At 38.5% G+C, this 144,179-nt stretch overlaps 2 protein-coding genes across 5 annotated transcripts; both read left to right on the top strand.

Annotated features, from left to right (window-relative positions):
* Nucleotides 1-46,941: 46,941 nt before the first annotated feature.
* On the top strand, nt 46,942-121,058 carry RPS6KA3 (ribosomal protein S6 kinase A3). 4 transcript variants are annotated; one of them, XM_059839877.1, is made up of 22 exons: nt 46,942-47,159; nt 60,004-60,060; nt 80,388-80,504; nt 82,582-82,663; nt 86,350-86,430; nt 87,445-87,524; nt 90,016-90,122; nt 93,048-93,085; nt 93,457-93,599; nt 96,702-96,772; nt 101,105-101,193; nt 101,469-101,533; nt 101,631-101,733; nt 101,919-102,043; nt 103,821-103,943; nt 105,389-105,478; nt 109,775-109,933; nt 113,388-113,549; nt 113,748-113,824; nt 114,889-115,006; nt 115,689-115,829; nt 116,954-121,058. In XM_059839877.1, the coding sequence occupies exons 1-22, from the start codon at nt 47,088-47,090 to the stop codon at nt 117,074-117,076; spliced, it is 2,223 nt and encodes a 740-aa protein (XP_059695860.1). In that variant the 5' UTR covers nt 46,942-47,087; the 3' UTR covers nt 117,077-121,058. The 4 variants fall into 4 exon arrangements, with proteins under 4 accessions (XP_059695860.1, XP_059695859.1, XP_059695858.1 ...); XM_059839876.1 differs by having other exon boundaries at nt 46,943-47,159; nt 103,818-103,943; XM_059839875.1 differs by lacking the exon at nt 46,942-47,159 and adding an exon at nt 53,095-53,116 and having other exon boundaries at nt 103,818-103,943.
* Nucleotides 121,059-122,516: 1,458 nt separating this feature from the next.
* Nucleotides 122,517-131,235, top strand: EIF1AX (eukaryotic translation initiation factor 1A X-linked). Its single transcript, XM_059839872.1, has 7 exons — nt 122,517-122,672; nt 123,557-123,640; nt 125,242-125,345; nt 126,695-126,745; nt 128,158-128,239; nt 128,347-128,438; nt 130,065-131,235. Exons 1-7 carry the CDS (start codon nt 122,657-122,659, stop codon nt 130,068-130,070), a joined length of 435 nt encoding a protein of 144 aa, XP_059695855.1. The 5' UTR covers nt 122,517-122,656; the 3' UTR covers nt 130,071-131,235.
* Nucleotides 131,236-144,179: the final 12,944 nt, after the last annotated feature.

Raw genomic sequence — 144,179 nt, 5'->3', positions numbered from 1 at the left:
CTAAAAAAGTTTGAGGTACTTTAAAAATAAGCAAATAGAAAAATGATCATATTTAGGGCTCTTGTGACAATCTGCACTGCTCAAAAAAATCCATGTCTGCAGTCCCTATAGTTGTACTGGCCAGTAAACTCCATTTAAAGCCAAAACTCTGTTTTGTCCATGAAGACCTTGACAGATGTCCTTTCTCCTCCACCTTCAATGTTAGTTCTTAGGGGGGCCACTAGCACAAACCTGAAAATAGGGACTAAGGGAACTGGCTTTTCCATAAAAACATGAACATCTCAGGCAACACAGGAGGAGGGGTGGGGGGTTCATTTGAGTGATAACTTTGCAGCCCTCCTTGGTAACAAAGCAGCCTGGCCAGGGTCCCCATCCCTTGGCAGGGCTGAGCAGGATGTCACGTGTGAGTCACACTGTGCTGAGTTCTGCTGGAAATGCTTGGGAGTGAAAGAAGAGTTTCACAGAGAAGACAGTTGAAATGAAGATGCTTTATATAAGGGAAAATACAAGAGGTGGGAACATGTGGATGAGCTAAGGGAGAGAAATTAAAAGGTAACGTGCTTGACATGCTTGTGCACATTTTTTAATACAATTTTTATAACATTTTTGTGAAAGCCATAATTTTTCACTGTACTCCATAAATTGTCCTTGGAAAGAGATTTGCCCTTTCTGGCTCTTTCTCCACTTAGATGCTGCCTCAGTTATCTTCCTCCTGAGAGCCTGATTTGAGCTAACAAGGAAAAATACTGTTTTCTATAATCTCACCTGTCTCTATTATGCTTCCACTTGCCTCAGCCCCACACAGTGAAGTCCCAACATACCCTGGTTAGAGGCTGGAGAAGAAGCAAAGACCATATTACAGCTCAGGGCTGATTCTCCCAATGAGACCAACATATTTCCCCACCTTCTGTCCCAAAGGTCTTCTGAAATTTACCATGCAAATGCAGAAAACTTCACCAACAACCTCCCTGTGCAATACCTCCTTGTCCCAGGCATAACCAGAGGCAAATAGCTAACATCTACCCACAAAGTTTTGCTAGCCTCCAACTTCAAGATATTTGGAAAAGGGAGAAAAGCAATTTAGAATTTTTTATTTTTGCTTATTTCCTGCAATGAAGAAAAAAAATAATTTAACTAGAAATACAGTACTTACCTTCTTTACTCTGACTGAAGCCATCGTTCACTGTCTCCAAAGCATTAGCTTATATTACCTTTTGGAAGTGCTGTAGTAATGCTGCTCAAACACATCTTCAGCATATTCCTTTTCCTACAGTTAACCTCATTTATAACTGGAAAAATGCCTCTTTGGAGATGGCAGCTAATGTAACTGTTGGGAAAAAAAAAAAAACAACAACACTGGAAAGAATGGAAATAAGTCCCAAAACCACTGAAAGTCACAGACAGAACAAAAAGAAAGGCAGGTCATGTTTTAGAAGTAGAGTAAAAAAAAAAAAAAAGATGGGTTTTCATTAATTTTAGAAAACAGATACATACATACCACATGAGGACAGCATATGATATGTATCAATCACTATCCTCCAACTCTTATTTCCTTTTGTGAACTTTCCTTCTGTTTGTAGCAGTGTGCAGGCTTTACAGACTACTTGAACATTTTCTTCCTGCATCTTCCTATTTCCATGAGATCATTTCAGCAGAGGCATTTCCACTTCAGCAAAAGCAGACTGTTCCTGTTTGTATCAGGCAAAGCAGATGGAGAAAACAAATCATTAATTTATGACTTAGAAGATACGTTTGTATGACAGGACTCTGTAACACCCTACACTTCTTTTTTATTTTTCATGACATTTATGAACAGATAGGAAAATAAAATTAGAAACAGGAGATTCCTCACAGTGGCAGTATTCTGTCCTCAATCCTCATGCTGCAATTACAGATCCTCTTCTGCCAGGAGCAGTTCCAGGTGAGGCTGTTCCTGCTTCCTGCTATTCCCAGAACCCCAACATTGGTGTGTAAGGAATCAGGGATGTCCTGGGGGGAAGGTGTATCCTCTCTGCGGCCGCGGGAGCTGGATGGGTGCCCGGCTGGGTGCTCCCGGATCCAGCTGAAGATGGCCACACGATGTGCCAGTCCCAGATCCCCTCCGGAAGCCTGGGTAGTGGTTACCGTCTGTGGCGTGGGTGGCGCAGGTGGGATCGTGGCTACGAAGTCCCGAGATAAAGGAAGGAGAAGTGGACACCTGTATAGGTACCAAGAAGCTTTAATTTTCCCAGCGGGGCTAGGGATGGGTGTCCCCTTCTCCTTCCTTGTCCTGCACAAGAGTGTTTCACTCTCTTGCTGGCTGAGGCCTGCGAATAAGCATTTGGAAAGAGTGCCAAGTTCCCTGGGCTATTGGAGAGATCCAGTTGCTTGTGACAGCTCCACAAGAGTGGGGCTGTTCGCTTGCAAACAGCCTGGGATCTCCCTGTCTTACACTTGCAAGGTTTTCCAGTGGCCAAGGGAAGAGAGGAGTGGTCAGAAATATTGCTCATCATGCTTAAACAAGAGACTCAGTTCTCCATGTCCACAGCTGAATTATTCCCAGAGCAAAAGAAAGCGTGTGCTTTCTCACTGTTCCCCTAAGTCCTCTAACAGCTTCACGGAGCAAATGATTTGTGTGCCTCTGGGTGCTGTGGATAGCCTTCTGGGCTTTTTTATGGACCTCTGTGCATCACAGCTATCAGTCAACGCTGACAGAGAGACAAGGTTATGAAAGTATGTATTCTTTGGAAGCTGGATCTGATTATTGGTTTTGCTTGTAAAACTGCTCCAATTGTGTAAGCTGTGACAGGCTCTAAGAGAGCAATTTAATTTTTTTAAGTTGGATGAAGAGACTGCTGTTTTTACTTAATTGCCAGCTCTATTTTTCAGTACCAAGCAGAAAACAAACTCTATTCTATTTCCCATAATAAGCCAATTCAAATTAGGGTAATTACCACAGGATAATTGTAGACTACCTATGGTTAATTAGGGCACTGTGTGTTTACAACACTCCAGAAGCATAAATACTTAATGATAACCACAGCTTCACAGACTGTTACCACTTAATTTAATATATTACATCATTATTATTGGGAGGGTTGGAGAGAAAAGAGGCAAAACCTTGAAACATGATCAGAAAAGCTGCAATTGCCTCTTTCCCCAGTAGTAAATCAGCTTGCCTGATAATGTCATTATGCTGAAAGATTCCCCTTTTTTAGGACATCTTGTGTTCACTCAGCAGGAGAAACAAGTGCACAATCACCTGCCCTGCCAGAGCTTGAACTCTGAGCTTAATGGCAAGCAGAAAAACAAAGTGAGATGAAAGATGGTGGTGGACTCAGTCCCCCTCACACAGCCCTGTTTTTCTGGGGCACCATGCTGGTGGGACAGTGGGAACTCTGCATTTTTACCCTGCTGAAAAACACCTCATGAAGCACAAGTATTCTCATTAGACAGAGAAACAAATACTTGGTGTGAAATGCTGTCTAGTCTCCTTGGAAATCTGGGTGTCCTTCATTTAGTCATTATTTCGTTGAAAATGTGACATCATGAGCAATAAGAGAAAGTGAAAGTAAGCATTTGACTTCAGGATATGGAGAAATGCAAAGGAAATTCCATCTGCAATTAGAACTAGGATCAGGAATATAAAACTCACAGAAACCCCTCAGTTTGCTCACTGGCCCCTTAAATTTGTCATGCATGCAGAAATTAGCATTTAATAGAGCAAAGGAAGTTCCCCAAATCATGTCTACAGGTGGAGTATGACCATGTGCAGTTTGCCAGTTGTGTAGAATAATTCTTAGTCTGTTAAAGTCTTTCTTTAAACCTACAGAAGTTCAGAATCCCCATCCCAGACAACCGGGAAAAAATTAAAAATCAGTTCCTTCCTCTTCCTTACGGAAGAAAACACTAATGCCTAAAGTGGTTTTGATATAAGCATCCATTGTAGTTTCCAGCCTTATCCGCACTTCATGATAAAATAGTCTCATTCATCTATAAAGAAAAAGTTTAGTCAAATTTTTTGTTTATAAGCTTTCTCAAAAACAGCCCTAACAGAGAAGCTGAGTTAATAACATATGTTGCCAGTCTCCTTTGGGATAACCTCCCATTCAAGTGACAAACGTGACAACTGGTGATTCTTTTTCTCCCTTTGAATTCTATTTTCTGAATAATGCTACAACTTTCTCAAGCATCTTTCTCAAACACCTGTCATTCTTCAAAATGGAAAACTAGATTTGCAGCACAAGAAGCTTCCATGTATGAATGCCATGCCAATAGTAATGGATATTTCTGCTGCCAATCTCCTTCCATTGATTTCCAGCCATGACCATAAATCAGACATATTTTTATTAAATCCCTGATTACAACTCAGCAGTTATATGAAACTACAGGAGTTAGAGACATCCATGGGAATGCAACTGTTTTGTTCACACTCTGCATCTAACCACTGGGCCGTACAAACTGTGCTTCATCTGCCCCATTTTCTGCAGAAGCAGGAAAAGGGTGGCAGTGCTGCCAGCAATTTGTATCTCCTCTGGAGCCGGCTGCAGTACTTTGTTGACCCATAAATATGTCAATGGTTCCTGGTCTCTGGTTTAGACATAGCTTCTGGGTCTATCCCAAACATGAATCACTGTTGGTGAAAAAAGTCCATTTGCATTCCCTGGCTTGTTACCACCCTCTTATCCCTCATGAAGAATTATTTCACATTTATTTCATAATACCTAAATATAGTATAATCATGTTTACAGTTTTGGTGGTTATGAAAAAATCTTGAAACCCACAGAATATTTTTAAGTCATACTGCAAGAAGCCTGAAGCAGCCTTATTGCCACCTTTGGAGCATCCAACTCATCTTTGAAATACCAAATTATGACAATGCATATGGAAACTTTTTGTTATTTTCTGGTTACTGATGCTAATGAAGTTGCAAGTGATTTGAAGTTTTGGTCATTTTCAAAAACCCTCCCATATAAAATATTATAGATGCTCTCTAGCCAGCTGCCAAAAGCTATTATCCACTTTTTGCAACTTTATCAACTGAGTTAGGACTGTCTTTGAGGGAGTGTAAGAGACACTAAAGATTCAGATTGTGGGGCAGCATTAGAAACCCTTATATTACAGACTGTCCTGTATTCTTAAACAACTGTATGTATTCAGTATTAACAGAATCCCAGAATTCCAGAACATGCTGAGTTGCAAGGGCCCCACAAGAATCATCAACTCCATCATTTAGCCCTTCACAGGACCATCCCCAAGAGTCACACCATGTTCTTGAAAGCACTCTCCAAATACTTCTTGAACTCTTCAACACGACAGAATTATTCACCACAACAGAGTATTCACTGTGCAAGTAGCAGTATTCTTCTGCTTTAAGTTTAAGAAAAAAAATGCAGTTAATGTTGCCAGATTTCTGTAGCTCTTGCTCCACAGATCATGCAGGTAATTACAATCTCATTTGCTTCCAGGACCTGACAGAAGTCCAGCTGAGACACTGGCATTCTTGGGTACTTGGGAAGAGGCAAGGGCAAAGAAATAGCAGTTTTTTAAGAAGCTTTGCCAAAGGTGGACAGAAAAGGAGTTTAATAGCACATCCTCTGTGGAAAAAACACACTGCAGTAAAAGTGTGTATAGGGAGGCAGAGGTTGGGCAGAGGGGAGCATGGCTGAGGCACCTCACAAACAGACTGGCAAGGGAGACAGAGCCCTGGAGAGCACAACCCTGCAATGCCTCCTCTTGTCCCCTCAACATCACCAAAGCCTGATGCATTACCAGGAATATGCTGGTCTTCAGTGAAGTCCAGCAGCTCAGGAGGAACCCTGCCCACTTCTTTTTGTTTCTTTGTGGGTTCATGCCATGCACAAAATATGGAACTAAACCTCACACTCTAAAGGCATTTTATTAGGTCATGCAGACTGAGTGAATTCTGTTTTATTTTCAGAGCCAAAGACAATGAACAATTAAACATTAAGCATTAAATACAGCTCCATCTTGAATAAAATTCAGCAGTCACCTGACAATCACGTTTTTCATTTCCACTCCTTCACATTAAAACTTCAATATTAACTGTTTGCCAAAAATAAAGTCGTACTTCAGTATGCAAATGATAAGTGATTAATTTCAAAGCTAAAACCAACAATTCTTACAAGAAAGCCGGAAGCTGATAAAGATATAATGCACCTGGTCTAATCACATTTCCCTTTCTTGACTCATCCTACATTTTAATAGATTGAATCACCTCTAAGGGAGAAAAATAATCAATCCATACATATGTCTGGAGCAGAGTAGAATTATTTTTAGATTGCACTTTGTGGCTAAAGCTATAATGCATTGTTCTGCTCCAAGAAGGCATTCCATTAATGTGGCACCACACAGGTCTGCTTCAGCAAATTTACCAGCTGTTCATTTCTGAAAGAGCTGGCATAATCAGAAGGAATGAAACTCTTGAAGAATATATATTTCCTTTAAAAATTATGTCTATATCAAAGGTAAAGGTCAGTAAGCAATTGAGAAGTTAGTTGAAATCTCAGGAGGATAATTATTGTACACAGCCAGTCCTCTTAAAAAATCAAGAGGCAAATAATGGAGTAACTGCCATATGGATACACTTTTAAAGGACTTTAAGAATACAGGAAAATAACTTCATTTAGGGAATCCTTATACATAGTAAATAAATGCTACATAAGAGGTTTGTCAAACAGTCAGCTGACTAAAAAGTTAGTTTGTAAGCCTTGGGAAATTACTCTGTAAAAGGGATTCACAGATGAACACTTATTTGGGAAATATAAAAAGTAAGGGAGATAAGGGAGAAAATATGAACCTGATCCTATTTTATTTCATCTCTGTGCTCAGAGCAATACTAAAGTATAAATGCAGGGGGCAATATGGCTTTAAGGTAGCTTCTACTTCTATTTAAATTTGACTTTGAAAAGAACAGAAAATTACTTATCCTGAGAAAATAGAAACACAGCAAAATGCCAGCCCCATAATCTGTGCTCTCCTGGCCCATGAAAGCCAAGCAGGCAGTTGTTCCAACCCATGAGCACTCCCCAGCAAACACTAATGATTCACTCATTCCCAAAAACCAATCTGCTCAGCCTGCAGCTCCTTTGGATGTGTCCAGGAGCAGCTGGGTCTCCACGAGATGTTTCTGTTTCTTATCTGACTCTCTTTAGCACTATTTTCAGCCACCCTGACAGCCATTAAACCTCTTCCAATCTTTTTCTTAAGGGAAGACAAGTCTATAAAAAACAGTGGGAGCACAGTAACAAGCATAGCAGGGCAAGGCAATTACAGATAAATTGAAACTACGGCCTGTAGAAGAATCTATGTATAAGCTGTGCTGACCCATTTTAATGAAAATGGGAGATAGTTGAAGAATTACATAATCTCTGTACCTCCTACTACCTACATGGCTTAACTTGCCAAGCACTTGTAGCTGTTGAGCTATTGTTTTCAGAAGAAAGGGTGTGGGTGAGTTTTATATTCCTTCATGCCCAGTGAAACATTGTCTTTACTCTCTCCTTCAAGTCATAATGCACTTTGGTTAAATCATCAGATGGACTTAATAATTTTTGTCTTTCAAGGATCCTCTATTTCTGTGTCTTTCTAAGCTTTGCAAATGCTCTATTGCTCTTCAGAGCAAATGCCAGCATGGACCTCCACAAGTATCACTTCATTATTTCTCAATTACATAAACCATACTTCTGAAATGGCTTGGTTAGCTTTATTATATCCATGAATTTTTTAAAGGGTTTTTAATTACATCCCCTGCTGTCTTAAGTACCCAGCCTTTGAACAGGAAACAAATTTCTAGAATTAATTTCACAACAGGCTACAGCAGCAGTTGTATTTCTCAAAAGCCCAAGAACAATGGGATGTTTTTGTATATACAGTAGGAGCTTCAAAAGAGAATTGCTAGACATCAACATTTTAATCTGTGACCATGCTAGGCATTGCAATAATTTTTTTTATTTTAAGAGGATAAACACTTAAAATAGCTTTTTTAAAAAAATTTTGTTTCTTGATATTTTGATGACTGTTCTATAGAGTCCAAATACAGAAGAAAAATGCAGCATGTGAACACTACTGTAACTCAAATCAAGAAGTATACTCATAGTCTGAGGAGTTAGTGGAGAAAAAAAGGTTTTCTAAGGCAAAGACTCAGAAGATGCAATTTTCAGGAAAAGTAATGATCACAGTAATGAGTGCGGCAGAGCTACAGTAAACTTTAGAATGAACAAACTCACTTAGACCTTATAAAAAGTGAAAAAAAATATGCTAAATACCTCTTCTATTAGCGAGATATTTGTCAGTGCAGCAGTAAATAATACACCTTAAAAGTAGAGGTGAAATTACTTCAAATCTATTTTGCATATATGAGTTTTGTTAATTATTTGCCACTGATGTACTTTTCTGGGGTGAAAGATCCTCTTTTGCTGGTCATGGTGGAACTGGTAACTAAAACTACAGAGAAAAGATCTGAATAACCACAAGCCAGGTAACACAAAGGGTGCATAATCCATTTGCATAGAGGAGAGTAGCCAGAGGAGCAGTGTCTGTACTCGGGCCATGAAGGTACAGGCTACGAAAAAGAATTGCATTAGTTTATTATAACTATAGGTCATATGGATTTGTTTATGGAGCCACTAAACTCTAAGAACAAAAGTGGGGAATGTTATGCAGCTACAGATGCTGGACTGCGTCATGACAAATGTGTGAACTATTTTCACCCAATTATGCAGCATGACGCAGTCAGGAACCAAAGCATCACACCCAGAGCTCTGCTCCGAGATGATGGAATCATGCAAACCCATCTGAAAAAAATACGGCACTTGGCAATGAGCTGGAAAAATTGCCTCTTCAGAGGACAATCCTCCCAGAATCCTTCAAGAATCATGGGCCTAGAATATGACAATTAAATCTCTTTACCACATATATCACATGGATTTCATTTGCATATCTTGTCAGGCTAATAGTCTTGTGTCATTTTCCTTTATTTAAGAGATTTTGTCTTTATGTTTCTTTCATCACAATCAGCTTTCCATTACAAAACTTATATCTCAAATATTTTCATTACTTGCTATGAGTAATGCATACATGCATAGTGATTCAGGAAATCTACTTCTGTTCAGGTGAAATTATATTATTGTTAACTTTAAAATTGAAACATCATGGAAAATTGCTGAGTGAATATATTTTTGTGGTCTGTAAGTGGTAGTGCTTTTTTTTAGGAGGGGAAATATCCAATGACAAGGGTTTAAGTGAAGTCAGCAAAACTAATTTTCTTCTTCCAGAAGAAAAAAAAATGTATTCTAGAGCACAGGAACTAAATCAGTACCCAAAGAAAAGAAGCCAAGCATTGCATAGGGAGACCTGCAAAGCTACACTAAAATCTTGTAGACTGCATTTGTATTTTTGCTACAACACTGGGGACTGTCTATTCTAAAGAATTTATTTGTGCATTAAGAGCCCTCTTATTGAATCCCCAACTTCTAACGTAATGCAACAATATTTTCTTTGTGACAGTGATTACTTTTACTCTATGTGCACAGGTATATATCTGTCTATTTTTATAGACCATTCAGTAGTATATATGACCAACTCAATTCATATCATTTCAATAGATTGTCCATAAAAAAACCAAAACCAAATAAAAATATAAGAGGGAACTCCTGTTTCCATTAAAGTTAATGAATACTTTCCTATTGTTTCCAGCATGGGTGAGCTTCTCACATAAAAGAGAGCACTTACATAAACTCAGTTTGATTACTTTGCAGAGTCACACAATAGGATCAGCATAGCTTTAAGGAGAAGAGAGATCTTATTGCAATAAATGTTTAAATTTGAACTCTATGTGATACTATTAAGAAAGTTGAAAGTTTTATGTACTTTCCTAGTAGCTGGGACATTTTAAAAATAAATCAGTGAAGAAGCCAACTAAGATGTATTAGACACTCTTGTTCTATTGCATTTCATCTTTGATAATCCAGTGATGAATAGAACTATAGATATACAATCATAAAAATATTTCAATGCTAGCATTTTGCTACAAATCCCCTCTTGGAGTGATTCTGTTGCCAATACACCCAGGTGATTGATCAGCTGACAGCTAACAGCTGACAAATTTGGGTTTCATCCAAGGGGGGCACAGAAGGCAAATCATAGGATTAGATTTAAACTGGTTTTCTGGTGTTCCTATATATCTCAGTATTTGCCAGGTGTATATTTGTGCTGCTGAGGACAGTCACTTAAATTCATCTTCCACAGGTTTTTTTCTGTTTTCCTGCAATGACAAGTACAGCCAGCCCTCTGCTCTGATTTGAGATGTGTCAGTGTCTGTAGTGGGGGTCTGAGATTGGCAGAAAGCACCAGCTCAGCTCCCTGAGGCAGGGGGAGCAGGCAGAATGTGTGTCAGTAATGAGCTGGGCAAGCTAGCTGAAGGGAATCAGGTGTGGACTTCAATTATGCTGCTTCACCTTTTCTGTAGCTCCCTCTGCAAAGCAGCAAGCTAAACTAGAAGGCACAACTAAATTAGATGCATCTTAATCCTATTTATAGCTGTACAGAGAAATTGCTGTAGCAACTGTGCAGCTTAGAGTGCCCCACTGAGCTCTGCCCTCAAAACCTAAAGTAACATCTGAAACTAAATCCCAGCACTAGAATGCAACTGTAATAGAAGTGCCTGGTGTGTGTTAGCAGAAGGGATAAAATGTCTGAGAGTGCAAAACCAGGAAATAGTAAAACAGACAAATATTCTCTGCATGTTGCTCTCCAGGTTGGCAAGAGCAACTCTACATGTCTCATCAAGTTTTCATAAAAAAATGGAACTAAATTTTAGGTACCTTGTTGCTCAGGTTAACACCACTAATATGATGAAAAACAGACATATTGAAAAACAGGCTGGCAGTCAAACAGAGGAAAAATAAGCACCAGAAATAAACTTGTGGAGACCATGGAGAGGAACACTCCAGACAGAGAAAATAGATATGCTAAATGTACATAGAAATATGCTTAACATGCTAATATGACACGGAAAATATATTTATATTTAATGTAAGTAGTTTCTAACAGTCAGTTCTGTCATTTTTAGAAATCATTGTCCAAAAAACATACTAAAGGAATTTTTACAAACTTCTTACATCAGATATCTTTTGGTAATTCTGAAAAAAGGTTTGGATCAGAGTTTCATTAACATGCAGGTAAAAGTGATGACCCAACAGGATCAGTAATTTCTAATTCATCCAGCTGAACTGTATATCACTGAGGTAGTATAAAACATCTCACATTTTCTGGAAGTCTGACATCATGTGGTAAATACTACTGGGGAAATAATGTCAGATCAATTAGCCATCCATAGCTCCTTATTATCTGTCTGCTTTTTCAGCTTTTTATAACATGAAAGCCATAAAAATTACAAGAGCCATTTTACAGATATTTATGGGTAGATGGTCTCTCAAGAGAAGAAACTGCTCCCTGCCATTGGGATAATATGTCTTACATTTAGCAAAATCTACAGCTTACACATTAAATATTCATACAAACACTATGCACATAGATTGCATCATTAACAGTAGGGATTTTTTTATTACTGTAGTAAAGAAAGTGAATATATTTATATATCTTATATACAAAAGAGTGTGGTTGTATAATGTGGACACCTGTACACATTTTATTTAAGTTCTTCCCATGAAAGGAACCATTTACAGTGTCTGAGACAGAATTCAGCCATCAGACTATTTCTGTGCTTTCTGTAAAATTTATTTCTCAATGTTTATATATATAAAGTATCTGTAATCTGGCTGAGTCATTATTTAAACAATACTTCACTTTGGACAGTTGATTTGTTCTCTTTGCTGTTGTGAATTTGATTTATCAGCGATTGGTGGGCAGGGGAAGAGTCAGAGAATAGTAACCGTGTGTTTTTCCCAATGAAGCTTCGCTAATTTTGGATTCCTCAAACACACTACATTGTTTCATGTGTATTCTGCAATTTGGGTAACTTTCATAAAAATTAATAAAAGATACAACCAAGGAAAATTAGCTGTTAAAATACAGGGTGAAGGGGCTGAGTAGACAAGTCTGCTTCTGACAGATCTCAGTGCAATCCTCAGTGGTTACTGACTCAATCTTCAGCAAGAAAATCACAGTAGGTTTTGGACAGGAAGAACAATCCTTTTTCCATTTTTCTGCATTTACAGAATAAAAACACAACCCAAGCATTCAGCCAAGCAGCTTTAGTTTGGTCCACCATGTCTCCTAATTCAATCAAGAATCTATTTATGATTAATAGAACTTTTCAGTTAGACTCTCCTGTATACATTCTTACTGTACACAAGGCACTGGGGAAAACAGCTGAAGAGCCAGGAGAAAAACTGACTGAAGAAATATCCAAATTAATATTAATAAAATGTAAAACTACAGCAATATCTGCCTCCTTGAACTGTCTCTCATTTTCTCTTGGAGGTGTACCTGAGCAGTCCCAAGGGTTTAAATTGGTGGAATTGTCTCCTCTGCCTTCCCTCATAGCTGATTAATTTGCAGTCATTGCAACCATTCATGTTTTTTTAAACTGGCAGGTTGTTGTGTAAAAAACCAGATGGGTATTTTGTGCATTCAGTTTTGCTTTCACTACAGTGCAATTCACCATATTATTTTCCAGACTGGAAATGATAATTGATTACAGCCAGGGAAAATGAGGAATTGGGAGGAAAGACAACTGAGAGGGGACTTCATCAAGGTCTGTAAGTATCTGAAGGGCAGGTGTCAAGAGGATGGATCCAAGCTCTTCTCAGTAGTGCTGAGCAATAGGACAAGAGGCAGAAACTGATGCCCAGAAAGTTCCATCTGACCATGGGGAAGAACTTTCCTGTGCAATGACTGAGCACTGGAACAGATTGCCCAGAGAGGGTGCGGAATCTCCCTCACTGGAGATATTCCAGAGCTGTTTAGACACAATCCTGTGCCATGTGCTCTGGGATGACCCTGTTTGAGCTGGAAGGTTGGACCAGATGACTCCACTGTGGTCCCTTCCAACCTGATCCATTCTGGGATTCTGTGGGAGGGTTTCAGAATTCTGAGGATTTCAGGTTTCTGTGGGTTCAGCAACAAAAAGCAACAAGCAGTTTAAAAAGATAATAGACAGAAATGACCATGAAATATGAGTTGCATGTTTGTCATTTCTCAGAGGAACCTTGATAAGGAAAATTGCTTAGGAAGCACTTTGAAACCCTCCAGTGGCAACAAAAACTGTTATTACTATTATAATTCCCTTCCCTCCCGCAGGTTGGATGGGTTAGTCACTGGAGGTTAAAATGACTCATCAAATGGGCATGCACTTGTGCCTGATTGCAGGCACAGAGAAACCTCCTCTGAAGAGCCCTGAAGATCCCTGGCTTTAGCAAGGAAACTGAGGAAGTAACTGGTGAGTTAGTGCTGCTGTGCCTGCAGCAGGAATCACAGAGCACAGGGGTTCAAAAACTGCTTTACCATGTCTTTGTTTCAATAATTGCATGTCCCCAAGAGTTGAACAAATGGACCCAGAAAAGAAGAAACCCAGAGAAGGGTCTCTCCAACTACAGGTCCTCAGGCACTTGGGCTGTGCCCAGCCACTCAGACACAGTCTCATTTTGGGTGCAGCCATTGGACTCAGCCTAGAGAACCCTCAGAGGATGGCTCAGCCAGACAGTGACAAATGAACATTAGAAATAGGCTCAAATAGTCCTTCCTGTGGTTCTCCCAACCCTCACATTGTATTTTTTCCTGTTTACAGGCACCCTGCACTTGTGTGCATGCATTGCCTTCCCTCTGCTAGCTTGGACACAGTCCTTGTTTCCCACTAGGAAAAGCAGCTTGGGATGTTCTAGCTAAAGGTCAAGTACAGTGACCTGAGGGAATTAAGTGACTTGGAGATATTTTGGGAGACAATGAGGGACCTCATGCTGAGAGGTAATTCAGGTCTAACATCTGTACCCAGGCAGAAAAATAAAAGAAACTTTCTTTGGCATTCACAAGTGCAACCCTTGGCAGCTGTTAGAGCTGGCCAATGCCCTGTGCGGATGCACTAATGAATTATGTCCTGTAATTGCTCGTAACCCTGTCAGCAAGTGATTGTTCCTTAAATGCTGCAATAACATTCACGCATGAGGAGCACAGCACTGAGCAGAGGTTTCACTCCTGGCCAAATTTATCTTTGCTCTGTCTTTCATGATAAAAGAGGAGATAGAGCAAGCATTAATTGTGCCTGGTATGTCCAAGTGCTTTGGACATTAATGCAATTGCTGCCTTTGGCAGGAGGAGGAATGTGACTTACGTAAGAACTAGAGAATGTATACCCTCTTGCAAACTAATAAGTACATTTTGTCCCAAGACAGGAAGTGGAGGTGGCAGCCATAGCTGGGACCTTCAGTGTCCTTGGCCATGTTTCTAACATGTCCTTGACCAGTTATTTATGTGCCTGTGTAAGCTAAGCACATCCCAAGAAATCTGTAGCTGTGAGGATGAGTGGAGCACAACATCGCCAAAGGAGCAGAGCACAGCCCTGACAGAGGTGTTCTGTGGGCACTTGCAGGAGCAGCCTGGGCTGCATCCTGGCTCACTTTCTGCACCATCTGGGTGTGTGGACCACTCAGGAGTTTGAACTCACCTTCAGCAGAGCATGGGGTGCACCACAGGCAAGCTCTTCTTCCATCTCCATAAACAGAGACAGATTGGAAGGGAAAGGAAACATTGAAACTCCTCTGCAGGGTAGGAAGGGAGGATGCATAGCTCCATGAGTACAAGCGGGCTTTTCTGCAGGATCCCCATATTTTCTGATAAACTCGTAAAAGTGACCACCTTTAGCACTTCTTCATATGGAGAGCATTGATCCCAACAATGGAATAAGCAGAGGATATCTTACTTTGCATTTTCCAAACTAAGAGTGACATGCCAGGAATATTCTCATGAATAATTATTCAAGGAAAAAAACCCAGGAAGCTTTGCCAAATGCTAAACATCAGGAAGCACTTTAATCCACATGACCATAAAACCTTGCAATCATCTCTGCTTTCTTGATAACAGGCTTTCCTATGCTTTAACAGCTAAAATACACTGTTACATCTACAAAAGGATTGGTGACAGTTGTTTCACATGCATTTCCTACACTTTGTCTGACAGATCATTTCTCAAAAAGGTGCTTGATCCAGGCATTTACACAGATAGGAGATAATAGCAATTCAATATTGCAAAGAGAAAATTGCTTCCCATGATTACCTCTATCATCTCAAAATTAAATGGGTTTGAGGATGAGGATTGTAACTCCCACTGTGTTATGGTTCCTCAAACAAAAAGCTGATGTAAATCTTCATCTGCTTTCCTTTTAGCAACAAAAGAACATAAAACTGCCACCCAGAAACATTGTTCTTTTCCTCACTTGACCAGCTAGCTGTTGAATGGAATTTGCCATGTAATTCACTTCTGGGTCACATTCGTACCAACCAAAAGGGTCTATATGCCACAGTGGCATTTCTGGCAAATGCCATCACCGCTATTGCCAATGTGGCAACACCTGCAGAAGAGGCCTATGTGACCTTCCCTAGTGAAGGGGAGCCTTGAAAGGGACCTGAGAGAAGCAGCTGTCCCGTTGTAACTCATCTGAAATTTCCTTGCCATGGAATTAAGGTAAGACAGCTTTGAAATTTCCACCCTGGGACATCAGAAGGTTGCACAAGTATACATACAATGTTACAGGAAGCATAGATATAAGCAAAAGTGATTTTGTTCCTTTTGCAGCCTTTACCATTATAATGAACCTACAAAAAAATACCTGTCCTACTTAACAGTTCTTAGGGTGATTTAATGTCATTGCATAAGGCACTGGAGAAGTAATTAGAGACCAAATGCTGGCATACAACTTATATGCCCTCTTCAAGGCCATAATTTACCAAATTAAGAAAATCCTGATGTGGGGGGAGGCTTTCCATGACACTGCTGTGACTTTGCAGTGAGTGTGATGGTCCCTAGCTGCAGTTTATTGGCTTTACTGTAGGACGTGATGGGGACAAGGAAGGACTGCCAGCAGTGAATGATGGGAAACTCTATTCCTGTCACTTGCCAATTTTTCCAAGACTAAATGCAGGCCTGCCCACAAAGAGCACTGTAACTTGGCTAGCAAGAGAAGAGGGAGCACAGGAGGGCAGCAGGAATTAGTACAATAAGAAGTGAAGTGCCCCGTCCCCTCAGGGTGCAAGCAGGGAGGCAGGCACAGAGTGGGGTGCATTTTACCAAGACTCAGGGAGGAGTCATGCCGGCCCTGGGCTGGCAGCTTGGTGGGCTGCCCCTGCTCTCCCTGCACCTGGGAGGCTTCAGTGGGCATGAGCAAAAAGGGCACTTTTCTGCTGGTTTAGTTCTGCTGAGCAGGAAGAGTGCGTGTGTGGTCTCCTGGCTTATGAAACGCTTGGCATTTTATTGCTCCTCAGCTTTAGTGTAACTGATTTGCAGCAGTTTTTCTGCCGTCCGGGCCAAGCGTGTCTCAACTTGCATAAAAGGAAATTAACACTGAGGTTTTGAGCTAAAACCATTTCTATACTAAAGCAGAACTAAAGCAGTTTGATACATTTGGCTAATTTGTGCTGTAATCTCAACAGTGGGAAAGAACTTCCTCATGTTAACCTGTGAGCAGCTAATATTCACTACAGCTCCAGTTCCTTCCTCCATATTGGGACTGAGTCCTCTCTCATTAAAATTTTGCCACTGGCACCAAGATGTGAGGAATCCCTGAGGATTTCAGCACACATTCATTCATACTCATGAAATGCCTGTGAAGCAGGGACAGGTCCTCAGCTAGGCTGAAACATTAATGAACGAGAGCCTGGAGGGAACAGGAAGAGCTTCACTTTGTTAAACCACTGCAGTTGGGCTGTCTGAGCTGTGCTGAGCATTAATCAGCTTTATTTAATTTATTTCTTTATTTTAGGATGGGCTAATGAATCTCACCTACGGTAAGAACAATAGCAGTGAGCTACGTCCACTAAGCATATCTATCAAGTATTCAGAGGGGTTTACAGGTATGAAACTGTAACATCACTGACAGAACATAACCCAAAGGGCAGGCCCCGTTCTCATCTTTAAGTATTGATTGTGGCTGTTACCATTCTTAGAAAAGCAGTGAGATGCCAGTAACAAGCCAAACTGTGTTACAGTTTTGCTACTAAATTATCAACATGATTCTAAAAAAAATTTCATTATTTACAAATAAACCACCAAAAGTTAAAAAGCAATGAGCTATTTATTTTGCAACACCACCACATACAAATTTACATCTACCCATTTCTGGGAACCACATTTGTATAGCAAGGGAAAGATCATGCAATTATACACAATCTGTTCCTGTGGAAATTTATACTAGCTGGAAAAGAAGTTGCAATCATACCTCACTATGTGGGATGGGGAAAGACACTCTCTTCAGCTGCCCCATGATGGGAGAATAAGCCTGTGCTTTCTGTAAGCCTTCAAGTTTCATCTTAGGTCCAGTACTAGCAGGAGTTTAAGTTTTCTGCAAAGCATGTCTGCATCTTGTTTTGTGGCTTCTGAGGGTTTCAGCTACATGCCAGAAGCTCACGTTGCCATTGCTCTTCTGGGAAAGGAAATGAATAAACTACAGAGAAAGAGTCAAGAGTTAGAGCCCAGATCCTGTGGCCAACCCCTTGAGACAATGAGCTCCTGTACACATAGGAGCTTGTCTCTGCTACAGCTACAGAGCTGGAGTCTCCTGAGGGATCCAGCAGCTTTGTCCGATGATTATAATCTGCTAACAGATCAATGAGGTCTTTCAGTTAGGCAAGTGTCACATAAACTGTTAGCAGAAGAGTTTGTAGTAAGATCCCCACAGCATTCAGGCTGTGATTGAAAACCAGAAATATTGAATGCTTAGAGAAAAGTAATTATTCCTACTATCCAATAGAGATGTCATGGTGGTGAGTTAGGGCCTGCCTGAAGCTGAAAAGTGTCTTTCAAATACCCACTCTTCACTGCGTTGAAATTTCTTCCCAGCCCAGACCCGTGCTACTGTTTCAACAGGTCTCCACTAAACATATCTCTGGGTAGAAGTGTGTGATAGCTAATTTGGCTTTACTGCCTCCAGAAAAAGAGGACAAACCAAACCCACTGGTTTTACTCTGGACTTTGCGTCTTTCCAAGTGGTAATAGAAAGGGCTATTCTAGAAGAGCCAAAGGTTGATGTCTTTGTTGCAAAACTGGAAATGAAGTTCCTGGAGGCAGAGAACAGCAATTAAGAAGATTCTAGCCTGGCTTAGGCTGCTCACCAACAGATTGCTTGAAGACCATTTTCATGTCCCTCAATTATGATTCCTAAGTCAGGACTTGGTCAGTCGAAGTGCAGCATTCAACTACTCCAGCAGCACCCAAGAGCTAAATGCCAACTTCTCCTACACTCTTTCAAAACTCCTTCCTCAGCCCAAATGAGGCACTTAGGCTTTACCTGGAAATTGTTGTTTTTAATACTTCAAGGTTTCTTTTGATGTTGATTTTCTTTGAGCTACAGGCTCCTTCTATTAGTTCCCTAATTGAGATGAAAAATTACTTGTGTGTATCATGATCAGCTCCTAGAGACCTGTTCATGTACAGGTGAAGAATTCATGGCTTATCTTGGGTTGAGTGCTATCTCAAGCCTTCAAAGCACTTCTTTGTAATTACGACATTCCTCAGTCTGATCCTGTGGGCTACTAATTATATTTTAGTTGTACATACTCTTGCTAACTATGTGTCATCAAAAAATCTTTACCATTAATTTGGCTTTTCATAGAGATTGCACATAACACACAAATATTATATGTCACAGGCTTTGTTAAAAGGCTTTTAGTCCAAGTAACTTCCACTCCACCCCACCAAGGCACAGAACACTACAGTACCAATCTGAATGCTCCAGATAGGAGGAGATGGTACCCATGAAAGCCACAAGTCTGACATCTACCAACACTGATCTTCTGTTTTGATAACTGCTCTGCAGTTGCTGAGACTGGTGCTGCCTGGATGAATTAAAACCAGAAAGGAATTACTCCTTCTCCCATATTTAAAAGTTAGAAGAAAACTCAGCTCATAATGGATTTTCAGCAGAAACTAATTATAGTCATAGACAGAGACCTGAGTACATGAGCCTAATTACTGTGCAGGGCTGTTTCTTCAAGATTATCAAGTGCAAAAAGGAGTCACTCTGCTTGACTCTGATTCTAAGCTAAACAAAACTGGCAAATACTGTTTCATGATCCTGAATCTGCAGACATATTTATTAAAGTGATTTCCTATGCACTTTTTAAGCAAATTGAGAAAATGGGCACACACACACAGACCTAGAACTAAAAAGACTTTTAAATTCTTCATTTAAAATATAAGGATACCAAGAGAAAAAGAGTTTAAGTCTGTAAGATATTTTGTTGTTGGGTTACTTTCAAAAGTTGATCTGCGCAACCTTGGCTTCCTGAAGTGAAACTGTTTAGGGATACTGGAACAACATGAGGGGAAGACGTCCTGGAGTCAGAGCTACAAAAGGGAGTGTGCTGCTTGACTGTGCCAGTGCATCCCGAGAGCAGCAAACACTCTGCACCCCATACTAACCCCAGTGCAAACATTGGTCCTGCTTGACCTAAAGGCGTAGCTTGTGTCAGGTCACTTCCTTTAGCATTTTAGGCCATCTCCATGATGGCTGGAGTCCAAGACTGGCTTCAGGGCAGGTACAGGCAGCAGATATATACCCGGGCACCAAAACCACCAGCAGCCAGCCACCATCTCCATTCTAGGCTCTGCCCCTCACCAGACTGTGGGTAGAAGTTATGCTGAGTTATAACCATTATGCCTTTAACATTAACAGCAGTGGCAATATGAGTTATCTTTGGGCTGCAACAGGTGCAAGGACCATCAGTCTTGGTAGGCCATAAGTTGCCTCTTAAGATGCCATTTTTTCACTTGTCCTCTAATCTCTATTAGTGTTAACTGTCTTTAACCTCTGCAGCTGTGTATGGGTGGTTCCTAAATTCTACTGGTGACCATATATTTTGTGAACTCATTCTGAAATGGAACTCTTGCTTTCCTTGGCATTTATTTTTATCATTCTCATTTCCTTTTTCTGGGTATGTGACTATATGCATCCCTGGGTGTTAAAACTTTCCAAAAGCTGTGGTAGATTCCTAGGGAACTCTGACAAGGGGAGCTGCACATATCTGGTGTGTATTCAAGAGGTGAACACAGAAGAAGTATTTGACTGCTGAAGACCCCAGATTTTAGGCATTGCAAGATGTGGTTTTCTCACCCACCAAGCTGGCTGGCAGACAGAGTGGTTAGGGCACTTCCGGGACAGAAGCCGGAGCTGTTAGACAGAACTTCAGTACTTTCAGCAACATATCCACAAAAAAAGATAATTCCCTCAAGAAAAAGGAAAAAAAAACCCCACAGGGTTGGGGATTTATTGTCAGCAACTTCATCTACTAGTAACTCTGCAGTGCTATCACATACCTGTTTCCAGTTTTAAAATTTACTAAATAACTTTCGCAGTCTGCAAAATTGCCAGATCTTGGGTTGTGCCATCCTCTTTTTAAACATCTTAAGATGCTTGCTGAGTCATTGAGATGGCAATCGGAAGGGAAGCTGTCATTTCTCTGAGCAGTGTGTCCAATATGAGTGTGTGAATGTGACTCTTTGAGGGCTCTCAGAATGAAAAAGGACAAGGATAATGTTCCAGATATTTTGAAAAAAAAAAATCAGGGAACCTCTCTAAAGTACTTCAAGTACATGCTAAGTAGGAATGGACTGTTGAAACCTGGATCAAGAATATCATGGCATTATGATATAAAAGCAAAATAAACAGAAATAAAATCCAAAAGCCAGAACAAGGAAGATGAAAAAACTGCCTGCTTGCATGCAATAAAAAAGAAAAAGCCCTTTCATGAATCATCAGTTGGAACAATTGGGAATTATTCTATTTTTTTAAAAAACTGCATACTTTTTTTTTTCCTTTTACTTTTTCTCTCTACCTTCCCTTTTGGGACACTTGCTTTTTTTTCAACAATGGTGAAACTGGTAAAACCTCCCATACACAGTGACTGGTTTTGATATTATTTATTATTTATTATAATATTTGATATTATTTATTATTTACTCTAAAACTATTTTCCTGTCAGCTAAAGAACTGTGTGTGCAGGTTGCAAGATTAAATTCATTCATGAAATGTCTGTAACACTCACTGATCTGAAATTTCTCAAAGAGGTCACTGCCAAGTTACTGTTTATTTCCATAGCAACTATGTGCCAAAGCAAAGGTATGTATTGTCAATGTATAACACTTGTTAAAAGTTAGAGTCATCATAAATGACTGCTGGGAGAGGCATTGCCAAAGTCTGCTAATGAGACATCTCTTACTTTACTTCAGCATTAAATAGAACTTTGTGTTTTACTTCAGTTTGGTTTTTTTTTTTTATTTTTATGAATTTGTTTAATCACATTTTGATTGAAACTTAACTTTTAGTACTTCATATATCCCCATGTCTGGTTCCTACAGCTGAGATGCTGCCTGGTGATTTCCTTGGATGCTCCCTCTTATTTTAGAAGAGCAAAATTATCCTTCCTTATTGATCTTCATTCCATACATGATTTTACAGCTCTCTTTCATATTTCCTCTGAGTCAACATTTTTCATAGCTAGAGTCCTTCCATGTTTGATTTTTTTTGTATTGAGCCTTTTTACCCACAGTTTTCCTTGTCATTCAACTGTACTTTTATAAATACATATATATATGTGTGTGTCTGTGTGTGTGTGTGTGTGTGTGTGTGTGTGTGTGTGTATATATATATATATATATATATATATATATATATATATATATATACACACATACACACTGATATGAAGGCTGAAAAATGTCCACAGCCTTCAAGATATCATAGCTTAATATTGTTTTATGCATCGTTCTCCCTCCCTTCCCTAGTAATTTGCTTCATACTGGCTGCCATTCAGGACTATGCTGATGTTCCTGCATCATTTGCTATTATAGTTTCAGAATCTCTGTACTAGCTGATAATAGCTTTTTCAGAGTCTGCAATCAAATATATTAAATTAGAATTCCTCTTGTGAACTCTTCTTACATTTTCTCACATTCCCTTTCCCCATATTACTCACATTCCCTGCCATATTACTCAGTATCACAAGATATTACAGCAGCTCTTCAAACTTTGCTATCTTTTGGTTTTAATACAAATAAGAGTTCAGAACAGTCACTGAACTTTGTCACTTCATATTCCACTCATTTGTGAATGTAATGAAGAGCAGGTCCCTATGGGACCACAATGTTAAGTTGCCTCTGGTGAGAAAAGTAACTTCTTTTAATTTTTTGCCTATCCACATCAGCACAGTCCATCTCATCCCAGTCTTAACTTCTGTAAGACCCTTTGGTGAAGGATCTTGTCCAGTGACTTTCAGGAATCTAAGGAGACCGTATCAGCTGTATCTCCCATACCAGCATGGCTCTTCACTCCTTCAGAGAACTCAGATAGATGTATGAGAAATTCATTACCCTTACAGAATCATCAAAAATTGTTCTGAATGTAGCATCTTTACCTACATGCCCAGTAATTCTGCTCTTTTATTAATGTATAAAACCAGTCTGTAATCTTCTAAAATCTCTGAAACTCCATTCAACATCAGGCAGCATCATTTGTTACTTTTCCTTTCCTCTGTTATCCAGGTTACTGGTTGTAGGTGAGAAACAAGTGGCTGTACACTAAATTAGTAGTTCATTTGCGTCCACTTAGAGCTCTCAGGTGAAAAATATGGTCCTGCTGGTAGCTCTCTGCTAACTCTCCATGCAGTGGCCATTAAGGGCAATTTGAGTTTTCATGGGTTTGCCATCGCTAAGGCTCAGTTCTCCAAAACTCCTTCAGGTCGGGACATTTTGAAGTCATTCTTTTATTCCTATAAAATTAACTGAAATGAGAGTTGTGAAAAGGAGAGGAGAAAAAAGTCATAACAACCTGTCAGTTAAAGACCATATCAGAATGCTCATTTAAAGGCTGAATGTTTAAAACCTCCTGATTTAATTTCCCATGGCACTTCTTGAAAAGCTCTGAGAATCAGCAGGAGAGAAAAACAAGAGCCTGCGTTCACAACTGCCTCTTTTCCTTTGCAGTTGCGTTTGTTTTCCTGTCTGGATTCAGTCCTGTCCAGATTCAAAAGGAATGAACAAAAAGATAGATCATGGCGCTTAGGCATGCTTTTCTCAATTAGGATGAGCCTTCACAAAATGAAAGTTTCTGTAACAAAGGCTTTTAGACACTGGGGCTTTTTATACGTTGCTCACATATAATTTAGCAATGAGTAGTTACTAATGTAGTTAGGCAGTTGTGGACCCAATTATCCAATTACTGTAACTGGCAGACACACAGGGTAATTGTACAATGAATGCACTCACATACTTGGCACCGGTGCTTTTGTGAGCCTGGTGTCACCCTTTCAGTGCTGTGCCAGAGTAGGGATGTTTCATCTTGCTTATTAACACCTCTGTCCTTGGGGAAGTTTTAGCACGTGGTTTGGGGAGAAAACATTCTGCGTTTTCGCAGAAGGCAGCTAACAGTGGAACTACCACAAGATAGTTGGCAACCAGGAGCCTTAATTCTTTCAAACTTAGATGACATTGAAGTTAAATTTGCTAGCTTCTCTGAGTTCCCCTTTTAAAAGTTGTTTCTTGTGATAATTCACAAGAATTACAGATGTCAAAAAGTCATAGCAGCCTCATCAGCCAGAAATTTGCATGTGACTGAAACAAATCTACAGTGAAAACTGATTTTTTTGCTTTGCCTTAACAGAATATTAGTTTAGTGTATGCCACAAAATACAAACCCAGATGTAGCTCAAAATGAATTTCAGCATTCTTCATGTTATTCCTCTTGACACTTGGGTTTGGCATGAGAAGGGAGAGGTGCATCCATCAAGTCTGTGCCTGTGCAACAGCAGTATAAACAATTAGCAATTTTTTCTTCAAGACACAAGTTCATGTGGAAAGCTAAGTAATAAAAATAGGTTGTTTGGGCTGTTGCAAATAAATCAGATCAGAATTTCCTTCCAAGTGGAAGTGGGGTACATGTTCTTCCACAAACTGAAGGAATGCGTTTCCCTTCACACTTACTTTTCTGACTGTGAATTGTTGTGTGGGAAGTCTAATGACTTGGGACAATTACTGAATAAAATGGCACTGCAAGAAAGGAGATACTCTTCGTGGGATGCAACAAAGGTAAAATCACAGATTGTTCTAAATTGCTTGTAGAGAATGTACCTTTATAAGCATAAAATATACTGTATTTTTGCCTTGAAACAATATCCTTACAGTGTTCATCTTTTCCCCACTAGTCTCCTGGATTCCCACAGCACACAGCTCCCTTCCATTCGTCCCTTATCCTAAAAAGTAGTTGATCAAAATCCAGACCATGTTTATCTTGCTGGAGGCAATTAGTTGGGACCAGCTGTCAAAGCCACAGCCGGTTCCTAGCACATGTGTGCAGCCTGTCAGCAGGCACAGTAACAGCATATGCCTTCCAGAAGATAATGACACTGATCTTAAAGTGAAATCACGTTTTGTTGGGTAGAATAACACATGGAGAACCAGATTACACCATAACCAAATACTATGATATTTCAATAAATGATTCAACTTCGGGCCTATTTTCTGTTTTGTAGACGATTAGCACAGCAGCTGCTTGTAATATAAGCTCAGTTTATCTACGCCCTCCCAGTACTTGAAGGTTTGAAACTCCTTTTGAATTTACTGCCATCTCTATTTTTAAAAGCTCATTTATCAGATAAGTACAGCTGAAAGACCAAGAAACCTCTAGGCTTTGAATGGAGGGATTAAAGTGTTGGGCACAAGAAGTGAAGATTTTTTTCAATTATGCAACTTCCCCTGCACATCAGTGTTTTCAACACTCTGTCATATTTAGAAACTGTTTTGCTGCAATATTATTAGAAACAGTAGTTAAGTGTTACTTATGAAAGAAAAGCAAAATAACGTTACCCATTTGTGAGCCAGAACTGTCTACCTCCTACTGAATGAGAACTATGAAATAATAAAAATCTCTTTGAAATCTATAAAAATACTCCTGTGCTAATTATGTTTTACATCAAACCTTTGTAATTCCCAACAAATTCATTATGTAAAATTGATAAAGAACAAGTGAAGATTAGGCTCACAGCAATTACTAAATACAGATCAGAGATGGGAATATTCTGTTCCAGGAACAATATCAGGATTGAGAAACTTTGTATCTGGGTTGAGACACATTTCTGGGGATGAGTTTTACTCCCTTGCATTTGGAAATATGCTGCCTCCCCCTGAGAGGCTGCAACAGCCCCAGAAAGGAACCGCAAAGGCCAGAGGATTTTCTGTGAAAGTGTCTTTAGGAAGAGAAAGTGTTATTAGACCTGACATGACTAAAGCAACTTACTGGGAAACTGAGACAACCATCTGGGAGGGAAGTCCCAACCCAATGCACAGATCTCTTCTGAAACTGGGAAGTAGAAGAAGAGCAACAACAAACTGCTAAAGCTTTGAGCCACTGGTAACCTTGGTAACCTTACCTTGCCATCAACAGGGAGCTAACTAAAAGCAGACAAGGTAATGTCTTGGAAAGAAGCAGCAAAAGGAGGACTGAAGCACTGGTGTCTCAGTCTGGTTTCAGATGTGTGGATGTGCACCACTGGATTTCTGTCTGTGCATCATGTTGACTTTTAACTTTGTTTAAACCAATGCAAAACTCCTGAGCAGCAGAAGAGCTCAGATTTTGTTATTTGCTTTTGAATTGCTGAGTTCTAGACTACAGAGGTGATAGCCTCTTTAATAGAGACTACCCCTTTCTTTAGATAAGGGAAATGGAGCTGGAAGATCAAAAGTGGGGTAATTTGAAACTATCTCCACACTAAATCTTCTAAAACTATTGCAGCAGAAGAGGCAAGATCATAGCAACCTCTCTCTTTTTTGCATAGCCCTCTGTGAAGTGCGAGACAGAAGAATATAAGCAAGAAAAAAAAAATAGGAGATAGGAAAGGAAAATTTTGAGCAGATTATGAAAATTATCCAAGTAATTTCCTAAATGAAAGTAATCCTTGACTATGAGCAGCAGAGGCAGCAAGTAGATGAGACTTTTGGGTAGAGAATTCCTCTTACTAATCAGGAAGAAAAGCTCTGCACAAGCAATATAAAAGGAGAGTAATAGTATTAGTCACTCCTCATGCTCTGGGATTAACTTCTTTCAAAACACTGATTACAGCTCTAAGTACAGTCCAAAACTGGAATTTATAAATCAGACGAGAAAGTGGCATTTTTAGTAGTTTCGTTTCAGATCCCAGCCATTCTCTTTCTGCATAACCAAGATCAGCTTTTGTAAGCTTATGAAGTTCTACCACATATAGTTACTCATCCTGTATAGTGAACATTCCCTGTAATTTACATTGTGTTTCAGCTGATTTCACAGCTTATTGCCTAGGACTAGAAGTTGTGTGGGGCATGGCAGTCCAACAACCAGCTCTGGCCACTGCAGACCTCAGTGAAATGTCTTTCTTTGGCTTTTAAATCACATCAGGCATCTGCATACAGAGGCCTGGCTTAAAACAATTTGAGCATGGGTCTCTTTTGCCTCTTTTCCTGTGTTTGCCCTCCCAGCTAACACAGAACCTATGGAGGGACACAGGGCCAGTTCTTGCATGGAGCACAGGGTGAACAGGAGCAGTGAAGCCTGACCTTCATATGCTACCCTTGGAAACCCTTGGCTCTTGGCCAGGGCAAACCAGTTTTCAGCTCTGAAAACTCAAGGTCAGTGATAGCTAAGCAATAAATTATGCCATAAGAAGATGCTGAGCCCCTGGCTAATACACCTGGAGAGAATAACACAGGAGACCCATTTTTGGAAAAACATGGAGGAATTATAAACCAGAAGCAAGGTTGTCAGTCAGTGGACAACCTTCTGTCAGAAGAAGCCTAGTCTGATTTTTTTTTTAATTATGGCCTGCAAATTTAAGCACATTAAACCTGATATAGAAAAATTCCATGGATTTTTATTAAACAAGCCCATGTTTTCTCTGGCTTCTCAAGGAACTAAGTTGCAAAGTCAGTTCCTGCCTGGTTCATCTCCAGATATCTGAAGGCTGAACATTGCAGGTGTCCAGAGCCGTTTCCAGGGTCTAAGGAAGATGAGTTTGTCCCATAAATACTTCTCCTCTTCTCTCTTTGCCTTTTCTTTCTTGCGCCTGAATATGTATGATGAATCATTGCATCCCTAGGCACAGATCCAAGAAGGGGCATGTTTGTCCAGCAGAATTCACATAACTTTAAGCACTTGCCCAATTAAATGTTTAACCATTGCTTAGCTCATACCCTGCCAAATAAAGGCATAAGGACTAATAACCGCAGTGCTCAATGGTTATGAAACTGTGTGGTCAGACTAACAAAGCCAGTGCTCATTCTGTGCTGAATCTGAAGAAGCAGGTTGAACATTTGTTAACATGGATGATGTCACTAGAAAATATCAAAGAAAATTTTAGACTTAAATATTAGGAGGCCAAAGCTCTTTAATAATGATATTACAGTTATTCAGAATGTACAGCAGATAGCCGAGGTGAAAGTGAATTTATCTCAGTATATACACAGACATATCATTCCTATGTTCATTAAAAGCAATACATTCAAAGACCATGTAAATTGCCTAAGCACAGCAAGATGGAAAACAGTAATGTTTTTGTTATGCATTCAATCTTAAATGAGTCCCTTTCATTGTTTCTTAACTGGTAATAAAACATTTCTCTCCATTTCTCTACTTATTCCAGTGTACGAAGTAATTTATTTTATCCTGCCACCTAGCTCCAAAGGAGCCATTTTTCCTGTAATTGTTTCCTAAAGCAGTTATTAGTGTGTCAATAGATGCCTAAATATTAATATCAAACAGATTTTTTTTAAAAAGGAACAAGCATCATTGCTTCTTTTATACTGTCTCCTCTTTACTCTGTCTAAATTACAGTTTTTCTAATTATGGCCCAAATTAAATATTTTTCTTTGAAATATGCACAGCTGAATTAGTGTCCAGCTCAATTCCTATTCAAACCTAATGACGAAAATGAAAAGGAAAATAAGACATTTTGGTAACTTTCACTCCCAGCCTCAGCTTCTTTTTTTCTCTTCCTTCTTAGATTCACTATACATTTATATTGGTTTCTGAAGGAGATTGGGATTATCTGACCATATTGTCTTTCTGCTCACCTTCACTTTTGAACCCTCTGGCTTAATGTGCTTTAATTTGAGAGAGCTCCTGATCTCCGAAAGGTTATATTTCAATGCCTTCTGGAGAAATAGCAGAGAAGAGACACCCAGATCAGTCATCCCTCTAGGAGAAAGCTGGCAGTGTGAGGTGGGTTGTTACTTCCTCCCACTTTGCCAGGCTGCAACCCCTCTAGAAAGGAAGTACTTGGGAAGCATGGATAGCACCGTTGATAGCTGGGTACTACAGAACACACAGGAGGATGAGTCAGGATGAGTGTGATAGGAACCTTAATCAGATTGGATGCCAGACTGGAAATCAAGATCCACAAGTGACAACTCACAACCTGGATGTTCTTTTATTTTTTCTATTATTTTACTTTTATTTTTTGAGGAGGAGGGATCAGTTTGATAATGACTTGCGGTCCTTATGAATATCTAAGTTCTGAAGCGGAAGCCACATGAGTTGGACAAGTATTTGGCTGAGCTAAATCTAAGCAGAAGCTTTGGGACTTGGCCCAGTGGCTGTAAGAGCTCACTTCCTCACATCATTTCCTCCCCAGATGGCAAATGAATATTTTACCTGGGTACCAGCTTATCTCACCTCGGCCAGCTGTGAAACCTCATACCAAGTCCAGCTCTAAAAGTACCATTTCACCTGGTGTTGGATTTTCCCCTCTTCCCTCAGTGATAAATTCAGTAAATCATTTATTTTTGTTTCAGAAATATTAAACACCAAATCCCAGGTCTTAATGAAAGCTGCTATATGTAATGTCTTATAAACATAAAAGTAGGACAAGAGATATGAAAATCAAATCCCATGGCCCACTCAATTGTGGGAATTTCTTTCATTATAATAACCAGTGCAGCTAACATAGCTCAGCTACGTCTAAAATTACTCACATGCCTGTTCCATTTTCTTCTTCACAGCAGCTTTGCTATTAAAAAAAAAATTAATTTAAAAATGTTCTGTCCATATACTGATCTCACAATACACAGGCCAGCTTCTCCAGCACCTTCAGATAAATGCTTCCTAGCCCTATCCCTGGTATTGTGTACACCCAGCTTCTTTCAAGTCTCTAACTTGTTTTATCTCTCCCCACTGAGGAAGGGCTGTCCTTCTCCATCCCACATCATGCCAGTTCCAAATCAGCTTTTCCTTCTGAATATTGAGGCCAAAAAGTCACTGATTACTTAAGCCATTTTTACTCCATTTTAACTAGTGCTTCTTCTCCATCCGTCCCTGGGTCCTGAATTTACTTTGAGACTAACATTCCCAGAGTCAATGCTCCTCAATAGTTTCAGTTCCAGCTGGGCTATGGCCTTCCTAATTCTGACACTAAGTTTCTAACACTGCTCCATCTCTACTGCCTATTCTTCTTTCTACATCTTCTCCACTTCCTTTTTGTGAGCTAGTTCAATGAGAAGCTCCCCACCTAGCCATGCAGACCTTCTCCAGAAATTCAGTCTTCCCACATGGTGGGATTCATTTCTGAGCTCTCAGGTAAGTTACCTTCAGAAACCAGCCAGCTTTCCTGGGCACTCTTCCCTTTCACTGCAGCTCCGTAAGGGATAGTGTCAGGTAAACCTTGAACCACTCCCTGTTTGCTTCCCCGAAGACCAGGGTCCTCTGCTCACCTTCCAGCCTTCCTCTGAGTACCAAGTTCCAGCATCTTGTGTTGCTGCATCCTGGGCTGCCCTGTGTGACCAGAGCTGCCACCAGCTCTTTCCTGCTTGTGAGGAGCAGTTTCAGTCAATCAGTGGGGTTCAGTCAAACCATCATCCTGAGGAGGAGAGCCTGCCAGCAGGATGGTGCTGCTGGTTTGGAGCTTGTGCCTGTTCCCAAGGAGCAAGCACCTTTCTGCCACGGTTGAGCGCTGTCTGTCTGTACAGCCATGTATTGCCAGCCACAGACACCAGTAAACTTCATAAAACTGTTCCATAATAGTTGCCTTGAAGAGGTGAGCTAGTCCTCTGTTTTTAGGTAAGTGACAGCTTTACTATCAATTACAGTGATACTTAAGACAATGAAAATGGTATTTCTTTTAAAATCTGGACTTCGAACTCCTTTCTGGAAATAACAGGAATATCAGCTCAAATTACTGCTTATCAATCACTGATGTAACTCTTTCAAATGAAATATAGCTTTCCAGTTTGTTTTCATTTTTAATTATTTTCTAGCATGACAACCACAGGTCTTACCATGCTCCAGTCAAAGGCTTCTTGTTTTTAAATTTTGATACAGCATGTGAGTCATAGAAGGGGATTGTGACAGTTGAAAAAACAATATAGTATTATATAGAGATTTTTTTAGAGTTAATTAAGAAAATGACCATGTCTGTATTTCAGTACTTTATTAAGCACAGCTATACTTTGCTCAATGTGTGATTATGAAGTCATTGTTTTGTAAAAGCAAACATACATTTGAATGCATTGTGGGGGCAAGGAAAAAGTTTGCAGCATAGTGGTAAATGGAGTCTTATATCCCCGACAACAATGGCTTGTCTGAAAAATCTCACTCAGGGATAAAAATGGTATAATTATAGAGAAAAAAAAGATATATTGGTTTGGCACTAGCAGCAGTTTGCCAGGCTGGTTGGCTAAACCAGTACAGTCTGCACCAGTGAGACATGACCTTAATACCATGTTGCACTTCAATAATGTTTTTATAGCATTTGGAATCTTCAGTGTTGAAATTTAAATCCAAAAATGTAGAACATGATGAAAAAGGGGTTACCTTTGAGACTTTACACATCTGAAAGATTTTAAGACATCTTTTTCTACAGGAGAAAAAGATAACAGCTCTGTCAGAGCTGCTGAGTGTGGTACATGTGTTTTAAGCAAGTTTTAGTCTGCAGGGACAAAATATAAAGGTGCAGAGTGTTGGTTTAATTGTTGCCATCTATATTCTTCCTTGGCCATTCTTTTTGATCCTTGAGGCTCACACTGCAGAATGTCATTACCAGAAACTCTAATTTTAGCATCAGAGCTCCTAAAATGAGATCCTTATTCCAGGGTATGAAGAACACACTGAATATGGATAGAAATGCCAATAATTCTCAGGAATAAATTTAGAAACAGACAATTACAACAGGAATTGAGGAACAGACAATTTGGCCCATCTAGTCCAGTATTTCTTATTCCAGTCATACATACCAGCCACCAGTAAGGTTTTCTTTCAGAGCTCAGAAGTTGTGTCGTTCTTTTTTGCCCTTGTTGCAGTAGAGTGAAACTCTGCAGTCCTTGAGTATTTTGAGTTTTAAGGACAATGTAGAAAAGAAAATATTTTTTCCTTAATGTCATATTCCTTTGCTCTCAAGGTTCTAGGTTAATAGTGTTTGCTAGGCCACCTCTGCAAGGTAATCTCTGTTCACAAAGCATTTTTTCTTATTCCCTATCTTACCCTAGTTGTTTTTATCTAATCAGGTTTGCATGTTGGCACTCATGACTAAGTACCTGAATGCTACCAGCAGGAACTTGATTATAATATTTACAGGAGCATATTGTGTCCTAAATAATTACTCACCCTTCCACAGAAAGCCACTCATATTTCAATTTTAGTTTAGCTTTATTTTTTTCTGTTATGGGCACTTGCTATATCTGCCCAAGTATAAAGGTTAGAGACTGACCCAGGAGCAATGGACTGGATGGGATTTCCCAGAGCATCAAGTTCTACCTATCTGGTATTATTGGCAAACAACTTGCATCTTCCTTTTTGTAAACTGACCAACTTCTCGTTTAACACTATGTAGATTCTGTCATCCCGTATTTCCACTGTAGTTTCAAAGCAACCAAAACCTTATTGCTCTGCTAGTTATAAACCATCCTAGCTTTCAATTTAGTTTTATTCACAGACAACTTATACTCATTAGTTCCTGTGCCAGTATTGTTCTTGAGGACAAGTGGCTCTTTCCCTTCCAGGTGTTTTACCTGTTTATCATTCACAGAGAGCAAACAGGTCCTCTTTCAGCTTTTGCTTTTCTAAGCTGAGCAAGCTCTCTAGTCCAAAACACTTTGCATTACTGTAATCAATTCTCTGCACCTGTTCCAGTCTGAATTCCCTCTCCCTCAGTCATTGATGCTCAGAAGTGCACACAGTACTCCAGATAAAGTTTTGGCAGAGTCACTTACACCTGCATGAATATGTCTCTTTTTTCCTTACAACTACTTCAAATTGACAAATCCAAGCACTGTGCTTCAAGGCAGCTTCTCATTAGTAGCTCATAGAAGTTAATACAGCCCATTGCACTTATTCTCTCTGTTATTCCCACCTGGCATTCTCACAACACTTTCTCTGAGATATGTCTGCAGGAATAGTTTCCTTCATACAATTTTAGCTATTTGAATGTTAGTGGTCAGGCTCATCAACTTTAAAGTATCTGTCAAAGGCAATTTAGATAGGTACATCCCACTGTGATTCATTCCATCTATCTCCAGTCAATTTCTAGTACTAACTTGATGTCTCCACCAAAAGTTCACACAGAGTCCAGGACACATGGGCCATATTCCCATGTAAATATTTAGCCCTTGCCTAATACATTGGGGCCATTTTGTCACATGCTGGTCCTACAAGTCCCATTTCCTCCATCATCTTCCCAGTTCTCTCTGAGCTTACACTATCCCTAGCCAACCCAAACATGTAAAAACCAAAGTTCCCACACTGACAATCAGGTACACCCACTCTGTGTAAATACTGAAACCCTCAGCCATGAATTACCCAACACCAAAGAGATACATAAGATGTGTTTTCACAGAAACCTGACGGGATTGAGTAGAATGAACTGGAAGACAGCAACAGAGCTTGGAAGGGATACTAGCAAGAAGATAAGGACTGGACGACAGCTCATCTTCCTGGAACAGTTGTGTGGACAGACCAAGACCTGAGACAGCTTTAAAATTTGGTGAACCAGAGAAAGCACAGAATATGGGACAGCCCCAACCATGGCTGCAGGAGGGATAAGGGGAGCTCCTGAGGAAAACACTTTCTCCTAGATATGATAGAAACAATTGAAACTCCCTACCATGGCCTTTCTCACTCAGAAACGTTAAAGACAAAAATGTCTACTGGCATTTCGTTATGATTTGAGCACAGGCCTTTTTTCCAGAATAATTTCTCAAATGATTACCGAGTATAGCATGGGAAGGCCAATCAGGACCAGAGAAGTGTTTGGGGAAACAGCCTTTGACTACACTTGCAAGCTCTTTTCTCATTTTTTGAAATCAGCAAAGCCAGAACATGGGACAAGCCAACACTATCTCTGTAAAAGCTGTTGTTGCTGTCTAGAAGAAAATCATGGTTAGAAATTAATTGACTCTTCATATATGAAGAACCCAGGAGCCCAGCAGGCATGTCTGATTTGATAGGAAGGTCAGTAAGGTAGAACTAGGTCTATCTGTCCATTCCAAGGCCAGGGAAGCAGGACTTTCTCTGAATCTGCTTATCTGAGCAACTCCTGGTTGTTGTGGTTTGCTTAGATGTCACTCCAAGTTTTGCTCTCAGGCCCACTCCCATCCTTTGCCCTGAGCATAATCCCCCGCCCCATTCTTATCACTGCAAGTATTCTGGCACTTGGAAACACTAGGAATCCGTTTTTCAATTTCTTTGGTTTTGAGGTTGTGTTATTGTTGTTGTTTGGCATTTCAGTCTAAGGAGTGAAGGTTGATCAGCATATTGCTGACCTATTTAGATGCAGCCACCAATCTGCTCCTATCAACGAGGGTCAGCTCTCACTAATGCACTTGGACCCCTCGTTCATCCGTCAGCTTTGAGGCTGCTGGGAAGTTTGTCCAGACACCCAAGGCTGTCTTTAAGATGCAGTGGGCTGGAAGGCAGATGGGCATCTCCCGCCATGGCATCTGACATGTGGCTGAGAGGAGAAAGGAGAAGCAACTCTTGCATTCTGGGCAGGAAGAGTTCAAAATCAGGGGCAGAGCTGTGTTTCCCAGCAAGTCCTTACAGTGTCTGGATAATCTGCTTGTACAACACTGATTTCGTGCAAGAGAAGAGGCTTCTGTCAGCTATGGTCTCTCTTTCTCACCTCTGCATTGCCCTAGCAAAAAGGAATTCAGGGTTCTAAGAAGGTCTGTGTGTGAGTAACAGCCTGAGACATGGGCCTTGCCAGTAGATGTCCAGGGGCTTGAAAAGCTTGGGAGAGGCTAGTCTACAAGAAAAATCCTAATTTCTTGCTCCACTTGAGAAAGTACTGTCTGAGTGCAGAAAGCCTTCTCCAGATATAGTGCTGGGCTTGCTTTCAAGTGACTGACATTTTTTCCTCATATTTTCAGGTTCATCTTCAGCCACTGACACAATATACAACTACAAGTAAGCTACATGTGTACCATCTTTCTATTGTTGGTGCGATTTAAAGACTGTTAAAAGTTAACTCAATATTACAAAATTGCCAGTGATAATGCCCACATTCTACTTTACAATTTTCAGACAGTGAAGTTCAGTTGCCTTTCCATAAAAATGTGCTACAGATGTGCTAGAAAAACCAACATTTCTCAACCTTAATAAACCCTGCTCCTCCACCCTAGAGAAGTTTTTTTTGAAAGTATGTGATCTCAATGCCTCTGAAAAATAGGGCCTCAGATACATTTCACAAAGCAATACAAATTCATAAAACTGGGATTGCTCTGTATTTTTTATTCTCTTATAGGCCATGCATCCACCTGGCACTCAATGCACCATAAATGCTATAATAAGCATGTCAATGCGCGCATCCATTTAATTTTGGCAAGTTCTTGATTGCAGTCTTTTGTATGGAGGCAGTTGCAGATAGGAATTGTGACAGACAGTAAATCTAACTGACTTTGAATTGGCAACAATAGCTGTAATGAAGATTTGCATTTTTAAAGGCGTGTAATTAACACCAGTATTAGCTTCCTCCTCCAGCTAAAAAGTCAAGCTGAATTACCTTTTGCTGAACTTGTGTTGGGTTTTGTATTTCTTTTGCTTTGCTGACAAGTATAAAGCATACAGATCAGCTGCTGCCCAGGTACTGTTTTGAATATTGCTGTTACAAATAGTTAACCAGTGAGAGAGAAAAAGCAGGACAAGCAGGTAGATGTGCTGGGAGGGATGGATGGATGGATGGATGGATGGATGGATGGATGGATGGATGGATGGATGGATGGATGGATGGAACAAATACTTAGCATATCTCAGGGTCTGATCTGAGAATATACCTTAGAGAACTTGGGTTTTACTCTGTTTTCTATAGCAAAATTACACAATGCATAAGGCAATAAGAATTTTCCTTCCATATTTTCTTCACTTTTGTTGTATTGTATTGTATTGTATTTCATATGCATATAATGAAACACAGAAATGGCTTTGGTGTCCTTTATGTTCCCTCAGCCTTTAGACTCTCAGTTTGAGCACATCCCTATGAAGGCATGATATTCAATCCAGTTATTTAAATTTTTGTAAACATCACCAAATACATAAAAGAATAATATTATGGTAGACAAAATACTAATGATAATGGTTTTGAACACCTTAAAAACCACATATCAATCAGCAAGTCTGAATTCCCAATTTTTTCACAGCTGTTTGCTTATTATTTCTATCATTTTTCATTTTCCAGATATTGTTTCTTTAGCTGAAATCTTCTTCAGCTTGTTTAACAAGGTCAAGAATTGCCAGTAGTAACAATAAAGAATTATCTACTTGAGCTTTCTCTGGTCCAGAACCAGAGGTTTCTATCTAAAGTTTACTCAGTTTTTTGTCAAACAAAACATCCATGAGATTTGATTGGTCCTTGCCTTTTGAAAGCTATGAGTATAAGCTCTTTTATAGGATGCAGAGCAACTTATGTGAAGAATTTATCAAACTGTATAGCATGAACCTTATAGATGCCACTGCGGGATCGATAAGATGAAGTCCCTTCCAGTCTATGACACAGCATGGAAATTTTGGTTCAGTAAATTAAAGTTCTTTACATATCTTTTAAATGTGTGGTATTATGCCAGAAAGCTGTTTTGAAAACTCCTAATTTGAAGGATGCTATGCAGCAATCCTCTATGATCAGATGAACTGTCCCATTTAAAAATAAAAGTTTAAGAGCCAGATTGATTTTTGCTCCTGTAGGTATTTATTTGAATTATGCTAATGGTTTCAACAGGAAAATAATTCTATTCATTGTTTTACTGTGTTAGTAAATTACAGAATCAGAGAATAACAAAATATCCTCAGCGGGAAGAGATTGCCTTTCCATGGACCTCATATTTAAACTAAATGTTGACATTAGTTTTCAGGTTTTTTATAAGAAAGTACATTCTACAACTGACATCAATGTCTAGAGGGAAACGTTTATAAAAGTGAATCCATCAAGAGGAAAACATGCTTGACCAATCTGATATCCTTGTATGGCACGAATGGCCAGGTAGATGAGGGAAGAGCAGTGGATGTTGTCTACCTTGACTTCTGCTTGGAGGGTGACAAAGCACTGCAGTATGCCCTTCTCTGGTCATATTTGAAACTTGCCTGGGCACAATACTGTGCAGCCAGATCTAGGTGAATTTGCCTTAGCAGGAGGGTTAGACCAGATGACACCACTGTGGTCCCTTCCAACTCCAACCATTCTGTGATTCTGTAATTCTGAGATTCTGTAAGTATTGTTAGTGTTGTTGTGACATCAATTTCTAGAATTCCTTGATTTTTTTTTCCTACAGAAACGCACACACATGATTAAAAGTGTGACAAACCGAAAAATGATTCATTGAGTCCGTGAGGAATAGGCCAGCATGTTTTTCTTCTGCATCCTAACAAAAGGGCGAAAAAACAGCAAGGAACAGCTTCCAACCTAAACTTTAAAAGGAGAAACTAAAAACAAACAAGCTAAAGGCAGAAAATTAGCTGAGATCTGACATGAAATAACTTCTAAGGCTTACAGAAAAATAAAGTGAAAGTAAGGCAATGCTACTTAAACATCCTGAGGAAAAACACACAAATGAAATAATGTCCATATTTTTGCTTATTCTTATTTCATGTGTGTGTTCTTCCTTGCTCTGAATATATAGAGCCATTCATTGCATTCAAATATACCTTATCTTTTGATTGTGGACACAACTCCATTCTGCTTAGGCGAAAAGCTGTGGTCAGAAAAGCTAGAGCCCCTTTCATCATCTGCCAGCAAAGGATCTGACCCCTGGATACTTACATATAGAAGGAGAGCCAAAAAAAGTATGCTGTCAGGAAAAGCCTCCATTTACTGCTATTTTGTTCATCCAAACTAAACTGCAACCTTTTCTTTCCCCTGTAATGTGCATAAAATATGTCTTGTAGAAATCAAAATATTCTTTGTGAGCAGGAGCAATTCTGCCCAAACTTGCAGCTACGTGGAAAAAAAAAAGATAATAAAATCGACAAAAGAGAGTCCATTTGCACACTCATTTTCCACAAAACATTTTCACTTTAGCTTGCAGGTATTTTGGGGCAGGCCAGGAAGGAAAAATATAAGCATCTGAGCGGTGGATCTGCAGCCAAAGCATTGCTTGCTGACACCACTGGCACTGCGTCAGCTGAGGTGAAGGTAACAATTCAACCATCTCAGACAATCAACACCTAGACCAACACTGTGGCCTGGTATGGAAGGAGAAAACTCATCAGTAGGACAACTCTGCAAAAATCATATATATTCCTGCTTTCAACAACATCTGCTGTATGATAACAAAGTGCAAAATTATTTCAGTCTTCATTTACATTTTCCTTCATGAATAGGAGTGCCTGTATCTGCTACAAAGAAGGTGGATATTTAAAAACCCAAACTCATGGCCAAAATAGATGAAATAAACATAACTACTTGCTTCAGACCTAACAAGTGAGTCAGCAGTCAGATCCTATTTCCTTTGTTGAAGTCAGAAAACAAATTAAGCTGACAGCATGCCTCTAATGGTGATGACATCACTGAGAGCAGAGTTATTTTCAGTCTCTACAGCACCGGTAAAGGAGAAGCATAAAAGTGAGAAGGGAAACTTAACTTTTTACTCATGCCTACTCCTAATACGTTTGTTTTGCACCCCCTCCCTCAAGTTAGGGATTTTTGCTTTCGTCATTCTGTGTTTAAAAGTATACATGCATTTTTCAAAAGCCTGTAACCATATAAGACATTTTTCTTTCTTTCTTTCTTTAGGAAGCACCAAAACATAAGATTTACAGCAATTTTATCCTTGTATGAAGTGGGAAAAAGTCCCCCAAATACATCAGAATTGCATCTAAATAAAGCAGAGAAGAGTCTAAACCATTTCCCAAAATGTTCAAAAGTGACCTTATATGAAATCTGTCAGTCTTCAGATGCCCAACCTGTTGGCCCTGTGGGCAGTATAGTATGTGGCTCTACATCTGCAAAAATACCTCTCTCTCAACTGCATTGCTTTCTTTTAAAGTGGAGGTGGAAAAGCTTCTGCTTTTTGACAGTACAAAAACTGCACTTTGAAGAGTTTTCTAACTGGGAAAAAAAACACTTTCTGGGACAGTGGCTGAGAGGCATTATTAAGGTGGATACAGGGATACTCAAGGGGATTTGGGGAAAAGCAGGCCTTTTTACATGAAAAGCCTGAAGCACAGAGTGACATAAAAAATGCATGAGGCTGAGAAGCAGTAGAAAAGAAGATGCATGAGTATACAGGCCCATGAACAAGATAAAGGAGAAAATGAAGAAATAAGCCAAGGCAGGGTTCTGCCAAGCTATGAGGCTGAACCTGAGTAAGAAGCAGAAAGAAGTGAAAGTGTGGAAGTGTCAAGGGAGATGGGAGCAGCCTGGCTGTGTTGGTGAGTGATGAGATGTGAGGTGATGAGAACGTTGCAGCAACAGGGCTGCAACTCCTGGCACTGGCAACAGACAGGAAGGAAATGCTGAATAGACAATATGCAGCTCCTGAAGGTACACGATTTAGTGAGAAGCTGATGACTTGACAAGGAGGATTAGAGAGGTTGGTTTCTTGTGCAGCAAGTGGGAAGTTATTGAGAGAAGGGGAAGAAAATTTTTGAATGCACCACATAACATATGTAGATAATTAAAAAATAATGATGACAGGGCAGAAAGAGGAGTCATAGTAAGCGAGAAAATAGATGTACATGAGGCGAGTGGGCACCTCAGACCTACTCAATATAATGCAATGAGAGCAGGCAATCTTCTGCCAAGTGCCAGATTTAAGCTGCATGAGAATGATGAAGAAGACCTTGAAAGAAACATGAGAATGAAGTTAAGAAAACCATGTCCATCTTCAGAAGCTGAAATGAAGAAGAAATGTAGGATTAAGAGGACTAAGAAAAGGTAGTCAAAGCTGGCCGGAAGGAAATTAGTGACAGATTTCCTGCTTGTCTCCAAGGAAAAAATAAACCCAATGAGGAATGTCACATTTCAGACAAGAGCATTCATGACATGATGTGCCATGAATGTACAATGTTTTCTGGTGACTAAAGTGTACAAATTTTGTCATACAGATGAGTGCTGCTTTAAGGAGCTAATAAAAAATCTCTTTGTCCTGAGAAACTATTAAACCGTAAAAAATCTGTAGTAATGAAATTAATAATTAAGGAAGCCTTGCAACAGACCAATTCAGCACTCTCTGGAGATGGCCATCTTATTGCAATTTACATTCTCTCTTAACCAACGTCATTGGTAGGGGTTCTAGAAAGCAAAAAGTAATGAAGCACTGAAATACTACAGGAACACTGTCAACACTGATCAAAGCCCTCATCGTAGCTTTTGTTCAACTAGGGCAAGCAGTGCATTTGTGCACAGCAGAGGAGCATTCATTCTGATGAAGCAGGCAAAATAACGTCATTCCTTCCTGAATATTGTGATTTTTAAAATAACTTCTTTGAAGTCAGACAAAGTTTCAGTTTGCTGAAAGTGAATCAGTAGAGGAAGAATATAATCCTGACAACTCATTTAATCCCTTCTACTGTCTGTGGTGATGTAATACCAAAAACTCTATTAACTTATATGTCCACTCATGAGCTGAAAATTTACTTCTTACTGTAAGTATTAAGCTAATCCATTGGAAATTGTATCCAGCTGTAACAGATTTAATGAGAGAGGGAATGGCTGTTTGTTTCACTATTCTTGTATCAAGTGACATTAAAAAAAAAAGTACTGACAGATTTCTACAAATGTTTAGAGCATCTCTCTGGCTTATCACTATGAAGACAACAGCCTCTACAATTTTCTGTGATTCACTAAATATATACTGATGTACATAGAGATTTAACTGGCTATTCACATCTAAGACACAACCACTCCTTATAAACTTATAAGCTCCTTTAAAACTGTTCTGCTCTTTTCCCTCTTTAAAAAGCCATCTTCTATTCTCAGCATTCCCCCTCCACTTTATCCTACATCTTACATTACCTTCCTTGCACTTGTTGAAGAATGACCAACAAGCCAAAAATCTTCCACGATCTCCCTTCCTCCAGTATCTTGCCCATCTAGTAGTAGATCAAGTCCATACCACTCATTAGCTTAAGCCCAGAACATAAAACAGTATCAGAGTTTACAGTTTCTGAGTCACCTGTCACATATATATAATTTTGCAACACTAAAGCTCAAAGTAAGGAACCACATCTTAACACAGTCTTCAGCTGCTCTGCAGTACAGGTTAAATGTTGCTGCCTCCTCATCCTGCTACTCCTTTTGGCAAGTTTGGGACTCCAGAGCAAGGCCCTGAGTGTGTCTTTGCTCCATCAAATAGGACAAAGTGGGTCAACACAGCCTGGGCAGGGTGAGGTACTTATGGGAGGAACAGGGTAGTTCCATCTATCATATTTCTCTTCATTGCTTCCAGATAATGCTTCCAAAGCTGTCTTCCATCACTTTCATGCTTCCCTTCAGTAAGCAGAGACTTTGGGGGACAGAAACATGCACTCACTGTGGAACTGTGTCATCGCAATGTGCTGAAATGATTGCTGGGGATGTAAAGTATCTATACTTAGAGTAGTCGCCTTTTCACCAGAAAAATCAATCACTTGTAGGACACAAGGAAGGGTGTCAGTATACTTCAGAGTTTGATAGCTCCCAGCCAATACTGAGGGCTGAAAAAACACTTCAGGGTAATGCAGTCGTCAGTGAAGCTCCTTTTTGATGTATCAACAGCACACAGGAGTGTGAATCCATCATTTCACTGAATCACGGAGGGGCCCAGGGCTCATACAGGGAGCTGAGGAAAATACTACCTCTACACAGCCTCTTGTACAATGTACACAATTATGATCCTTACTGATTTACATCTGATGATGTAACAGGTTTTACTGATCAGTGGAGAACATTTTAGACATGGTCACAAACCTGGGCCCCCTCTGGCACTGCTTTGTTCTCCATAGGGCAAAAGGCAAGGCACAAAGGTGAGATGGTGAAAAGCAAGTGAACTGTCTTGAGAGAATACATGGATCTTTCAAACCAGTAGAGGTTACAAACACTATTTTTAGGTATGATCACTTCAACAGCACATATCTTGGAAACATCCCCAGACTACTGGGAATGAGCATCAGGTGTTGTCAGACAAGATAAAGGACAGCTGTTAGCTCAGTCTGGAGAATCCTGTTCAGTATAATTAAGGGTCAGTAAAGAGAAAGTGAAGCTTTCTAGATTTAATAGGGATTCTTGGGTAAGAGATGCTGGATAATCTATAAAAGGAAGTGAAGAGTAAGATTGTTAGAGTAGATTTGGTAACTAGCTTTCAAAGAGACCAAGGCACTATTTAATTGTGAGGGCATAAAATCAGACCATTTAGGTAGTAAGGTTAAATAGCAAAAAAGTGAGATAAAGTAGGCTTTGCTTGTCAGTGGGCTCTATAATTTGATAATAAAAGGGTCTGTGACCCTTAAATTCCTAGATCTGTGGGCGGTAGGGTGCATAAGTAATGCTGTGGCCTCCTCTAGACAGTGTGTTTTATAGCAATGATTTGTGAAGCTGATGAGTTTTTTATTGCTATATGGTTATATTGTAAAATATAACATCATATTCTATCTCTATCACCACTGCTTTTGTTTTGGGTTTTTTTGTTGCTTGGTTTTGTAAAAGCTATCTTGTGTTGTATTTAACATAAGAGAACCCTGACCCTTGAACATTGATGTTTGTTCATACTCCACCATTTCCTTTTTGTCTCAAAATACCCCAATCTGAAATTCTAATCTGCTTCTCAATGTTCCACTGCAAAGGGGTGACAACTTACATTCAGTATTTGACAGCAGGTCTCCATGTAAGATTTCAAAGCTCAGCAAGAGGTTTCTTATACTCTGTGGTGAACAGGATAAATTTTGTCATTCAGACGATAAATCTGAGCTATCTGTATGTACAGAAACACTAAAATGAGAACATATGCTGGAGACAGGTATGCTGTAATGAGACCATATTTTATTGAATTCCAGATTTCCACTCAGGATGTAGAAACCACAGGCACAATTATTTCCTGCTAGCATAGTGGCCACAGATAAAACTCGGATAAGTAATTCCATCGAGTCTGATGCATTATGCTTTACCCTTTCAGTGCAATTTTATGTAAACATACTTACATCCAGAGAAGCTATAGTTTTAAGCAGTGAGTCAGACATTGTATCTCTAAGATATATAGGATTTAGAAGCATTCTTATTGTCATTATCACATTTACTACACTTGCAGGATTAGAACTTCAAAGAAGAGCCTGCCAGAGGAAAATGCAGGAAATGTTTGCATTCCTGTATGATTCCATCATCGAGGAGCCTGTAATGCTGAAAGCACCCTTCAGCAGATGTTGTTTGAAAGGTCAGGTTAAATCCTAATACACAATAGACATTATTTCAGTTCTTCCCTTTTTAGTTATTGATTATAACTCTGATTCATACAGCAAATCCTTCTGGTGTCTCTGCTATGACAACTCACACCACCTGGAAACTTCCTTGTGTCTCTTCCCCTGGTCTCTGACAACTTTTCAAAAATCACTGAAACCATCCTTCCAATATCCCAATGAGGTTAAGGAGATGTTCTTTATATCTGCACCTAAAGCACAGAGCAACCAATTCTAACTAGCACTACGGCTTCCTTAGTTTATTTTGGCAGAATGTATTCACACTTCTTCAATCAAGGCCTCCTCACACTTTTGAAAAGATCATGAAGATAGACTAAGTTTTCTTAGTTGAATCTCATCTATATGAAGTGACTGACTAAATAACACAATTGTCCTTTGTGTTCTGCTAGGAATTGAATCCAGGTGTCTTGAGAGTAAGAGACTTTCTTTGTCTATTAGCTATACAAATAAACAGTGTTGATTATATTTTAACTCCTTGGAGGTTTTTTCCCATGTAAATTCAGACAGTACCTTCTGTATATTTTCCTGTGCATTAAATTCAAATTATACACCTCGGTGCTGTGGTCATAATACATGAAACAGAATTTCACACTTTTGCACTGTATTTACTGCTTCGTATTTTATTCAGAAGATACTGCATCGTAATTCCCACCTCATGCACTACTAGACCTTCTAGATGAGTGTCAGATTGCGAGGTTTGTTGCCATAGTTTCATTTTCTCTCCTCTTTTATGTGCATTTTAAAAATGCAAGTTCAAGTTCCCAAATATTATTCTCATAGTAATATTAGTAAACTAATTTTGCTTTATACTTACTATTTTGGGGGGCATGACTATAGTGATTTACTAATTCTGCACTAATTGCAAAAAGTAGGTACTACTTCAAAGCTAAGCAAAGCATTAGATACAACCATCGATAAGCAAGCTTCCCTAATTTCTGTCACACATATATGAAGTGGCTGCCTGTGGGAAAAGACAGGTAAGTACTATTAAGCTGATGTCTCCCTTGCAATAGAGTGACATTTTAGTGAGGTATGTTAGAAACAAGAGGGAAAAAAATGTTGCAGCATGTGAAGCCCATCTAATTCATATGACAAGTTAATGGGATTTTATACAGCACTGTCATTTCAGTGCCATATGCTACCCTTTTCTAACAAACGTGATCAAATTTTCAGTTGCAATGCATATAAAACATCCGTGTGGATGCACCACAATTGCAACCACTTATGCAAAGGTGAAATCAACGCCCACGACCCGAGCCTGGTGACAGACAGTTATTAGCAGTGACTGCAGTCAAGCACAGATAGCTGTGCCTAGAGGGAAAGAGGGTAAAAGGAGAGGTCTGCTGCCACAGGTGAAGGCACTACCTTACTTTGGCCTGAGACAAAAGGAATGAAAAATAGGAGCCACTGTCTTGAGGCAATCTTCAGCATCTTACCTCTTGCTGGGAGGATGATCCAACTCCGAGCTTAGCAGGATTTGAAAGTCAGAATCCCCTGCATCTCCCAGAGATTAACTGATATGTTTGCCTTCCCTGTGGAGACACTTTCCAGATGATTTTCTTGCCCTGAAGTCTGTTCTTGCATAGTAACTCCTACTAAAATCCTGATGCAGGTTTCTCTTTTATAAAATTTAAATGTGTGGTGCAATAATACTGAAACCCCTGAACAATGAAATGGCATACTTCTACCTACTCTCTGTACTTCAGTGCCTCAGAAAAGGTCAGATTCTTGTTGTTTGCAGCCCTCTTACCTGCTAGTGCAGAACATCTTTGCCCCTGTTTTATTTTGAATTTGTAAGATGCATACAGGGAAGGACAAAAGACGGTCTATGTAAAAAACGACAACCAAACTATGACCACCCCCTCCCCTTCTAAAAAGAGTTTACAATTCAAACAAGTAATTTAGAATAGGTACCCATGGCAAAAAAGGACTAGACAACAAAGAAAGGAAAAGAGATCATGAAGTTTTTTAGTTAGAGGAAGAAAGTCTCTTATAAAGAGGGACTTGTTGAACTATGTGAAATGCAAGTTGAGGTTTGGTGTAATTTTCTTGTTATTGCCACCTTTCAGTTCTCAGGTTTTTCTCCCTAATGGCACATTTCAGATGTATGTACCTGACTGTGTAGTTGATGCAGGTACAAATGCATGAGCTTTGATAAAGTCAAGTGAAATATTCCTGTGGGGGAATAGAAATTCGTATTTCCAGAGGGATGTAAGGTAACATTTTTTTCTAACATCATGAATTTTTACATGAACTCAGGGATATTTTTTGAAGTCCTGATTTGTGTATCAACCACATAGTGCATGACTGCTGTAAAAAATTAGTTTTATGTTCAACATTCCAGCAGCCAGTCTGAGACTGAACTGACCTGGTGCTGATCACTATGACTATGAAAAATTATTTCTTGCATTGTGCTTAGTATCATATTGTTTGCATTGTTCTAAATTTCATATCGTTAACCAGCCAGAGCTCTGCAACCTGACCACACTGGAAGGAAGCAGTCCCAACTCCTCTTTAGCCTTTAATAGAGTGGGTTGGTTGGTTTGGTGGGATTTTTTTGAGGACAACAGGAGGTAAAAAGGGTACAGTAGGGTAAGTTTTGATGTGGATCTGTTCCCTGGTATAACTCACCGCATGACAGCACAAGCAATTGCACCCCTTGAAAAGAGACACCGATGCAAGGGCCAGACTGAACTGCAGTAAATGAGGGCACATATGCTCCTCCTGACTTCAGATGAACATTCAACTATGACCTTTTACTGCGGATATGGAGGTCTCTGTAGGATCAACTGAAGACTGATTCGTTATGAGCAACTGCCTATCCACTCCTTTGTTCCTCTTTGTAGATGGGTATTTATGTTTACATGAATGTGAAGGGGAATCAAAACTGCTACCAAGCAGAAACAGAAGCAGCCTGTGTTCACAACAATGTGTGCACGCACACACTCTTTTAATTACTAGCACTCTTGCCATTTCTCCCACTCCAAAAAGCCTTCCAAGTATTTAAAGAACGTTAACTTTTATAAAGGATGGAATAAATCATGCGACCTGTCAAAATCTAGAAATGGTCGGAGCAGTGGGGGCTGTCGAAAACTAAGCAGCCTTCTCAGAGAGTTCTGGAAAGTTTGGCTTCATCAGCAAGAAGTCTGACACCAGCACTCACCCACCTTCAGTTGCTGGTCTCATGTTTCAAGGATTCTTCAGCATCAGCCAAGCCATCTAATGTTGCAAAACGATGGGTGTTTATGACAGTGCTTAGCATTTTAGGAAAACCATGTAACACCCCACAGGCTGTGGGTCTCAGCTTATATGTTTGTGTACCAGCTAACAGCTGAGAATAAAAACGTAAGATAAGCGCGGTTTTCAGAATCTGTGGGGGGTTTTTTTAACAGCTTTATCTTCTTATCTCTTGGCCTGGGGTAGTATGACTTTCCCTCTTCCAGGCAACTCCTACTCACGCAGTCCAACCACTACTTAAACGGTGTTGCTACAAAAACAAATACCTACACCTTAATTCCTTTCCCTCTTTGCCTAATGATATTCTGCACAACACTACGTCTCACCCGCCTCTCGACTTCTCCCTCCGCGCTTGTTTGTGCAAACAAACTCTCCGTGTCTCCAATTTCCCTCAGCCCGGGGGGCGGCAGCAGGCCCGGTTCCCGCAGCCCCTCTCTGCGGGGCTGCGCTCTCAGCGCTGCCGCCGGGCCGGGCGCGGCCCCTCACGGGCACTGAACGGCGCCGGTCGGGGCCGCCAGGCGCAGGCGCGGGCGGGACCCGGCCGCCGCCATGTCGTGAGCGGAAACCGAGCCGGGCTGGGGGAGGGCGGCAGCGCGGCCCCGCCCGGCAGCGGGGAGGGCGCGGGGGAGGGACGGGCGCACCGCGGCGGCGGCAGCGGCAGCGGGCGGCAGTCGCCGCAGGAGCCGCCGCCGGAGCCAGCCGGGCTGTTCCGCGCCCTCCGCAGCGCTCGCTGCCTGCCTGGCCGCCCCCGCCGGGTAGCGGGAACGCGGAGCGCGGAGGCTGCGGGAGCCGGGCGGGGAAGATGCCCCTGGCGCAGTTGGCAGACCCTTGGCAGAAGATGGCTGTGGAGAGCACGGCCGAGAGTAGCACCGAGGTACGGGGCGGGCGAGGGGGTGCTGCGGAGAAAGTTGTGAGGAGAGGACGGGACCGGGACTCCCGGTGCTGCCGTCGCTCTGAGGATGGGCAGAGTTTCCCCCTCGCGAGGTTTCGGGGTGGGCAGCGGGCGGGGGCCGGGCGGCAGCGGCCCGGCGGGGGAGCGCGGCGAGCGCCGGCCCCTGCGCGCCGCTTCCTCTCCCGGGCACTGACTCACGGCCGGCACCGGCCGGGACTCCCCCGCCCGCGCCGGGCTTGGGGCGTGTTTCCCGGGACCGGGCTGCTCCCGGAGCGCTCCCTCCCCTTCCGCCCCGTTCCCGGGAGGGAGTAACCTGCCTCCGCGGTGGCCGCCGGCTCGGGCGCTTTTGTTCCAGCGCGGTGTCTGGTTACTGTCACGGCGAGTTTCCTTTCCAGGGCGGCCCCGCCGCCTCCGCCGGCGCGGCTCGAGGTGGGCAGGAGGGCCAGGCCTGCCCTCGCCTTGCCCGGTGCCCTCGCCTTGCCCGGTGCCCTCGCCTTGCCCGGTGCCCTCGCCTTGCGGCCGCTCCTCGTGAGGGTCTCCGCCCGGTGCCGCTGTCCCCTTATCTCGGCAGGATGGGGTTGCCGGCAGTTTCGCAAGAATTTGGGAAACCGCAGGGGCGTAAAGGGTGGTGAAGCACGGGTGAAGCTTTGTGCTCGGCGGCGTTGCCGGGAACAACCCCGGGGTGCCGCGCAGTGTGGGTTTCCCGCTGTGGTAGCGGGGACTGCGTGTTGTGCCTGTCCTTGTTAGGCAGGACGCGTGTCAGCTTTCCTAGGCTGGAATAATGAGAGCGGCTGGAAATTAGAGTCACTTGATACTGAGGCCATAGAAGCTTTCAGCTATTTTAATATTTTTCCTACTACTCTTGGTTTGGATCTATGTAAACACTGCACCTACACAGTCAGTTGTGCTTGCTACGTGAGTCCCTAGTAGCCCCCAGTGCTTTGTGACCAGATTCCATCTGAAAAGAAAAAGCTGCTTTGACAGTGCAGCTTCGACCTGAATCGGCTCCAGCTGATACTCAGCCAGGCTGCTTCAAGTGATGCTGATGTGGAACGGTGTGGACCCAGGCCAGCTCACAACAATTAGTCGCAAGGTTAGGACTCTCTCCTTAGTGAGACGAGCATAGAGGGACCAATGCAGAGTTTCTGCAATATCAGGATTTGTCCTTTTGATCTTTGTTTTGTCGTCCTTCTGCTGAAAGTCACTGTGCCTCAGGGAGTCAGAAAAACCTACAGTTCAGATCTGACAGGCACATATATTTTTTTAATTCTTGCCAGGTACTGTAGTTACTTTTAAATTTGTACTAGTTATTCACTGACTTCTGGAGTAGTGATCTTAGATGACTTTAAACAGGGAGTAACTACAATAGTAGTGTGATGCTTGAGGGTGGGGCAGAGGGTGGTAGGGGAAAACAGATTTATCATTTAGAGAAAAGAACTGTTGCTTTAGTCTTTGATGCTCACTGTATGCGGTCTAACTTCAGTAATAGTATATGTGCTAGATATGTAGAAAAATAGTTTTTTGCAGTGTACTTGCATGATTATACTTTACTTGTTTTAGCATATTTCAGACATCATTTGTTTTAAAAATGCTGTCCTAAACTTTTGAAACAAGTGTATTTTATCACTTCCTTAAAAGTAATTAAATTTTTTTTGACATGAGTGTACCATGTAGAGTAGTTTATCACCAAAAATGTCTAGGACCAATAATAAAACATGAAACAGCATGAACTGACAGGTTTGCACTCCAAGGCCCTAGCCTAGAATAAACAGTTTTTGAAAGGACCAGGCTGCACCTGCAAAAGCTTCTCAGATGATATTCAAAAGGAAGAAGTTGCTTAGAAAGATTGCTTACATGAAATGACTATTTAAGAAAAGATATTTTAGTAAAAATAGATAAGTTTAATTCAAATACATAGACAAGTGACCTAAATACATAACTTAGATTTTTGATTTGCATGAGTTGTGTTTATCTGTAGCATAGCAATATCCTAATTACAGACCCTATTCTGCAAGAGTATCCTTGGGCAAAAATGTTCTTACATTTGCCTGAAACTCATTGTGATTTCAGTCATAGTTTGATACTAATAATGTCTTGGCTGTAACTCTGAGTAAAGCATTTCTGCTAACCTCTCAGATTTGCTGACACAGTTCTTGTAACACTGTATTAGCTGCATATGGAACGACAAATTTTTGAGCTCTAAAACTCAGCTCAGACACTTTCCTTGTCTTAACAACTTATGGAATTTTTAATTGACTTGATTTTTCATTTGTTTCCCAGTGCAATCCTGTAGTAACAGTGTTACCACCAAGGAGGTGATATTCTGTGATAGGTGAGCAAATTTAGGAGGAGGACTAGAATACCTTTAAATACTTTTAGATTAGAAGTGTACTTAATCACAAAGCGCTGCTGTTACTTAGGTGTGCCGAACAGTAGAATATAGTCTTTCTTTCTTAAAAAATAAAGCAGACAATTTTTTTTTTTTTTAGATAAAATGTGGCTTTATGTTTTTCAGGACTTCTGTTTCTACAGGTGCAAATAGGTCAGTGATCCACATTGCATCTTTGACAGCTTTTTTAATATCTAAAGTTGTTGCACTATTTTTAATATATTTTGTCTGTATGTGTAGTTTCAGTTTCATGTCACCTTTAAAGCTTGTGGAATGATGCTGTCTCTTACTGACTCAGGGTTTACTCAGGATTCATAACAAGCATAGGTTTGTTTTTCATGGTGAGCATATGCCTCTTATTGCAAGTCATCTGCTTTCGAGCAAATTAAGTATTGATGACTTGAGTTTGCATTTGAATGCCTGAATAACTAGCCTGATCCTTTGATCTGTACTCTTATATATGCATATTAATATCAACTGGAGGAGAATGAATACAGTTATGGCAGCCAAATTTTGGACACCAGTATGCTGAAAGAATTGGCCATCATAAGGACATGCCTTTTGCTAGACTTTCTGGGAAGCATTTGTGACAGCTGTCATTAAGAGCTTTAATTTAGATGCTCCAGACTGGCTGTGGAGAAAGTTCTTTTTTTTTTTTTCCACTGCTCTTGACAGAGTTTATGGTCATTTGTTCAGGTGTTTAAATAGGTGGTATGAATCTTCCTTCTCAAATTTCTTTGTTTCATATTCTGTATCCAGGATTATTTGAACTTTGCATGAGACAAGGGATGCTGGCATTTAACAGTCATGCTGATATTTTAAAGAAACTAGTATTATGCAAATTTTGCTTTGTAATTTAATTTTGATTGTCAGTGTGGCATTCTCTGTGTCAATATATATTTCTGACCTGGAAGCTGAAATTTGTCAAATGTCTTGCCACCTGTAGCCTTGAGCCTGTGGTTGTGATTGTCTCTTCACATTCTGTACCATGTAATCAGTGTTGTACTTGTCTTCCACAGGAGCAAAGGCTATATTTACAGTCATTACTGGTATAGCCAACACAGGTAAATAGTTGAAGCCAAAGTGGAATCACCTAAATGGACTGGTCTGTGGGGGTTTTGAAGAGTGTCCATTGTCTCTCCATTATAGACAAAATTATGTGCAGTAGTCAGCTGTCACTCCTCATGCCGAACTGCTGTCAGCATAGTGCATTCTGAAGTCTGATTTTTTCACTGATTTGTGGGGTGATGTTTTCTTGTACTGAGTTAAAAATGGGAATTGGAAATTTAATTTTCATTTAAATAAATAGTATACACTATATTCCACAAACTGTTGTGATAGACAGATAACAGATCTTATATGTATGTAAATACTGTCTTGAGAAACACATAATCTGCATGAAAAGTGTTGGAGGGGGGTGTTCAGATTTTTCATATCCTTATTGGTACCATTTTACCTGCTTTGTTTTTCAGTTAACACAATCCTAGTCTGTAACGTAGTAATCATGTCCTGTGGTCAGCTGAGTGGGGCAGGAAAAGGCAGGAGCTTTACTTTGTTGAATTCAGTGCCTTCATGCACTACTGTGTGGTCTCTGCAGCTCTTGGTTTTCTTGTAAAGGTGTTGAGTTTAACTTCTTTGAATGGTTCTGTTGCTTTTCCTATGACATCAGCAGTTCTTATCTTGTTATTGTTGTTTGTTGTAGTGTAGGCAATATTTCTTGCCCCAGCTGTAACACAAAGTAGATGTGAGAAAATTGACACATTTAAAGGCGTGTCTGTTATCTTTGAATTGGTTGTGGTTTGTCACACTGACTGTAGTTGTTTGTCATTTGAAATGCTACACTTGAAGTCACATTGATACATAGACTGAGGTAGGCATTTATTATTTCTGCACATCAAAAATATTAGCTTTGGGTGTTGACTGATCTTGGCAGGTGGCAGATCTACCAGCTTTAATAACTTACTCAAGATACTGGTTTGTAATTGTGGTTTTTTCCTGTGGCACTTGGTTGGGGGAGATGTTTTGTTTTGGATTTGAGGCTTTTTTTTGTTTGGGTTCTTTTTTCCACCAGATATAATTCATAGCTATATTCCAATAGTGAAACTTTTAAGCACTTTTTCAGGCCAGAGTAGATTCATATAATTGGTTTTTTTTCAATCTTGGTGACGTTCAAGAGGAGAACCATTTAATCCGTAAAACTGGAAAAAGTTAGAATCCCTTCAAGGAATGTTTAAGTTTGGGCAAAGTGGTTGAGTACCATCATTGCTGTGCTATATGCTTGCATACGTGATATCGTGCTACTTATTCTCTCCTTATTCCCTGAAATAAGATTAAATGCCCCACCCACTGGAAATAGAGGGGAGAAAAAGTCCTATGTAGCAGATGGGAAAATGAGGCACAACAGCTTAGTGACCCCATCTAGCATCATTCATTGAGTCTGTTCTAGAACTACATGAACTCTGATTTTTTGGGACCTACTCCAGTGCCTTGACCACAAAGTTACTGCTAGTTTATTCCTATCAGTAAGAGTTACCATATGTTACCTTTCATACAAGAAACCTCTGTGGTGTGCTTAATGCTCCACTTCACTATTTTTTGAGGAAATAATTTTTATTATTTATTTATTTATTCAGTGAAGCCATTCAATATTGTGAGTATGTATCTTAAAAATACTTTATTATGATCTGGGTCTGTTTCCTGACAGTTTTGAAGTTTAAACTAAAATAAATGTTAAAAGAATACTTAAATAATTTAATCCGAGCATTAATTTATTAAAACATGCTTAGCTGTATGCAGATGATGTGAAGAAATGGTATTTTGTGATCTTAAATATCCAACACCACATAGCTCTGAAAAATAAAACCCTCTTTGTCCTGCATATTCAAAAGTTGGTGGTTTTAGGATGTAAATATTATTTGAATTATTTCTTGCATAACATGTTTGCCAAAATTAGTTACTGTTGGAACTTAGACTTACTTGTGAAAAAATGCTTTTAGCTTAATGGGGATTCTTTCTCCTTCTGTCTTCCTGTAGCTGGCTTTTGTTACATAGTCAGAACTATACTTCAAAAATCCTGAATTTTAGGAAGTAGTGAAGTTGTCCCACAGCTTATTCCCTATTTTTAGCAGAATGTGTCAAAATAGTAAATTATAAAATAAGCGTTAAAAAGTGTAAATTTCACCCTTTGAATTTTTTGTGAATTCTGAGAAACTAGCTAACTTCTGAAAATCAGTGTGTGCAACACAGGGAAGTGCAGTGCAAAGCCTTGCTGTGCCTGCTGGCTGCCCCTGCTCATAGGGGAAGGGCCTGGCACATCCTCCCTGTGTGCATCCAGTCCTTTGGCAGGAGCCCAGGAAGGCACAGGGCATTTCCCTGAGCCTGAGACTGCAGGAGGCAGGGAAGGTGAGGTGCACCTGCCTTCTCATGCAGATGCAGGCTGGGTAATAAGATTTGTACGCTGTCAGGTGCCAGGTCACTTTTAAGATTATGTGTGCAAGCAGAAGGAATTTCTTCTATTTTCAGGTGTGCATCAGTAGTTGGATATATTAAGGTAGGGGATTTCTAATAATGTGTGTATTTCTTCTTCCTCTTTGGAGCAAATGAACAGAGATTATGTGTTGTGGGGTTTTTAGCTTTGCTTTACTAAGGCTGCTGAATTGATGTGTTAAGTGTAATAATTTACACTTCCACTTGTTTAGGTAGGGAGCTGAAACTTTCTCTTCCCTGTCTTTTTCTCATTTTCTTGGGTTTTTGGTTGATTGGTTAGGTTTTTTATGTGAACGCATGACCACACGTGATTTGGAGCTGGTTTTAGCTACACAGACTGCTTGTCCAAGACAAAGATTTTATAACAGTATATGTACAGCATCTTGAGTAATGTTGTGGCACTTGTTTGACTTCAAGATGAGTTAATTCAGAGAATAAAACTTGCTGAGAGCTGCAAACCTTTTTACTCTTCTTTTCGAATGTGGCTTGGCACAGTGCTGGAGAAATGCCAGCCAAGGAAAGCACTGCAGTGCAAGAAAGGGGACTGCTTTTCTGTATTGTTCAACTATACTCTTGAGTCATACTAGATAGGAAGAAGGTGGCAAAGTAGATAGGGTTTACAAAATCACATAGTTAAAGTTGCCCAAGTATCCTAACTTAAAGAAATTTGGCTTTGTACCTAAATGATTTGCAAGTTAATGGCTCTTATCTGAGGTTGTTTGTGGAGAGGCAAGTTTCAACATCCTGTTGTTTCTTTTAATACTTAGCAAAGGAAGAAGTCAGTCACCTTAGACATTAAAATTGAAAATAAATTATATGGAATTCATGGAACTTGAGTTAACAAAGTTTTATATTAAAAAATGCTTGTGGGATTTTTTTTTTAAGAAGGATTTTTGATACTTGCATGAACTGTTTCTAACAGTATATGTAAAATGTTCTGGATAAATGCTATAAGGGAACCGCTAGTGAAGTCTTAGATGGTGGCTAACTTCTGCTATTTACATCTAGTAAATTTTAATCAGGTCAGGATTTAGGTAAGTGCTTTGGGTCTGTGTGGCTTCACAGCTCAGAAGTTAGGGCACAAGTCATTAATTCAGATCCTATTAAAGCCTTATATTTTATTTAAGCGCTGGAATAGATTGTGAAAACTCCTGAAGGTTTAAGAAGGGCTTAGACATAAATGTCTTGTAGCAGCATTGTAAGAATAGCTGATCATGCTTTGGTACATGGAGATAGATCAGCTGACCTCTTAAGGTCCTTTTAGTCTATTTTCAACTATTTTTTGCAGACCAACAAATTTTTTCTCAGGGTAGCTCATTGCTGCTTAGAATAGCAATCTTGAGTGTGCACAGTTCAAAAGGTTTTTACTAAATGTGATTCCACACAGTGCCTTGTGGCACAGATTTGTTATGAGTGTTTCAGTGGGAATGCTGCATTTTATGCTGCTTTGAAACAAGCCAGAAGCATTGTCACAGCTTTACTCTATCCAAGGACCTCACAGTTCTTGGGCTTTGTCAGTTGAGAGTCCCTTGAAAACCCAGAGGGAAAGAGCTCGGATCCATATATACCCAGTGTTTTAATGACTAAATAATACTCAAAGTTCTCAGGTGTTTAAATCCAATAACTGCAGTTGTTGGGTAGGTCTGGAAGTTTTCACAGTTGACAACTAGGAGTTACCTGAGAGAACCTTCATCACCTGTGTTACTCATTGGCATGTTAAAACTTCCACATAACAATTTGTAAGGGGTCTGATTCAGACATCTTATCTCTTTTGCTTATTTGTGTCCTCAAATCATCATTCTGCACTGATATACAGTTTAATTCTTGATTTAACTCTTGTTCAGTCTTGATTAATTGCTAAGTCTAGGAATATAACATTTCTTGTGTTTACTGAGTTTTGTGGTTCTGCTACAAGGCACCAATTACATGGAAAAGTCAGTAGTTGCCAAGTCTTCTGAACTCTGTTAATAATATAAGGACTGCCTACTAATTTATATGCTCAATTCCAGTATTAATAATTAGAAAATGTTGAGTTTAATGGCAGAAGAATTATTCCAAAAGATGCAATTGGTATCAGTTTCATGAAGAGTTTTTAAGTTGCTGACAAACATAGTTGAGAAAAAAAGTTAAAATATTTACCAGAAAGAATACTTAAACATCCCAAAATAATCCAACAATAGTCTAAATGCAAAGGAGAGATATTCTGGGGATGGGAGGAGGTGTCGAATATTGAAGAAGGTCTTGGGACAAACTTAATGCCATTCAGAAAAAAAAATCCTTTTAGACTGTAGTAAAGAACAAAGATTAACAGAATGTAATGGAGATGCTAAACTAAATCTAAAAATTTCAAGTGTATACTGTCTATCATATTATTGATGAAACTAAGGGGAAAATACAAAAAATGAGTTCAATAGGAAATGTAATGATTTGCCCACTTAAAATTTCAATTGATATGGTTTGGATACGTGTAAAAACAGTACATTCCCAGTGCATTCCATGTACCGGAAATTATGGTTACCTGACATTATTAAAACAAGATATCCTGCCCCAGATTCCTTAGTCCTAATTGTGTTTATGGATGCTAGGTGCTGTATTGTACATACAAAATTACTCATCTGGATCCAGTGCTAATCAGAAGGGTAGATGTGAAAAGTATTAGGTTTATTGCGCAGGTGAGTTTTGCGAGACTTCTGAGACAAATTGGATCTCTTGCAGTAAATGCTGGAACCATCATTTAAAAAAAAAAGTGGCATTATGACTTGCAGATCAATATGTAACTGTAGTGTGTAAAGTGCAGGATATTCAGTGCTTCAAAGGAAGTGGTTGATTGATTGTAGGAAGATGTGGGCTATATTTCTTGGTGTACTTCTTTCTTACAAAGGGTTTGGTATGACTGTGTTTTCTTGATGCCAGTACCTTAACATGTGATGCTACTTGTGACCACATCATCCCTGCAGTGTGGTTTTTATGGGTGTACATTACTGGTCCAGATTTGAAATAATTTGCATTTTTAAAAAGCTTTCTTTAATCTGTCTTTCTGCCAGGAAATTCCTAAGAGTTCTTACAATCTGAGAGTTTAGAAACCTGTAAATTTTGAGTGCTGGAAATATTGATGATTGATTGACTTTTGTGTCACATGCTAGCTGCCTGATCAAGAATCCCTGGTGTCTGTCTGCTTTATACTTAGTAGAGAACTGTAGGATCTCTATATTCCTGTCCATGTGCCTTCAGGAAAACTACTGGAGCCCAGCTGTGTTTAGGTATTGATTTCTACTAATTTAGTGAGATATGGCAACAGGTTTAAAAGCTTTGAGGAAACAAATTTTGTGCCTTAATTAACATGACTTTTTCCACTGGAAAACAGAATAGGAAGTTGAATCAGAGTCGATTGGAAGACCCTTTTGTAGGTTACCTTTGTAAGGGATGTGCATCCTCCTTTCCCTGGCAGAAATTGATTGTTTATGTGTTCGGGTGTAAGTAGAAATTTTCTGTGGACCTTTTCTGGTTTTTTTCTTATACTTCTCTTGTGTTGCCATCTGAAATATGTTTTACTTTTGAAACCAGAGTACTGGGAATAGCCAGATCTTGGATCAATTCTGCTTACCTAATTGTCCTGCTATGGGAGGAGAGCACCTGAAGAATAATCAAGGTCTAGAGTCTCTGTCCTTTGAATTAAACTAATCTGAGGATGTGAAAGATATACATTCAACCTTCTCTTAGTCTGTGTTCATCAGACTATTATATCTGCTCCCAGCCTGTTATATCATTGAGGCATGCCCTTGGTGCTAAATACTAGAGGGAGTCTACACCCAGCAAAACAAAATGTGTTTCATTTGCTTGCTTCTTAAAAGTGCTGCTGACCTCCTCGCTCCACACTGGTTCAACAGTGCCATTTCCAATTAGAACCTTTGGGCTTTTCATTTTAACTCCTAAGGAAAGCTGTGCACTTTGTAGCCTTTCCGAATACACAGCTACTTTCCACTTAATGGTATATAACCAGCAAACCATAAATCATATATACATATTCTTCTTTACCTTACATGGCTCAGACTGTTCTGAGAAAAACTGGTTCTACCATCCAGTGACTCCCTTAGCATAATCATTGCTTGGGTAGACCTGTTTGAAAAGATCTTGTTAAGCCAGTGCTCTGGCTCAGACAGGACTGCATGGTGCTCATGCTGATTCCTTGAGTTTGTTCCTAGTTCCAGTGAGTGTGTTTTGCTTGAGTTCAACTGAAAAGTAACTGTAAGGAGTGCAGGATTAAACAGGAAGACCAGATTGTGCAAAACCGTTTATTTGTTTTGCAGAAGTTTGCTGTGGTTTTTCTGGTTGACTGCTGAGAAAGTCAGTGAGGTTGAAGATTAGAGCCTTTTTAAAAACAGAGGTTGATCTCGCCTTTTTGTCTTTGAAGGGAGGCTCACCTGGAGTTTCTGAGGGTGCATTTCACATCCAACTGATTTCAGTTGTCTTAAAATAGTGCATGTGAGAACTTAAACTTACTGTGTGGTAAATTCTTATTTAACTTGCAGTTAATGTACATTACTATTTAGCAGAATGACTATTGTAGCAGGAATCACTGTTTCTGAAAATCTTCATGTGGAGTGGAGTCAGTGTAGAGCACATGGTTTTGATATAGAAATTGCCCCATTTTAGGCCCCAGAGTGTAGCCATTGTTGCTGTTAGGACATTACAGACTCCTCCTTTTCAGCTAAAGTCAATTTTATTTGTTTTACTGATTTTTTTTCTTTTTTTTTTTTCTGATTGCAAGATTGAAGGAAGCTATGTTGTAGCGTGAACAGAATGTAGAGATGTGTAGCTAAAGTATTAATGTTAACTTATGTCATAAATTTGAGAAAAGGGGAAGTATGTGACTTGTGGCCTTGATTGTAATGATATATGTGTACTCAATATAAAGCTTGTCCCTGTAAACAAGTTTTATTACAAACACTCATTTCTTTTACTTAACTAAGCTGGTATTTTTCTGGTCTTCCATTTGATAGTATCAACTTTTTATGTATCTTAAGGAAGGATACTACAATACAATATTCACTGCCTGTACACTATAAGTAAAAGATACTACAGTGTGGGGAATGTGGACTTTTTGGAGAATCATCAAATTACCCTTTGTTGTACAGATAAAAGGTTATATTAACTGCCCTTAGCTGAGACAGCTTTTAAAGGTTATATTCACTCCTGTACTGCTGTAGTAATGTATAGCATATGCCACTGATTTCTCACTGGAAAGAAATCTTTCCATCATAGAAAGATGACTTTCAGAGTCGACCAGAGTCATGTCAGAAATCTCTAGTATCTTCCTGAAGCCAGGAAAGATGAGAAAATAGCTCTGCTATCATGTACCAGATGTCTGCATTAGGAAGACAATCAGAAAACCCTGTCTTCTTCCCCTCCCCACCACCTCAACAAAACAACCAAAAAAAATGAAAAAACAAATGCATAAAAACACAAAAACCCCAAACAACATAAAAAAAAGCCCCCAAAAAAACCCTAAAGAAACACCCCTTCAAAAAAACCCAATCCAGCTGTGTCATATTTGGGAAATCCATGATTCCTGTAATTTAGCTTTTTCTAGCTGCATCTTCCAGAATAAATAAATAAATAAATAAATGCTCAGTTGCTAGAGAGCTGGTAATCATCTGATTGAACATTCAGTGTGTTCGCAATATTTGAAAATTATAATTTGTAAGTGGTTAGGATTTAATCTGTCACATATGAAAGACTCTCCTCTAGCCATATGCAAGCTAGAAGATTCTATTAATCAGAAGATGTTAGGAAAGTTGTGAAGAATTCTGCTGAAAAACTGAGTTGTGGGAAGGAAGGTGTGAAATGAAGCTAAAAACTGAATTTCTGAACAGCTTTTATTAACTTTCTGACATCTAAGAGGTAACTATCTATACATGTATGTAACTTTTAAGTAAATTAGGATTTGAAAAAATTGATTAATTAGACTTTGGATTCTCCAGGGAAACAATGCACAATTGAGCTCCAATGCACAATTCTGTCTCCGATGTAATGGGAAATGATAACCATTTTTAATAGTTTTTCATTTGTTTCTACAATGATACTGAATTGCTGTTAAAATTTAGGAGCAAACTAAGAATTAATGCCTGAGGTGATGCCCTGTACCATAACTTAGAAAATACATACTTTTACTAACAGCTTGCTATTGGTCATGCTTGTTGTGTAAACAAAGTCATTCAAATACTCTCAGGGAAAAGTATCTCTTAGAAATTCTCCAAGTATAGTATCACTGTCAAGCAAAAGAAAGCCTTTGTTGACCAACGAGATACTCAAGGTTTGTTGTTTTTTTTTTTAAATCTTTAGGGCTAAATTTCAAATTCAAAAGCCTTTTTCTGTATTGCTTATTAGAATAGCCCTTGGGAAAGTACAGAAAGTGGTAAATGCTGTAAAATTGATAGTAAAATTAGAATTGCATTCAGTGTTTTTTTAAGTCTATGCTGTAGTTATAAATTTTCCTTATGGTGGAGTAAGGACTGACTTGCTTTGTAAGGTCATGCTCTTAGAAGGAGCCCTTTTATCTGTTCATTTTGTGTAGCTTTTTGCCATTCAGTGCTCATCAGGTTTAACTGTTTTGCAGAAGTTGTAGTAACGGAAAATAATGTCTAGCTGTGTAGTAGTGAGGCCTCAAATGCCAGGTGGTTTTATGTATTTCTTACAGTGACTTCATCCAGGTTGAGAATACTCAAGGATCAAAGCAAGGGTGGCCTTACATGCCAGCAATCGGGAGTTTTCCCTATTTACTGTTTACTTTCAATTACTTTTCATTTTTTCAATTTCAGTGTTTACTTTCAATTACCTGCTTTTGTAGAATATGGAGAAGAGAGTACAGTAAAATGTTATGAAAGCCTATTTCCAATATATTTCTGTTCTTGGATTCAGTATTTATTTTCACTTTCTGGGTCTTTTTTACAGAATGGACAGCAAATTGTGGATGAACCTATGGGAGAAGATGAAATCAACCAACAAACTGTAAGTAAAAGATGCCTGTAATAAAAACACTACAATTTTGGAGCATGCTGACATCACTTAATTCATAATGGCAGTTTGCCCCTAGTGTTTTGTTGTTTGAGATTACTGGACATGGGCTGCACTCTCGGATCTTAATATTTTTGGGAGAGGTTTTTTTTTCCTCACTGACTCAGGTCTAGTTTGGTATCCTACTGTTCTCAAAACTCATTCCTCAGCTTTTAATAGTGTTTCAGGGAAGGTCAAGGGTGAGGAACAGCTGTGAAAGTGTAGTTTCCATTGTGCTTGTTATTGAAAGGCATTCATCAAAGGAATTCTTAACTTAGGCTTCTTAAAAATAGAGATTGCTACTCAAGAGAGGACTAATGAACCTTCCTGACTGTGATAATTTTTAAGGTTCCTTGTCTTCATGTCAGACTTGCAATTTACAAAATTTCATAATGTGAAGATACCGAGTTCAGTTTTCTTGTTGCAGTGCCTGTGAATTTTGTCAAACATGAAGTTTAGCTGTGCTTTCATGTTAGAGAGTACTAGCTGAATCTTAGGTCTGGTGATAAATGGCTTTGCCAATAAAAACAATTTTTGAAACTCCACATTTGGTTGGACTTCAGGGTTTATATGCTGCTATTGCATATTGTGCAGACTTCAGGTTGTGAGTAGATGGTCCAAGCTGTTTCCCATTCCACCTGTGCTGCTTGACAGGGAGGAGGTAGAGGAGTGGTATCAACCTGAGAAAAAGGGGAGGGTGGACAAAATGGTAGTTTTAGTTTCATCTTTGTTTCGCACTATCCTGACAACAGGTGAAATAAATTTTCTCTAAATTGATGCTCTTTGGCCCATGGTGGTAATTGATGTGTGCTGTCCCTGTTCTTAAGGTAGGCCATGAGTTTTTCTCTTACAGATCCTGCTGAGAAGGGGGATTGAGAAAGTGGCTGGGTTGGTATCTGGCAGCCAGCTAAGGTTTATCTCTCAAAATCATCAAACTTCTCTTTCAATATTTGATAACTACAGGATGCTTACAAATGTTTCCCTGCATTTCCTTTGGAAATTTCCAAACTGCTGCTTCTTTGGTGAGCGACTGATTTTCATATAGTGTAACCATCAAAAAGTTAAAACATTACTCCAGTATTCTTTCTGTCATGCTTGAGCTGCTTGGTTAAGATTGTTTCAGCTTTTTAATGTCTCAGACCCATATTTTAGAAATATACTTTGCATTTATTTCTAGGTTTTGTGAGTAAAAGGTTGCCAGTTGTGGTGTAAATTACTATAGGGGTTTTTAAACAACATGTTACTTCAGCTGCTCAGTCTGTTATAGCTGGAATTAACCAGTGCTGTCAGTCAGGTGATAAAATACTACTTGAGCTGTGGTGTGAGATTCTGTCAGTCCTACATAATCTACTTTGGTGCAGATTACGTAGGACTGACAGAAATTACCATTGAAACTCATTTAAGTTGTACTGTTAAATTTTGCACTTAAATGAACTTGGGGCACTTACATAGTTGCTAACATTTGTAAAATTTCTCAACTGTAACTGAGGACAATAGAATGCCTAGGGTGTACTAGCAAATCAGATTAGAATACAATTGGTAGGTGTGTAAAGTATGCAAGTTCAGGACAGAAAGTTGCCATACTTCTGTGGAGATAGAAGGTAAAGGTTGAAATCTGGATCCTTTGCTGTTGTAAGTGCTTGGATAGAAAGCTGATAATGCAAGTGAGATAGGAAATTTAAAATAAATATTAAAACTTAACACAGTTCTATGTACGTAGGAACTCTCTCTAGTATTCTGTGTATCTAAAGGTAAGTTGTTTTATTAGATCCATGTTCTTTTGGTCAAAAGTAAAGTTAATTAATGGGAAAGCCTGAGTGACATGGCTGTGATTCAAATTTGATGGTTGTTTTAGGAAAATCAGGAGCTATAAAGATACCCATTTCTAAGGAGTCCAAGATGCTGTATGGTCCAAAGTCTTGCTTCTTTTAAAAGGGGACTCATTCAGTACTCTGATTGTATTGCAACAAGTGTGCTGATTATAGCTGACTTTATAGCTCGTTGCCAACATTTTTTTTCTGTATCTCATAAATGACCTGGGACCAGCAGGAAATAAACGTAAGAGCAGCTGGCTGAAGCTTAACCTGATGTGAAAACTTAAGTGAACATTACTGAAAGGGGAAGCTATTTAAAGCCTTTTATTTGCTACCTTTCTCACTTTTGTGCTGCCATTGCTTTTTGTACCTCTGTGTCCATAGAGATTGAGTAAGTTAACTGAGCAAATTAATTGTTTTGAGCTATTGCAATCATGCTGCATGCTTTATTGCTAGTTAAAGCTAACCAGAAACTGCAGCTGGTTTTACAGGTGACTTCCCATTTTATATGTATGTGAAGAGAATATCATATTTGTGCTGTGTTCCTTATGTTCTGTTATCTGGATTCTATATAACTGATTAAACACTTAGCACAACTGATGCATTACCACTAGCTTCAGCCTAATTATTAAACATATGAAAAATATTAGGCTCCTAGAATTTGTAAAACGTTTTCTTTTTGCTACAAGTAAAGTTTTCATTTGTAAGTTGCAGGAAAATTTCTTTTTGATAACCTGCAAGGATTAAAGGGTTTTTTATTACCCAGTACAGGCAGAAGTGGAACCTGTTCAGGCTCAAACCTGGGATGAACCTCTCTTCAATGCAGGTGGTGGGGTCTTATTGCTACCCTTGATTTCTTGCTTTGGCCCTACTTTTAAACAAGCAGAATTAAGGCATACATAGAATTAAAACTAAATCAAAATAAATCATATTGAAATATGCTGATGAAGGTGATAAAAAATTAAATCTCAGTAGCTGTCATCCTCTTACTAAAAATATGTAACTAAAGTAACATTGACTAGTCAGTGGGTAGTCAAAGGTAGAGTAAGAAATGCTTGCAAAGAGAAGTCAGTAGTTTAAAAAGTCTTTTTCATTTATGCTTTCCTGATAGAATTTAAGTAACACATCTGTTTGTAGTCAGAAGAGATGAAAATTAAGACCATTGTCTTCCTAGTCAGTGTTTTTTATTAAAAGAGTTTATAAGAAAAGCATGATCTTAAAAAACGTTTCAGTATACATTGGAAAAATAATTTGAAGCATGTGGACAATAGAATCTCTTTGTTGAAGTACTGCATTTGATTGGTTGGTGCTGAGATTCTGTATTTTACATGCATGTATACCACATAATTTACACTAAATCTGTGAAGCGCTGGAGTGGGAATGTCAAGATTAGGAGAGGGAGCTCATTCACCAGTTACAGCCATGGGCAAAACAGCCCCCATCACTCAAGCAGTAATACTAAATCCAGAGTAATCTAGGGTAATCTCATTTGTTGTGTCTTCATCTGTGAAAATAATGTAGGATGAGAACATTATTCAGGGGAAAAGCATAACTAAACTGAATGATTTTTAGATTTTAAACATTTCAGAGAGGCTTTTGCTGATTTTCAGTTTAGCCTCAATTTCTAATATTCTGTACTAGTGAGAGCTCAATGTTTCAGAAACTTTTGTTTGTCTTTTGGCAAGTTGAAGTGCCATTTCAGGACTGCTCTAAACATATGTTGGATATTCTTGCTCAGGTGATCAATAACAGTTTCCATGTTTAAGAACAGTCATGTTTGTTAACATGACAATGAAAGCATTTCTGATTTTGGTATGTTTGTTTTACTTTTGCTGATACAACCTTCACATTCCAATTTTCTGTGTGTGCATGTGTCAGTTTTATGTTTAAAATTCTTGGCTCTGTGGTAAAAGCTTTAAGACATAGCTATAATTTCTTAAGCATTAGGGAAATGTTTGGATTCACATGTGTTCGTAATCCATAATCCAAGTTTTGGATTTCTCATTATTTACAGACTGATAATTTTAGCTGAAACCGCTACTTGTGTAGCTACTTGTAGCTTGGGTTGCAAATACTAAACTTGTACTTGAAAGTGTTTTGTGATTCTTACATTACTTTTAGTGTATTCTACTAAATATACTTAGATATATGTACTCATGTATTTAATTTTATTTTACAATCAAATAACTTGATTCTTGAACAAATAAGGGGTTTTTTAGGCAAACAATTTACATCTGTAAAAATTAAATCCAGTCATTTCCTTCTCAATGACCAGACTGTGCTTTGTAAAAGGCTGAATACTTTTTTTTGTCTAATGTGATGAAATTAAAAACTCATTATCTTCCAAAAGTACTCTGCTGAAACTTGGATGAATTTTGTTAGCAACTTTGTGACATGGTGCATCTTATCTTTCTGAGAATGAACTTGCTCGTCCTCATGTAAGAAGTTACAGCATCCTTGTAAACAGTGCAGACCATTTGGTCTGAGATACTAAGTCTTAGATAATCAAACTAATGTATAAAGAAGGCGAGCCCTGGAATACTTTTTTGCCCTAAGATGTCATCAGGTGTTGAGGAAAGAGTACAGCAAAAATTTCATTAGTGTGTTCTACTGGATTTTCTGAGTGACTTCTTCTGCGTTTGGTGTCTTAGTTGCAGGGTACGTTCTGGATCTCGGTCAGAAAATTTGAATAATTTGAGAGTGTAAGCAATGTTCCAAGTCAAGCTGCTTACTTGTTACATGGAGAGAAAACAGATGGTAGCCCTACAAAGCCTGTAAACTGACAGATGGAAGCTGCCACACCCCCTGTTTAATAGAATATTGCTGCTTTGGCTATACAAATGTATTTATTATGAAGAAAAGTATATTATTCTGCTTCTGAAAACTCAAAAAATTAGCTCTCTGTTCCTCAATTGTTGACCTTTGTCAAACAAGGGCTTTTCATTCTTTGGTTTTTTGCAAATAATTGAAAGCAATCCATACTACAGAGCCTTGCTTTTCTAGCACTGTAAAGACTTAACTTGCATTGTTATGCTTCTCAAACTGAGGGTATAGGAGATTGTCAGTTTGTGAAGGACTACACTTATATTCAATGTTTCAGCATTCAGTAGAACTCATGGACTTCCAAATGTTCCCTATTGCTTTGAGAGTTCCTCAGCATTTTTTATTTCTCCTGCTCTCTCTAGTGTCTGTGAGCTCTGTTCTCTTGAAAGTCTAGACAGCATTTCTCTTAATTTTTCTAAACTCAGATCATCCAATTTAAACAATGAGGAGGGGATGATGGGAGATGAACTCACTTTATGTTTCTGTACTGGAGGAGAAGGAAATGCATTGTGCAAGTGGAGTTCTGCGGTTGACAGGACTGTGACTGACAGGCACACCACACTCTCTTTGTTTTGGAGACAGTTGTGTCTCCTGATAAACAAGTATAATATAATCCTTATCAAAGATTTTAAATTAGGGAAACAACTTGCTTCAGCAATTTGTTCTTTTTATCAGAGACTTCTCTTTTGGGGACTACTGCCCTCTAACCTGTCTCCTTCATATATGAAGGAATATTTAAAAGGGCAAGCTCTCTTCTGAGAGATGCTCAAAGTGAGTTGTGTAGCTTGTATCTTAATGTTTCTGGTTGGCTGCTGGTGCTCTTTGGGAACCATGCAGGCTGTGTTCTCCCAGAGCACAAGAAATTTCTTCCACCTGCCAGACTCATGGCAGTTATAGGAGAGCTATTGTTGTGAAGTAACCCCACTGACCCCTGAGCACTGTGCTTTGTACTTCTCTGGGAGGTCACATAAAAGGTTTTGGAGAGCAGTAGTCAGTAATTGTACAAAGTTTCAGTTGAAATGCCTTATTCCTGTCACCCTCAGCTGATACAGCATATCTGCAGCAAAATACACTCTTAGCTTTACAGCCTCAAGATAAGAAAATTATTATTTACCCACAGTATCTTTTCATCTTCAAGGAATATTTTAGTTATAGCTGCTCTTACCATTTACTCTCCATTTCTGCCTTTAGCTCTTTCTGGTACAACAGGGTTTAATTTAGTGACTTGAAGATTCCTGGTCACTCTGCTTTTAGTGTAATTGCATCTGTTCTTTACAAGGTAACGGCAGAGAGCTTGAATGGTCTCCCACTTATTTATTTAAATTTCTTTGAAATTTTCCAAGTGCAAATAACTATATTACTGTTAAACTGCAAAGTTAAATTCTTGAAGTATTTCAGTTTTGAAGGAGGAAGTAGCTACAAGTTTGAAACAATTGAAGAGGGGAAAGCTTCAAGTAATTTTATGCTATTTATGAAATATTTGAAATCCTTGTGTTGCTGTAAGCTTCTTGTGTTCAAGAAGCTTTGTTCATCTTGAAACTAATATTTAATAATTCTTTATGCTGTGTTACTGCTGCTGTAGGAAAGACTGCATCTTCCAAAAAGGCTGTACCACACTGGACTGTAAAAAGCACATTGGCATTGAGGACTTCGGAGCCCTCAATTGCATCACAAAGTCCTCCTTCATGTAGTAGTAGTTCCTGAAGGCCTGTGTTTATTATAATAATAATTGTGTATACTCAGTACACAGAGTTTGAAAGATCGTCCCTGCAGATGTGACACAAAATAAAGACCCAGAGGAGTACAAGAGAACACTAAAAGGGCACAATTTTCCTTCTGGGATATGGCTCAATCAGGTCTTTATTTCACCTCTCCATTTTGACAAGAGGATCTTGGCTCACGCTGAGGAGATGTGTAATCCCAATTTAAAGGAAAAGCTAGAAACTGATACTGTAGGGAGACAGGATGTGGAATAGAGATAGCAATGTGTTCTGTTGCTTAAATTACTGGCTTTGTCTTCTGAAGAGGAATTAAAATATAACAAAAAATGAAGTAATCCAGATCTTTGTTAGAACCCAGTCAAGGGAAGCTGTGTGTAGGGTGGGTTTGTTTTCATGTCTTGTGCAAGCAGGACTACAGTATTTTGCTGTATGTTTCCTTTGATACACAGTCACTAAACGGAATCACCTGGATATGTTTATAGCTGAATACTTGTATATGCCTTTGACTAAAGGTTTTTACTTGCCTTTGTTTATTTATTACTTGAAAAAGTCTTGTTCCACTAAAGGAGCATGTACTTTGCAATTCATTGTTAAAACAAGTATCAAAAAAGCTAAAGATAGTGGCAATATTCATGAAAATAGCTCCCATGGTAAATCTAGAGAGATCAAATTAAAAACTTCCTCTCTTAGTCTTTGTAGTAAATAGATTGACTTCTAATTCCTAAAACATTTAAAGTGTTTGGGGCTTTTTAAACATTGAAAGAAAGCTTAGGGATCTTTTTTTACTTCAAGAAGTTCACTTTCTATAGAGCAATACAATATTGGTGTGTAAGTCAGACATTTGAGCTAGGCAATCCAATTTAAATATTTCTGCAGTTTGCCTTGGTCTAGAACATCTGTGCGCATTTTCTATGTGCAGGATTTCAAAAGGCCTAGGTACAAGGTCATTTTGGTCCTCTAACTCAATTCTAGTAAATAAAAACAACCTTTAGGCATTCTCTGCATTGTAGTCTATAGGATAGTGATATCTGAGATCTTAAAACATTTTGTAAAGTTAAATTCATAAAAATATAGTAATCGCATATAGGACTTAAAATACTATTGTGCTTAATCAGTGAAATGTTGTGTAGTAGTGTGATTTCTGAAAGAGATGCTGGTCTCTTTTGTTCTTTTCTGGGAACCAGGAATCAGTAACATCTGCAACAGTCTGTTGCTATCAGGCAATCTGCTTAAGTTCTGCTTAAGTTTCCTGTGCTGATCTCTGTAAGTATCAGCAGCATGAGTACCACTGCTGCCCAGTCTTTCTTTATCCCAGTTCTGTTTGTGTGTGTGTGTGTGAAAAATCAATGTATTTTTTTTTTTTAATGTATTTTCTTTTCTTTTTGACCTTTTTTTCCCCCCTACTCTCTCCCCACCCCCCAGCTGTGTCTGACTTGCCTGACAGGAAATTTTCTAATTGCCGGAACAGCTGGTCACAGCAAAAACGCCAGGGTTGGTCTTCCCTGCTAGACGTATGATCGCTCAGTCAGAAAATCCAAACACCATGGTTTCTTAGTCATGTTTAAGTTTCTGGCTCTGCGTGTTCGCTCTGTTCGGGTGAGCTTAGTTTATTATTTAAGAGAATAACGGGGAAAGTTTTACTTTTATTTAACTTCTAATTTCAGAGCAGTTTTAGTCTTTCACTGCTTAGGGATCAGTGTTGTTTGAATACAAAGCGTTTTGTAGTTCCTTTAAAGAAAGTCTGTGGTATGTTTGTATGTTGTAGAAGTTTCTAAGGTACCTGCTGATAAAATTTAGCCTTATTAGGAAATTGTTACCTGTATGTAAATAATGTAAAACTTATATTTTAGGAGGAGGTGGGTGTTGTTAAACGTGAGCTTAGCTGCATGTTTTGTCACTGAGAGTCAAGTTTTATTAAAAGTCTTTGTATTTTTATTACTAATGGTAATTTTAATAGTTCCCTCTTAATATAGTGCTTTAAACTGTAAAATATGGCTCCGTGTGGTGATAGTTAAAATAACTTGGGTGTATTAATATCTTAAATTTACTCCTGAAATTATATGAAGAGTAATGATGCTTGCATTACAGTGTTAGGGTTATTTCAACTTTTAAATGATAATTTAGTCATAGCAAATGTTTAATTTGTGTGATTTGTCTTGTTGGGCATATATTTAAGCATTAAAAAGCTTGGTTTACGTTAAGAATTACTAGTTGAGTATTGTATTGTCCCAAGCACCGTTTCAGAACAATTTAACATTACATGTAAACATTCTATAATTGGAAGTCAAATCAGTTCTCATGTTTATCCTTTTGTAGGTCTGCAAATACTTTTCATTGAGGGGGTAAAAAACCCAAACCCCCATGACCTTCTTGTGTAATGACTTAACATCTTAAGTGAAGGTCTGTTAACTTGTAAAAGCAGTAGACACCTACTAGCCAATGTAATGGATTAAACAATTTGTATTAATTTTTGCAATGCATATTAAAAAATGAAATGGAATTTTCTTGCCACAGGTGAAACACCAAGACATGAATGTAAAACAATAGAACATAGATTGCATTATAATCAAGAGGGTTTTTAATGTAAACCTTATAAAATAAATACTTATCAACTCATAGTCCTGAATTGTAGTTCTTTTCCATAAGCAACATGAAAGATATTCCTCAGAAATTTGTTCAAATAATGGCATTGTTTTATCTACTTACCGCAGCCTGGTTAGGTTGTCTTCAAGATTCTGTTGATTTTAAAGTGCTAGCTATTGCAGACCAAACTACTTGTTTTCAGCCCATATAGAGTTCAGTATATATTTAGGAAATTCTGATAATAAAACAGGATTCATAATTTTCATGGATTAGTGCTGAGTATGCTCAGGGATTATTTTTCCTTCTAAATAGTTTGGGTCTTTTTAACTTTAATTAGTTTTTTAATTACAATTCTCTGAAATGTTAGTGCTTACCGAGTAGGAAAAAAATTTATATCAGAGTTACTGGGAAATGAAAGTTCCACCCAATGAGTAGTTTTTTCCAATGCTGACGAGCACATTTCAGTTCATGAGATAATTTTGTGCTGTTTGATCAAAAGAGAACTGCATTGCAAAACTGCTTTTCGTGATATTGAGCTTTTAAAATGCTTACAGGAATTCCTCAGCTTACCTGCCAAACAACGTACTGCTCAGAGTTCCTTTGGAAAGGAAGGGGTAGTGTTCTACTCCTGTCCTGTCTTTTGTGTTTTCATTCTAAGGAAAAAGCATTTTCAGAATTACACTCCCAGCCTGGTGAGCCACATTTGTCCATGGGGCCTTACCTGTCCTCTGGCTTGTTTCTCTGGGACAGGATTCATTCTTCAAACTCCTATCTGGCTTCATCTGTACAACCAATAGAATGGGAAGAGTTCTGTCTCCGTAACCAGATCTGCAGTCTTCATTTTGTCAGTTGGCTATGTGAAACAAATACAGACATAAGCATCCTTCTAGATCTCAAAATTGTTGCAGAAAAAGCCAAAAAAGACAAAGAGTAGAAAGAGGCTAAGGAATAAATACATTAATACAAATTTTTTCTTTGTTATCTCTACAAATTATTTTATCTGAGAGACTTAATTTAAGAATTTTTTAAAAACCCAGATCCTGAAACTAAACATTTACAAATAAAGTTTTCTTTAAGAAATCTTATTTTCTATCAGGTAAAACAATAGGTGCTGCCTGCAGCAAGTGATATGCTGTTAGTTGAAATTGTAGGTTTTTCCATCTTTTAAAAAGAAGAAAAGACTTAAATTGTGACAGCCTCTGTTTCTGACTTCAGATGTCCCCATTCAGAACTTCTGCTCTACTCTTGCTTTTCTTTGGCAGTAGTGTAAAACAGACAGCATACACAGAATATCCTTAGATCAGCTTGACTTAATTTTATGCATGGTACCACTTTGCTTTTTGTTATATTGGAATAATTGCTACTTCAGAAGCAGTATTTTTAATCAGCTTTTTAGAACAATTGTTTGTGTATGAGCAGATAAGTAGTGGCTACTTCTATAAGTGACTCAAATTGAACATTAGTCTCAGTTATAAGGAATGGATTTTAGTCCATGATTTAGCTCCCTAACACTGCTTACCAAAGTAATGAGAGACTGTGAAGTACTTGTTGCAATGTGAGTTTCATTTTTAAGGTTGAAGGTAGGAGTATAAAAAGTGTTGAATGTATGAATGTATATAAAATGTGTCTAAGATATTTTAAAACACCTAGACTGGTGCACTCTTCACATTTTTAAGTCCCATTTTTACCTTAATGAAGATTTCTATAAGCTCTGGTAAAAGTAATTGGTTTTCAGTTTGTTGCTCTTTATTACTTCTAGAAGTATAACTCAGAAGGCGGGTTTAATATCTGCAGATAATGCTGAGAATTCATCCTATGTTCATAACAAGTTGGGAAAGTAAAAATGCATCTAGAAGACTTCCTGACTCAAGGGAGGGGAGGAAAAGGAAGTTCTGTATATGAGCTGGGGAACTGTGCCAACATTGAGTCATCCTTTTAAAATCACTAGATATCCAATAAGCTTACTGTCCTTAGAGGACATAACTGCTTTATGTAACTTCAGCACCAAGGTTTAATATCACAGTCAGTACTTCAGAAATAGTTTATTTGGTTGTGGGGATCAACATTATGATGCCTGTGACAGACAAATATTTTGCCAATCACAGCCATGTCCAGCAGAGTTGTTAGCAGTACAGTGAAAGCTAGCAAAATAGTAAAAGGCAACCTTTAGCCATTGTTGGAGCAGTGGTAAGTAAATTGCTGGGGAATCCATTTTTCTACTTTCAGCCTTATCTTTGCTTGTACTAAATGTGTACATGTGCTTCAGGAATGTGCATTTGTCTAAAGGAAGCAGAACATTCCTGAAAAGAGATTGAGAGGGGTGAAAGCAAAGCTGCTGCTTCTGTAATGAAAATGGAAAAATCTATGTTGCTACATAATCAATACTAACAAATGAAAAATTATAAAAGCAGTATCTTTGCTGCTGCACATTTGGATTTGCTTTTTTTGAAAATTGTATGGTCAACAGCATACCCTGACTGATGCACTGATTTAGGTCTTATCTTGAAAAATGGCTTATGCTTGAAGGAGGTGTTCGCCAATATGGGCAATATGGTTTTGACTTAATTGTTATGATCAAAACTATCAAAAATTATTTATTTTTTCTCTTATTCTGATTCCTGACTATAGAAATTGAAGTTCCAGAACTGTGATCCTTCCTAATGGTGATTCTGGCCGTTTCTCATGTGTAAATTATCCTGTATAAAATAGATACAAAAAATAGTAGTTGTATGTGATTTTAAACAGAAGAATTTCATTAAATAGCTCCCTAAAGAGTTTCTGATGGGATCCAACAGCATTTTTTAAAGTATTCATAGGGTCTGTTTAAAAGAAATCTGAAAGTCACAATATTGGCACAGTTAAGTGCTAAATGGTGTATTAAGAAAAAATCTTGCACAGTTTGGGGGAGTGACTTGGCTTTGTCAGGCAAGTGACTCTTGGAAGGGCTCCCAGTACCCACTAAACACAGCCCTATGGCTGGTTCCACAGCTGTGGTCACTGCAGATTGAGGCAGGAGGATTGTGGCTGGAAGTGTGGGGGTTATTGCTCTATGTGCAGCATAAATCAGTGATGCAGAGGCTTCCATAATAACATGAACAATCAAGTAGTAAAAATAAAAAAAAGTCAGTGACGACTTTACAAGTCGTCAAAGAATACGAGCTAGAAAATCACTTTACAGTGAAAAATCTGAAAAAGTTCTTAAGGAGCAAATTAAGTCATAACTAAGACTTATGTCTGTAAGTAACTGTATGTCAAAGATGGTTCTGTTTTGTACCTTCTTTACTCTGTTAAGACAGTACAGAATTAACAGGTAAAGGTGAAACCTGGGTAATGCTGAAACCAGGATTATCAGTATTTAAATTAATTTCTACAGCAGTTGCTTAAGATGGTTTAGCTATTATAAAGGTTTTCATTATTTATTGAGATTAAAATTTATTAATCTTCTTGTCTGATGTTTACCTTGAGTCAAAGCCTTAACGTCATTTTGACAGATTTTGGTCAGCATGTCAATGATGTTTGACGTATGGGAAGAACTTTTATGATTACTGGACCCATCCAAGGATTTTTTGCATGTGTCAGATTTCCCTCCCACTGGGTTTTAATGAACTCGAATATGTATAGCACATCTGTCCTAGTGATGCGTTGTTATTGGAAAATGGCAGTTTATTTAAAAGTCCTGCTGATAGTCATATTTTTTCTCAGTTCTAAAAGCAAAGATATTACAGGGGTTTCTTTCTGTCCAGAAATTGTGTTGTAGAATTCAGAGGTTTTATTTAAAATGACTGTGAGGTTAATGGTTTGTCCTTATTCCTTTCTTATGTCCTCTATTTCATAACTTCCATCTCTGTTAGATGCAGAAGGGATTGGTATGTGGCCTTTTACTTTTTTTCAACCATTAAACCTTTTATTCTGATGTTACAGGTTTGGTGCTGTATTTCTGGCTATATTTTGTATAGCAAATGAGAGTGCAGAGGGGAAGCTTTGTGATCAGTATTTAGTCATTTGCCAGCTGAAATTTACTGCACTTCTGAGGAGATTTTCACCTTCTTCTGGGTAATGCTCATTTCATGGGAAAGTGAACATGCAGCCAGCCTTGTTGTGCACTCAGTTCTTGTGGGTCGCTCCTTGAAACAGCGTGTGGATGTTGTGTGTTATCTTCAATATCCCATTCATGATGCAAAGAACTCGAGATAGGATGGTTATTCATCCCATGTCTCACACAGTAATGACTTCAGGGATTTTCTAATCAACCTTTTATAAAGAGAACTTTCTCAGAAATCTGTTCCTAAGTTTCTTCCAGGTAGAAACTGGAACAAATACTTGGGTATGGTAAAGGAGTAATTTATTTTCTTTAGCCTTTAGCTGCTGTTACTCCTTTTTTTGTCATCAAATAAGAACATCTATTTTCCACAATAACAGGCCTCAGAATAATCCAAAAAGTAATGCCAATCCTTTCAAAGTGTTCAGCATGTTAAAATAAGTAGGCTGTTCTTTCAAAAAGCCTTAATCTATAGGTTCTTCTGGCATGTACTACACATACCTACCTTTGCTCTTGGTTTGACAAAAAATTAGGCCTGACAGGTTTTTTGTTGTTCTTTGCATAGTTAGTCAAAAAGACTTTTTTAAATTTGATTTTTCTTAAATCCCACACTTACAGAATCAAATAAAATCTTCCTGGACCCTTCCAACCCCCCCAGTCTTGTTGTGCATGCCTGTCTTTGTTAGGAATCTTAGTGTTTGGGTATCTTGCTTTCAGTCAGCTTTCTATTTAGTTTAATTTCACTGAAGTGGACAGCAAAGACTGTGCAATCAGTCTTTCTGTTCAGGATGGGCCCAGTTACTTTTAGAGTCACATGCTATTGGCTTTAATGTTTGAATGTCTTAAGCTGTAAATGTTTCCCTGTACTTTTTTTTTTTCCTTACCTTTCCAATTCTATGTCACTTCATGACTTTACACCCCTTAAATGTCACCTCTGTGTAGGAGCAATATAAATGCACTGGTCCATTATTATTTTTGCATTAAAACTTTACATCTTTTACATAGCTTCTGCTCTTGTCCTTTGGAATAATATATGTATATCATAATTTTAATTTATACTTTCAGTTTATTGAAAAGTATATACTCAAGTCTTTGTCCCCCATCATGAAGTTGATGAACAAATTATTTTTTTAACAACTGTAATCTAAAATATGCTGTCATTAAGATTAAAGTGTTTAAAATATTTCTACTCATAGTCCTGTAATTTTCAGTATCTAGAAAAGAGGAAATCTGTCTCCCAGAAATACCTTTCCTAAGTACAGGTTCCATATGTAACATAGCAGTTTATCCTTTGGTGTTGTGTTTAAGTTAATTCACATCTAGTTCTTACACCTCTTTAAGAGTAAATTCTTGCTGAATTTCCTATTTCTGCCTCATATTTTGAAATTTCTTTGCCAAGCACTTGTCATCATGCAAGTTCACACTTGGCTTATGCATTTTTTTCAGGAAGCTGAGGCTGAGAATTTTAGGTGCAGTGAGACTCCTATGGTGTTTGGATGTGCTAATATTCCTTATTCTGAATGGCTTTCCACTTCCTGTTATGAGTAAGAGCACAGATCTGATCCTGGGCTGCCTAATTAGATGATTTGGAATATTTCCTTGTGAATGATTTTACCAATATTGCAGCATATATTTATATATTTTTAAAAATTATTTTAATCTTTAGCTTATTATTTCTCTGTCCTTTTAATGTAAAATTTGTAGTCAAAGAATGCTTCCTTTTTTTAATGTTTACTGTTTAAACACTAATGAGTGTTGCAATGGTATTGTGGATTTTACTGGTAGTTCTCCTAAATACCAATTCAGAGCCCAGTTTAGTAGTCCTAGACCAGCTTTTCAGCTGTCCCTGGACCACACTGCTCAGAGAAAGGTCTGCAGATAACGCAGCTTGTTCTGCTCTGATGAGCTTATGCCATGCAGCTCTGCATGGGCCACTTCTTTACACAGAGCAGTTTTCAGGTTTCCTATTGAAAATTCAGAATTCTGAAGGGTAAATTGCAGAAGAGTCTATGTATAGGTAAACTCATCTTGCTTTTCTGGGCTTTTTCACTACTACTGAGAAATATATGCCTAGTAAGACTCTGTTTCTACTTCCTTTAGGGTTTAAAGTCTGGTTTTCTTTTAACACATTATCTATTAGTTGTTCCTGTAATAAGATCTCAAACAAATACAAATATTTTATGTTGGTGTAGAGTTAATTTACTTTTGAATTAAAAAGTGATTGTAAAGGAAATTCACATAAATTCAATTACTAGAAGTAAAATGAGTGTTTAATGTTCATTAAGTACCTAAAATATTGGGAGTTTTTTTTCCCAGCAACATGATTAGTTTATTATTTTTATAATCTGATAATGATTAAATAGTTTTTCAGTGCTTCCCTAGAAGGTGTCTGTCCTTTTGTTTTACTGGCAAGCATGTTTCCTACTCCAATTTGTAGCTGATTACTTAAGATAAAAATGAGCTGCCCTTGGTGTTGCAGAATCCTCCTTTTTTTTTTTAATAGTTTTTCGTTCTAGTTTTATTTGTCTGTGCCATACAGTCCATTTGGTGTTCTTTCCTATGTGTGTGTTCTTGTGCACAGACATGTATTGTGAAGTATATTACTATAAGCTTACTTATATGGAAATACTGCCTAGAATAGACTAGATCAGTACAGGAAATTGTTCTAGAATATTTTATTTCAAATTCATACCTAAACTTGTTTGTCACTCACTTCTTTCTTAGCCAGTGTTGATTTAACACTATTACATTGCTAAATAAACTCTGAGTAATATTACCTTCTGTTTGTTTCATTGTATTCCATATTTGGTTTCACTGTAATGGAAGCCAATAGTAACCACCTAAAAGCTGACACACATGGTTGTTTTGGGAATTTTTTTAAATGGCTTTCTGAGGCAGCATAACTTTCTAGTGTGAAGAAGGCCTTGAGAGAACTGTGTGCCTAGAAGAAGAAATCATGTCTTGAGACTTTTATTTAGACCCTGCTGCAGTATAATGCTTGAGAAAAGGGAGCTTTCCAAGCTTATAAATAACAGAAATAAAATGTAGGCAGGAGGGTATAGTTGTAACTGGAAGACCCCTCCATTGCAACTGGTGAGTTGACTGTCTGTAGTTGAGTAAAAGGTTTCAAGGAATGGAAGAAAGGAGCAGAGGACCCAAGTATTCCAGCATCTCATTTATTTTCAATTCATCACACGGGACAAATGTTTTTGCCAAGTACCAAGAAAAATGATCAAACAATTCACTACCAGATGGAACGGCTGGCTTCTCTTCCAGTTTACTGCAAGATGACATCTCTGATCTGATGTAATTAGTGCAGTTGGTTGAGAATAGAGATCTTTTTCTACAGTGTATAAGACTTGTATTGTAATTCAGGTAGATAGTGAGGCTTGATTACCTCTGCATATAATTTGTGTTTCTATAAAAGGCTTAGCTTTTGTATTTTTAACTGCATTTGCACTATTTAGGTTAAAATAACAAACATTGAACAGTTACATCAGAAAAGGAAGCTGCAAATTTGTGAACAACCACTCATAATAAATCTTGCTCCCGAATGAGAGTTACCGACAAATTAAAGTTGAATATCATTAGAGTTCCTTTTAGTTTAAAACAGAGTTCTATTACGTCTGCCTTTTATGGACTGAAGAGTAACTGAGCCCTGAGAAAATGCAAAGCCTGGGAATATTCTCTTGGTATTAGGAATGTGAAGTGGTGGTTTGGGGTTTGTTTTGTTTTTTTAGAGTGTGCTCAAAATAACCACTGGAAATATGGTTGCATAATAATTGCATAGCATTCAAAAATAATAATTTTTGTTTGTGTATAGAGAGCAAGTTAATATATTTTCTTGTTCTGGTTGAGTTTTGTAGTGCTTTTAAAGCATATAGAATCATAGAAGGATTTGGATTGGAAGGGACCATGAAGGTCACCTAATCCTAGCCCACTTGCCCTGGGCAGGGACACCTCCCATTAGATCAGGTTGCTCCAAGGCCTTATCCAGCCTGGCTTTCAACACTGCCAGGGTTGGGGCATCTACAACCTCCCTGGGCAATCTGTTCCAGTATCTCACCATCCTCTCAGTAAAGAATTTCATCCTAATGCCTAACCTAAATTTCCCTTCTTTCAGTTTGTACCCATTACTCCCTGTCCCATCACTACAGTTCTTGATGAAGGATCCCCCTCTGGCTTCCCTGTAGTCCCCTTCAAATACTGGGAAGCTGCTTTGGGGTCTCCATGCAAACTTCTCTCCTGTGGGCTGAACAGCCCCAGCTTTCTCAGCCTGTCTTCATAAGGAGGTGCTCCAGTCATCTTACCAACTTCATGGCCCTCCTCTGGATTTGCTCCCACAGTTCCATGTCCTTCTTATGCCCACCTGATTGCTTTGTGTCCCTGAAGGCAGTAAATAAATAGATTTGAGTACGTTGTGTTTCACATGTTCTTGACTTTCCCAAGATTGCCAGGGAGCAAATCGATAAAACTGTTAAGCAGAAATGGATCAAAGTATGTGAAGTAATGTGTGCGTGGCAGTCTGTTTTGCTGAGCTATTCTGTTCCTCTCTTGGGATTCTCTCAGAGTCAGTCAGAGGTTTAAGTAGTATGTAATCCAACTGATCACATAATAATTTAAAATAGAAAACCAAAAATGTCTACCAGCAATTTATTCCTTTGACAAGTAAAAGGAAACAATATTTATTTCAGACTGTAAAGATTCAGCAGGTAATCAATGATGGTAGCATTTTCTCCTGAAAAGACAGAGAAGTTCACGTTATTAGGTGGAATACTCAGCATGCCGGTGTGCACACACATGCAAAAGTTTGGCTGTCTTAAAATGGAAACAGGCACCTAAACTTAGAGGACATCTTGGATTTGTCGTGGGTCTTCTAAAACTAAATTCTTCACACCAAAGTGTCTTTTTTCACTCCCTGATTTTAAAAAGTTGCCAGCATGTTCTGTGAATTATTCCAAATCACATGCTGGAGTTTTTTAATATATACAGGCTATCACACACTCAGGATTTCTTATGTGCATCTTGTTTCCAACTTTGTAATCTTTTGAAAAAGAGAATCTTTTGAAGAAGAATTGTCTGTCTGGGAGAAGCATATGTTGGAATATGCTGACCTAGGTGGACAGTTGCTTTGCATTTTTATGCAGTACTGAAATGATCAGATGCAAAAGGGTACTTTCAGCACTAACTCATGCACATACATTTTGCGGAATGCTTGAAAAGCTTACAAATTAGTGCTTCAGAAACACAGTTTTAGAACTTGGCCTCTACTAACCTATCACTATAACTAATTAGTGCACATTATGGTGCATATAGATGAAGGAAAAGACTAGAGCAAGGAAGGCATAGTCTTAGAGGAGAATCATAGAATATCCTGAGGTGGAAGAGATTCATCAAGATCATTGATGTCCAGCTCCTTGTCTTGCACAGCACCATCACCGAGTCACACCATGTGCCCAAGAGCATTGTCCAAATGCTTCTTGAACTCTATCAGACTTGGTGCTGTGACCTCTTCCCTGGAGAGCTGTTCCAGTTCCCAACCGACCTGTGAATGAAGAATCTTTTCCTAATATTCAACCTAAACTTTCTCTGACACAACTTCAGGCCATTCCCTCAGGTCCTGCCACTGGGTAGGTTAGAGAATACTTAAGCAAAGTGTATCTGAGTCTGTGGGCCCTGATGGAATGCACCTGAGTGCTGAGGGCCCTGGCAGCTGTCATTGTGAGGCCACTTTTGATTATTTTCTAATTACCACGATGACTGGGAGAGGTGACAGGGCTGAAGGAAAGTGAATGTCAACTCCTGCCTTCAAAAAGAAGGAGGATCCAGGGAACTACAGGTTGGTCAGCCAGGCTTTAATCCCCAGGGAAATCGTGGAGAAAAACATAGCATTCCTGTATACATGGAGTGCAAAGGGTAGCTGGGCTTATTCAGCATGGATTCACAATGGTGAAATGATGTTCAACCACCCTGAAGGGAGGGTGCAAAGAGCTTTTTTTCAGTGCTGCCCAGTGGCAGGACCAGAGGCAATGGGCAAAAGGGGAAATACAGGAGTTTCTGTCTGAACATCAGGAAACACTTTTTCACTGTCAGGCTGGCTGAGCCCTGGCACATGCTGCACAGGGAGGTTATCACCATCCATGGAGATATTCAGGTCCTGGCTCTGGGTGGCCCTGCTTGAGCTGAGGGTATTAGGTTAGACAGGATGATCTCCAGCCGTCCCTTTCAATGCCAGCCAGTCTACAATTCTATGAAATGGGTCTGAATTCCTCAATAAATAGATGGAAAGTATTCTCAGATTTATTTTGTTTGCTATAACCCATAGAAGAAATTGAAAGAGAATGAACAAGAAGTTAAAACTAGATAATATAGATAATATTATAGATATAATAGATAATATATTGCTTTCTGTATGTTAACTGTCAGTTGTGCATTAACTTACAGTAGCTTGGATTGCGCATAATGCCTAGATAGATCTTCAGATGACATTAACAAGAATGAAGGTTTTTTTAGTTACTTGATGATTATAAGATCTGAAATTCTTTCCTTGTGTGGCAAGGAGTGTCACTTTTCAGGGATTTTCAAATTCAGTGCAGAAAACACTGAATTAAGTGCAGAGCACAAGAAGATTCCCTGCTGCTTAGAGCTTTCTGGTGACCATTTTCTCACAGAAGGGGAAAGGATAAGGACTGGGCAGTTTTTATAGGATAGACTCTCCTTGAGAAGAAAGGAAGAATACTTTCTTCAACAGAATTTTGTCAGTGGCAGGTGGAGTCTGCTGCTGAAGTGGGGGTGGAGAGTGTTGCTTTGTGTGGAAATGTGTTGAGTCACACACTGTCTTAAAAGGTGAGCATTGGCATTGCTGCAGCATGGTGGTCCTCATTCAAGTGTTAAAAAGGAGGGCTTTCCAAAGACATCTGGTCTATCTAATACACTCTAGGTGTGTTTTAAAATTACTAAATTCTCAAGAAGATTGGTTTCCATTAATTGGTTGTGAATCTGGAACAGAAATATGAACCCAATAATATGGGCCTAAGAGGCAAATCTTGGGAATTGCTGACTTCTGTCAACTCTGTTATTGTCTGGATCCCGGTGCGTCTCTAAAAGTTCAAGCTATGTTGTTACTGAACTAGGGCTTTCTGTCTTAGTTATGCCAATAGCATTGCTAAGTGGTTTTTTCCCTATATTTGACATTGTCTAGTTGATTGGGTTCAGTGACTCTGGTATTTTCCAACATATTTTGAATTTGTAAATATTTGTAAACCATTAATCTAAATTTATTCCTCTGTTTTCCTCTGCCAGGAAGAAGGAAGTATCAAAGAAATTGCAATAACTCACCATGTAAAGGAAGGACATGAGAAAGCAGACCCTTCACAGTTTGAACTTCTGAAAGTACTAGGACAAGGATCCTTTGGAAAGGTTGGTAATTGAACTCTTGTGGAGCCAAGTATTCAGGAATATAGCATTGAATATTGGTTGTGAAATATTTGGACAGTCACAGTTTTGCATTAAGGCAATGTTGCAAGTGAAAACTGCTTTCTAAATTAGTGCTAACGAGGCGCTGTAATTGTGGCAGATCTTTTTAAAGTAGTAGGTTTTTTTTCATGTTAGTACTATATGTGGATTTCAAAGTTCAATAGAAAAAATGGCTTGATATGAAATAATTGGGTATTTACTGTTAAAATGGAACGCCATTCTTCTATAACTGCTCTTCTCTATTTCAGGGGGTGAGGGTTGAAGTGTTTTTTTGATAAGTATTCCTTGTTGCTTGCTAACTGTAGGACATCACCAGTACAGAAGCTGGTTTCTGTAGCATGTTGCAGTTGTAATGAACAAATTGTAGGCAATAATGGCTACTGAAGTAAATGTGATACACCCCAGTCATGTTCATTATCTGTTGTAATTTGGTTAAGGCAATGTACCTTGATATTTATCTGAACATCTGTTAAAGACTCAATGTTTCTGGCATTTCATGAGTACTGAGATCTCACTAGGCTTACAGTTTTTATACTTTTAGCTGTCCAAATCCGACTTGGAAGCAAAACATTAAGTTCACATGGCAAGACTGAATGGAATATGTAAGGCAAGATAGGGGAGCCTTTACATCCATTTTCATCCTTAATTGCAATTCTGAATGTGATGTTAAGCTCTAGCATGTAAAAAAACCACCTTAGATATGGTGGAAAATTAGAAAAATAGGTCCAATTCTCTTTTGGTGGTAGTGAGTTACTGTTAGTTACATTATTGTTCCAGTTAAGTTTGGAAATCTAGGTGCTTAGAAACTATAAATTTTTGTACTCATACTAGTAAGAATTCACTGAGAAACCTGATTCAAAGGTTTGATTTAATCCAGAATCATTACCAGGTTTTTATTTGGAAATCTTCAGATCATGAGAAGTAAATCATTCAAGGGCAAGGAAAAGTGAGCTAATAAATTGTCATTTCAGCAATCACTTCTATTGATAATACTAAATTCGGTAATTTAATGGGAGGGAGAGGGGGGAATGTGAGTTTTAAAAAAGCAAAAATAATAAACTGTCTAGGTGACTCAGTTTTCTGCAAAAATGCCAGTCTTGTTCTCAGTTGTGTTAGCATTTATGCAAAAATCATTACTTTTTTTTTAAAAATCCATTAATCATTTTGTTCTAATGATTTGTGAAGCTGTCACTGTTTCCCATTTAGTTTAAAAAAAGTAAATTTGCATGCTTTTCAAGGTCTTTTGATGATGATCTGGTAGTCTCTGGGTAATGCAGGGCATGTTAACGTACGTGAGAATTGGGCACAAAACCAGACATCAAACTAGTTTCACATGACCTGTTTAACTTCCTCATGTACCACAGCATGTCTCTATACATGTCCATAGCCAGAAAACCTGTGACAGTTGGTTTTGGTAGGTTTTTTTTTTCATTCCTAAATGTAAAATTTGTCTCTACTGGAATTAATTTTGTTTTAAGGGTATTTAAAACAATACCAGTTAAGAAATCCCATGATATTGAAGAAGGAAATGAAACACCCTTTAATTGAGACTGGGTCTTCTTTATTGGTACATGCAACACTAGGATATTTTTAAATTTATTTATACATTGATTTATATAGACTTCTGGATCAAATGTTGTTCACATATTTATGGTCATATCTGAAAATTATTTTATTAGCACATTTCCTGTGTCATCCTATAAATTTCAATAAGATAAAACTAGAGATTAATTTTTAAAAGTTGATTTTTGTGTGTCAAATTTGGAAGAACTTCTGAGAGAATCTGATTTTTTTTTTTTTTTACTCTCTGAAATTACTTAAATTAGACTAAAATTAATTTGTCAGAGTATACTCTGAATGAACTTTTTAGATTATGAAACGAGGTTTGGCTTTGCAGAATCTAAAACTGTCAAATAGTGTTTCATTGAAATCATAGTGACTACTTGAATTTCATAGCAAAATACATTAATCTGACTTGCTTTTATTTTCTTTTAAGAATTCTTTTTAATTTTTAATGCAGGTCTTCCTTGTCAAAAAAATCTCAGGATCAGATGCTAGACAGCTTTATGCAATGAAGGTATTGAAAAAGGCCACCTTGAAAGGTAAGCATTGTTTAGAACAAGGGAAGAGAAATAAAAAAGGTAACTCGGGGACATTATACCAAAACCTAATCTTTACACAGCTGCTGCTCTACAGATTGTGTCTTACAGCTTTCTTCTCTGAAACAGGAAATAGGAGAATACCCTGCTTTGTCTTGTAAACCTGGAAGGATTAAGGATTAACAATACTGTGTTGGTAGTTAGAGAGGACAGCAGCCTCCTTCCCATGCCGCTTTCCTTAGGCGATGGTGGGTTAATGCTGTGGTTGTGTTACATCTGCCACCTGACTTGCTTCTGAGCTGTTATTTGAAACTTAATATCCTTCCATTTTTCCTTTGCTGTGTGTCACCAAGGATACAGTTAATGCCTTTTGCTCAGTTTATAATTAGGTCATGGTACTTAAAAGCACTTTATATTGGCTGTTGTATTCTAGTTCTTAAGCACATGATTTAGTCTTTTCTTTTAAAACAGATGTATCCAGTACACTTGGCCAAACTCTTGGCATGTGATCTTGATGTAGAATATATTTTATAAAATCTTAAGTTAATAATCTAAGTTACTTGAGCAAAAACGAATTGTGAATTGATCTGTTTTTTCGACGATTTTGATCTTGAATGCTATCAGTAGCAAAATAAGTCTAAGCCTGAACAATCTCAATTCTGTCTCAGAGAATTCTGTAAGAAAAAAAGAAATGAGGTATTTTTTACCATAGATCAAAATGAAAGTCATCTTTTGCACTAATGCCTTGACCAGATTGTATGCTTGTTCTTTTATGTCATTGGCTTATAGTTTTTTCTATGTGAAGTTCTTCTAATTTATGACTGTACTGAAACTGAAATGATAGTTTTGGGATGGCTCCAACAGCCTGTAGTGCTTTACCGATGTTATCGATTATTATATTGAATTTCAGTTTTAATGTTTTAATTTCAGTTTTAATCCTTTTATCGTCAAATATTTATAGAATGATGGAGGGAACAAAAACATTGGTTTATGAACTTCTGCTAAAATGTGTCAGTTTTTTCACTTAAGATCTAGTGCTGAATGTCACAGTTCTTACACTTACAGAGGGCTGTGTATTTGAACAGTTTCCTATATTTTGATTCCTTTGTGTTTTGTGGCACGTGTCATTCTCATTATTTACTTCCTATTTTTCTGAATTTGATTTCCCCTCATTTAAGGTACATTAATATCCTCAACAGCCTTTCAGTCCCTGGCCTGTTAATAGCTCAGGACTGGTCAAAGGTCACTCAGCAGTTGCTTTTTTAAGATGCTCGACGGCTTCTCTTCATCACCTTTTGATTGCAGTTTAACCTCATGTAAAAATTACAGTCCAGGCTGTGGTTCTAGTTTTACCTACAGATGAGAGAGACTGATATATGCTGAAATTGAGAGCATGACTTTTAATTGGGAAAGGAGACCCTCTGAGGCACTAAGAATTCAAGGATATGAAAGGCTTGAGCAGAAAGGTGATGACATCAAGAGGATGCCAAAGTCCTCAACACTTGGTATCTGAATTATCAGATGTTTTTCATGCACTGCTTGCTTGTGATTCATGTTTTAGGAAGAGCAGAGTTGCAAGCAAATTAAGATTACTGTTAAAACTTTAATATGAAATTAATTGGAATTAATTCTATTTTCCAACTTTTTTTATATAAGTAATATATTTTTTTAAAATACAGCATATTACTTGATTTGTCTGTGTTTCTTTAGCACTTTCAAATCTATTTCATAAAGTTATTTTTGTGCTCTATAATTAAAGATAAAAAGACCACACTTGAAGGCAATGTACCTGATCCACAAATCAAAATTAGAGAAAATATTTTCATAGAAATGCAGCTGTATTAGCCAGAACACAGTCCAACTCTCTAATATTTAGAGCAAATGCAAGAATATATACATATAGTTTTGTTTACTGCAGAGACTAGTTTATTAATACACTCTGACAGAAGGTGTTATCTTTCAGTGCCCCTTTATGATACAGAGAGAGAAACAGAGCCAAAACATATCTAGAGCGTCTGGAATCAAATATATTAAGAAAAATCAGTGCTTCCAGTGGAACCCATGTGGAAATAACAGTCAACAAAAATCAGATATCAAGTAAAATAATGGCTTATCCCACTATCTGAAATTAGCTCAGTTCTTTACACTTCTTTTGCTTGGAGCTTTAAGTCCATACTTTCCATGTAACTGCTGCATAGCTGCAGGCACTTGAAAGTCTTTTAAATTTTTTTTCTCACCTGAACCTGCCTAAAAAAAAAGAATATTCTGAATTTCAATCTTGTAATTCAGATGAGTTGCTGAAACAGTTAAACTGCACAACTAACTATCTTGTGACATTTTAATGGCTTTAGATGCAAAGGTCAACATTCAAATGTGATGTTTGCTTTGTACTTGAGCACTTATTTCATAAGCTTCCATTTTTAGGGATGTGTTCTGCAGGCAGATGGAAACTTCATGGTTGTATTCATTCATGAAAACATATCTATATAACTTTTTCATAAGTATCTGTATTATTGTAAGGTGCCTGTTTCTGGGAAGATATAGATAAATGCCTTAACACCATTTTGCTTCTTGTTCTTTTTCTCTTCTGCCTTATGTTTTAATATCAGAGAACTCTGGCTTGTTTACTATACAAGGAATGCTGTCAGCTTAAACTTTGGACGGGACTTCATTGCTCTGGGGTGCTTCCTTCAGGAAGATACATTTGTGAAAGGAGCAGTAACAAAAGTAGAATAGAGGGAAAGAGAAAAATGCAACATCTTAAACCACTGAAAGCAAACTTTGATAGTTCTCCACTGTGTAAAGTACTGAATATTGTCTGTGTCCTGGCTGATTCAGAGCTTCAGATGGGAACCAAGCCCTGACTGGAGCTGGCAGGAAAGTTGTGGAGAACAGCTGAAGCAGGTGCTGTGCTCAGCTGACTGCCCTGCCTGTGTTCCTGCATTGCTGGCATGTGATGCTCATTTGGGTTTAATCTCTGGTGGCATAGGAGCACTTACATGTCCTGTTCAGAGCCACCACGGATGGACAGCACAGGCAGCTTGACCAACAACTGCTTCTAATGTCTGATATATTTCGCCATGCACATTTACTCTCAGTAAATGTCCTTAAAATCAAAAATATAATCTGAAGTGTACACTACATTGAATCAATGGCATTTTTCTTAAGGTCATTATAAAGAAAATGAAAAAAAAAATCCCTTCCAAATTGTAAAGGACTTAATATTTTATTAGTGTGAGTTATTTCATGAGTTAAACCAATGTAAACATCTTTATGATAGTATGATTATACTTATGCTGTTTGTTTTGCTACAACTTTAATTCTCTATGCTTTTCACTAGTAAAATGTTTTCTATACATAGCTGTGGCAGTTTTGCTGTGATGTTTGAAAGGTTTACTAAGTATAGAGCAGACTGAAGGGTGGCTGTGTTTTCTCATGTGCTTTTGTTAAATTTATTTGCCTAGTGTTAGGTTTTGTCAATAGCAAAAACTGAAGTAAATCAAAATGCATAAAGATATTTATCAGAAAAAAAGGTGGAATAAATTTGCTCAGTTCTCAGCTGTGTACGATATAGTGACCTGCAGACAAATATAATATTCTACAATGGGAAGTACATCAGGAAACATGAGAAATACTGAGTCATAATGTACTTTTTTTTTTTAATCTTGTGTGCTCGTGTTCTGTTGTAGTTCGAGATCGGGTTCGGACAAAAATGGAACGTGATATCCTAGTGGAAGTTAACCATCCTTTTATTGTCAAGTTACATTATGGTGAGTTGCAGAAAAATTCATTCTTATAGCATAGCGTGTTTGTCAAGATGGCTTTTAATATTTGCTCTGTGGTTCAGAAAATCATAGAACTTTAGGGTGTTAAGTCCCAGTTGTGCAGACTTGCTCTGTAATAATTCTCATGCGAAAGAAGCACGTGACTGACTTCATGCAGTGTTAAATCTTTCTAAGACTGAGACTCTGTAGCCCTTTGTGTTATTAAAAGCAGTTATCTATTAATAACTAGCCTTTATTTTCCAAAACCTCTAATCTTTTGTATGACATACGTTTTTTAAGTTATTTCTTACAGTTGCTTTGTTTATTCTATAGAAAAATGTATGCAATGGCATCAATTCCACTTGCATTGAAATTAGTGGAAATTAGCCTTTTAATTTTAATAGTATGAGCAGCTATAGCACGATACTTATGTGTAAGAGGGGAAGATATCAGTACTTCTAACATGTGGAAAAAAGGGGAGTTTCTGGTTTGTTTTGGTTTGGGGTTTTTCGGTTCATATTTTTCTTTTAGTGTTTGTTTTTTCCTATAGTTAAACCTTACTCTCACTTTTTAAAGTGGCTTAATGTCTCTCTTGCATTTTTTAAAGTGGCTTAAATTATGTACCTTTCACTATTTTATTTGCCATTTTTTTGCAGACTATATTAAATGCCCTGTTTAGCTGGGACATTTAGATTTTAGATTTTTAGATTTTAAAAGGTTCATTAGTTACTAGTTTGCCCTTTTAAATTCTGCTTTAAAATCTGAAATCCAATGCTGGTTAACCTAAGTTTATTTTTTAAGGAACTTTATTGGTGATTTGCTTTACTTTCATATTGCATGGGAATTACTTGGTCCCTTGTAGATGATCAGTTACCTAGTTAATTTCAATACATTTTCTCACAAAAGCAAAAAAGAAATTAATTTTAATAATGAAAATAAGGGTGAATTATTTGGTATGTTATTTTCCTAATCATGGATAAAGTTAGGTGATATTTAATTTTTTTTAATTGATCTTTTCAGCTTTTCAAACAGAAGGGAAGCTGTATCTTATTTTGGATTTTCTCAGGGGAGGAGACTTGTTTACACGTTTATCCAAAGAGGTACACTTTTTAAATTTGAAAAACTGTCTGTTGATAGAATTTGACCATAAATTGTTTGTTTTAGGAGAATTTACATTTATTTTAAATTCCATTTCATTTAATAAAATTTTGACCTGTTTTTAACCAGGTACATTTTTTGTTTGGTTGGGTTTCTTTGCACAGTCAATTCATAGAAGGGCTGATGGCAATTTACATTATTTCTGAAAAAAGTCTTAGACAAGCAATCTTTCTGTGCTGCTTTTTATACCTGGCAAAATCTTCTCATTTGTTACCATGTTTAAATATAAGACTTAGAATTTGGATTTTTATGAAGTAAATTTATGGCTGGTTTTAATATCCAGAATGCAGGGGCAGATAAGATGCTCTCTTTTTTACCCATGAATGCAAAATTGCATTATGTATGAATATTTAAAAAGTGAGAATTGTATACCACTTATTTTAGTAATTTTCAAAAAGTGAATGTTTTACCTCTGTCATGATGGTAATGTGTCTGTGTAGATATAGGAAATAACAACTTCAAAGGGTTTCATTACCTCAATTTAATTTGATTATAATTCCTAAAATAAATGTTAACATCTAATATATCACCATATTTTTAAGTTTTTGTTATCCATTACTCCTGTTCAAAAACTCAAAACAAATACCTCTTCAGATAGAGATTGTATCCAATGTGTCTCTGGTAGCCTGGACTTGCAGTTGTAGCTGCTTTCCATTTTCCTTTGCCACAACAGTATCAGGGGCGGCTGGGTTAGCACTGCAGTAAGTGCAATACCACTTACTGTTATTAAGAATAGAGTAGAATGGAATTTACTTTGTATATAGATGTACCCTTACTTCTGTGCACATAAATTATTTCATTTGTTTTGATCATGCCTTCTGTTTCAAGTTGCCCTTTGTCATTTGTTTTGCCACAGGTAACTAATAGGTTATTAGTGCTCTAAAATTGAGAAACTCTTAAAGTTTGTAGTTCATTCTTGATTCCCAAAAAAGAATGTATATTGGCTTCCTGCTTCCTGACTTTTTCATCCTGAACCACTCACATTTAATAAAATTTAACGTGGTTAGATGAAAAATATTCATTATAGGTACTTGAATTTAAGCAGAGTTCATAACTTTTGAGTGAAATGGCCATGCTGGATGGTATTAATGTCATCCTCATACAGCACCATGTGATTTTGAAATAGATCAGATGAACTGAAAGTTGTTGCTTTTTTCCTATTGACTACGAAGGGAAAGGCGATTAATTCCCAGCTAGATGTCTACACTGCAGATGTTTAAGGTTAGGAAAGGCGAGTCCCATGCAATGGTTTTAAATAACGTGGTGTGGGTGTATTATCTTCCTCATAGGACCTTTTATTATTTGAGCTTTTAAATGTTTCTTATACAGATTTTCTTTCTTGAATATGTCTGCGCTAAATATTGGCTCTTTTGTAGACGTAAAGTCAGCAACAACCAATTGTACAAGCTTTAGTATTGCTTTCTCTCATGAAACTACTAAGGGGAAGACATATTCTCCATTCTTAACTCTTGTTTAAAATAATCTTCAGCTTTGCTGAAATAAATTTTTACACTTTTGCATAAAACAGAATTGCTGTTCTTTTTTCTGGGTCAATATGCTTTATCTTAAGGTATTAGTCTTAGATTCTAAAAACAAAGCAAGTAAAATATCTCAGTAGTAACTGAAATAGAATCAAATCATGCAGGATCTGGTTTTATTTTTATCTTTTTCTGCTGTCTCAGAAGAGTTGACTTGTAATGTATTCTGTCAGAAATCACAACAGTTGATATATTGGGACAATATGTTCATTTCAATTAACATAAACAGAGAATAGTTTATCTTCCAATTCCAAAAAGTGGGATTGCTACCTGGGATCCTCCCTGTGCTCTTATGCAGGCTGTTCACTTTACTCCTTGTTAATTCCTGTTAGTTTACTCCTTCATCTGCCTTTCTGCAGTTACATCTCAGGCTGTACCTGGGGGCTTTTACCATTGCTGTAACTTCTTTCTCAAAGAACCTAGGGGCAGTCCTTCCAAAATCAAGATACATATACTTTACTTCTCTCTTATTTTGTGGATGTAATTCAGGCATTTGGACTTCTTTGGTCCATTTGTTGCTTGTAAATGAAATGATCCCATCCAACCAAGAGGTATTCACATTGTTTAAGTGCTTCCGAAGTATTTCAGTTTCACTACAATGTGTCTGTTTTCTTGAACAATCAGAAACAGATAATCTCTCAATTTGCAGAAAGAAGAATATATGCCTTTAAAAGTTCATTTTCAAGTATCTCTAAGTATTTCAAGTATGAAATAGTGTGGGTTATAAAATCCTAGTTTTTGTATAACTAAGAAATTTGAATTTTCTAGTATTTTGCGTAGCAATGAATTCAAGTATTGTAAGAAACCCTTCTGAAACACCACTGTTGTTGTTTAGCTTGTGCTGGTGTAACCTTTACAGATTTCTCATGTGAAATACATTGTGCTACTTTTTCAGGTGATGTTCACAGAAGACGACGTTAAATTTTATCTGGCAGAATTAGCACTTGCTTTAGACCATCTACATAGTCTTGGAATAATATACCGGGACCTAAAACCAGAAAAGTAAGGCTCCCCTGTGAGAAATGCAGTGTATTAACTTCATTTCTATAGCACTTCTTCCTCTGCACTTTTTCCCAACTGTTAAACTTCGGTAATTTACTATATGAATTGAACAGAGGGAGGTGGGGGAGGTTTATGAGCTATTTTCATTTAAAAGGTTGCATTTCACCTGTCTCAAAGAGGAAAAAGGATCTTAGCTTAGGACTTCAAGGGGCTTGTTGAGGGAACTTTAAATTCTGTTGGAAGGGGAATGAGGGCAAAGCCAGATGTAAGCCTGTGGATGACACACCACTCTTTGAGGGACTGTGTTCCTCCAAGGTCCTTTGGTCTGCCATAGAGGTAGAGTTGAGGGATGGAGGTCCTTTCAGCAGCAAGAATGAAAGGAATATCAATATGTTAGAAATCCCAGAAGCAGAAGACAACAAAAAAAATATTTGTACAATTCAGCAGCAAGAGGAGGGCCAAGGAGAATCTCCATCCTTTGTTGGATGTGAGGGGAAACATTGTGACAAAGGATGAAGAAAAGGCTGAGGTATTTGATGCCTTTCTTGCCTCAGTCTTTAATAACAAGACCACTTGTTGTCAAGGTGCTCAGCCCCCTGAGCTGGAAGACAGATTGGGACCAGAATGAAACCCCCTTAATCTAGGAGGAAATGGCCAGCAGACTGCTATGCAAATTAGAACCCCAAAAGTCCATGGGACCAGATAGGATTCACCCAAGAGTTCTGAGGGAGCTGGTAGAAGAACTCATCAAGCCACTTTCAGTCATTTATCAGAAGTCCAGGTCAACTGTGGAGGTCCCAGGTCACTGGAAGTTGGCGAATGTGACGCCCAGCTATAGGAAGGGTTGGAAGGAGAAGCCAGGATGTCAGCCTGACCTCGTTGTCAGGGAAGATCATGGAGTCATCATCTTGAGTGTCATCGTGTAACATGTACAGGACGACCAGGGGTTCAGGCCAGGCCATCCTGGGTATATGCAAGGCAGGTCCTGCTTGACCAACCTATTATCTTCTATGATGAGGTGACCTGCTTAGTGGATGAAGCAAAGGCTCTGGATATTGTCTACCTAGAGTTTAGTAAAGGCTTTTGTGACATCCAACGCTTAAGGGGAAAGGACCACCCAAGATTTGTAAATGCCTGTGGTGAAAATGAACAACAGAAGTCAGAGGGTCTGAAAAAAATCACAAGGTTTTATTAGTAAATTATATACCTGGCATGGAAATTGGCATTTTAGTCCCTGACCTACAATAAAAGCACATGCAGTGGAGTTTAGGTAAAGGGATTTAGGTAAGATGAAAAGGATGAGAGAAAAGGTGAATTAAAGAGGGAGAGAGAGGAAGAGAGAAAAAGAGATCCCCAGTCTTGGTTACAGTGTCAGTCCAACAGTTAGGGCATCCAGGGTCTGGGGGCTGTCAGCTGTGCTTGTTAGGGAGATGTTTTTATAGATAGGTTTCCCTGCCATGAAGGTGAGTTTCTTCTTTTCTATACAAATTAGTTGTTAGGCACAGTCTGTTCTTTCAGACCTTTCGGAAAATGGTTTGGGGGTCTTTGGGAATATTAGGTGGTCTTTTCTTCCCCTACAGTCCTTGCCTGCTTCTCAACCTCATTCCTGCACTTGTGCTGTACTGGGTTGTGCTTATCTTCAAGAATTAGAACAAGGATGTTTGTCCCGGAAAAGTGCTGCCCTATCTCTGCATGGCCTCTTCTCTGGGCACATCTTGTTCTTTCTCACAGTGTGTTATTACCAGCAATTCTTGCTTATTACAGGCAATCCTTATCTATTATTAGCAACAATCTGTGGTTGGCCCCAGAGCCAAATGGCTTTCAGTGTTTGAGACATACACGTTAGCCCCTTATCTTCTGTGATTTTATGCCTTTGACACCATTTCCCACAGCATTCTCCTGGAGAAACTGGCTTCCCATGGTGTGGATGGGTACACTCTTCACTGGGTAAAATACTGATTTATTGACTAGGCTCAGAGAGTGGTGGTGAATGGAATTACATCCAGCCAGAGACTGGTCACCAGTGGTGATCCTCAGGCCTCTATGTTGGGACCAGTCCTGTTTAGCATCTTCACTGAAGATCTAGATGAGGGGATTGAGTGCACCCTGAGCAAGCTCACAGACAACACCAAGTAGGGTGGAAGTGTTAATGTGCTGGTGGCAGGAAGGCGGTGTTTGCATATGGCGCTTGAGGACAGCCTTTAATGGTTCCCGCCATGGAAACTGCAGAGAGGAAAGGAATGGGGCCTGGGTCATGTCTTGCCCCCAGGATGAAATGCAGGTGGAGGAAATAAATCCATTGTGTAAGGGGTGTTACAAAATCCAGTTATTGAATACTTTGCATGCTTTGCAATGTAGTGATACTCAGTGGTAGTCAAGGACAGTTGGCATCTCTGAGAAGTGGGGCCTTTCTTGTGAGTGAAGTGAAAAGGTGGAAACCTAATGTCTGCTCCCAGTATAGGGCCTGTGGGTCCTGATCTTTAGTACAACATGAGGGTATTTATTACTCAATGTTACTTGAAGTGGTCAACAACTTTTGAAATGGTAATTACAAATTAATACCTGTTATGTATACATATGAAAACATACCTGGTATAAGAAAAATAGAATGTCTCTGTTTTTAACAATTACAATAGTGCTGCATGTGCTGCAGATAGCCAAAACTGTTACTACATGCTGAATTTAATAAAATATTTGAATAAAACTCTAGTAAACTTGTTTCTTACTCTTTAAAAAAAAAGAGCAGAAGAAAATCAAAATGTTTAGTTTGAATGTATCTTCTAATAATTAATTTTCATGCATGTTTAATTCTCCCCATCTTTGTGTATCCTCTACTGTTTATTGCTAAATATTGTCAGTATGTTTTCTGAAACAATACTTAAGATATTTTAATTCGTTTTTAATATTCTTTTTATTATTTTTTAGCATCCTGCTTGATGAGGAAGGACATATCAAATTGACAGGTGAATAAAGGAATTGCAATACTAGGATCATTTCTGTTCATAGTAAAATATTTACATTTTCCTTTTGGTAAACCAGTAAGATAAAGTAAGTAATTTTAACTGATTGGTAATTTAGCTGTGGAAGCAAGTAGTGTAATTTGGTTGAAATAAATAAAATCTAAATATTTCAATAAGATACCTGCTTTACAAGTATATCTGATGTTATGGACTATGATAATGTGGGGAGGGAAGGAGAATCCTCTAAGTCCCACATTAGTGTTCAGTTGTCTATACCAATGATAAAAGCAAAACATTTCATATTATGGTAAAAGTATCAACCATGAACTTTTTGTTCTTAAAAATTACATTTGGAATTATTTTTTTTCTTTCAGATTTTGGGTTAAGTAAGGAGTCAATTGATCATGAAAAAAAAGCCTATTCTTTCTGTGGAACAGTGGAATATATGGCACCAGAAGTTGTTAACAGACGAGGCCATACACAGAGTGCAGACTGGTGGTCTTTTGGTGTTTTAATGGTAGGTTTCTGGTAAATGTAAATAATAGCAAAATTGTAATTTGCAAGGTCTGGTGAAACAAATCAAATACTAACCCCTAAGGTGAGCTTTACATGAATTTTAACTACAAAGGAAGTCTAAATTGTGTGAAATCAATAACACCACAGAGTGTGATCAAGAACATAGACTAGGTTTTATACCAACACCAATAATATGCCATATTTTTATTATCATTTCAGTCAAATACTTTATATCTATAATAGTTTGAATGTTATGGGGACCAAGATAAATACAGAAGTAAACAGAAAAATGCTGTCTATTCCAAAGTGGGGAAGAAATTCATATTCAAATTTTAAATTTGAATTTACATTCAAGAGGTAAAAGGTGATTGGCAACTTTCTAATTAGAATCTACTGTGTAATTACAAGTTAGTGGAATAATGACAACTGTTCAGCTGTTGTTCTCGCACATCAAATTGACCTAAATGACACTGACCTGTTATGGGATATAGTTTCTCAGTTGCTTATGGTGCTTCTGCAAGGGGTAATTACTGTAAAGTTACAGGGTCAGGGGAAATGTATATGCAATATGAATTGGAAAATAATAATAGATCATGTTTGTTATTTAAGGAATGCTGGAAGACTTTTAATATTTAAAATATTTGTGTGCATTTCTGACATGGAAATTAAGCGATTGTATAAATGTATTCATTTCTTACTGCTTCTGCTGCATAACTGTAACAGTACAACTAATGCGTGTGCTTTATAGTGCAAGGAGGACTCTTGTGTCTGAAAATAGGTCATCCTATGGCTTTATGATGATTAGAATGCTGTTGTGATCTGAAAACTGACTATGTAAAAGTAGCACCTGATAACTGAACTCTCTCCAGACAAGCACACACACTCCTCACGACCGCACATTTTATCATTAAGAACAGTCAATTAAAAGATAATTACAATGTAGTTGCAGAATATTTGTTGTTGATAACACAAACATAATTAAACTTCAGCTTTAATTTATAATGGTAGAAAACATAATTTGGTGTTTATCAAGTGGATATGGTGTAATTGAAAATTGCTGTAAGATGTTAGCTGTGATTGGGGTGGCTTTCACAGTCTTAAGTGCACTGCATGTTAAATACTTTGACTTCTACTTTGAATACAAAAATATGACCTTAAAAACCAAATTCTATAAAGTAGTATATGAAATACAGTGCAATTGTTTCTAGGACATATTTTTGTTTCTTGCATTTATAGTTTGTAATTTTCATAACCAGTCTGTAAGTATCCACTTTTTACTCATTCTTAATTTCTGAGCTGATCAAAAATTCAAGTGATGGTTGGTGTGGTATAAGTACACAGTAACTAGAGTGAACAGAATTTATAGCATAGAAATTGAGACTTTAAAGATATTTCAACAAATCGTTTGGCTTCTTTTCTTGTGCTGCTAGACATGAAGTATGCTTAACCCATTGTTAAGAACTATATTCCAATTTGTCCTTTAAAACAGTGACAGTTTTAAGGGATGCCATACAAGTAAAAACATTCATTTAAAGTTTTCAGAAGCTCTGAGGTACTCTCCTCCTGAAATAAAACACAAATAGGAAAGGCCAGTGTTGGCTTGTTCTATAAGTACTGTTGGCTTATTAATGTTGGAGTATAGTTTTTGGGAGGGGTGACAAAGTATACACATGTTGAGCTGTTAATACAATATGTGTGTTTGTGACAAATTAGGAGCTTGTTAAAGAAACTGAATTTCATGCACGTATAAGTGGAGCACTCCAAACTTACCTTTTTAAAAAGGTTTTTTTTTTTTCAAGTGCACCTTGTAAAGATCTTGCTAAACCACAAACAATTTTTTTTTCTACTTATGATTCTGGCTTATCCCTCTCGCATCTTCCTGACAATTGTCTTAGGTGTTAAAGTTATAAGTAGTCTTTTTTTGTGTTGGCATTATTATTAAATTTAATTTTTTTAATATATCAGTAAGAAATATTATCTAGACTGTAAAGTATCTACTAGTAGGGAAAAGATGGCAGTAAGTAATTCAAATTTTATTTCAATAAAATGGTATTTTAAAGAATACTCTTAGTGCAACTTCATGCTCTTATTGTAGATCTACAAATACTATAGTCACACATTATTTATTCAAATTATCCACTCCATTTTTTATGTTTAGTAGGCTGAATGTTTGGGTCATACCAGAAAAGAGGGGAATAAAGGATACCTTGTGTTCAGGATGACTAAAGTTTGCATAAGCTGTTCCGAGGGTTCCTTTATAATTATTTTAATTTTGATGTCGTTAACTGTATGCCATGAAATTGCATTGAACTAAATTGTTTTGCAATCTTTAAACCAAAAAAATCCAATTTCTGCCCAAGTGCTGGCTGCAATAACTGCTGCCAGACTGCTTTCACTGCCTCACTTAGATCTGATATCCCTGCCACATACTGCAGTCCACCAGGAGTGCCTTTATATTTATCTATTTTTACTCAGTCACTTTCAGAACAAATCAGTATTTTAGCAGTGTCTGTTGCTTACTGCCAGGCACTGTAGAATGTGCATGCCCGTACTGTGTAGCTCTTCCGTGTTCCTTCAGGCTTTATTTCCACTGTATGCATACAGTTACCACTTTTCATCATGCATGTCTTTGTCAATCAGCTAACCTTTTCCCCTTCCCAATGATGGCTGTGTACATGCCAATTTTCAAAATTTTGACCTTTTAAAAAATTTCTGCATGAGGAGAAATCATCACTAACTTTTCAAAGGAAAACCTTTTTCCCTACCCCCTCCCCTTTGTTTAAAACTAAAAATGCAATTGTACAGATCAGGTCTTCCTAGAACAAAATTTTTAGGCAGAAATTAAGCACAGAACATTATAGTCTTAAGTTGTTCAGGTAAAAGGATGTAAAGCAAGTTACCAATATAGGAAAATATTTTGCAGCTTTAAAAATGGCAAAGGCTGCTCAATGTTCTTAGCAATTGAAACTGTACAATGAAGTTGTTTTGCTCAGACTTGATTGTTAACATGCATGAATTTTGGAAGGTTAAGATGCTAAGTAGTTTTGTCAAAAATTAGTTTTTGTCCAGGTAATGTAATTGATGAAAGTTTTACTCTATACAGTTTGAAATGCTCACTGGTACTCTACCTTTCCAAGGGAAAGACAGAAAAGAAACCATGACTATGATTCTCAAGTGAGTACACTCTTATTTATATATCTCATCAGGTATTCTACAGGGATGCCCTCCGGGCTGCAATATCTAATTTCTACTCCTCCCTCATTTTCAAAGGTACTGGTAAATCCTCACTCCCTATTCCATATTAATAATTCCCTTTGCTACCTATCTAATTTGCTTCACTATTCCTCCACCATACCAGGTACAAAGGATTTCATAGCAGCTCTTTAATCTGTAATAATAACTTCTCCAACCACATGATCTCTCCCATCTTATTTCCATAATATTTTTTTAACTTTCTTATCCTTTTTGATAACATGTGCATTTTTTTCCTTGTTGGGTTTTTTTTCCTTTGTTGTAGGTTTTTGGAGTTTTTTTGAGAAAGTATTTTCACTCCTCATCTTTCTCTATTTTACCAGCTCCTCACCCTACCTCTTTATATTAATGGTGCTGCCAACAACTTGCCTCCCCACTACTCCTCCGTTCTGTACTCGCCTATGACTTGCCTTAGCTCCATTTTTTCCCTTTGTGATTTTCAGCATAGATTTTGCATTTGCTCTGTTGTGGGAATTGCTTTCCTTCATGCAGTTAATGTTCTTGTTTTTGCTAATGAAGGTCTGCTTTTTTCCTTGCCAGTTCCCCACATATTCTCTAAACTAGTACAACCTATGGCGTAAATGCCCCATTTTTGGGACTGTAGCCAAACACTGTGCAAACAAGTCTGTTTCCTCATATCATAAGTTCACTTCTCTGTTTCCATCTATTTTTAACTAATGCCATTTTTTTCCATGGAAGTTCATAAGATTGTCTTAGTTTTCTAATTTATTTTCTGCTTCATTGTTTATCATTGTTCTCAGTCCTGTTAGCCACTTGTCTACCTCATATATCAAAGCTGGAATTTTTTTTGCACTAAAAGCCTATTTTGGAAAATGAATACATGGAATTCTTTAATCTTTTATCTAAATAATTAGAATGTGAAAACCACTAGAAAACACACTCATTATTTTCCTGGCTTTTGCTTTCATAATGCATACATGTTATGTCATTCTTTGGTTTTTTTCTTCATCTTATTTGCAAATGTATTTAGTGATGCTAGTTTCTTCTGCTGCCTCAGCACTATGTGAGATCAGATCTTCATGTTGTGATTATTCAATGTCTTAACTAAAAAGTTCTATCTATTCACAGCAAGCATAAACTCCTTCTGACCATCTCCTATTTACAAGAAGCTAGTCAGAGATAGTTCTGCTGCACTCTCACTTGCTTCAGGAGCCATGCATTTTTTTTATGTGTATCTCATGAGTCATATCTTTCTCTTTGCCTGCATGTGATTCTGCCCTGTTCCTCAACAGTCTTTTCACTGTTGCTATAAATATCTTCTGTATTCAGCTGCCATGTAGAATATACTTGCCTTTCTCCAGGTAATTGATGTTCATAGTCATTCATAGCCCAGAGAGTGGTGCTGAATGGAGTGAAATCCAGCTGATGGCTGATCACAAGTGGTGTTCCCAAGGGGCCAGTCCTGTTGAACATCTGAATCAACAGCCTGAACAAGGGGATTGAGTGACAGTTTGCAGGTGCCCCCATCCTGGATAAGATGGAATATGGATCTGCTGGAGGATAGAAAGGCTCTACAGAGGGATCTGGACAGGCAGAATCGATGGGATGAGGCCAGTAGGATGAGGTTCGGTGGGGCCAAGTGCCAGGTCCTACACTTGGGTCACAACAGCCTAAGGGAACATGCAGGCTTAGGGAAGAGTGGCTGCAAAGTTGCCTGGCAGAAGAGCACCAGGGAACATTGGTCAACAGCTGCTGAGCATAAACCAGCATGTGGCCAGGTGGCCAAGAAGCCAATGGCATCCTGGCCTGTGTCAGCAATAGTGTGACCAGCAGGACCAGGGCAAGGATTGTCACCTGTACTCAGCATTGGTGATGCTGCATATCAAATCCTGTGTCTAGTTTTGGGCTTCTCACTGTGAGGATACTGAGGTGCTGGAGTGAGTGCAGAGAAGAGCAATGGAGCCAGTGAAGGGTCTGGAGCACAGATTCTGTGAGGAACAGCTGAGGGATCTGGGTTTGTTTTTTCTGGAGGATGTGCAGGGGTGAACTTACTGCTCTACAGCTAACTGAAAGGAGGCTGTAGCCGGGTGGGGGTCGGTCTCTTCTCCATAGTAAGAAACAGCCAGATGAGAGGAAGTGCCCTTAAGTTGCACTATGGGAGGTTTAGATTGGATATTGGGAAAAATTTCTTCATTGAAAGGGTTGTATAGGGTTGGAACAGGCTGCACAGAGAGGTGGCTGATTCACCATCCCTGGAGGTTTTTTTTAAAGATGTGGCACCTAGGGATATGGCTTAGTGGTGGACTGGGTGGTGCTGACTTAATGGTTGGACTTGATAGTCTTAATGGTCTTTTCCAACCTAAGAAATTATAGGTTTCTAGGATTCTGTAATTGCTCCCAGATTTCATTCGAGAATGTATCTCTTAATGAGATACATCTTCTTTCCAACGTTTTTCACCTTCTAGTCTTTGCAATTGTTAATGGTTTCAAATAGCTGCCCAGAAAGTGTGCTGTGATGTAAAGACATTTTACCCTCTTTTAATGCTCTGTATTCTTGTGAATATTATCTTGCATAGAAGTGTTTTTCTTTTGGTCATAAAAGCAGCTGAAAACCAGAAGATATTTTGAAGTGTTTTCTTATTAAGTTCACACTTTTTTTCTGGTCTACATTTTCTTTTTATTTTCCACATATGTAGTATATTTTTCCTTAAATTTTTCATAAAACTTTAAAATGGACAGGTGTGCATATGAATTCTGGTTTCCATAGTGTATATTTACAATATATTGTTTTTCTTACTTTCTCTTCCTAAAAATCCACAGAAAATGTATTCTTCTTACAACAAATTTTTTCAAGGGTTCTTTATTTCTCACAACATTATCTAGAGAAATTTTTGTTTATTCTTGTGTGTTTTACCTAAAACTGGGAAGCTCTGCAGTTTGAAGAAATCATAGGTTGCTGCAACAAAGTTAAATTTTTAAACATTTTTCTCCTTTACTTAAGAGGTATCCCTATCCCTTCATATAAAATTTTGCCATTGTCCATCAGGAATGTCAGAAAAAAATTGCTGTCACTCATGTAGTTGCATAATATAGGAACTCTGAGGACCTGGTAATTGCCCTTCCTACTCCTCTGTCATGTGCCTAATACAGCATTTTGTGAAAGGTGGTGGTTCATGCCAGTCAGGAAGAGCTGAATGGCCCACTGCCCATTCCTCCCCTCCACTGGTGGCCTTGGTCTGTCTGTAGTACGTTATTGAAGAGTCCAAAGAAGCCAGTGTTTCTCAGATTTTCCTCCTCCCTGCCCTGGCTTTTTTAATGCTGAAAGGAATGGAAAATTTACTATGTTCTAGTTTTAAAGTAATGAATAGTGAACCAGTGGCAACACATATGCATTTACACGAGTGATACAGAGGTGATACAAATACCAGGAATACAAGACAAATCAAGTTCTGATTGAAACACAGAGCTTGTGTCATGGACTGTTACAGAAAAATACAAGCTACAGGTTGAATTAGTGATGGACAGGAGGGAATTATATCCTTCTTTCCCATTATCATAGTTAGAAGAAAAAGTAAGACCTAGTAACAGTGAGAGAATGAAGGCTCAACATTAAATGGCAAGGAAGAAAATATGACAAGGATTACAAAACAAAATGAAATTCAAGTACAAAAACTTAAATCTTAAAATTCAAGGCTGGCAAATTGTAAAAGTATTCCTTGAAATAGATTGAGGAGGGGAGCAAAAAGGAAAAGAGGAGTGGGTGGTTTTGTTTGGTTTTTTTGGGTTTTTTTTACCAGCTAATTCTGCAAGATCTGTCCTACCTTAATTGAATTTCTGTATTCTAGTTTGTTTCCTGGGTCATCTTGGTGTGTGTCATAGTGTGGTACTTTTCTTAGTCCTTCTATTATATAATTATCAGAATGCTTTGTTTGGTGTCATTTGCTAGTAACTGGACCTCTAAGTGGATCAAAGCATATTATGAACATTTACAGGTTTATAAATTGCTATTCTCTAGCAATTCTTCTCTACATGTTTTTCCACCTTTTCCTCTACTTAAGTTCATGAGTCATTACTTAAAATACTATACTGCTTAAAAAAAAAAAAGAAATTAAAAACCCAAACATGTTTACATGACTGACAGCACTTTTGCTCTGTGTCTGATGTCTGAAGGCAATTTCTCAGTGATGCTACTTCATTTATAATGGACTTGTTGAATGGCAAAGGACAGGGGAAATGCAGAGTTAATTCTTATCTAGATATGTTTGTATGCTATTAATTATTTCTATTCTCTAGGGCCAAACTCGGAATGCCCCAGTTCTTGAGTCTTGAAGCACAGAGTCTCCTGCGAATGCTCTTCAAAAGAAACCCAGCAAACAGATTAGGTAAAGTTTTTAGCAGAATGTTTTTAATTTGATCATAATATTCATTACACTAGTGATCATTAAACTGACTTAAATTTTGTTTCCTATGTAAAATAGACTTTAAAGGAAGAATGTAGTTTGCCCTTCAAGTGATCACCAAAGTATTCTCGTTTCTGCTAGTCATACATCTAAAATTAATGCAGAAGGAATAAGAAATACAGTGTTGCTAGCCATTCCTTTGACCAAGAAAAAAATATAGACATAAAATTCATAGACATTTTTCTTCCTTATAAAAGGAGCAGGTCCAGATGGAGTAGAAGAAATTAAGAGGCATGCCTTCTTTTCCAAAATAGATTGGAATGTGAGTATCTAATTAAAAATCAATCCAGTAAATTTCTTAGTTAAGTCTCTTATGGTATCATATAACTTTTCACTTAAAATTTGTCCCTTCTCTTCAGAAATTGTACCGGAGAGAAATTCATCCTCCTTTTAAACCTGCAACTGGCAGACCTGAGGATACATTTTATTTTGACCCTGAATTTACAGCAAAAACTCCAAAAGGTAAAGAGATATGAATGAGAGAATTTACCTTTTCAAAAGATTGAATTTGAATTTCAGATTTTTTCATTCAAAATTTGATAGAAATAGTTGTCTTGACAAATTCAAGGTGCTACTAAAATTTCAGTACTTAATTTCATATCTACACATTAAAGACTCTGCTTGTAATTAGATGATGTATTTTTCAGATTCACCTGGTATTCCACCAAGTGCTAATGCACATCAGCTTTTTCGGGGATTTAGTTTTGTAGCTATTGCATCAGATGATGAAAGCCAAGCAATGCAGACAGTTGGAGTGCATTCAATTGTCCAGGTGAGTACATCTAATAAAAAAAAAAAAAATCAGTGCTGTCTCTTAGTGGATGGAGTGTTTCCCTGTCACAGAGTGAAGTATCATGACAAAATCATTGTCATCTTTTAGACAAGAAAAGTAAAGATCAGAATATTTCATCCAAACAAAATCTCTAAAAGTACAGGACCTGTATAATTACTGAGGACCTACAGGCTTCAAACAGGCTTCAACCTTAAAACCTTCTACCATCTGTACTGTATTAACTCTTTAATGTCAAGCCATAATTGTAAGGTGGAGTAGAATAACAGGTATATTGATTTATTGGTTTTTTCCCCATACATGAAAATGTCAGTTGACTCCTGCAATGCAGTAGTAGGAGGCACTGGACTATGAATGTGAATTGTATCTGGATGTTCTGGACTGCTGGAATCCATGGCCCAGGACATATTCTGTCCCTCCTAAGCCACTTGAAGTTAGTTAGCTAATCTCTGCTTTTTGTGACTGATATCAGTGCATCTTACAAGTCAGTGTTACAGTGCACACTCAAGCTTTTGTTTCCTTGATGTGTTTGTATGACTCCAGTAGAGTCTCCTGTATTAATAATTGTGAGGTTGTCACCTGGAAGAGGAGACCTCTGTAAAAAATGTTTTTCTACCTCCTCTCTCTTCTTTTAATAATTACTGAGTCGTGAAAACCAACTCATGATCTAAATTGTGTTGAAAACCTCTTAATGTATAGGTAGGAATAAATGATTGGATTTATGCTTGAGTTTATTTGTTTGATTTGGTTTATTTGTATTTTTCAGTGCACTGGTATTTTGCAAATGTCTGAGAAAATTTTTAAAAATCCACAGTTTATACAGTTTATACAGAATGTGAATAGCCCTTGTATTTCATTAACACTCTCATGTCTAGAATTGTCACAACATGCTTTTCTACACAATACAGTTTCATGTGTAATATTTTTTTTTAGATATACCTTTAGACCTTTTTTTATTCTCAAGAAGCTTTCTGATTTGATATATGCATCAGAATTATTTCTGATTCTGGCATCTTGCTAGAAGTTTCTGAAAGCTTCTCTGTGCTGCTTCATTTTCACATAGTTTTGTAGATGGCATTATTGCTCTTTGTATATGGTTTCCTTCTCTTGTAAAGGTCTGTTTCTCTGCTGCGTTTCCTCTGTGCCCCTCAACAACTTTCTCACTCCTATTTCCTCTTTTCTGTGCTGCAGGATACCCAGATGGTTTCCTGCAAAGGCTTTGCATCCTTTGCACAAACTCCATACACTAGAACACCATTTCCTTCCCTTACAAGAGTGAGCACTTGTCCTCCTTTCAGCCTTTTATTTCTGTGAAAGGATTTTTGACTGCCATTCCGTGCAATTCCAGCCAATCTGATTCTATTCAGTATGTCTGAATTTTCCAGCTGGCATTCTGTCTATTCAGATAATAAAAACAGTGATACTTCTTTACCATTGTTGTATCATTATTTTATCTTGAAGTCTTCTGGTTTTCTTTGGTTTAGAGTTTCTATCTTTAAATTAGTTAAGCAGTAATCAGAAAAATAATGCCATCAGTTTCTAAAATACAGTGTGCATTATTTACAGCATGTTTAATGTATAATTTATCTTATATTAAGTTTGAACAGAAGGTAGTGAGCATTTAGACCACTTTGACCTAGTAGAATCATCAGTTAAAATTTTAAGCAAATCAATAGGAATTTTTAAAAAGTTATTTTAATAAAAAAATCAGTTACACATTAAGAATATTCATTAATTGATAATGTTATGTTGGTAGCAGTTGCACAGGAACAGCATTCAGTTTACTGATGGATATGAAGTAAAGGAGGATATTGGAGTTGGCTCTTATTCTGTCTGCAAGAGATGTGTTCATAAAGCTTCAAACATGGAATATGCTGTAAAGGTAATTACTTTGTTATAAACCACACTTTTCAGATTTTAGCATTGGACATCTTTTATTTGCCACATAGAAACAGAGAGATTAAGATTAATATAAAAATATTTTATATGCAGCTATAAAAGTAAATTGATAAATTCTCAAATGGGTAAGGAGATCATAATAGTCTTCAGTCTGGTATAACTTCCAGAATAAACTTCAACTCTCTTTTGGCTTCCTGATTTTCAGCAAGGCATTTAATGTTGTTTTTGTTATTCTGTAGGGCTTTCTAGCACTTCTGTGAATGCATTAAATTCTCAGTTGAAATCAGTCGATTTCCCAGAACTGCAATGATAAGGGGTTTTGTCTTTCTGTGTAATGACCTGGGACCAAGTGGTTACTATGAAAGCAAGAGTATGGATTAGCAGACTTTATAAGTGGAAAAAAAAGCAGTCTTTAAATCCTATTCTATGGGGCAGTTCTCTTTTTGAATTGTTGAACAGCTTACTACTTAATTATGTAAAATACAAAGATTAATTAAGTATGTGGATTGCCTCCTCTAAACCTTCCAGTTTCAATCTGGTAGTTAAATACTTATTTTTATTCTGGTTCTGGCCAGAAACAGATTTGACTTCTGTCCTTTCAATTTGAAGTAATTTCTTGAAACTACAAGAAGGTCCTGGCATAGCTGATAATTCCCTCAGTTATAACATTTGTTGTGAAGATTCACTTGCTTTTCTATTGCCTCTGTTAGGACATTTTTTTCCTCAAGGAATCTTGAATAAAATAATAAGGTACCAGTGTCTGATGTGTTAGTAGGGGATGGGTAGTAGTATGGGCATGAGGATGAAGGGGTAACACAACAACAGAAGAGACATTATAGGAAATTCTGCAGCTCAGGAGAGGAAAAAAGTGAGAAGAACAAGAATACATTTAAGTAGGGCAAAATGTTATTTTACTTGTTTGAACAAGGTGAACTTTAGAGCCAGAGATTCAAATGGTCTTTTGTAATGAATGTGTTTGAATTAACTATGAGAAATTTTTATTTTTTCAATTTTTTTTTGTTCTCTGTCGCCTGCTTTATTTTTCTGCACCAAATGTTTGAGATAAGCATTGTGAAAATCAGTTGATTAGCATGAGCCAACCAGGATTTTGTGTTAAATTAGGAACTTCCCATTTTATTGAATAATGGATCACTCTTATTAAATAATGGACTACTGAACAGCCTTGCATTATTTATCACAGCCAAAGAGGTTAGGTCACTTATCCTCTGAAATAGTTTTCAAAAGAATTTTTTTCATTTTTCCCAACATTTTTTGCTTTGCCTTGCTTTTCGAATTTAACAAACTTGGTTTTGGTTATAGTCTATGCCTTTTGCAACAATAAATACTGCTTGACTCTTGATGCTAATAAGCATACCACACTAGATCCACAAAAAGAAATAATGCCCATGTCTGTATGTGCTCTTACAGATTATTGACAAGAGTAAAAGAGATCCAACAGAAGAGATTGAAATCCTGCTGCGCTATGGACAGCATCCAAATATTATTACCCTGAAAGATGTAAGTAGTGTTTTAAAGACATCCTTTAGAGTATTACAATTGTGAATCATTTTTAATTTGAAAGATGAGAAGCTACATATTTTGGATTTATGTTCATGTTTTTCAGTATTTAAAAACAAAACAATGCCATTTATTCAGTAGTATCTAGTTTTTTACTGGGATGTCTGTTTTCTTTTAAAGATGCATATATTGTGGTACAGCGTTATTCTAAGGAGTCAAATAATTCATCCTTCATAAATCCTAGCGCAAGAATAATTTATTTAATGTTGACTGTGTTTTTAAAGGATCAGGGAAGTTTTTTGATTGCTTAGTTAACTTTAAATCTGATTTTCCCTACAGTAATCAAAAGCAATTTTAATCTACATTATTATATAACAAAGGACTCACTGTTATCAGTGTACCCAAAGTAATTTTCATGGACAGTAGCAAGTATTACTCAAGTAGTATTACTACAAGTAGTAGACAAAATCTTTCCATGTTCATGGTTTTCACTGTCTTTTATCTTTATCTGGCCTCTAGGTATTTTTTCCTTGTATTATTTGATCTGACCATGGAAACACTTTGTCCATAAAAAGCAAGGAATAACATAAACTGGGAGGTAGAGGGTTTTCACAGTGAACAGTATATTCTGATGACCTAACTGAAAAAGAAAATTGTCTTTGTCTCCTTGGTTATTCATTAAAGCGGATTAAAAATTAAAAAGGCATATGCTTAATGACTTTCTTAGACTGCAGGGAAATACTCTGTTCCCCCAAACCAAACCTCAGGCAAAACAGCAAACCATTTCCAGGAAGCTGAGCTCAGCTGAAAGGAGATTGTCAGACATTTTGAAGTCATTAAAACAACAGCTCATGAATACCGTAGAGATGAGCACTAGAGAACTTTGCATGAAGCTGATCTACTATAATCTGTCTTCACTTTATTGATATCATACTGTTTGGCCCTTTCTTGGACAGAGAAAAAAAGGTAGATATTGAGGGGAGCCCACCAGGGAGCTTATCTTACTGTAAGCAAGACACCACAATTACAGTCCCACTTTCTGTTCTGTTTCATGTGGTTGGACTGTAAAGCTACCTGAAAAGAGCTGTGCTGAACAAAACCTGCATCAGCATTCATGGTGCTTTTAGTGCTGTATGCTGGGCTCGTGTGTTACTTTAATTCATAAAACAGCTTATGTTATTTAAGCAGGAGGACAAACATCAGAATGTGAGCACTTAACCTGAACTTAAGCATGATGAATATTTTACATTGAGAACAGAAATCCAGGCAGTCTTAAACAGCTGCAATATATGCTGAATTATTTCACTTTGTAATTAATCTTTTATTATCATCAGTCATCTTCCAGCAGGAACCATCTCTCATGCACAGCAACAGCAATACAAAAATAGGAGACTACCCAAAAAAAATGCCTAATGCCCTTCTTCAAAGGGAGAAAGGCTGTAATTCTCACTCACTTCTGCTTCAAGATCAGATCCCCAAGCAAGATTATAGAAGGATGTCCAGTGTAAGAAAAGAGATATAGAATTCAGATGTAATAGAATCTTGTATAAATCTGTAAGAATTTGGCATTAAGTTTTTCTTGTCCTCATACAGACCCATGGGGCAGATTGCTTGCATATCCACGTTATAGTGGTGTGCTATTATAGCTTTCAGAGAAGATAAGGAGGTTTTTGCCTTCAGGTCTCAAACTCTAGAGCACCATTGTGTACCAAACTCTAGAGTACTATTGTAAAAATAAAACTCATTGTTGATTTGCTCAATTTTTCATTTAGTCCCACATCAAAACTTAAATGTTTCTAATCTGAAGTGCCAAAATAAAATACTTCAGCATTTAAGTGCCTGCTTTGGAAATTATTATTCTGCAAGAAATAATTTCTATCTTTTCTTCTATTTCAAGAAGAAATGCAGTAATATTTGAATTTTGCTTAAGATGGAAGTTTTCATTCTTGTTCAGCCTTTTTATGTAATTTAATTCTGAAGGTGTTTGGATTGAAACAATGGATATTCAAGAGACCAAATTCCTTCTGCAGTGCACAGTCCTCTGGGGGTTTTCCTTCTGATTGTTATCAGTGGTCTTTTTCAGTTACACGGTATATAAACAAAAGGAGCTATATTGTGCTAATTCAGATATCCTTCTTATCCAATATCCTCCCTCTGACAGAGGCCCTTAGTGCATGACTAGGAAACAGTGTAAGAAGGGAGGAAGCACACAGCTTCCAACAAAACATTACCTAGAAACTTCCTGTGCCAGACCATTATAAGTATTTTACCCTTTTTATGTAATAGTTACTGTTCTGTAACAGAACTTTTGTCCTGCTTTGAGTTATTTAAAGCATTGCCTGAAGAATCTTTTCAGAAACATTTTAGAAACCTGAATACAAGATATCCAGTCTCCCTGTCCAAGTGCTTATTTATGATTTCAAAATACCTCATAATATGTCTGTAAAATCTTACTTTCCTTGGCAAAAACCTTGATTTCTTTCTCCCTTGCATTATGTTTTGTTCATACGCCTACATCTGTTTCTCACTATAGTTTCTTCCACTTTACCTTGTAGAGCAAACATACTGACTGGCCTGTGGCTTGTGCTCAGAGTTAATTTTAAAAAGTAGTGTCACATTTGTGATCTTAGCATGATACTGTGCATCCGTGAAGAAAACTTTATCAGTATTTATTCAATACCAACTTAAGTTGTTAATGCCATTAGAGGAGTTGGTGCAAGGGGAATGGTATGTTTGGAGTTTATCTGTGGGGTTTTTTGGCTGGCAGACCGGACCAGCAGATAAAATAGTAATCAAATGCAAATTTTGCTTGAATTTGGCAATACTGAGATGTGTGTGCTCTGTCATGTCAAATGAAATAAGCTGATCTCCTAATGTTATACCAGGATTAGAGGAAGCATGCCTATTAAAAAAAAAAAATCCAGTTTAGTATCTAGAATTAGATAATTCTGTTTTTAAAGTCTTAATACAAACACATTCAGGTGCTCAGCTATTTCATGGGGGGAAAATTCCTGTTAAATAGGAAACCACAGAAACCCATCATGTCTTCATCTCCTTAAGATCATAAGCCTGTAAGGCCCACAGAATTCTTAAACATTCTTTTTTTTTTCATTTGCTAAGAAAATAAATCCTTTTAGTATCATTGGGAGAGCAAAAATTTTGTTGCTTAGAACTTTATTAGAAACTTTTTCCCAAGTAGCTTAAGACCAGGGAATTGGGATAAAAACCTCTTTTTTTATTCTTATGTTTTGTTACTTAGCTGATATCTATTCCTAAATATATTTTACTGTAATTTTGATAATTGTTTCTGCTTAAACACAAGGGGTTTTTTATTTCACACATTTTACTGAAAATAACAATTATGATATCCCTATAAAAGTAGGTTGAAACAATTAAAGGGAACAGTCTGTAAAAGATTTCACTAAAGCAGGAATTGTTTCTGGATTAAGTGGGAACTCCCAGGCCAGGTTGAGTGGGGCTTTGAGCAGCCTGATCTAGTGAAACGTGCTCCTGCCTGTGGAGGAAGGCTGGGACTAGATGATCATTAAGGGCACTTTTAACTTAAGCCATTCTGTGATTCTGTGGAAGTGTAAGTACCTTCAAATGTGCTTTGGTATCACTCAGTCTGTAGTGCCCTCTGGTGAGAATGTAAAGAATTCTCAAATGCTTCCCTGGATGATAAAATCCATGCAAAATTTGAGCCATTTTCCATTTCTAGAAGTGAGGGATAAAATATGCATATTTTAATACTTTTAGACTTTGGCATAGTGTGCAGAGTTATGTATAAGTTTTAGGCGTTTTTCATTTCATAGAGGCTATTTGAGATAAATTTTGATTAATTTTTTTCCTTTTTTTTTTTTTTTTTTTTTTTTTTTTTTTGTCTGACTGTTGGAAGGACCTCTGTTTATACTTTTAGTTTGGTGCAATAACTGCTGCTTGAACTAGCTCTGGTTTTTCCTTAATTAGACTAGTTTCCATTTTTTACTACTTGATTTCTCATGTCTGCTTGCCTTTGTGAACCTGTGTGGGGGAAACTACCTGTTATTTATCCTTTTATCTTTAAACACTTCCATGCCAGTATTTCTATGTTATTTTGGTACATCATTGCCTTTTTGTGACTGTTCTGTGTTCACTTCTGGAGATGAACAACATTTGGATATTGTGTGGATTATGAAATACAGGGAAAACAATTGAAGAAAACAGCTTGTGGACACACCTGCACTATCTCTGTGTGCTTCACAGAAGACAGCAGAGAATAAATATTTTGAAGTTTAAATTTTTATGTACTTTTTGCAGGTGTATGACGATGGAAAATATGTGTATGTAGTAACAGAACTTATGAAAGGAGGAGAACTGCTGGATAAAATTCTTAGGCAAAAATTTTTCTCAGAACGAGAAGCTAGTGCTGTTCTGTTCACAATAACAAAAACGGTTGAATATCTCCACACACAAGGGGTAAGTTTTCTTCTCAGACAAAATGTTTTTAGCTATTGATATTCTTCTCTTTCAGAAGCATAAACTTGTATCTTGATACATTCTTCTGTGTGGTAATTAAGTAGTTTTTTGTAAACAATTACATTGCAGCAGGAATTTGTGTTGAAATCAAAACTTTTCCTTATCAGCTCTGTATGTGTTCAGATAACTGAGATGATGCAACTGTTTCTGTTGTTCTTTATGCAGTCTATCAGCAGTTCTGTGGAACATGCAGATAATTACTAACAGAGAGGATATGAGGGGAAGAAAGTCCAGGAAGAAGTGCTAGGACCAGTGCTGTGGTATAGCCATGGGACCTAATGCAACTTCAGTCTTGTCCTGTGATATAGCCTGAAAATTTATTTTCCACCTGTCATACTTTTAACTCCTTTGACTTCTTCCTTTTGAAGAACATGGTTTATGACTTGTAACTCCTGTGCCATAGGGTCAGGAATTTGTAGGAGACAGAAAATTAACACTTTGGGAAATTATCTTGGAGACAGAGGAAGTAGTTCAAATATAGAGAAGGACAGTGTGATAATTGCATGGCAAGAAAGACAAGTTGTGTTGCATTTCTAAGTAAACAAGAAAAAGGGGATGGAGAAAAAGCAGAAAATAAGGGTGCAAGGAAAAAGTCAAGCTGCTAATACATGATGTTGTTACTCAAGATGCTTTTTGAAACATATAGTACTAAAATTATTTTAAATAACAAAAAATTCGATACGCACTGTCTTGGCTGGAAGCTAGTATTTCAGAAGACTTATGATTAAAGTTATCTGGTATCTCATTCTGTGATTCATCACTTTCTCATGTGTGTGGTTTGGTTTTTTGAGCCTGTGTGCACAGATTATAGTCCTTGGCCAGCAGCACCCATGGGAATTATGATCAAACCTTGATACCTCTGTATGGAAATACAGATAATAGAATAACAAATCATAACTTGGTTTATTCTTGCCACATCTGGCTAAAAGATGCTCCAGAGTCCTTGCATCAAGTCAGGGATTTTAGGGGTTTTAGTTTCTTTACTGTAGATATCCATAAATATTGGCATTTTAATTTGTATTAGACCACACACACTTTGGAATGTTTGCTTTTGTAAATTTTCAAGTCTTCTATTAAGTACACCTCCACATGAAAGCTGGCCACATATGTTAATAGTGGGCCCTTCAGTAGTCTAATTCTTTTTTGGAAGAGTCCCTCATATCTTCAGTGGATTTTCCTGTTGAGACTCCTTTGGACACTGGAGGAGCTTATTTGAATATGGTATTAGGTAATATCCGGTTTGAGAGTCTCTGCATCTGTGTGAAGTCTCCACAACCCTTCCCAGGAAGAGTTTCTTCATGGACATTCATAAGATACTTCTGAAAAGAGAAACTAGCTAAGCAAGGAATGAAATGCTGAAGTAGTGCTTCCAGTACTCACCCAAAGCATTCTAAAAGTGTGAGGGCCAACATACAGGGATTAAGGATTGGCACAAGAGACATCATAAAATAGATAAACAAGAAGTGCCATGTCACCTTGGAGCAGCAGACTTGTGAATGCTGATAGGTAATTGAGACTGCTGATCAAAAGCACAATGCTAAGAAATAAAGAACTGAAAGTTCTGCATGTTACTTTGCTATCTTCTGTTGCTCTAAAATAAAATGTTATTTCTACACAAAATATCAACATAATCTAAGCAATCTGGCAAATTTTTTAAAAAACATTACATTTTAAAATATTTTCAAAATTTACCTTTGGAAAAACAGCTTAACATAGGAAGGTGTTTCACTTATTCTTTGACATAAACATTTTGGTTGCTTGGGAAATAGTGTTTTGATTAGAATTGCACTGTTACATTTACTCGTCCTCCTACTTGAGCCTTGCTTCCCCATCTTCCAAGAAAAGCATACAACTCAAGCAGACTGTTCTGGAAACTGCCAGATCCTCAGCTATGTGCTGCTTCCATTGCTCACTTCTTCCTTTCTACCCCTTTTAGGATCTGAATCAAAACCCCCCAAAACATAAACAAGATAAAAACTTGGGGGTTTTTTATTTGCCTCTTGGAGCACTAAAGGTTGTTTCACTTATTATTAGGGAAAAAAGGTAAAAACTAAGGGCAATCAGGAACTGATTCTCCCATATACTGACATCTCAAGTCAGGATGTTCCCCTTAACACCTACTATTCCAAGTAAAATTCTTTAATATCATTTGTATATTAAAGCTTACAAGGTGCTTATTTCCATAATATTAGGTACTTGGTTTGTTAAATCTGAGAATTGCATGGGATTTGCATGCTGGAGAAGTCTTTGCTAAATAGACTTAATGTGTTAAATGGCTTGGTAATATGCATGAGCCTCTGCACTCTTACCCCTCAGTCTCATACTGCTTTCCTGAAACCCTGCTACATTTGGATGAGTGTGTTGAGCTTCTGATTTCTAGATATCACTTACTTGCAGAAGTCTGGGGCTATCTTCTTGTTCTAATGTGATAATGAAATATTTCACAATCTCTTCTGTTTTAATTTAACCATGAAAAGCTGTGTTTAACATTAATGAAACACATAGCACAACAAGGAAGATAAAGGCCCTCATGTTCTGCTTCAATATTTAAAGGAGGACACTTAGATTCACTCTCCTGTCTTACAGTGGTATATACCCTCTTCTTTAAAGAGAGCAAAGTCTCTGGAGGCTGGAGGCTGACTAGTGAAGAAAATATAGCAGGTCATCTGATTTCAAAGACTGTCCTTGTGCGTTCCAGGTTTTGTTAAGGCTTGTTATAACATAGCTTCAAATTGTGCCAGAACGTTGGCAGCTTCTCCAGTATTGTCAAGCATTTTACATCTCGAGCCCCTGCAAAAGCAGATACTTGGGAACCAGTACAGGCTTTTCTTGGTACATGGGGATTACCTCTTTTATACTTTGTTGGGAGTTTTTTTTATTATTATTAAAATTCCTTCTTAATCAGACTTTAAGTGTTTTTTTGAGATTAATTCAGACTGTCTGAATGAAGAGAATGGAATACAGAGTTACTCCATTAGTAACTAGTCTGTGGTTGCATAGCAAGGTGGCACATCAACAGCTATGGGCACCCCTGACTCCAAAAGATATTAGAAACCAGAGGTTCTGATTTAAAGACCCCAGTAGTTATGCATGTTAAAAAGGAAATATGTGATTCAGGCATTAGAAGAGACATCTGGAACTGTCTGTATAAATAAATTAGGGGAGTGGGGATGTCTGGAGCGAGTTTTATAGTTAAGAATTTCCTAGTTAGAATTCGTGTGCTCCAGACACCATGGAGCATCAAAACACTGCAGCTGATGGTGGAAGCTGGAACTCTGGAAACTGAGCATGCTGATGGGAGACTTAAAATTAAATAGCAGAATTGCCAATTAAAATAAAAAGCTTTTCATGTGTTTAGCTTATTGTATTTAATGGTTTCTGGTTTTTTTTTTAGGTTGTTCACAGAGACCTGAAGCCTAGCAATATTCTTTATGTTGATGAATCTGGTAATCCAGAATCAATTCGAATTTGTGACTTTGGCTTTGCGAAACAGCTGCGAGCGGAAAATGGTCTTCTGATGACTCCATGTTACACAGCAAATTTTGTGGCACCAGAGGTAAAACCCAGGATAGTTTATATGCCTTCTATATTTTACTGGGATTTTTTAGCTAGATAGATTTTGGTTTTGTTGTTGTTCTTGTGTAACAAGTAGAATCACTCTGTAAATAGTAAAAATTTGAAATTTTACCATTTTTATAGCATAATCAAAGCATTTCTAAGCATTTTTTTCAGAAAAAATATTTGTCTCCCTCAGGTTTTAAAGAGGCAAGGTTATGATGCTGCGTGTGACATATGGAGCCTTGGTGTTTTACTTTATACCATGCTCACTGGGTAAGGGTGATTATAATTTGCTTTGCTGTAGAATACCAAACCAATGCAAACAAAACCAGTAATAAATATAGGCCCACTGTTGCAGATGTTTCTATTAAAGCACTGATTAATCTCATCTTTGGAGTTGACAATATGCTTCGCCTTTAGTAAAATCCAAGTTTTCAGGGACTGATGTGAAAAAATCTTTGCTTCTAATGTCTCATCTATTTTAGGGTTTTAATTTCTGCTTTAAGGTGTATTGCACTAAGAACTTATTGTTTCATGTGAAAATTAAAGGACAGATTAAGCAGCATATACATTGAAGAAAATATATGTTGCAAATACAATTACAATGCATTAAAGCATGTTTGTGGGCAAAATCCAGCCACTGAATGTTTGAAGTGATTCAGTTAGAATATAATAAATACAATAGGAAGGCATTTGTATATGCAACAGAAATGAATTGTATAAAAGCTTATAAGGAATTCAGCTATAGTGCCAGAAGTTCAAAATAAAATCTATTTAGCAGATGCAGTACCAACTATCTTTTTATGCTGGGTTATTCAGATTGCCACTTTGGTTAAGAGTTAGCATCATCAAAGATTTTTGCATTTTAAAATAAATAAGCGACAAACATACTTGGTTTAAAATGTATCTCTTTTTTGGTTGGGGCCATTCTGATAGCAAGAGTATGTATAGTCAAGCAAGGAAAACTGTTGCACCTTTCTTCCTCTGGCATTAAACAAGCATTTATTCTTTCTCAGACATTTAGATGTACAACAGAATGGATTGGTTTAGTACTTCACTAGAATGTGAAAGCTTAAGAAATACTTTCTGTTATTCAGGAACCACCAGTATTTGAACTGCTATAGGAAAAATCTGCTTTTCAGACCAGAGACAGAGGAAATACATGCAATAAGAACAGGACTATAGTCAGTGCCATGTATTTTCATGTGTTAAATAAATTCTTTTTACAACTGTTTGACTATTTGTTGCCTATAATTATGTTGAACTTGCAATCAGATTTAGAATACTGAGACCCAGGTTATGGAAGTTGCTAACATTGAATTTTTTTGGTTAAATAGCTATACTCCTTTTGCAAATGGTCCTGATGACACCCCCGAGGAGATTTTGGCCCGAATAGGAAGTGGAAAGTTCTCTCTCAGCGGTGGTTATTGGAACAGTGTTTCAGACACAGCTAAGGCAAGTATATTTGCCTTTTCTCTTGGGGGATCAGGGATGGATTGCAATGTAATATTGTTGATTATAATGTATGTGTTGTATCATAGATGATTGGCTAAGTTCCACCCATTGTTATATTAAAATACTGATCTAATCCCTTATGTGCCTAGAATTTTGTTTCCTGTTTTTGATATGTTCATGTTTCAGCAGTCACTTGCATGTAGGAGAAAAGAACAGGTGTGACTTACACTGTACTAGTTAACAGCTGTCCTTAGAAATATAGTGTATTTTATATCAGTATTCACACACACAGTTATCCATGGTGAGAAGTGCTTTGATAAAACTTCATGTGGAAGCATGACATTCAAAAATCATACAGGTAGTCTAAATCATGATAATGAAAACCAATGAGGTATTACAGTTTTGAGAATTCTGGTTTTGATAGCAAATAGACTCTTAACTTCAGTGTGCCATGTCCTTTATGCCCCTTTTATATGGATTCTTAAAATGCTAACATTTTCTGTGTTTAATTGGATACCTTCCTTTTGTGTTACACTGTTAGCATTGCTGGGTGGTTTTTCATTTGTTTTAAACTGACATGATGAACATATTTTTATACCTCTAGAATCTTATATAGTTTTGAACTATTAATCTATTTTAAAAGTGAAGTTCTGCTGTTATTTCCATTGACCTTTGTTGACAGGACCTTGTTTCAAAAATGCTTCATGTTGACCCTCATCAAAGACTGACTGCAGCTCAAGTTCTCAGTCACCCCTGGATAGTTCACTGTGACCAGTTGCCTCAATACCAGCTGAACAGGCAGGATGCTCCCCATTTAGTGAAGGTAAGTAGATATTTTTTCAGCTTGCTGTTTAGCCAAAATCAGTGTAAACAAAAGGAGTTTTGTTTTTAAGGTTGGGGGTAGCATGTGTTCTTATGAATACTGTGAAAAAGTTGTTACAACTGGATGTTGCACTAAGCCGTAAAATGAACTTGGAATATTTAATAGGATTTAATGTGAAACCACTTACAGGTGATAAATCTAATACATTTGAAAAAAAAATTAATTTTCTTGTGTTTGAAATCTATTTGGCTTACTTACACTGGAAGGCTTAAGTGCTTTCAGAAACTAACCAAAATCATTCTTCTCCAAGTGAAAAATGTCAGGTGACTATAGAGGAGCTGTAAAATCGTTTGCTGACTTTACAGTTTCAGAGGAGGGTACTTGCCACTAACTGAAGGAAAACAGAATACTTTGTGATCACAGTAAAAGCTGAAGAGAAGTCAAAAGGGCAGTGTTAATTACTATGGTATCACACTTTGCACTCTGTCTGAAACAACCTGGAACTTTTTCACTTTGAACAAGCAGAAGAAAATCAAAAATAATTGAATTCTACTTCTTTGTAGTCAACCTTGTTTTCAGTCCTACTTTCAAGCATCTCTTGTGCAACATAAAAGGGATCTGAAGAATATAATTAACACTCTCTCTGAGTCAGCTATTAGAAAGTTCTAGCATCCAAAGCACAAGTGGGAAGTGGGGGAGTTCTATCCCACAGCTCACAACTTTCTAAATTTCTTTTAAATTAATTTTATGTGCTGAATAATGTGGGTGATTTTTAAATATTTTGTTGGAAACTGAAATGGTTATGTAAGTGATAAGCAGAGCCAGTCTACCAATGGGATTTCATTCACCAGCTCTTTCACACAACATAGTGATAGAACTTAATTTGGCAACCTAGCTTATACCTCCTGGGTTTGACTCTAAGCAATGTAAAACTATTTATTACCCTAAAAAACACTCGCTCCTAAAACTGCTAGGACTTGAGTAATGCAGTAGTATGTTCCTGTTTTGTAGATTAAAATAGACTGAAAGTTAAACTTGTTCAGAGTTTCTGGCATTTAGCACTGCTGTAGTGTGTGCATCAGTCACAACGTACTCTTACTGTTCTTTTCCCCTCTACCCCACAGGGTGCAATGGCAGCAACTTACTCTGCTTTGAATCGTAATCAGTCACCAGTTTTGGAGCCAGTTGGCCGTTCTACTCTTGCTCAGAGGAGAGGTATTAAAAAAATTACCTCAACAGCCCTGTGAAATGACCTCAACCAGACACTTGGTACCATGGCATAAGATGATAGCACAAATCATGGCGACAGGTAGCACATATCTGACAGATACCTGCAAGCACACTCTGTCCCAGCTGGTACCTATAATGCTGCTGCTCCTGCTGCTGCTACTGCTTTCATCTACTCTCGCTTTAAACTGTTGATGGCAAGTTACTGATCTTACTGGAGCTGCAAATGGAGTGACAAGTGGAGACAATGAAAATTACCATGTTCGCGACTGAGTAAACCAGAAGAATTACAAATGCCACCTCTGTCAAAAATACACTGAATAAAGCACTCTGCACCACATAGCATTATTTTTATAAGGAATATTTTTTTGTCCCCTAAAATATTCTTTGTTACAGGTCGAGATGGACAGTTTATGTTAAGCACTTAGCTTAAACAATCTGTTTATATTAGCACTATACATTGTGCCATCCAACATTTTGTATGTTTTTGTAAACAGTTCACAAGCAGTACATTTCCGTGCTGTTTTCTTTAATGTATACATGCCTTGTTTTACTTAGATATTATTAATCATTATGACAAGTAAGTCTGATTAAACAGTTCACCTGGATTAATCAGTATTGTTGGACAGCTCTAAAAGAAGCCTGACTGTTAAACAGCTATTGAATGTAATACTATGGATAAGTAGTTTTCCTTGCCTATGTCTTTTCTACATTTCTGTGTTTTTGATGCCACATGTCATGTTAGAAAATGTAAACAGTGAATCTCTCACCATACTATATACCCTATAGGTAATGTAACCCAGAGAAAAGATAACTTGCTCCGTATCTCGCTGTCTTTGTTACCCCTCCCCTCCCTTTTAGTCTCTCCCATCTAATCTCTGGACTCAGGAATTATTGCTAAATACTTTCTGATAGAGGACATTTCTATATGGTTTATTCTTATAATCCATTGTTAATATTTTATCTGTATTCTATGACTTTTGTTTAAGCTGCAAAGGAATCGTTCAGTGAATGAATGTTGGCATTATATAAGAAAGGCAACATTTGAAGATAAAGCAAAACATAATGGTCACTAATAAGCAGCAGCCTGCAAAGAGTAGATTTAAACTGCATTCATTGCAGTTGCAAAACTGATGGATCTAATGTTCTGTCAGTTACTTTCTGACAATTTTAATTGACTTCAAAAGCAAAATGAGGGGCAGGACATAAAGATCTGTTTGGTTAGAAAAGGGTCATTCTAATTTACCATGAAAATAGTATCATCCCAGACAGGTAAGATGAAGCCAATCAGAGGGAACATTCTCACTGTTCCACAGATGGAGATGAGTTGGTAATGAGGGTGGAAGACTCACTTTAAATGCTGTTAGAAACTTTTAATATTCTTGGCCTCTTGGTATCTAAAGTAATTAAAGGTCCATCATGATGGCTTGTCTTGAAAAGATGAAATTTCCCAAATGAGAAGGGGCACTGGAATGTGTTTGAATACAGTGAGTGTTCCATTCCATCAAAATTACAGGCTATGTAAAGTCCTTCCAGATATGACATGACTGTTGGGAATTCTAGCTTCAATAAAATATGGATCTGGGTGAATGGCTGTTGGTGAACAATGCAATCTTGTGTTTTGCATAAGAAGGTATTTTCTTGGCTTAGTGGTATTAACTTTCTTTTATGGTGATTAATTGGCTAAATTCCCTGAAATCATCAGTGATTTGTAGAAAGGAACAGTCATCTTTATGACACCACAGATTTGCTCTGGATGGGAGTGTTTCTTCTGCCAGAATTTTTGAGTTCCTTGGGGAAGCTTCCTTTGCTAAATCTGCAAAGGATCCCACTTTTATTGCCCTTAAATTTTTGCTAAATATTTAATCCATTATATAATTGTGAAGAAATTTGTTTTATAAACAAGGATTCTTAAATTAGCCTAGCTCTCAGAAATTTGAAAACGCAGCTCTTCCCAAGCAAACAGTATTTTTCCCTTACTTGGTGCTCTAACATTGAAGTTCCCTTTAGCTGTACAGATCTACCCTTCCTTCAAGAAACATTTTTAAGTAGAGGCAGAAAAAGGCCATCTTTTTTTTTTTTTTTTTTTTTTTTTTTTTTTTTTTTGACAGTGTCAGCAGTTCCAGAGGAATTTAGTAAAACCTTACCTCTCAAAAAAATGTATTTTTCAGCTCTGTGAGCAATTTTAAGTCAGGCTTCTCAAAATCTGGAACTACTTTCTGGTGGCTTTTAAGGTGTTAATTAGAAGATTGTCATGTCTAGTCAACCAAATTATTTAAATGCTGTTGAAATAAAAGGATGACAGTACTTGCCAGTATGTCAGTAATAACATTTCACTTCAGGAAGGAGTTTCTACTCTGTTCAGTGTGTGTTTATAGGTACCTGGCAAAGAACAGACCAAAAAGAGGAGGTGTTAAGCTGCCTCACTATTGGCAATATCCATATTAAAATAATATAAAAATACTTTCAGTAGTTTTATTGTACCTTATTTTGTGGTCTTCAAGCTCATTAGCCAAATAGTGAAGCAAATCAACTCCTGCATTTTATGTATCTGCACTCTCAAGTGAGCTCTTAATTTAGGCTAGACTTCACAAATGTTGCTATTAAGTCATGTATATATATCAGCAGAGGATGAACATTTTAAATTGTAGCAAAACAGGAAAATTTAGCACACCCTAAGCTGAATGTGTTGAAGTCTAGGTCTAGTATATTTTTAACTTACTTTCTAAACCAAGGTATAAAGGGCCTGCCTAATCAGGGAGGTGTATTTTACAGCCAGGCATGGTTTATGTACCTTACTTCCTGTTTTGGATCCATGTTCATGACTTACACTTTTTTTTTTTAATGTTTTTATAGCTGCAGTTGTTATAACCTGTAAAGAAATCCACATAATGCTTCTCTGAGTCTCAGCACTTTTCTGTTAGAATGTGAGTTTATGACACACTGTGTTACGTGCATTGCTGGACTGCTGCTTGGTCTGCAAAGCATAGCAAGTGACTCAAAGGGTCAGAGGGTAAAAAAAGAGAATGCAGATACAGGTGAATTCTTCTATGTGTTGACCATGTCTCGTTTTAAATTTTTTTTAGTGTGAAATTACCATTTACTGTGCTTGAGAGCATGAGAGAACAGAGGGAAGAGTGAAGTTGCAATACCCATTAAATGCCATTTATGTCCAGTAATGGCAAAGTTCTGTGTTCATAATCACTATAACATTGAGTAAAACTTAAAAGGAGTTTTTTAAGAACATAGTTAAAACTTTTTTTCTGAAGAGACAAGGCCATAAGAAAATAGATTTACATGTCTGGGATTTGTGTGTATATGTGTGTATGTGTTTTGCTTTTGTAAATGTGGTGTTACCAACTAAAGCTGTGCTTTTCTATTACTGGAAGGAAAGGATTCAAAGTGTGCTGGCCCTTACTAAGCAACAGTGGTTAATAGATGAATTTTCACTATGAAAATGATGTAAATGATTAGCTTTATCTTGATACTCTTGACCTAATCAAAGGGAAGGTGTACTTATGAGGGATGTAATTATTTTGCAACCTAGTTGGGGGGGGAAGTCTACTTAAACAATTTTTAAAAAATTACAAAATCACAGATAAAATATTTTTCTACGATTCTATACAATCATACTTTATACTAGTTTTCTCAGCATGGCATGTAAGTGAGTCTAAGGTACTGTTCCAGGAAATCAGTGGTATTGTACCTTGTTCTAGACCATTACAATAGCATCTGTTAGATGCTTGGCACTGCTGTCATAGAATGAAATGCTAGTTTAAAAAAAAATTAATTGTACTGAATACTTTAAATGATTGTTTTATTCAGAGTCTGATCTAAGAGATGTTCCAATCATGCTATTAATGTGTAATTAAAACTGTTCCAGATGTAACTATGAACAGTTTTGGAAAGTATCATTGCTTGTTTTCCTGTCTAATGGCAGGTTTTGTAGTCTTCAAAAGAAATTGAAATTTCTACTATGAATAAACTTTCAAACATCTTAAAGGGTTGTTTTGTGTAATCATTTGTTCTGACCAGTTACAAAAGTCATTGCTCGTTCATCACTAACTCTGAACTACCTTCACAGCACCCTGAGTGTGCTTTGCCAGCCAGAAGAGGTTTGTAAAAAGCAAGTGTCCTGACATTGCAGCATGTTGAGGAAGGTAAACATGGAGACAAAGGAAAAGCTCCTGTTCAGCTGGTGCTTATAGACCTGATCTAACATACAACAAGACCACAGTGCAGGGATATTGTATTTAAAGACCCTGTCAGATTCCAGTCAACTCTAAAGTACCACTTAATGGGAGGCTGCTAAATAACATTGGCAATGCCTGCATTATTCTGGACACTGAAAATATGGGCATGTTGGATAATTAATGCACTTTGTAAGCATTTCAAACATAATAATATATGCAGAAGCACTCCATAAACAACAGGCCTATGTTTTAGCAGCTCATACAACTTGGAAGCTTACGGCTGTGATTCTTTTTAACCTTGCAACCTTGAAAAGAGGAGATTTTTTTAAAGGTTGCATAGTGTACAAAACATTACAGTAATTGTGATAGAGGATTTGTGAGGAATGTTGCCAGAGGTTTTGCTAAGTGTACCAGAAGAAAGGCATCAAGTAACATGGAGATGCTTGGTAATAGATATGGGGCAAGGTACAATGATTTCCAGAGTGAAATTCATACCTGGGATCAAAAGGTGTGCATAGCTGTAGCCCTTTGTTCACACAAGGCTTTATGCTGCCTGTCTAAAAACATTTTTGAATTTATTTACAAGTAAACTGGATAATTTGTAAACCTCCAGAAACTGCAAAGGCAGAAAGGGGGGCTGGTATTCCACAGCTCTTGCTGTCAGCCTTCCTCACCTTCGTGCTCTCCGATTTACAGAATCATAGAATAGTTTGGGTTGGAGTAGAGCTTGAAAATCATCTGATTCCAATCCCTTGTCTGGCAGGGACACCTCCCAACAGAGCAGGCTGCTCGGGGCCTCTTCCAGCCTTGCCCTGAGCACCTCCGGAGAACGGGCATCCACAGCTTCTCTGGGCAGCCTGTGCCAATGCTCACCACTCGCACAGTAAAGAATTTCTTCGTAATGTCTCATCTAAACCTACTCTCTCAATTTGAACCCACTCCTCCTCGTTCCGTCACTACGAACGCCTGTAAACAGTCTTGCCCCATCTTTCCTGGCAGGTACTGCGGGTACTGGAAGGAGTTATCCCTAACACCGCTGCCCCCGAGCGCTGTGCGGTGTCCCGGGGCTGCCTGGGTGCGCACTGCCCGCACCTCCTCCTCCTTTTCCTTGCACTCCACCACCGAACGCCTGGCAATGCCCAGGCGGGGCCGTTCCCGGGGCCGTTCGCGGGGCCGGGACGGGAAGCGGGCCCTGAGCGCGTCCCGCGCCGCTGGAGTCCGCCGGGCCGCGGGGGGGCGCTGTGGCCGGGTCGGCGCAGCGGCCGGAGCGCAGCGCACGAGCCCGCGCAGCCCCGGCCCCGCCGCTGGTCCCGCCCGGAGCCGCCGCCGAGCCCGAACCGCCGCCCCCGCCCGGAGCCCCTCCCGCCGCCCCTCCCGCAGCCCCTCCGCGGCGGAGCGTTCGGCGCCATGCCTAAGAATAAAGGTGAGTCGCCCTTTCCCTTCGCCGGGCCCGCGGCGGCGCGGCCGGGACCGGGCGCGGTCGCGCAGGGCAGGCCCGGGGGCCCCTCACGTGGGCGCCGCCGGAGCCCGGAGCCTGCGGGCGGAGGGGCCCTCCCGCCAGCCCGGCCGGTCCCCGGGCCGGTTCCGCCTGCCGGGCGCGCGTCGGAGGCCGCTGAGGCCCGGCCGGGAGCGGGAGGCCCTGCCCGCGGCTCGCTTGTCAGGAGCGGCCCTGCCGAGAGGGCGGCCGGGGCCCTCCGTGCCCTCGCTGGGCAGCGCTGCTGCCGCTTCCCTTCTTTCTTACTCCGGAAAGGAAGTGCAGAAACCGTGAGGGAAATGGAGCAGGAGATTTTAACAGCAGGGCAGGTATGAGCTGCTATTATGCTCTTCGTGAAGAGCATCTAATCCTGTTGCCACGTGTGTGCCTTTTAAAAAGGTCAGTTTCACTTGGAGGGTAAGCTTCCTCTTGACTATTTCAGGGATTTCAGCAGCACAGTAACTGAAGTTATTCATCTGCTCTTGAAGATTACGTGCATCAGGCTATCCCACCGTTATTATTGAGGTATTTGGTAGCTAGCAGGGATCACAGAAATTGAAAATGGCCATCTTGTGAAAATAATTTTGAAGGCTGCTGTCACCCCAGAGCAGCCAGGACAGCTTAAACAGTGGAGAGTCTAATGTTAAGTTACTTTGTTACTACCCAGATAAAAATTTAGACTTAAAAGTAAGCAAAAAAACTAGATCTGGATGGGATACTTAAAATATCCAAATAAAGTACAAGCATAAAAATCTTCATAAGTCTTTGAGTTTTTTCTCTCACTGTATCTAGAGACAGTAACACCTGCTTTTTACTTCTCCCACTTAATTTAGGCAAAGGAGGTAAAAACAGGCGACGAGGTAAGAATGAGAATGAATCAGAAAAAAGAGAACTGGTCTTCAAAGAAGATGGGCAAGGTGAGTTTTTAACTACAGTATGGCAGTGTCATTGTATTCAGTCACGTACTGTGACAGTAGAGAGAGGTATTCTTATTGGGGTTATATTTGAATTCCAAATGACATATTGAATGTTAGAGAAAGGCAGTAGGAGAAGGGGAATTCTCAATATCTTCACTGGTTAAGAATGACATTTTCCTATCCTTGACCTGAGTGCATGCTCTCTATAAAACAGCACTTAAACATTTCCTAGAAACCTCTTGATAGCTTTGTGTGAGGGTCTGTGAGCAGCTGGCTTAGCAGATGTGGTTCAGTTTTGCCAGTAGTTGTCCCTGGGATGCACAGTCCCACTTTCTGTTCTGTATGGACTCTAACGTCTCTTGGACCCTTCCCTGAGCTCCCTGAAGTCACTGATGTGGCAGAGCAGCTCATCTCACTGTTCTGTCCCCTGATGGTTTGGTTCAGCTGGCTCCTGGGCTGAAGTCTCACAGTTATTAAAACAGGAGCAGTAAGTGGGATGCTGTCAGGTGAAGTAAGGCACGGGAGAGTTCATGGGGGATGACTGGGATTCCCATCTGCCCTGCCATGGTGACAGTGAGCTCACCTCCCTTTCAGCTCACCCTGTCTTGTGTGTCACACTCTGGTGGTTGCTCACATAATGTGAGGGCTTTCCTAGTAACTAATTAATCAGTTGGTTTGTTAGAGATATGGGAAGGGTACTGATTTAAATCACTGTAGAAGTGCCACTGAACAAATTTCTCATATTTTGTGTTGGTTGTAAGCAGAAAAAGAGTTTTTTTATTATGTACATCTGAAACTTAAGATCCTTTACATCTCCCAAGCAAAATCTATTTAATGAAACATTATTCTCAGTTATGAACAGTCTCGTGGTTCATTGGACTATCTAATTTGTGTGAAGTTCTCCAGTATGTGATTTTTTGTAGCTTGGTGAGGGAGAAGATTAAATACCTGGTGAAGAGATTGAGGGTGGGGTTAGAGAGGTGCTTCACAGACCTCTGCTGAAGTTTGCTGTTTGCCTTGCAGACAGTGTCTGATAAGGGTTCTGTCTTTTCAAGGACAGAGGGGTGTTGTCCACAGAGTCTCTGCGAGAGGGATTCAGAGTCTCAGTGGGTGGCTGTACAGGGCATGCAGCTTTCTCCTGCCTCAGTGACAGCACTGAGGTGTTGTCCTTTATGACGGGTGCTGTGATGTTGTTATATACTTTCATACTCTGTGTGTGACTCAATAGCTCTTAGATTTTCTGTAGCAAACATTTGAGAGGGAACAAAAGGGTGGATGCAACCAAGAAGGAGCAGTGTTTGAAAATGTTAACATCAACAGTGATACAAAACTGTGATACATTCAGCAGCCTGTGTGGGTGCTTGAAGCTCCTGTCAGCAGTTCATGTTTGATCAAATATTACAGCAGATTTGGTTTACAGTGGAAAAGTTATTGGTTGTGTCTTGAAGCTGGATTTGTTCAGAAGTTTTTCTCTGTGGCACTTTGGGACGTGACTTAGCAGTGGACTTAACCGTGCTGGGTTAATGGTTGCACTTGTTGATCCTAAAGATCTTTTTCAGCCTAAATGATTCTGTGTTTTTGTATGTTACAATCTCTTTCAGAATATGCCCAGGTGATCAAGATGTTAGGCAATGGAAGACTGGAGGCATTATGTTTTGATGGCGTGAAGAGGTTATGTCATATTAGAGGGAAGCTAAGAAAAAAGGTAATTCTGAAGCATTGCAATAGGAAACAGTGACCTTATGCATGATATGTGATTGTAAAAATTTACATATGTAGCTTGTTACAAAAATTAATATTTCTACTGCACTTAATATTTTAAACAACTTTTTTTGGTAGTAAACTAGTCTGTCCTTCTGTTTCCATTGCTGGCACAAGAATAGGCAGTCTTTGGCACTTGGGTGAAGCTCACAGTTGAAGGGCTGCCTTTCCATGTCTGTTTTTCAGGGGAAGGTTTTTTCTGCTTATGAAATACAAGCTTTTCATATTCTAGAAAATTGTATATATATATAAAATAATAAAAATCTCCCTAATTGCAGATGGGGAGCTTGGTGACTATTTAGAAAATACACCTCCAATGCCATTGTTTCATTGTCCACTTCATCAGTTCCCAAATTATTTCTGTTGGAAGCTAGTCTGCAAAGATTTGTACCTTCAGGGATGTCAGGTGTAAGTGTTTGCATTCTTTGCCATCTTCAGATGGTGTCCCCTCTGGCCCTTGTTAGGTTTTACATCTTCCTCTCCTCTGCTGGTGTGTGGTAAGGAGAAGGTCCCTCAGTCTCTTTCCAGTGAAAGCAGACATTCACTGTCTTCATTCTGAATTGTTCCATTTTTTGGACAGCGCTGAATGCACATGTCTTGGGATCAGTGTAAGCAGTGCTATAGTTGCCTGCAATAAGCTGTTGAAGGTGGTGAAGAATGTGCATAAATAAACACTTAAGTGCTGCAGAATTAGTTTCTTGCTACAAAAAGCACCACTTACCTGCTCCTTATGTTTTAAAGAAAGGAAATTCCAACTGAAATTAGTTCAATCTTCAAAAAAATCACATAGATTTTTTGAACTCACATAGAACGACTCTGCATTTAAAAGCATATCCTCTTCTGCAGATTTCTGGTTAACATAGTCTCTAGAAACAACTCAGTTCATTTTCTTGTGCTCTTCACTGTTCTTGTCCATCACCCCCTTCATCGGATTTTTCTTTAATTTTTGCCCTTGAGGAGCTCAGTTCACAGAGTTCTCGACTGGTGCCTTGATGCATTCTTTCTGTTTTCTCAGATGTTAAGGCTTAGTAAACACCCTGTTGGATAGAGGCTCTTCAAAGAACTTTGATTACCCTGTAATAGCTCCATAACATGTAAAAATAACTATGAGTATTTATGACCTTAGATTTGCTGTTTAAACATTAAATTGGATATTTCTCGCATACTGGTTAGAAAATGAAGGTGGTGGCTGTAGTGAAAAGTTTATATCTCTCCATAAATCTAAATGTGCAGTTTGGTTATTGTGTTATACAACAGAAGTTGAATTTTTGTAACACATGTTTTCTCCTTCAGGTCTGGATAAATACATCTGATATTATATTGATTGGCTTAAGAGACTACCAGGTAAAAATTCAGTATAATATGCCCCTATAAGGAGTATCTTACAAATAACTTTATTTACTGTTAAATAGCAGTAGGTGTTGTGAGGAAATTCCTGTCTAACTTGGCATTTGTATTTAGTTATGCTAAATCATGATTTTTAGTTTCCTTGTACTACAGGAAAATTGTAATGAGTAGACAAATTCTGGTTTGACTTGTTCTTCTAAATTGCACCCTGAGACTTTGTGAGTGAAGGTGCTTATTGTCATCAAGCTTGACCTGTTTTTTTTCAGATGTAGCTGTTTGGTGCTTGCATCCTGTAGTACAAAAGGAGATGGAGTCAAGTACCAAACATTTTATTGTGATAATTAGAATTGTTCGTAATCAGAATTTTGGGTCCTTGATTATTAGGCTTGTGCCTGAAGAGGGAAATTAATCAGTAATAGTTTGTACTAAAATTTCCAAAAATGGAGTGGCGTGACTTTATGTAATATAAACAGTGATGGGAAACAGTTCTCAGGTTTTCATTAGGTGAATGCCTTTCATGAACATTAGTGTTGTCAGCAGTTGTTGAACATAGATTCTGCTTCTGAAATGTGCCTTAGGTTTATAAAATGTTTAAGATCCTGTCAGTTACTGTATATAATAAAGTACTTAAAACTAGGAATTTTTTGGTTTTGACTTCACCAAGAGAAATATAAGTTGGATATTAGGAAGAAGTTTTTTATGGAAAGAGTGACAAAGTACTGGAATGGCCTGCCCAGAGAGGTGGTGGAGTCACCATCCCTGGATGTGTTTAAAAAAAAACTGGATGTGGCACTTGGTGCCAGGGTTTGGTTGAGGTGTTAGGGCTGGGTTGGATTCAATGAGTCTCTTTAAGGTCTCTTCCAGCCTAGTCATTCTGTGATTCCTGATTGACCTCAACACCTCACTATGTGTATTGTCTGAAGAAAGGTTAATTTCAAAGGCATGAAACTGAACTTGTCAAGTTGTTGAATACTCAACATTTCTCATTTGTCTCAAAATTCTCTTTCATCTTATTGCCCAGGGAAGTTGTGGATGCCCCATCCCTGGCAGTGTTGAAAGCCAGATTGAGCACCCTGGTCTAGTGGAAGGTGTCCTTGCCCATGGCAGGGTGTTGGAAGTAGATGATCTTAAGGATCCTTTCCAATCCAAACCATTCCATGAATCTATAAATTACTTGTAATTGGAGATAATTAAGTTATCACTCAGAAGAAATGAAAATACTCCAATGTGTTTACTTCACATTTAAAAGAACTGGAGGGGAAGGAAGAACAAGATGTTCTTCTATAAATATTATAGGTGTTAATCCACTGTAGATAATATAGTTGTTGTAAGTAAAGAAGTCTGCTGAGGTTAATAGTTTTATTTTTCCTTCCTAGATGACTAATACATTCTAATAAATTCTTATTTAGGATAACAAGGCTGATGTTATTCTAAAATACAATGCAGATGAAGCCAGAAGCCTGAAAGCATATGGGGAGCTTCCAGAACATGGTAAGAATCTTTTCACTTCAAATTGGAAGTTCATGTTGGATGAGAATACTCAGTCTGCCGTGGCACAGTGTGAGTGCACTCCTTAACTTCTCTAAATTCCTTCATAGCTAAAATCAATGAAACAGACACATTTGGTCCTGGAGATGATGATGAAATCCAGTTTGATGATATTGGAGATGATGATGAAGATATTGATGATGTAAGTAGTAAATGTGTATTTTTATCATATGCTTGATGCTCTCATCTTTGGCAATAAGCTGCTGTTGTTAGTTCTGCAGCAAGGAATACATGGATGTTGAGGATAGCTTTGCTCCTCAGGGACTGCCTCAGGAGGTGGTGTGGTGCGTTCATGTGCCAGCTTTCTGTCCTCTCTCCTGTCCTACAGTCATTCCTGTGCTGGCATGTAAACCCATGGGACACTTGGTGTCACACTGCTAAAACACACACAGAGAGCAGTCTGAAGGTGCCTAAAAGAAAATCAGTTGTTTGAAACCTCCCCAGTTCCTCTAGGTTTGACAGCCTCGCTGTCCCACCAGAACTGCAGCAATAATTAGGGAATTTGGTTTTTAAAAACAAAGGTTTTAAGTCTCAATTTTTCTTTACATAAAAACTCCAAAAACCTGCATCCTAGTATTTTTCTAAAGTTAACCATAATCTTGACTGTCACAGTCACTTATGTTACTGCTTACCACTAAGCTGTAGTAATTGGTCATGCACACTCTGAAATTATAGTAGTAAAATTGTTACAATTCAAATTTTATAGTAAATTGCAGAAGTGGTATCTGATGTGCAATGTTTTCTAAGTTGATGCACTTTAATTTACAGCTGAGAGATGAATGTGTGCAGGGTCAGCTGGCTGAGAGGATAAGTAGTAACTTACTGAGCCAGTGAGTTAACTTAATTGGATAGACTGTTCTAAGAATACTATTATGCTTTAATTCTTCATCTTTTTAGTCCTCTCTCTGAATTGATAATATGACTAATTCTTTTAAAATGCTTCTTTTATTCTGACTTTTTTTGGCTTATCAATATATGATTCATTAGATCAAGTATTTTAAAAATATCAAACTGCTGAGGAATTTTTCTTCAGATTTTTGAAAATTTCACTTTGGGCCTATCAGTGGTTGAGCATATTGAAGATTTAGCTCGTTGAAGCTAGCAAAACTAGTACTGCATGCTTTTAATAATGAGGCTATTGTAAGACATCAAAGAGGTAAGTAGCTGTAGGACAAATTTGCAAACTAATGGATCTATGTGTGGGGTTAAGTGAGAAGCTATGATTGTTTTTAAGCTTTTGTCAGGTCTTCAATAAAATATTAATATCATGCTTTAAGGAAGTAAAAGATGTAAAGAAAAGATGAGTAATCTCTCTGAGGATCACTGTCATGTATCTGGAATGAAGTGCAGTTTCCAAGGTCATTGTTAACAGGAGGAACTTGGTGGAGCCTTTCATTTGTTTTTTGTATCAGAAGGATGATTAGAAAGTCACTACTTAGGAAAGTGACTCTCAAATTTGGTTTTATTTTCATTTGTGAGAATCATGGGCTAATTTATGGCTGTTCTAGTGATGTATAATTGTATTGCAGATACTGTGGTTATGCAGAATTGATTACCTGCATGACCATAGTATTATCACAGGGCTGGTGGGGACAAAAGCAGGGAGCAATTGTTCTTGTGTTAGGAAAACGGGATGAGCTGAGGCAAAACAGGACTGTGCTAAGTTCAGGAACTCTCCTGTTGAACTGTAAAAATAACTTTAAAAAAGACTTGCTTGATGAAAAATACACTTGGATGAAATACATGGTGTGGTGTTTTTGCTTTTCAGATCTAATTTGGAACAGAGGTTTACATTCCAACTTTTTTCCTCCAAGGATTGTTCTACATTGTTACTTCGATTATTTCTTGGGTGACGTCCCTTACTTTTAAGAAGACTGAAAATTCTCAGTAAAGAGTGTAGTTTGTTACATCAAAAGGATTTATTTTCAATGTTTGTTTTAAAGTATTTATATTTCTTTAGAAATGGATAACGCTGGATTATCACAAAGGTTCAATGACATGCCACAAATATTTTGTCTCTTCACCAATTAGAGCTTTTATCTCTGGATGTAAGTGAGATACAGTGACATGGGCTGTAAAAGACTGCATTTTCCCCTCTTCTGCTTTCATCACTACAATTCCAGTTAAACTTGTATTTTGAAATAAAAATTGTTTACCCTGTAATTATCATGGATTTTGATTAAAGGCAAATAACCCAGTTCAGATTAGTATCAAATCATACTATGCAGTGTCTGTCCTTATACCCTTGCCTTGATGTTAACTTTAAAAAAGATTTTGATAATATAAGAGGAAGGCAGAAATCTGCATTTAAACTCACAATGCATGATGAATCTGCTTTTCGTGTCTAGTAGCATGCTGCTATTTTTATACTGATTTTGATAATTAAAAACACTCATTATTTCAAAGATGTCAATTTTCCATGGTGGAGGGAGGGAGGGATGGGAGAGGAGTAAAGATGAACAGTGAGCAGCATCTCAAATTTGCAATTTTTTGGAAACTGGTTGGTGCAGTGGCCAAGCTGCAGCTGCAGACGATGAGCATTGGGTGGCACCCGACTGAACAGGGAGACACAAATGCAAAGCCTTCACAGTGGGGTTTGTACTGAAAAATGCATAAAATAGGTTTTCCCCAAAGTAAATGCTTAACATTCTTGATATGTTAAACATGTAGAATATTTTTACATTATATAAAAGGTTATGTTAAGAGTAGAGTTTTATTTTAATCTGAAATTCCATACATTGTAAGGTGCAACATAAAAGCTTATGTGAACTTTGAGTAACAATATAAATAAGAAAATAAGTTTGTGTCAAAAGTAGAAAGAATCTTCTCATCCAGAATAAATCAATGAAACAGACTACTGGAAAGATTCTTGTCCACCTTCAGACTGGAGGAGTCAGTTGAGAAACTGAATAAAGACTAACATCATCATGCAAATATTATTTTGTGGTAGCCTTAGTGTCTTTTGTCTTTAATAATGTATTTAACAACTCTGAAAGCAGGTTAATGGAAAAATTCCTTTTGTGCCATAAAGGTCTGATTCTTGACACTTGTATTCCTTATACAGTCTTTTTGGTATGATGTAAAGTGACTACCCCAATAGATAAAAACAAAATGGCTTTAAATACAGAGTGGCCTCTTTGCTTTATATGTATTTTAAGGAGATTTAAACATCCTGAGCTTTTTTAAAAATGTCTTCTCTTTTTTTTTCATTATAGTGTCTATTTTCCTTTCATGGATCAGGTACTCTGCTCTAGGAAGAACATTTTCTTAGTATTAAGTAATTATTTCATGGATTTTAACTATTTGTTGTAAAAATTTGGTAAGTATTAAGGGAAAGATACTACCAGTACAGCATTCTTACTCAACTGATCTTAAATGTACCAATTTACTGTCTTTGTATGTCTGTAAGGTTCAATTGTGAAGGAACTTAAATGGTGTAATGTTTCAGAATAAGGCTTATAAATCACTCCTTTGTTCATTGGTTTCCTCATTGTATTCAGCAGGCTAAGCAGCTCTGAAAATGGTTAAAAGCTCTCTGAGTTCTTGAGGTGTGTCCTTTCAGTTGTACCAGCAAGAAGGTTGGTGATTAAATTGCAGAAAACGTGTACTGAAGATTCAGGTATTATGGGAGCTGTACTTGCCAATCTGGTCTTCTGTAAGTGAAATGTAAAGGCGTGGTCCGTGGTAAGGGGAAACACATACACACTGCTGCTGTAGGGAGCCTGCAGTTCTCAGTATAACACAGCTGGGGGTCAAGGATGGAGCTGGTTCTGTCAGAATCGGTTCTGGTTTGTCCTGAGGTTCCTTCCACTCTTCATTGCTCCCAGGTTCATGTCTGGCTTAACCTAAACTGCAGATTTTAAGGAAATTCCTTACTTAACTAATAGTTTCTTCTTAGCGCACCAGCTTAACACCCTTAGGTTTCTACTCATAAGCTGGGCTGTATTGCCTTTGTGAGTACCATTGGTCATCTTGTTTCTCAGTCCTCTGCTAAGGCTCCCTTCACAGTCCAATCCAGGCAGCTTGATATCATTCCTATTGCCTTTTTTTCCTTTGGGGTTGGAAAAGCAGCTTGCACAAGAAACTGTCTTTCCCATGTCTCTTTTCAGAGAACAGTGGTAGAACAGCAGCTGCCAGCTAGAGCATTGCAAGGTTGCTGACTCTAAAGCTGTGAAAGGCACTCCATCTGTAAAAGTATTTCCTAGATAAATTTTTAATTATTCTTGTGTGAGAATTGCAGCTGGCTTTTTTCCCTAGAGTGCAGAGTTGAAAGCAGGGATGCAAAAATTATTCTCCCACAGTAAAAATACAATCTTGGCGTTCTGTTTCCCAGTTCAAGGTTTTCTCTGTGATTAACATTTTGAAAAATTTTTTTTGTCCATTGTTACAAATTTTGTCTCTTCACCTTATAATAGGGGCAACTGTGTATTTGCTTGGAGAGCCCTAATGCTTTTCCACTCTAATCCTTAAATACAGCCCAATACAGCAACTGAAAAAAAGTGTATGGGAAACAACCTCTTGTTCCCTTCGCAGGAGGAGGAGCTGGTAACCCATGGCTGCTGAGCTCTGTGCCATTTATTTGTTACTGCTGCTAGGCTGTGTCATGGCTGTGCTCTGCATGTGCCAGCATGCATGTCTGAGCTACTGTGTGCTAGTGCCATACAGATATGTGATACATGCCATAAATCTCATATATATGGTACCATATTATACACACACACTCTTAAATCAGTGTACAGATAGAACCTGCAGAGGTTGGGCTGGCACAGGGGTTGCTTTGTCCCCTGGGTGATGTCCATGAATGTCAGTGAGCTGATGACCAAGGCTGGCGGGTTGCTCTGGGTGGTATCCGGCCACACTCCACAGGTTCTTCATGATGAACTGGTAGGACTGGTGGCATCTCAGAGTGTGAAATAATGCTGGGACTGCTGCTCCCTGGGACCCTCTGGCCATAAGGTAAGTCCTGCTCTCAGGTGAATTGGGGTGTCAACTGTTCCTGCAGTTGAGCAAGCTCCAGTCTAATCCATAATTATTTGCTGTTACTGGATATGAATATCAGGGGACTTGAGTTTCCCTATGGTTCCCTGGAGGTCTCAAACCTGGCTTTTCATCTGTGGGCACTGTGCTATCCTATAGGCGGGTTGACTGCTTCATAGAAGAAGACTTAAGTGTAGCTTTTTGGAAGATGTGTGGGTAGAGGGAAGTATTATTTGAAATAATGTTGTAGTGTGAGTGCAGCTTTATTTGTCCCTTTAAACTTGAGGCCCATGGCTGACTTTTCTGCAGGTAGCTGTTGGCAATGCTTTCTCATTTTGTTGCAAAAATGAATCTTCAGACTTTACTTCTTGGGCTGTGATTGCCCTTCCTTTTGGAGAAGGAGAGAGAAGTAAGGGAGGATGCCTTGGCTTTGTTACATTTTTAATCACAGCAAGCAAGAGTCAGAGTTCCTATTGATTAATTCAGGTTATAGCTTGTGCTATCTTGCCCATCAGATTGAATGCCAAAGCTCCACATTGTGATTATAAAATAAAATCCCAGCCAAATAAAGAGACAAAGGGAAAACTGTGAGTACCTTTATTTAGTAATTGCAGCTAGTTTAGTGGGAAAAAAAAAAACTTTCAAAAAATGCACAGATGAGACTGTTTTTCATGTTTTTCTGTGTTTGTAGAGAGGACACTTGCACAGCAGTTTCATTTATATCCAGGCTGCCAGCTCAAGGAAGGAAAGCTTCAGCAGAAGCTAATAGAGACTTGGGGCCTCTTACTGCATCACTTACTTAGCAGTAAATTCTCTTTTGAAGCCCTCTCACTGTGTTTCATAGGCATTCATTTTTCCCTCTTGCATAAGTGGGTGGCTTGCTGTTATGTGTCTAGGCTGTGGTGGTGTAGGAGTCTGTTCTGTGGTCACCAGCACCTATACTCTTTAATCAGCCCTACTCTTCATTATGGTTAAATTAATGAATTTTATTCCCAATTGAGGAAGATGATCAGCTAAATGCGTTTGTGTGTTTGGCCTCTGGAGGGAGCAGACAAACAAAAAACCAAACAGACCTTGACATACAGGAGCAAGCAGGGTGCCTCAGCATCTCAGTAGGAAGTTTCTATTCCTGGCTTTCAGAGACTCTGAGGTGCCCATGTCTGCAGTAAGTATTGCCAGCAATGAAAATATTTTTTAGGGTTTTCAAAGTAGGTCACCTTCTTCCTAAAGAAGCAGCTGATTGAAGCATGTTAGTATGGGCCTCGGTTCACCTCTGGCACTGGCAGCAGCACACAGTGGATACTGCTGTTGGCAGCTGGAGTAAATACAGCCAAGAGCAGCAGAAATACTGAAGGATCCCCGTGGGAAACCGAGAACTGTGTAGGTTACATATGTTCCATTCTCAGTGGTGCTGGCTGTCAGGGAGGATTCAGCCTTGTAACAAGTCCTCAAGACAGTGACAGGACACTGTGGGGACTGTTTAGCCTCAGTGCTTGGAGAGGACAGCCAAGTGCTGCACAGGGCTTGAGGAAACAGCTTCTGACTTACAAGACTTAGAAACTAAGTGTAGTAGACAGTGGTGAAGGGTGTGGAAAGGAGCATTAACGAGGTTTATGAGAAAACCTTACCAAAAGACAATTTTAGTCTTTTGCTGCCTGACCCAGTAGAAAGATCCACCCTGCTCCTGAAGATGTATAGAGAAACTACAGTGATTAAAGCTGTAGTCTTGAAGACTTGTCAAGAAACCCAAGACTGTGAAGAGCTGTGGAAGACTTTACTGACTTTTTACCCACTGGACAGTGACTATCCCAACTTGCCTTGCCAGGTTGCTCTGGAATCCATTGGGATGTTAATAATGAGCTGTTGCAGCAGTGGCTGACCAGTGGGAGTCTTGCAACAGCTCTGACACAGGGACCTTTTTTGTCTTGAACAAGTGACAATATGCAGCTAAATCATAAGCTTTGCTGAAAATGGCAGAAGTAGCTAGTGCTAAGTAACTGTGTGATGGAATGTACAGAGATGGATCTTCAGATCTGATTCTGGCAGCCCTGTTAGTTGAAAGCATCTTTAAAAATGTCCTGAGACTCACTGGTGTGCTGTCCAGTGTTACTGTATTCCTCTGGAGGGACTGGGTCCCAAGGAGGGAGCACCTGTATCTCACAGGTGGCTGTCAGCTGCATCCCCTTAATAGCAGTTTATACAAGTTCCAGCCTGGTCATGTGTCTGGATTGCTGCTGTTAACCAGAGTGTGGGTGAGTGAGCAGAAACCTCTTCCCAAAACAGGGCACCAATTTCACAAAGGTGTTGGAAATGTGCAACAGCCTAGGGATGGTTTCATTAGAAGTGTGGGTGTGCCACCTGTAAGTGGAACAAATACTGTTACTGGTGTATTGTTATCCTGGCACCAACTAGTGAAACAGTTGCTGAAAAGTGGGAAAAACTCGTGCTTTTTTGTATTAAATTGTGCTTTAGTCCTCAACAACTCCCATCTCTGCCCCTCCTCTCCCCAGTTTGAATTGATGCTATATTGCAAGGTGTATGCTTTGTCCACAAATGTAGAAAGAGTGATCTCAGGCTTCATGAAAGGGTTTAAACTAAACAGATGTAAAGCTACTGTTTAGGACCACAAAAGTCTAGGTTAAGTGTAATATTTACTATAGGATAAAACAGAAAATATTGTGTGGTTACAAAGAAAAAGAACATAATATAGCCAATAGCTGATAGTGTGTGTTTACAGGCAGTTTAGGTTAACCTAACAATAGTTACATAAGCAAGTGTTGGAGAATCAAGAAAACACCGTGTGTTTTTTGAAAAAATCAAAAATCAATGTGTGTCCGGTCTAGGACATGGGGAGGCATTTAGAGGAAACAGCTTCAGTGCCAAGTAGCCAATAACTTTATAAAGTTATATTGAGAAGACAGCATGAGTGTTTCTGATTACTTGCATAGATTGACATCTAAATCAATTACAAAAATAAACAGGGAAAAGGAAGGAGTGTATGACACCTAATGGTTTCCTTCTTTATTACCCAAGCCTTCCTTATTAATGGTTTTCAAAATATTATTTTCTCTTGAACAAGTTTTGGGGATTTGTTTTGATGAGTGCAATGCCTAAAGAGGGTAAGCTGTAAAGCACTGAACTTTCCCCAGACAAGAATTCTGAGAAATTTAAGCTTTCAAGATGATTTGGGAGTTATCACTGATCCTTAGAACAAGCTGTAGAACACAGTATGTGAGGAGAAAATGAGATCCAGTGGAGATCTATCAATCAAATTCAGATTAGGGGCTCCTGCCTGTTTCCATTTATTTTAATATTTTTCACTGTAAAAATGAATGCACCTAGTTTGCACAGCAGATATTATTATTATAGTGTACTATTTATTATTCAATAAGAAGAAATCAGAAACTGCAGAAACCTTTTTCTCTCTTGGGCTAAGCTGAATTAGCAGTAGCCTGGAAGCCTTTGCAACAAATTTCTCCACTGTAATTCTTCTGCAAAAGTAGTCCTTTAATGATCCTGAAGTTAGTTTTATGTTCATAAGAATAGAGTTGGTACTGACCACTTTAGGAAATTGGTATTTGTGTTACTCTATTTCTCTACAGTTGTGTTGGCAGAATAATGTTGCATTGATATAAATGACAGAAAAAAAGAGATGAAACTAACATTTATCAAAACAGGAGAATTTCTGAAACTGTAACAATTTTAGCAGTGATCACTGGCAAGACAGTATTTTTGGATAAATGAACTTTAGGTCCTTCCCTGGTCAATCCTCATTTTGAACCTCTGCCACAGTATGTACAATACAACAGTTTGTGTAGCACAGCCTGAACCATCTCAGGGCAGTTTAGTTGTTTAGTTACTTAAGAAAACTTTTTTCTTTTTCTTTTTTTTTTTTTTTTTTTTTTTCTTCACTGTTCCATTTGCATTAATGCCAGCCAAGCTGAAGGAAAAATGCACTGGGAGGTGAGAAGAGCAGATGACTGTGTTCAGTGCTCACAGGTAACTGTGGGCTGTTATAGCCTCTGGAGGCTTTGAGGAAATCCTGGCCTCCAGCTGCTGTTTGACTCACAGAATTGCTTAGGTTGGAAGGGACCCCTGGGGGTTGCAAGTCCAGTGTTCTGTACGAAGCAGGTTGAGTTATAGCAGGTTGCTCATGGCTTTGTCCTGTTGCCTTTTTAGTGTTTCCAAGGTTGGAGGTTCCACAGCCTCTCTGGGAAATCTAGTCCAGAGTATGAAAACAAATAACTTCCTTGCATCTCATTGGAATGTCTTGTGCCCTGGGTTGAGTCCGTTGCCTCTTGTTCACCACAATAAGCAGCCAAGAAGAGTCTGGCTGTCTCTTCCCCTCCACCTCAATTATGTAGCTGCTGAAAAGAATAAGATTTCCCCTCATCATTCTTTTCTCTGGGCTGAGCAAGTTCAGATATATGAATGTCTTCCCAGTATCATGTGCTCCAGTTCCTTCAGGAATCTGCTGCTCATTTTTCTCATGTTGGGGAGCCCCAAAATGTACACAGTGCTTTGGATGCAGTGTCAGCAAAACAGTGTTCTTCACTGCAGAGTGAACCAGGTATCTGGTGCATGATTTTTTGTACACTACTGAGCTGTTGAAGCGTTTGATCTGAATCACAAGATTGGAACTTGACTCCGAGGATCTGAGAACTCCTGACTCACCTCTCTGTTAGAGAAGGTAACTGAGCGATTGGCTGAGCAGAAATGGAAAAATACAAATGGGAAATATTGCATAAAAAATGTAGAGGTTCTCTTTTTTCATTTTCTTTTTAAACCAGCTTTTACCTTCAGCACAATTAGAAGTGCCTGTAACTACTGAAAACTGCACCACAGACTGTGGTACTGGTTACTGTCATAACCACAGATAGATGGATAGATAGATCTGAAAGTGTTTGGAAGTCTTTGAGCTAAGCTTCAAAGATGTAATTTATATTTACTGAATCCCCACCCAGAAAAGTAAATTCTGGTATAGGGGGAAGAACATTTCTCATACCAGGAGGACTTTCAAAAGTGTACTTGCTTGAGCTGTGAGGTTCTGGGGTTATTTTTAAGTTCATATTTAAACAAAGTATTTTTCTTAAGCCTATAATCAGTCTGAATGTTCATTCTGTAGGATCACTTGTTCATCCTTTTATTTAATTAGCTGGCAGCCTTTCTTCAAGGGAGGTGCTTTCTGAGGAAATAAGTGCAACCACTGGAATAATTTAATTGTTGTTATTCTAAGGCTCTGTCCCAGCCCTGTTTTAAACTCCCTTTCTGTGTCCATCTGGATTTGATGGGAGGACTGTTTGGTGGATGAGAAAAGGGTTGGATGGTCACACCTACAGGGCAGTGTTCAGTGGCTCAGTGCCCAGATGGAGAACCATGTCAAGGGCTGTCCCTCAGGGTCACTGCTGTTTAATGTCTGCATCGATGACATGGTGGGGTCAAGTGCACCCCTCAGTGGGTTTGCAGGTGACACCAAGCTGAGCAGTGGGGTTGTCACACCTGAAGGATGGGATGGCATCCAGAGAGACCTGGACAAGTTCAAGGAGTGGCCCATGGGAATCTCATGAGGTTTAACAAAATTAAATGTGAAGGGCTGCACATGGGCTGAAGCAACCCCCGATATCAGCAGAGGCTGGGGGATGAGCAGATTGAGAGTAGTCCTGCTGAGAAGGACCTGAGGATACCTGTGGATGGAAAGCTGGATGCAAATGGGTAATGTGCAACTTGCAGCTCAGAAAAACAACCATATCCTGGGCTGAATCCAAAAGCAGCGTGGGCAGAACTGTGAGGGAGAGAATTTTGCCCCTCTGCTCTGCTCTTGTGAGACCCCATCTGGATCCAGCCCTGGGGTCCTCAGCACAGGAAGGACATGGACCTGTTGGTCCATGGGAGGGCACAACTACAATCCCAGGGCTGAAGTACCTCTCCTGATGAATAAAGGTTGAGAGAGTGGGGGCTGTTCAGTGTGGAGAAGAGAATGCTCTGGGGACACTTTCTGGCAGCCTTCTAGTATTAGAAGGGGCTTAAAAGAGAGATAGGCATGAACTTTTAGCAGAGCCTGTTGCGATAGGACAAGGCATAACTGTTCTAAACTGAAAGAATTTAGTTTTAAACTAGTTATAAAGCAGATGGTTTCTGTGTCGGCAGTGGGTGGTGAATCACTGGAAGAGTTTGCCTACAGAGGTGTTGGATACTTCATCCCTAGGAACATTCCAGGTCAAGTTGGACAGGACTCTGAGCAACCTGGTCTAGCTGAGGATGTCTCTGCTTATTGTAGGGGGAGGGCAGGGTGGGGGGTGTTGGAATAGATTATCTTAAAATTCCCTTCTATTTCATACTATTCTGTGATCTAATCCAAAGCCCTATTTATTTGGCACTGCCTTAGTGTCAGCAACCCCTAAAGTCATAGTTCTCTCTCTGCAATATTTAAGACAAAAGAGTCTTCAGCTCAATCTTCTAAGTGTCAGAAGTTGAAGAGCCCTTCATGGCCAAGTACCCACTGTCACAGGGGAATGGGAACAGCAGTCACCAGTGGTTCAAACAGCACCAGCTTTTACTGAACTACTGGATCATGTACTGTGTGTGACAAGGGCAGGTAAAAGGAGATTTCTACTGATGGACTTCAACAAAAGAAAAAAGGAGATCAGACATAGTGTTTCAGTCCATCCTCAGGTAATTCACTTCTTTTCCCCAGATGCAGGACTTGGCATTTCCCTCTCGTGAACTTTACAAGGACTCTGTTAATTGATTTCTCCAGTCAGAGGCCCTTTGAATGGGAGCACGCTCATCAGATGTATCACCTACTCCTCCCAGTTTTGTGTCATCTGCAAAGGGTGCAGTCTGTCTCATCATCCAGGCCACTAATGAAGATGTTATGCAGTATTAACTCCAGGGTTACACCACAAGTGACCGACCTCGATCTTGAGCTCATGCCTCTAATCACAACCCTTTGAGTCCAGCAGTTCAGTCAGTTTCCAGTCCACCCCACTGTCCATTGATTTTTTACATATTTTATCAGTTTCCCTACAAGGATGTTATGAGAGACAGCATTGAAAGCCAGCATAGATAACACCCACTGCTCCCCTTTCCTCCACCAGGTCACTTACATGATCTCATCATAGGGAGGCATAATCTCCACTTTGTAAATCAATCCTCACTGCTCCCCAACACCTTGTTCTCCTTCATGTGTTTGGAAATCATTCACAACATCACTTTCCCAGGCTCTGAGGTGAGACTGGCTGCCCTGTAGGTTCTTGGATTCTTTTTTGCCCTTCTTGAAGAAAGCAGTGACATTTGTTTTCCAGTCCCTAGGAATCTCCTATGATCCCTGGCACCTTTCAGAGATTAGTGAGGGTGACCTCACAGTGACATCAGCCAGATCTATGCTGTTATAACTTAGATAATTCAAATCTAGAAGAAGCAACACATTCCATGGATTGCAGGATTTGCAAGGAGGAAAAAACCTCATCCTTAATTGTATCTGACAGTAAACTTTAACCTTTGCAATTTAGGTAAGTTAATGTTTGATTAATATCAAATGTTTACTCAAGTTTTGACATGTGTGACAAATATCTAAATGCAGCTCTGTGAAACTTCTGTAAAGTTACATTGTTTTATCTTCCATGTGAGTTGGGTGTATTCCATCAGATACCTTCTGGTTTAATTTCTCCAAGTATGGCTGCTCTGCTCCTCCCGTTTAGATACATCATGCCCTACCATTTCTCCACTGAAACTTTGAATACTGGACCCAAATCAAACTCACAATACAAGAAAGGATTCAGATGTATGGCATATATAGATCTATACTACCCTCTGAGGGGATAAAAGATTCACAGTTCTAAACAGAAAATAAGCAGGCTACTGTTGCCCAAAAACCAAGTAAAAGCAAGTTCTCTTGGTAGTGTGATCAGTCTGGGAATCTACTGGGCTGAGGTGTTATGGAATCAATACAGTTCACTACAGAATATGTCTATTTACATCACAGAATTTTCTACAGAACAAAGTTGGATACTGATTTGATAAAAGAAAGCCAGAGAGAGGCTAATTACTATTGTTTCAGACATATTGGAAGGAGCAGCTGAGTTTATATTCATATTTTAATGTGGTAGAGGCATTAGTCAACTAAGCTGGAAAGGCAAATGGATGCCAGGGCGAGGGGATGTGGAGCAGAAGTGTGACTTGAAAGCCATTCCTTAGCGGAAGTCTCTTGCTGCATTTCCAACTCCACAAAGTAGGTTGGTGAGAGGTGTTGTCCCAGTTAGGCAACTCACCAAGGTATTTCCCATAAATTGTGTCTTCCCTCTCCAAACAGGCTAGGTGACAATCTTTTACTACCACTCCTGAAGCCAAACAAGTTAATAAATAGATTCTTATAATAATAGGCTTTATTAATAAGATGTGAAGACCTGAGACCTGCTGCAAGATCATTGAAATGTTGGTTGAAAGGTACCTCTGAAGGCTGTTTTTTAGTTGGACCAGGTCAGCTCTAGACTATGTCAATCTTGGCTGTGCCTGAGTCTTGAAAAGCCTCAGCGACAGAGACTCCTCCACTCCTTTGGACAAGCTGTCCTACTGCCCAGCTACTCATTGATTTTATTTTCTGATGCTCAGTCTGAACCTCCCAAGTTTTAAATTATGGCAATTGCTCTGTTAGACCCACTGGAAGTGATAAGAAGAGTTCAACTCTGACATTTTTCTAATGATTCTTCAAACACTTGTAGGCTGATGTTATGTTACTTCAGAGCTTCCTTTCTACCAGCTAAGTCCAGTGCCTTCAGCCTCTCCTCAATAACTTTCTTATTAGCCCTCCACTGAACACTCTCTAAACTTGCCCTGTCTGTCTTGATCAGAGGTATCCAAAACTATTTCAGGCATGGTGTCACCAGTACCCAGCAGAGATAATCAGCAAATTCCCTGTGATGTGCTGGCCATGCACACCAGGGAGAGCCTCCTTCCAGAAGAGCCATGGGCTCCTGTGCTGTACCCCACAGCACTGTGCCCTTGCCAGCCACTTCCCACTCTGTACCCATACACAGGGCAGTTCCATTCCAGGGGCAGAACTTCAAACTTCTTATAAAAATCATGACCTCTCTGTCTAATCCTTGAGCTTTTCAGGGTCCTTCTGGGTTCAACCAGCAGCTGCTCCCCAGCCTCAGTGTTACCTGCTCAGAAGCTGTTGATGAAGGCACTGGATATGGATGCCAGTATTGATCCCAGGCTGCTTTGCTGATTACCAAATATTGAGTTAGTGATTGCTAACCTTGCAGCTTCCAATTCATCCAAACAGGTCGTTTGTCCAGTCTACACTTCTGCTGTTTCCAGAGGGGAAGGGTGGGGAAGGTGTTGTCAAAGCCATACTCAAACCAAGGTATGTTGCAGCCACTACTCTGCCCTTGCCCACAGGACCAGACATTTCATCACTGCAGGCACTCAGCAGGTCAAACATGGTTTGCCTTCCTGGGCTGACTCTGCTGATTATGTGCTCCCTGATCTTTCCATTGACTGAGATGTGGCTGACTAGCCCATCCAGAGGGCAACTCTCAACCCCTTCCAACCCAAACCATCCCGTGATTCTGTGACTCCTGTCTTCCTTCTTGCCTTTTTTTAAGGATGAGGACTGATAGTGGCTTCACAGTCAGGCCCACCAGGTCTCCCAGTAAGCTTGGGGTGATTCCCATCCAGCCCAGTGGATCTGAGTACATAGAGCTTCTCTAACCTCTTGCTCTTCCATTGCTGGCTGCCTGATTCCCTCCCAGTTATGTCTGTACAAGCAGGAGTTGAGGAGCTTTGGCTCTGGCTCTGAAGACAGAGGCAGAAAAAAGGCACTGAGTTCATCAGCTTTTTTGTTAATACCTGTTGTCACAAGGGATCTCTGTCAGTAGAAGTCCATTTTCCCTGAAGTTGCTTTTCCAATTAGCAATCTCCATAATCGGCATAATCTTCCAACCAGTGCCCCTTGTCAGTCTCAGCTCCAGCTGGGCTTTGGTGTTCCTGGTTTCCTGGTTTTGACATTAAGTGCCTCACACTGTGGGTGGTTTTGTGTCTGTTAAGTGGTAGTGATTTATGTAGGACATTAGAAAATACTTTTTTTTTTTAGTTTGGCTAATCTAAATCACATATAAGAGATGATCATTCTGACTTTTGCACACCTTTATTCCAGTAGGTCAAGACTTATGAACATGGAAAAATTGTTCCAACTGCAGAAGCAATTGGCAGCTAGCAGGAAGACACAGAAAAATGTCTGAAATTATAACCCAGTTAAATGTGATTAATACAATATCAATAAAAATTGAATGGAATTCTTTTGTTTTTAAAGATTTAGAAGGAAGGTGCAACTTGATAGTGAAAACCAACAGATGACCTGTAGGAAGGCTTGGGGTTTGTCTGCCAACATTCTTGGAAGAGGATCATACATGCATGCACACACACACAGAGTAGTTTGAGGTCTGGACTGGGATCAAGGCTAATTTGATTGATAAAAGCTTAAATTTTAAAATAGGGAACAAAGCTAGGAAAGGTTCATGTAATTTGCATGATGATAATGTAGTGAGAAAGGAATAGCAAAAGGTCAGAGGAATGAAGGTGCCAAATACTGATATATGGAGTGGGAAACTGCTGGCTAAAATTTAGCCTCTTGTGGTGGCCAGTATGAAGATTTTGGATTGGTAAAACAAGACAGAGGATCCAAATCTACTGTGTCAGACTGCAAAACTAGCTAACACAGATACCTGTGCAGGATTAGCAATTGTGGCAGGAATAATAGGATGGAATTACAGGCATAATTTAGGATGGAGGAGAAAAAAAAAGATGGCAAAACAGCCATTATACATGAATGACTTCAGAGAAAAGAAAGGGATGGTGTGAATAGCAGGAGTCATGTTAAAGTAAAAATTGTGTAGAAAAAGTT

Source organism: Haemorhous mexicanus, chromosome 2, assembly GCF_027477595.1.
Source record: "Haemorhous mexicanus isolate bHaeMex1 chromosome 2, bHaeMex1.pri, whole genome shotgun sequence".
NCBI classification, from domain to species: Eukaryota; Metazoa; Chordata; class Aves; order Passeriformes; family Fringillidae; genus Haemorhous; species Haemorhous mexicanus.
Note: the sequence above shows the minus strand (reverse complement) of the source record. Positions and strands in the feature narration are given on the sequence as shown.

Bases quoted from the DNA above. Each gene is read 5' to 3' on its own strand.
- EIF1AX (XM_059839872.1), top strand. The intron at 123,641-125,241 runs GTGAGTTTTTAA...AATCTCTTTCAG, and splicing joins CTTCAAAGAAGATGGGCAAG to AATATGCCCAGGTGATCAAG. The intron at 125,346-126,694 runs GTAATTCTGAAG...TTTCTCCTTCAG, and splicing joins GAGGGAAGCTAAGAAAAAAG to GTCTGGATAAATACATCTGA.
- RPS6KA3 (XM_059839876.1), top strand. From the start codon at position 47,088: ATGCCCCTGGCGCAGTTGGCAGACCCTTGGCAGAAGATGGCTGTGGAG. The intron at 82,664-86,349 runs GTAAGCATTGTT...GTTCTGTTGTAG, and splicing joins GAAAAAGGCCACCTTGAAAG to TTCGAGATCGGGTTCGGACA. The intron at 115,007-115,688 runs GCAAGTATATTT...CTTTGTTGACAG, and splicing joins GTGTTTCAGACACAGCTAAG to GACCTTGTTTCAAAAATGCT.